A 144,179-nucleotide genomic window follows, 5' to 3' on the forward strand; every position below is an offset into this window, starting at 1 on the left:
CGTCTGGACATATGTTTACGCCTCAGATTTTATGTACTATGGTCGTAAATTTTATTTAATTTCAAACCTATTAATTTTAATCTCTTTTGCCTAATCTAAATACTTCATAAGCCCAACGTTAAAGTTAATCGCTTTTCTAATCATTTATTACCTTAACGTAAATAAAAATCATGTTCAAATTTCGATTGTTTATCCTTCAAAATATACATGAGACCGCCAACCTTTTATCTTGTTTCGATCCCTCCGTAATATTGGGTAACTCTAATATATATCTAACCTAATAATTATGTAACATGTCTACTTTTCCTGAATCTAATCTATCGCTATATGTTTAGTTTTACTGTCTTCTTCTGATACTCAATTTTCATGTCCCTAGGACCTTCGTAGCAATTCAAAATCTCTGTATTATCCTTCCATTCGGTCGCCGCACTTTTCTAAAATGTGTATTTTTTTGCGAGATTTTTCATTCAAAATTGATTTACCAATATGTCCGTTTCATCTTAAATTGATAACGATTAATTTCCATTGTTTCCAACACTCACTCCTCTCTTTAGTACGATTTTTATCGAACATGACACCCTCCTTCTATCATAAATAATTGCACTACAGTTGAAATTCCGCCAGTAACTTTCCTTCGCTTTTCCCGTCCTTTTTTTATACTATCACGTTTATAATTTTTTTCATTGCATTTTTGTGTGTGCGCTTTACAACTTGTAAAACTTCCAAGCACCCGATTTCAATGGTTCGATACCCCATAAATGTCTCAGTTATTGTAAACATTCCCAGGAGTTTGTCACCTTGAAAGTCGATGTTGACCCTAAAGTGCGTTCACCTCTAATTTCTGTGAGAATCGAAATGTCGTTAATTATCTTTTTTATTGCCCGATCCACAGTTCATTCCTTTGTCTGTATTTGATGTACGCCTCTCCGTTCACTGATTGGTTACTCAAAATTTTATAGCTCTTTGTTCAGATCTATTGGTTGACAAAATTCAATATTTATTTTTAGGCCTAGGAAAGGGGAAGTACCAGTCGTACTAGACGATTTTACGACCTCTCTGCTTTCGTCCCGGAACCTTGATTTAATTTCAACTATTACAGGTGTCTATTGCAAGCAAGTTGGATCAATTCTTTCTCCGCCAGATGTCGTTAGCATGTCCGTTTTCATAAATAATTTGCATATTTTCTTGCAGCTATGGTTTATCTGTTTTTTTTTTTCACTGTGATTTAAAGCCTTTCATCACAACAACAATTAATTTTTGAATTCTAATGGTAATAAACGATCTTTAACATGAAATCGATAGTATCTTAGTGCCAAATACTGAAATAATTTTTGAAAACATTAACAAAATTATGCAATTTAATTGGGAATCTAATAGGATTAATATTGTTCATCAAAATATTAGAACGATGGGAAACTTGGATGATTTTCTTGTATTTTTGGAAGAAATTAAAGCTGTGGTAAAGTTCCATGTACTAATTCTCACTGAATGCAGGTTAAATGATTCATACATTGCCAAACAAATTTCAGGCTATAACAAATACCATACAACATCGCATATTAACCAAAATAGCGGAGTAGTAGTATATATCGACAACACATTAAATTCCTTAGAACAAGAAATAAACATAAATCAGTGTAATTGTTTAAAAATCAACATTAATGAGAATTTAGGTATCCTAGCTATCTACCGATCACCATCGTTCAATGACATCCAAGATTTCCTGGAAAATCTTATTGGTGAGTTAAAAAAAACTAAGGATTATGCACAATATGTACTGATCGGGGACATGAATATAAATACTATAGGAGAAGTATTGCATAGGCAGTCCGACGACTACTTATGTGCTATGGCTGAAAGTAACTTTATTTCCAATATTAATTCTCCAACTAGGGTACAAGGTAGCTCAAGCTCATGTTTGGATCATATATATACCAGAAATATAACAAATTCAAATGTATTTGTAATACATAATACAATCACTGATCATTACACCACTGCAATCAGTATCCCAAACTCAACACCCAAAAAACATAAAATTAATCACAAACAGATTATCGATTATGAGGCTTTATTAAATGATCTTAATAATAAAAATTGGGAATATGTTTATAAAGAGACTGAAGTTAACAATGCTCTAAACTATTTTATTAATGAAATCAATACATTCATAACAAAACACACAATAACTAAACGCATTCCATATAGTAAAATACATCTCACACCATGGATTACCAACGGCATTGTTAAATCTATACACAAAAGAAATCACCTTCATAAAATAGCTAAACGAGACCCATTGAACGATACTAAACAGCAAAACTATTACCGATACCGTAATATTTGCAAAACCGTTATTCGCAAATGTAAAGAGCGTTATTATAAATTCTTACTTGATAAGGATAATTCCAGCAAAAACATGTGGAATGTTGTCAGAGACATAACTAAAAGTAAAAGAAATACCAATACATCTGTAACTGAATTAAATACCGGAAATTTGATTATAACTGACAATCAATCAATTGCATGTCATACTTATCAATATTTTGCATCTGTTGGATCAAATCTAGCAAAAAATTTTTTATTAGAAACCCAGAAAACGGAAGACTCTTTAGCATCGACAATTGAAACAAACGAACAATCTTTTTCATTTAATGTTAAACCAACTACTGTAGAAGAGGTCTTAAAAATAATCAACAGCCTTAATACTACACATGCAAAGGGTCCAGATAGTCTAAATACACAAATACTTAAAAAAAATTAAAAATCAAATTTCTGCTCCGCTATCATATATTTACAACTTAAGTTTTGCATCAGGAATATTTCCTGATCACTTCAAAAAATCAATAATTGTCCCAATTCACAAAAGTGGACCTAAATCTCTTGTAGAAAACTATAGGCCAATATCACTATAAAGCGCGATATCCAAAGTCATTAAAAAAAGCTTTTCAAAACTAGGTTAAACGAATATGTGGAGAAACATAACATTCTAAGTCCTAACCAATATGGCTTTCGGTCGGGTAAGGGAACGGATGATGCCATCGCATGTCTCACTGAAACTATTGCTGGGAATATGAACCGTGGCAAGAAAACTATTGCCCTTTTCCTGGACCTGGCCAAGGCATTTGACACAATATCTCATAAAATTCTTTTACAGAGACTTAGAAATATAGGAATAAAGGGAAAAGCTTTTCAATGGATAGAAAGTTAGATATCTAATAGATTTCAACAAACCAGAATTAACGAGGCTATTAGCACTTCACTAAAATACACTTTTGGGGTACCACAAGGAAGTACACTTGGGCCCCTTCTCTTTATTATATACATAAACGAACTTTGTAACCAACACATTGGTGGCAAAATTATCACGTTCGCTGACGATACAGTTATTTTGTTTGAAGGAGATGACTGAAAAAAAACACACCACTTTGCGAACACAGGTATAAACAGAGTAAAACAGTGGCTGGACAGTAATTTGCTTACACTAAACATACAAAAAACAAAATATCTCACATTTAGCGCTACCCTTGCAGGTCAACCCAAAATACCTCATCACCTCACAATACATAATATTAAGTGTAGCCTTGGAAATAATAACCATACTTGTAAATGCGAAACCCTTGAATGTGTTAAATCTATTAAATATTTAGGTATAATAGTGGATAACCATCTTAAATGGAAACAAAAAATTGAAAACACAGCTAATAAAGTGCGCAAGCTTATTTATATATTTATAGCATTGCGGGAAATTATAAAAACTCAAGACATTAAAAAAATATACTACGGGCTCTGTAACTCCGTCATAACCTACGGTTGCATTGGATGGGGTGGAACAGGATTAACAATATTATACCCGCTACTGAAGGCACAGAAATCCATTCTACGCGTCATTATGAAGAAACCCTTCAGATACTCGAGCGACGCTCTCTTCAAGGAGTTTAATGTGCTTGATGTTCGACAGTGTTATATAAAAAAAATAACAATCTGCGTCCACAAAAATAAAAACAAAACGATAACAGTCGATCATAATCATCAAACCAGAAGTAAGAGCAGAAACGACCTTTCTATTCCAACTAGCAATACTGCGGCTTATCAAAAAGTTTTCTCATACCTGGGACCAAAAATATACAACAAAATCCCCTCTCAATTTAAACTATGTGAATTATCAGCCTTCGGTACTAAAATTACTAAATGGTTATTAGACTTAGGTAGGACAGATTCCGAAAAATTATTATAAAACGTAGTCTGAGTTGATTTCTTCGATTTTGTATTTTGTATTTACCTAAAAAATATTTTTTTATTTTTCTTTCTTACATTGATATATTATATTTTTATTTTATATTTTACATGTACCTATCTGGATTTTATTGTTTATTACTGCTAAATTGTATTTTCCTAAAAAAATATTTTCTTTCTTACATTTATATGTTATATTTTAATTTTATTTTATATTTTACATGTACCTACCTGGAATTATGTACACGCAACCTGCCAATTTGACTGTCCTGAAACGGGAAACTTCCTAGTTGGACAGTCAAAGTTTCCTTTTATATTTGTTATCTTGTATGTAATAAATGTAATAATAATAAATAAATAAATAAAATAAATAAAATTAGTTTCATATGTTTGTATATTAATATTTTGAGGAATGATATTGATTAAACTAGCTGTACCCCGCCATGCTTTGCTGTGGCTCAGTCTGTCTGATAATAATAAGTGTTTTATTATCTTAGTTTTCTTTGTAACCAATTGATATAATATATGAAATCTATTCATATTATAGATAAAATAGATATAAAAGCGCGTGTTGCTTTTACGTCCAACAGATGGCGCTGTTTAAAAAAAACAATATTTAACAGTTGACATTTATATAACATAAGTATATGAAAAGACATGCGTATTCGAATGCAACGTTTTGTCAATATTTCAAAGCGATCGGTGAAGAACTTTTGGAGATTTACGATTTTGAACAAACAAAAATTTGTATATTTTATTTATATAGATAATATACACACCAACGCTCAAGTGGTTAAAATAGCCTTACTTATCATTACTTTTCATTAAACAACCAGGTGGGCACTTCCCAACCTTCGTCTTACTCATCTACTTCACCTCCCAACTGCCTTCACAACATACCTATCCCAATTGGCGATGTTATAGTCCTACATGATTCGGACAGTTGGGACTTTTTGTTAAGTTCGTATAAAAACGCACCCAGTTGTTATGTCAAATTCGCAATGAATATTTTTTTTGTGAATTCTACAATCTTATGTTTTCATATGGCCCCGAGGTATATTTCATATTCCCTGTTCAATAGAAGGCAGTACTAGAGTTTACAGTCGTACTACCTCCTATTTAACACGGAAAAGAAAATAAGCTGCCAGGTAGTCTGTAGGTATATCTATGGAAGCCTGAAGCAGCGTATGTTGTGCGTCTGAAACTTTTTGGGGAGGGGAAAGAGTTTTGGAAGAAGATGTTTGGAGAGTAAATTATATTGAATGGTTCGTTAACTATAAGTGTCAATAGGTCCATTCTCTTCTCTCACAATATCTGGAGTTGATTTACCTATGTCTGTTATAATACTACTTAATAAATTGACATTTTGTCCGAGATGCAAAACTTTGTTTTTTACTAGAGCGGTAAATACTCAATCGTCCTGGTCAAATATCTTTGCCAATCAATAAAAGAATATGGAATAATTTATTGGGGAGGAGCAACAAACTCGGCTATCAATAACATAGAAACCGCACAGAAAACGATCTTAAAGGTAATACTAAAAAAACATAGACTGACTGATACAGACCAAATATTCAACAGCTGTGACGTACTAGATATACGCCAATTATAGGTTAAAACACTACTAAACTACATTTTTACAAAATAAATTTCAACATACACAAAATAACACTAACAGACCAGTTAGACAAGCGTACAAAGAAAACATAAAAACTCGGACAGTAAATTCAAGCTTTGGACAAAAACACTACCAATACCATGCAATAAAAGCTTTCAACAGTTTAAAACTTGAAATTAAAATTGAGGAATATAAAAATAAATTCACACACAAAATTACAAAATGGATTAAAGAACAAAAAAGACAATATTACCAAAATTTCATAGCATAAAATAAAAATAAAACCTATCACTCACAAACACACAAGATTATTTTCAATATACTATTTTTGTTAATTTTAAATATATTATTATTTACCTATTTTAAATGTATAATTTTTATCTTTAAATGTATTATAAAGTTTATATTTCATATTATAAAATGAAGGCCTCAGCACGGGCAAGCCACTCAGTGAGGCCTACATTACTGGAAAGCTTAAATTGTAAAAAATATTGTACCTTATAAAAAAATTAAAAAAAATAATAAAAAATAAATAAAAAAATAACACCATGCAAAATCGAAACGCTGTTTGACCTCTAGAACACTAGACCCTTTCCGAGCGGCTAGATGAGTAAAATCAAAAATTAACTCTAAAGCTTTTTATGGCATTCAGGTTAAAATTGCATCTCAAAAACATCCAGCTAGGGTAAAATTCCAATGTCACCAGTGCACAATCGTTTGTGGGCGGAAGAAAATTCTTGTCACAGGTGAACGATCCGTGTTCCAGAGGTTGACATACCTTTGACCAGATCTGAATAGGCAGAAACTTCTCCACCCTCATCTTCTCAACCTCCTCTCCTTTTTACTACCTTCTGCTCTCAACACACCCCAATTTTTGGCGATACCATTGTCTCACTGATTCGAGACAGTTCGGAGCAGTTATGACGCTCGGGCGGTATCAAAATTAAATTAAAAAAACTCTTATTTCATCTCCATCATCGACCACTATACATTCACATATACTAAATAAAGTAGATATACATTCATCCAGGACAAAAGGACAGCTCTTTTGAAACCGGTCGACTGTGAAAATAATAAGTGGCAAAATACGAATTTTTTGTTTCATTTAAGCGACAATGTAACTGATTTCGAGGTGACCTGAAATGTTATAACTTTTAAGCTGTATTTTTTTCTTGTGTACATATTTGAGGAAAGCACGTTTACATACGAATTTAATTAGTAGTCTTTGAGTTTTTGTGCAAGCAGCGTCATATTTGTAATTTTATTCATTCACTGGTACAAATTAAAATTAATTGAGTGATTACGTTACTTTAAATGGCTGCAATATTTAGTTGTGACAGTCTACTATTTTCCTTAATGTTTTATGTGAATATCGCGCAAGAATCTCAACTGCTCTCAAACATCTGGAGCAAGTGAGTTTATGGCATCTCCGATTGGAGTATGTTGTGAGGTCATTAAACAAGGCTTAAGCCATTTCAAGCAATGTTTCAATTCTGTTTGGTGGTCTTACAAGAAAACATAAAAACTCCGACAGTAAATTCAAGCTTTGGACAAAAACACTACCAATACCATGCAATAAAAGCTTTCAACAGTTTAAAACTTGAAATTAAAATTGAGGAATATAAAAATAAATTCACACACAAAATTACAAAATGGATTAAAGAACAAAAAAGACAATATTACCAAAATTTCATAGCATAAAATAAAAATAAAACCTACACGTAACACACAAAACCAATATAAACACACATCACTCACAAACACACAAGATTATTTTCAATGTACTATTTTTGTTAATTTTAAATATATTATTATGTACCTATTTTAAATGTATAATTTTTATCTTTAAATGTATTACAAATTTTATATTTCATATTATAAAATGAAGGCCTCAGCACGGGCAAGCCACTCAGTGAGGCGTACATTACTGGAAAACTTAAATTGTAAAAAATATTGTACCTAATATATTCTGATATTATCTTCCACTCTGAGACGAGCCTCAAGAATACTAAATATTACTTTTTAAATTAATGAATTATGAAATAACACAAATTCATTATATTAAATTAACCTACCCATTTGTTTTTTTTTTTAATAAATTTAAAAAAAATAAAATTTAATAATGTCATAATAATAATTAAGTTCTGCAAGTATTTCTGTTATTTTTACAATTCTTTATGTGACAGCTGTTTCGGCTTTTGAGGCCATTATCAAACTGTGGATATATCCACACGGCGACGACTTATTTATATGATTTTCTTTATCCCCACCCATTTAAATTTCTATAGTGTTCAAAAATTATTCATTAAGAATTGGAATAACCAAAATATTTGGGAATCCAGCAGTGTTTGCACACCTGTTAAAATTAATGACCTAAGGGTTTTCTTAATTGTTGGTACGTGGGTGATTATGTGAAGGAATTATATTTTTTGGGTTTTTTGAAAATATAAAGCAGGGGAGAATCGATCATTTTTGTTTGATTATTAATTAGGGTTATGTTTGGATCATTAGTTCTTTTATTTATCTCTAATTGTTCTAGTAAATTTAATCTAAAACCCTTTCTTTCAATGTGTAAAGGTTTAGGCTTGTTGTTGTCAAGCGGGACGTGGTTTTTCTCCAAGAGGTGAGCTGCGAATTTTGAATCAATTTCATTATTTTTATAGCAACGCATATGTTCTTTGAATTTAGTTGAAAAAGCTCTCCCAGTCTGTCCAATATAAACGGCATCACAGTCTATATGGTCGCATTTTAATTCATAAATGCCGCTATTTTTAAGTTTAGGGATTTTACTTTTAGAGTTATTGAGGTTAGGTTAGGTCATTAATTTTAACAGGTGTGCAAACACTGCTGGATTCCCAAATATTTTGGTTATTCTAATTCTTAATTAAATATTTTTGAACGTTATAGAAATTTAAAAGGTTGGGGATAAATAAAATCATATAAATAAGTCGTCGCCGTGTGGACATATCCACAGTTTGAAAATGGCCTCAAAAGCCGAAACAGCCGTCACATTAAAAACTGTTAAAATAACAGAAATACTTGCAGAACTTAATAATTATTAAATTTGATTTATTTAAAAAAATTAAATGGAGTTTTACTAATTAAACACCAAAACAATAAATAAAAAAAACTACCTACGCATTTGTATCCGCGGCATTCGGATTGCTATTCGAGAACCTTACCCCTCGACCACGAAGGCCATCAAAATTCTTCTTATATATTATCAGTCTTCCGGGATCTAGCTTTGCACATTTGATGGAATTATAAGAAGCTAGCTGGAGTATGCTAGAAACGAAACACCCAACAATGAAAGGCAGCTTAAAATATAATACCTACATCAATTACAATTTGCATATAAGTGAGGTTATGAAAGCGAGTATAAGGTCTTAAATATACCACAACTCCACCTAAAATTATTGCTAATACATTTTCTGTTCAAATATAAAAACAAAACTCTTTTACAACACAACTTCACCACCAGAACAATAACCAACGGTCACTACAAAGTACTTTCACTACATACCACGTCAGCTCAAAGACAATTTTTCTTCCTAGCTCCTAAAATCTTTAACCTTATCCCTGAAAACCTAAAAACCTTGAGTCAACCCCATTCCTTTAAAAAAACAAATTACGAAATGGATCCTTACACACGGAATACATTACAACTACAATACTCATTCATTCTACACTATCAATTTAATCACCTTTCAGACAAAACATAACACATCCTTATTCCCTAACCTAGCGGAATAGTATGTAGGTACATTAATAATTAGTGTGATCTATTTACTAATCATTTATAAAATTATTAGTAAATAGATCAAACTAAAAAACACGGGCATTAGCCTAGTATGGTTGTTAAAAAAATGTCTAAAAATGTAACATGTACACATTTATTAAATAATAAAAAATAAATAAAAAAATCTTATAATCTTCTTATAATTCTCTAACTTCTCCATTCTCTTCCTGCAACCCAAACTAGCTTTGCATCATTTTTCTTATTTTTTCTTTTTCATATCATAGTAATGCATATATTCTGTTCAAACTGTAAAATGCACCCGCCATAACACAGGGTCATCCCTTGCATGGAGGGTGAAATATCACAAAAACCAATATGTAACTCTTAGTCTTGTATTAATAAAATAAAATAAAATTTAGCTTTTGAAGTTTTTAAAATATGACAATGATTAGTAGCTAGACGGATCTAGTGATTTTAGTTGCAACCTCTACGGACTGTGCGCGACAAGATGTTTGTGACGTGAGTACCCAACATTAGTATAGGATACTTTTGTATTCCTATGGAAGATGGGCCCAATGCGGTGTTCACATTTTTTAAATACTTACGCCAACTTCTCGTATATGTAACTTTGGTTATATTATACGAAATATCACTGCCAAATTATTTACGACTTCCTCTTCTTTATTTCACGAAAGTTTAGGTACACATAAAAACAGTTGGTATATCTTATAGTAAGTGTGCTAATAAATATCTGCCATATATTATATAATTCTTAGCCTTGTCAGAAAGTTTGTATATTAACTTCCTGTACGCTATAAAGTATAAAGCATAAAGTTTCTTATTAAGGCGAAGTGGGTTTCCTCAAATACAATAAAACAAGCTTTTAGTTGTAATTTTTATCACTTTACAAGTGGTTGATCTTGTGATATAGAGTAAATTATTATTTTATCATTTCATTTATCGAATAAATCAATAAAAAATTATATTAGAAAAATATCCGTCACCAAAAACCAAACTAGACAGATGCCCGTATCATGATAGTCATTTTCGTTTTCTATTCTTCGCCGCCCCGGGAATAATTTATTTCATTAACAACACCCCTTCCATAGGTCACCTCGAGTGGATCAGCACGTTTGGTGTCTTAGCAGGGGTACCCGGGTTCATGGGGTGAGGTTTGTCTAAGTCTTGGCGGCGAATGCGTTTTACTGCGTGGCAGGTCAGATTGTGAGAGGCTGGTTGAGAGAGACCTTTTGATTTCTCCAGCCGGACTCTCTCTCTCTCTCTCAAAACATCGCCTTGCACAGCCGTAATTGGGATGGATTTATTAGTCCGCCACTTCTGGACACATTTACTCCCAGATTCCTACCCACCCCGAGGAACATACCTTTGATGATAATTTTTTCCTTCCCAGATCTCCCTGTCCTTCCATTCCCTATAAGACCCTCACACAGCATCCCCAAAGATAACACAGGCCCTGAGGGAATTTTATTCCTCAGGGTCTCTTGTGTGGAGCTTATGTAAAATAATAAAATAAATCTTGTAGCCCGGCTTTTCAGAAAAATGGTCGTCTTCATTTTTCACATTTTCCACATTCAAACCCATACTCTACTTTTCTTTCGATCTTCACTTTTTGGCAATTTTATCCCAGAAAGACTAGTTTTAGATTGTAATAATTACTCACGTTTTGAAAGAAGACTAACTTTTTTATAATTTGAGCATAGAAATGCCTCTATAGACCAAATAGTTTTCAAAACACAGCTTTTAAATTTTCGAACTCGGAATTTCTTTGCAATATTTTGTTGTTCCAGTGTCGTTCAATCAATCATTTAATCGATTTGGCATCTTTATTATTCCATTTTAGACAGCTGCAGGTTAAATTACCGGCCTCTATCTCTTCCTATGACACCCTCTCTCTATCTCAACTCACCACTTCCTCCCCCTGCAGGCCAGGCCTTCGTAGCACAACGTTTTATGGTGAACACCACCGTTTTTGATTTGATATTATATCATAATTATTTAAACACGTCATCATAAAAAAATGTGTTAAATGATAACCAATGATATACTTAGGTTTATTTCAAAGGAGGCCAAATATTTAACAAGTAAACAATCAACACGCTCTTGTGTCCTGTTCAGGGTTGATCAAAGCAAAACGAACTCTAAGCAGAATTATTGCCTTATCAGACCATGCAATAACAATAGCGTATTATCCAAGGTTGATATTTTCATTTGCGAACTTACCAAATACAAGAGGTCATAAAAGAATATTTTTCTGATGGTTTGTGAATAATTTGTCTCTCTTGTTGATATCTCTATTATAATTTGATTTATATCTACAACCTCTCTCCATGGCTATAAATGTACTGTTTTGTAAATTTTTCGTTTTATATAATATTTTTTTTAATAAACTCTTTTTTTTTCTTACAAATTTAATTTACTTATTTCTATTTATATTTAGTGGAGGTAAAGTCTCAAGGAGGAAGTCCATAATTGGTTTTATTTTGGATTCTTAATACTTATGTACAAACTGATTAAATGTAAACTGTCGATTTCCCGAAAACTAATAAATAAATAAAAAATATTATAATCAGTTTTTAAAGTTAATATAATTTATGTGTTATTAATATCTCGATTAAACCTTCTTTAACTGCAAGTAAAAAAACATCATTGGTTCGTTTCAGATAAAATGAAATCAAGATCATTTATCAAAAATTAACCGGTATTTTAATTAATTTGTTTAAAACTCCTTTATAGTTTTTCATTTCATTTACCAAATACGGCTTTTACATTTTCGAGGCAGAAAAGTTAAAGGCCAAATACACGACTTAATTGCTTGAGAACTTAACGTACATATTTTTTAATTATTGAAGATAATATAAGCAATTTTTAAACGAGAATTTGAAACAGAAAAATCAGAAAAAGAATCCGTCGCACCTGGGACTTGAACCCAAGACCTTCGCCTTGCCGGAACACAATTCTACCAACTGCGCTAATAGGACCCTATTTCTTTCGGTCATGTTTTAACTATATTGTATTTCAAATAAGACCTTCTAATATTATCTTAATTTTATTATATATATGATTACAGGATTCAACTCGAACTAAATGCAATCTAGATAGCGTCTTGTATAAATTTTATCCATATTTTTATTTTAATATGCGACATCTATTGACTTTTCTGCAAGTCTAAAAATTATTATTATAAAAAAAATATTATTATTTTTAATGATAACCTTGGCAAGTTTTTTGGATCATTTAAAACATCTATTTCAACAATACTCCTAAACACATCATGTAAATCTATAAATAACTGTAATTTTCTGTTTTTGTTTCTTGTGTTTGTATGACTTGTTGCATAGCTTTTATCAAATGTAATTTTATTCTTATTTTTTATGTTTCAAAGTATCTGTCAAATTAAAATTATACTACCTACCATGTAAAAGCCCTCTGGGCGTTAAATAAATAAAGTAAAATAAATTAAATAATTTAAAAAAATGCAATTTTTTATTACGTATTAAAAATATAGATACATTAATATAGCAAATAACACAAAATCTAATTGAAAATGCCGGAGAATTCGCCACCGTTCATCTCCACCATCCACAGTATCGAGCATTTCACCGGAGGACCAGGAAGATTCATGATCTACACCACCAGATGACTTTTACATCATCAGAAGCCTCCGCAGCCACGGTGTTGAGCACAGATCTACATCTCGACGTGATGTGACCTACCATCGTGATACACACACTGTCTACATAATAAAGACTTAGTAATACTTTATTGCATCTTGTATATCTATACCCCACATAGATATATTATCTTCTAATTGGGTTATGGATACACGGTCTTTAGAGGCAAGGTGCACTTACTTCGGGAGATGATTCTACATGAAAAAAAAATACTTTTCTCAAAATTCATACGCAAAAACATTTTTCGATCGAAGAATAACGTTTTACCATAAATCAAATCATCTTTTTTTACATGTGCACTACCTTAAAAGGTTTCTAAAAAAAGTTATTTATATTATTTACATGTATTATCATTTTGAATCACCTCTCAAAGTTAGTGTACTTTACCCTACGGACGCCTTGTTTATGTGAATTATATTTTGAATGACATTATTTAATATTTTTCACACTCCTCTCTTCAACTTCAGTACCTATCGATGCAATATCATGTATTTATAATTTGATTTATTTAAAAAAAAATTTTTTTTTTGTTCACTTTTTTTTTTATTTGACTGACGGTGCTTTTTCTTTCTTTGAAGCTTTATTTTCGTAAGTTTAAACTAAAAAAAGAAAATAAATTAAAAATATTATATTCAATTATAAAATTGTTTTTATATATAATTATAATATTATTATAATAAATAAATATAATATTTGTTTCTAGACATCCTCGAATCAAACTTTTCTCACAGTTTCTTACATCCGAGAATGATGTTTAAAATTAAACAAGATGTGAACTTTTGTTCCATTATCAAACAATTAATAATTCTATTTACTTTCAGTTACAACGATGTTCTAAAGCATGCCCAACTTTCCTATATTAATGTTTTCAAAGTCGTTTGTGACTTTTTGAGTTATAAAACTCTATCAAGTTTAAATACAGTAAATGATACTAGCGAGTCGCTAATATACATAATGAGTTAAAATAAATTACTAACAGTTTGCATCATATGATGTGTGAATGTTGTTATGAGTTTCCCATATCCTCCGTTAATCAAGCATCCCCACCTACCAGTACAAATCATAGAGGACACACCACCACATGATTACGCAGCAATATAGTGTAAAACATGCCTTGGTCATGAGCAATCAGAAGGATCGAAGCTAAGAGGCGTAAGCGCTAACCCAATAATCATGCCCATAAAAAAATGATTGACTGCGGACTGGGGGGAAATAAGAGAAGGAGAGACGAAATATAGGGGAAGGAGAACACACGGATTGGCAGATGGAGACTTTAGTTACGAGAACTCGGAATTTCGGTTCCGAGAGCCGGGCACTTGAGTTGTGGGAATCGGGAGATAACTCATTGATCACTCACACATAACGACAAGGCCGAATGTTGATTTACTTTAAAGTTTGGAGGGTTGAACCACGCGATGGAGACCACAGAAGCAGCTCAAACCTCCCACAGCGATTTAAATATATGGAATCTTTAATAAATGTAATGAAACAGAGCCATTACTTCCAGCATACAATTATTCCATGCAATAGATTAAAATAAATGGTACATCAATATAACTGTGTAAAGTGTTTTCATTTTAATGGTTCCTTGAGAGATGGCTTAAACTAGAGATCCCTGAAATTGTTGTTAATAAATCAGATTAAAGCGTTTTTGTTGTTTGTTTTGGGGGTGTTATGCCGTGTTGCGCTAACTCGTTCTTTAGCCGACGTTTCGGACAGCGTTGCAGTGTCCATCATCAGGGCAGATCCGGTAGATCCGAAGATGTGTGATCTACCGGATCTGCCCTGATGATGGACACTGCAACGTCCGAAAACGTCGGCTAAAGAACGAGTTAGCGCAACACGGCATAACACCCCAAAAACAAACAACAAAAATGCTTTTGGCCGTGAGAATCTAAAAACTTACCAGATTAAAGCGTTTCATTTTATAACGTATAATATATAACAATGTTATTTAAGCAGAAATCTTCATATTGCATCCAATCTGGGTATCCTTGTGGAGGAATGGCGTGATAGTTAAATATTGTCTTCAGTCCCACAACGTACCACAATTGCAAACAGCGTTGTCCTACTGGCTCTAGCCATTAAGAACCTTTATGGAGTATGGTATACACAACAACGTTGGAATAAATATGTTCAAAAAATGAATGTCCTCTCCCAATATTTTGCTCGCTTTTACGAAAAAAAATACATGAAAAATCTTCAAAACAATTGAGGTATGTAGTGAATGAAAAAAAAGGTTTTAGCGTTTACTTCCTAGTAGGTACCTACTTCTCTCACCCATCCCCTTTTCCCATTATCTACATGTCATTTCACAAGTATGCCAGACCAGGGCAAGAGCATCCATTTGGAAAACTTTTTACAGCAACGCTAGTCATAAGTTTCAAATGGCTGGAATGACGTAAGCGTTCAAATCTGTGTGAAAATACTCTTTCCTGTACACTACGAAGAAAATAATTCCGTGTTCTATTTTGAAAATATAAAATGATGTGTGAATCGCACCTGCGCGACGACACTGTAATAACTCAAAATATGTCAAACTCAAATAATGATTTTTTCCATCTTCACAATACGTTAAAGCTAATTAATCCACCTAAATTTATTCCATATTTTTAGGTTCTATATATTTGGCGCATTATGGCAAGCGATCGTTCAAAACGTTTTTGCAAAATTGCCATAATATTCCGAAAATCGCTCAACCGATTGATTATCTTCTGATCAACTGCCAAGTATAACTGTCATGAACAAATGTACAGTTGTCGAGTATAACTGATTGGGCCGAAATTTGGCGTTTAAATGCGAAAAATTCAAAATGGCGTTGGTCGTCAGTTTGTAATACCCCAACCACAATTTTTACGTTTATTGCAGTAACCGTGTTAGTGATAGAACAGGGGGCCACTGGATCACAGGTTAACAAACCAGTGAGTTTGTGGCTTAACCTTTCCTTGCCAGTGCTTTCAACTGAGTGAACATCGTCTCTAATTAATAAAATATACTTAACACAGAGTTCGAATTTTAGGTATTTCTCTGCAATACATTTATGTATTGCATTAATTAATTACAATAAATAAATTTTTACCGAGTGCATATCACCAGAGGACGAGGAATTTTCGAACGAAAGGGTAGTGTTATTACGGGTTTGTGACGTGGCTAAACCGGCGGCAGGAAAGTTTCAAAAGATACAGAGTAGGCCCCCAGGCATTTTTGGTGAGGTAACTAATTAACTCAAAATAACTTTTTTTTTAGAGATGGCAGTCTACTTGCAAGAGTACGAAGTAAACAATCAAAAATATTTTTCACATTAAGAAATTTTAGAAAAAATACATGTATTTCATTATAAAAACGAATAATTTTTATATTTAATATTTGTCCTGCTGCAGTGAAGGCCTGCATCTGCTCTTGCTCTAGCGCCGCGGTGTGATAAAAATTTGACAAAGTTTTTAAAAAATAATGAGTTTTAAAATATGCTCTGAAATCTCTGTACGTCTAAAGTGTGGATTCCACACTTTTTCATTACCACTGCATGTTTTAAATTTTGCATATTAAAAGTGCCGTGATAACTTTTTTTTTGTATTTATAATTAAACTTCGCCAAAGAGCTGCTAATAAACAGATTTTTCGCATTGTATTACATTGCAAAATCCTTGGAAACTTTTAAAGACTTTAAAAAGATTTTTCGAAAGATTTTCAGCGTTCCGCTATAATGACTTAAACTGAGTCGACATTTAAAAGCAGATAAGGGATTATAGGCTTTATAATGCTAATGAATACGACGGCTTTTTGTTCTCTCTTGTGAAAAAAAATCACACGAAAACGATGAGGACCCCGATTGAACAAAAGATTAAAAGGTCATTTCTTTATTCTTTGGCCAAAATTAATGAAGACACTTTTTTCCAGATTAAAAAATATGTGATTTTCATTATTTGATACAGGCGATTAATAATATGGTTCTGAATTTGCTTCCAGAAGAATTTTAATAAGAAATGGATAAAAATGATAGTTATTAGAAAATATAAAGTACTTGATTACACGATATCCGGCGGTGAAATGCAAACGATTCTATATGATATTTTTTATTTTTTATAAAAAGGTTTACATATATGTTTTTGACTTTGCCTGTCTCACTAGGTAATCCTGTGTCGAGACAGACTAGTTTGCAAATATTTTATAATATTAAAATAAAGTAAATTTTTCAATAAAGCAAAAATATTTGACTATTTTCTTTTTGTGTATACTTACTCATCCCATAAACATGAGCTTCTGCAATACACCTTATTGAGTAGTGGAATAATTAGGAAAAAATCAAATTTATAATTTGAAATCTTGTAATAAATGAAATAAATCGAGAATTCAAACACAAAAGATGAATAATTTTTTCTGGAAATTCTAAAGTTTTAAGATACTTTCTAAGTAAAAATATTTTAATTTGCAACTGTATAAATATCATCCCGTCATTATTGGTTGTTTGCTATTTTGCCACTTTTTACTCGTGATGTACTTATCAAGTAAACCCGACATTACAATACAAAATTTTACTTTGTACTAGCGCAGACTAGTGAAAAATCACGGAATATTACGATTCCAATTCCGAAAATAAAAACTACCAAAATAATTTTCTGTTAACATATTATTATATTTCTCGTCCTTTGTTGTTGTTTGCGATGTTGCCACTTTTCACTCGCGATGTTTTTATCAAGTTAAACCGTCATTACATCACACACCTTAAGTATATGCTTATGCAGGCCATTGTAAAAATCACAGGATACTACGAGTCTAAGACTGGAAATAAAAATTATTTTAATCATTTTCCGTTAAAATATTTGATAAGATATTATAGGCGTGCACCAACTTCATCTCTATCTTAATATTTCTTCACATAATGACACATAAATTCAAATCAAATTTGGGTTCAATGAAGCAGATTTCAGGCATGATGTTTGATTACTTTTTGCATGGTAAAAGACAATTTTTTATATGTACCTACCATCATTTATAATCTCCCTCCAAAATTAGTGTACAACTCGTATAATTGGCTTTTTTTATTGTTATTATGTTTAATTTGTAGAACTCCATTTAATTTTTTTTTTTATGTATTCAATAATATTGTTATTGGGTTTATAAAAACAGTTTATTTTTAAACAAGTTCTGCTGTGTAATTATTATTACACGTGACAGCTGTTTCGCCCTCAAACTGTCAGTTTGATAATGCCTTCAGAGCATTTTACCTGCATTTTACGCGTGTTCTTTTACGCGGACCAAAACATTTTTTTTTTTTTTTCTTTTTTTTTTTTTATATATATTCAATAATATTGTTATTGGGTTTATAAAAACAGTTTATTTTTAAACAAGTTCTGCTGTGTAATTATTATTACGCGTGACAGCTGTTTCGTTTGTAAGTGGGCTACCCACAGTTTTATAATGCCTTTAGAGGGCGAAACAGCTGTCACGCGTAATAATAATTACACAGCAGAACTTGTTTAAAAATAAACTGTTTTTATAAACCCAATAACAATATCGTATAATTGGCATTCCTTTGTATTGAAAACTAGCGAATAGTTAAAAATATAAAAAAGTTAATAAAATAAAATAAAATACTTTTCTTTTAAAACCACGAGTTTTTATAAATTTTATAACCGACCGGTTTCGCTTTACTCAAGCATCTTCAGGGTACAAATTATTACTAATAGTAATAATTTCAGTAGTAATTTGTACCCTGAAGATGCTTGAGTAAAGCGAAACTGGTCGGTTATAAAAATTATTAAAAACTCGTGGTTTTAGAACAAAAAGTATTTTATTTTATTTTATTAAATATGTCAAACAACAAAGTGATTGCTTTCTACAATAATATAAAAAATTTAAATAAAATATTTTTCGCTGAATTTTGAATAATGTCAATAAAAACTTATGTAACTTAAGTGAGTAAAGAATTTTTTTCTTAAATGTTATCTTACTAATTAGCCATGCTGGTGGGTTTTTAAAAATAACCTTTAAGGTAGCCTTTGTAGTAAATTCGTGATAAGTCTAGGATAATATCCTAATAAAACCACAATCTCAACAAAATAAGTGAAGCAGTCGTGCACAAAAATATGAAACGCGCGGCCCTTGTGTATTGGACAGACTGGATGAATTTATTCTATTAAATCTCTAATATAAAGTGGAAATCTTAACGACATGAAGTCGTGTAAAATCAATTTTAGGCGCGCCGCCTCGCGTAATGGACGGACCTACGGTCGACTTTGCCCTAACAGGCCTAGAAATTTGATCTCTCCGTGGGGTATATTTGAATTATTTCTGACCAACGTATCACTTGAATCTCAAATTCATCTTGAGGAATCCCTCAGGATGTTACTAATTCATCTTCTAGGAAAATTAAATTTCGTTCTTACGGCTAATTTTATACTTGAAAATTATTTTTTTAGTGGTTATGTATGTTTTTATTAATCTTAAATACAAATCACTTACTTGCGAATGGATCTTTTTAAAAAAACATTTGAGATTTTAGTAATACGTTCATCAATGTTTTTTTTGCACTTCTAGCACTCACACGAAAGCACTCTCCTGAAGGAGAGAAATTTTCAAGAAAAATCAAGAAATTTTATCAAAATTCACTGTTGTAAACGTTTAAAAATTGAGTTTTCACAAAAAAAGGAAAAATCTAACAAAACATGTTTTTTCTCATTTTTTTATTGATATTCTCTAAGTAGGTATCCACGACACGGCTAATTCAGATTTTCAAAATTCAATATATTTACCTGATTTTTGTATAATGTCGTCACCCGCAACTGTCGGAATAACTTCAGAAAATATCAGAGTACTTTTAAAAATATATAATATTGTAAATAAAACAACTTGTAATCTCGACGAGCTGTTATAATGTAATTCACCACACTACTATTGACGATTCACTTCACAAAAGAAACTGATTATATCGTAATAAAAGGCGATAGAAAACAATACATTTTAAAATGTGAAATAACTATGTAGGTAATAGAGGAAATATTTCAATGTATATTAGTTGTAAGAATAAACCTTATTTTTGATTTCTTATCAACAGTTTTACTTAGCTATATCTTATTCGGTTTTTGTATGAACTTATCAACAGGGGGTGCTATATTTTATAAGTCGATAATATTTTTTTGTTGGAATTAGTTACTTTGAAAAGTAAAGCAAACACAAATTATTTATTGTAGAACAAAAAATTTTTGATTTGTGAAAATTTTTTTTTTCAAATACGATTCTCAATGTTTTACCTATTTTTAGTCAACTAGATGGCTTTTCAAAAATTCAAAGTGTTTTTTTTATGATTCATCATGTGTAACCAGTAATTTAATTGGCATTGAAAAATTATCATAAAATATCAACCCCGAATGATTGCTCACCTAAAACTGGAAGCATGTTTAAAAAAACAATTTACAAGAGAAGTATAGAGGTAAAGGTTCAATGATGCAATTTGTATGCACCATGTTCGCTAAATCTCTGTGACATCTGATTTTTTTCAACATTTTTTAATAATAATAAAACCTGTAAGTTAATAATTTCACGAAATTCAAAATTTACATTTGAAATTTAGACCCCATCGAGAGAGTTTTCATACTTTTGCTTAACCATTGGGAGCGATTGGTGTCATGTATAAACGTTTACCATATTAATTAATTATATGATAGCGTCCCTTAAATGTTAATATAGAATCAAATTAAACTGCTTACCGCGGTTTAAAGTTTAATCAATCGAGATTTCACCGTTCATCCCATATTTAAAGTTTCTATAAATTTGACAGATTATGGCAAGCGATCGTTCAAAATGTTCAGTTTGGTTCGGAATTTTGCCCTCAAATGCAAATTCGAATTTTGTATGAAAAATGCCGCACAGCTTTTCTCCCTGTCATAGAGTTTTGTGTATTCCCTAGCTCATTTTGATAATGTTTTTTTACTGCCTCCGTAGTCGGAGGGTAAAGCTCTCGACAAGCATGCAAATTCCGGCGTGTGCAGATAGATTTCATATATGATGAATATGTATTATTTCACAAATTACACAGTCAAAATAATATATAGTATATTTAAGATCTTAAGATACCCTCAGTATGGCCATGGTTTAAGATCGCTATACAGAATTGAAATGTTGATGAAATGACTTTGGCCGTGTTTGGTAACCAGATCTGATTAGCCAGATACTTCCTTACCTTCCTCCTCCCCATCTCCTTCCTCTCCCTACTACTCTCAGCCTCACAACATGTCCGGATTGGGGATACCATAGTCTCACTCAACATGATTAGACATGGTGCAGTAATCTTGTGCGGTTTCACAAAAGAAAAAAAAAATTCTGAAATATTTTTAATATAATTATTTTATAATTTCTATCGTTTTTATTTTAAAATAAAAGACGAGTAATAACAGTTTCATGGTTTATTTCTCAATCCAGTAAATCTATCGATAGAACTACAAAATTTACAACCCTTAAAATTATCGTTTATGTACAACACGTATAAATAATGTAATCTAGATATTGATCACATGTAACACTGACATAAGATAAGAAAAAATCTTAAAATTATGAATATATATTTTCATCTTCATCTTAACATTAATTGTAGTTTAAAACTAACATTCTTTACGATTAGAAAGTTTTGAAAATAATAAAAACGTGTCTTTGATAGCTCCACAATACTATTATTGAAGATTTTCCAAAACTATGTATTTTCTCAGTCATCAATATACGCTATAATCACATTGTCTTGTATCATGTTTTTGAAGCTTACAAAATCGAAGACATATGACGTGAATTGTTCCGTCCACACCATGCCAGCACAACGTACTAAGCCGCTCCCAACTATCAAATAAATAATTAGTAGTAAAAAATGCAAAATAAAGTGTATTCGGGCGTTCACTGAATGATTAATTATTTATTAACTTACTTGCTAGTTGTGTGCGGCTAAGTGCGTTGTAACATTACCAATGAAGTTTATGCTCTTCTCACTGTATTTGAATCCTTCGAACAACAGTATGGTCTGTATAATAAAAAATTGTGTTGTGGTTAAAATACATAAGTGCGTTGTAACAATACCAATGAAGTTTATGCTCTTCTCACTGTATTTGAATCCTTCGAACAACAGTATGGTCTGTATAATACAAAATTGTGTTGTGGTTAAAATACATAAGTGCGTTGTAACAATACCAATGAAGTTTATGCTCTTCTCACTGTATTTGAATCCTTCGAACAACAGTATGGTCTGTATAATACAAAATTGTGTTGTGGTTAAAATACATTGGTTAATAAAATTAATGTTGTTTTTTTTAATCAAAATATGTGTTGTATTTTTGTCTTGATGAATGAAACTGTTTAAAATCTTACTCCAGCTAGTTGTATGTACTTTGGATAGACCATTTTTTGTCTTGTTCTGCTTCATGTTAAGTATTTAGTTTTAAATACTTCTTTAATGATATATTACATTGATGGGTATAAAAAAAAATATTTCGTAAACTGATTATTCTTTTAGACTTTTTGAAAAAGTCAACAGGTATTCCATATATATATAAATCGGTTGTAATTTTCCGAGACACTATCTAGGTTACAAATAAATTATCTAGAACTTTGTTATCATTCAGAAAGATAGCAGCCAAAAATATGGGAAAAAATAATAGGTACTGCTAATTCTGAATTTAAAATATGAGATCGACAAAAATGACGTAAAATAATTATGTGTTAATGGCCGAGTATTGAGAAGTGTTGTCCTCGGTAAAGAGAGATATCCTGGTTTCGATTCCCAGTTGAAAATATATAGAATAAAAATTGCAATAATGGTAAAAATTCTTGTATCAATAATAAGATCTCACGTTTAATAATTTGAAAAGTATTTGTGCTATACACTTTAATCAATAATGAGATCATTAAGTTCAACCAGGTATTTTTTCATTATATTTAACAGAATTTCATGCTGTCAGCTGTCATTCATCTTAGGGTAACATAGAAACGTCTTGCACTATGCTAATTGTATTGATTGAAGGAAAAAAAATTGAATTCTCGCTGAATTGGTTTTGTTTGTTTAGTGTGGACAGCTTTAAAAGAATCAGGATTGTCAGCTGAACAGGGCTATTGAAGTAGCTATCGCAATTACGATGATTGCGTTACATCTTCTGGAACAAAGGGTGTGGCGGCATTCCGCACCACTCTGCATTGCGGCTGGGTTTTCACCTGCGAAAAAAAACGTTATAATATAATAAATTAATTACTTTCGAAAATAAATCTTTTGCTGCCAAAAGAGTAAAGCTGAAAAAAAAGGGCTTAGATTAAAAAATTTTATCAGTTTTTCGTGACAGTACGACGGAGTAAACTTTTTATAACCATGTACCTATGTATTAAAACGTTTTAAGCATTTTCAAAGCATCGTTTGATATTTTGCATTTCGTCGTAGAAACCATTAGAAAATTGCTCAGTCCTGAAAAAAATTATAATTTAATTTTTTTTTTATATAATCTGTAACCACGGGCACGATCCCAATCACAACCTCTGTGGTCGAAGGATAAGGCTATCGGCTTGCAATCCGGAGGTCGCTGGTTCAAATCTTGGCGTGCGCAAGTCAATTTTATTTCATTAATTTATGTTATTTCAAAATTTACTAATGTAATATAACATGTAGTATATTTGTGCCACGTTCCAGAGTGAAAGATACTCTCAGTATAGCCCTGTTATAAGACCAGCATTCAGAATTGAAACGTTGCTTGATCAAATCTGAATAGCTATGTACCTCCCCACCTTACTCTTTCCTATCTCCTTCACCTCCCTACTACCTTCAGCCTCACAACATACCCCAATTGGAGATGATTAGTCTCACTAGCTTCAGACGATTGTGAGCAGTCGGAAAAATAATAATTATTTAGTTATACCTACCTTGATACCTTATAAGCTAAGATAATGAAAAAGGTAAATAAATAAAGTTTTAAGCAATCATAATTATTTCAAATGTGGAAATTGCTTTACTTTTATAATAATATTTCAATAAATTTGTTTGAATTCCACTTTATTGAGTATACCGCAAACCGGTTTCAATTATTTGAAATTGTTCAACACATACATCTATTACGAACAAATCGAAATAGTTTTCGAATCACGAAACTACTCAACGGGAGGCTTGTCGCTGATCAGATGCTCATTTAAAAATTATTAACTCAAAAGTTGATTGCCCGGAGTTAGTTAACAAAATAAATGTCCACGTACCGCTTCGATATAGCAGACAGAAATCCCTTCTCTATATTGAAAAACGTTACACCAACTCCTATCAAAATTAATTTTTGAAAAAAGCTTGCAATTGGTACAACAAAAAAATTGTAAATATGTACACATACATGCTGACATATTCACTGCTAGTTACTATGGTTACAGAAATTCATTGTTTCACTTTTTAGGTGTGAAAAATACAAATTCATGATAATTTAATTAAATCAACGTTATTTTATCTTTAAATCAATAATTCTATTTTTTTAATTACAGTTGCGCGGCAACATTCCTTCATCGCTTTCCTCCCTCATTTCTTTCCTCTACCATCCCGCTACTATCCATCATGTGTGCTTATAAACACTTATATTCTTGTAGAATGGATTATATAGGTTTATTACATTTGCTCTACTTCCATTTTAATTTTTTTTATACTTTCAACTTAGTTCTGCTTTTTATATTTTAGACTACATTCACTAAAGACTTAGTTGTATATTACCAACTCAACCATCTGTGAACATGTACAGGGTTTTCCAATAAGAGGTGTTATTTTGATATTCAATCGTAAAAGATCAATAATTTCGTTGCTTGTGTGGCACGTAGCGCCGTTTTGTTGAAAGTAAACGCTGTCCATATCAATACCATCCAATTCCGGTCATAAAAAAAAGTGGGTGCGTCAAGCCTACGCAAGACAGAAGTGAAACTTCTAGTTTCAGCTGATGCTTGGCGTGGCGCAGTTCGCTGGTGTCTGAGAGAGAGGAAAGAAGAGAAGAGAGAGAACGTTCGTGAGCGGCTCCCCCACCTCAACAAGGTTTCACTTCAAAAATGCCACAGCCGAGAATCGAACCTCGCTTAACTGATTGAAAGCCAACCACGCTGAGCACCAACTGTAAGCAAAGCCGCATAAATTGATTATATTATGTAGGTTCTGAAAATATGAGAGCTTGTTATGTTTTATAATGTTACCTACATCACACCCAAAATATAATATATTTTTAAAAATAATGTACAATGTACAGAAATAGAATCCCACACAAGATCGCGTAGTGCGCTCTAGCGAACGGATATTTTATCAGAGGGAGATAGTTTTAATTTTTTTTTCTGTAAATTATTACATATTATCAAAATAAATAAATTAATTAAATAAATGTAATACAATTATCATAATATACGGATTAGATAATAATTTTAATCCAACACAATAACGCAAAGCGCGCTCTAGCGGAGTAATGTTTTATCACAGTGAGATAAGTGTTTTTATTATTTTGCAATATTATTTTCTTTTAAAAAATGTTCTGACCTACTAAAAAATAAGATATTGAATGAAAAAGGCGTTAAAAACAAAAAAATAATGTGCGATGGCCGAGAATCGAACTCGGATCAACTGCTTGGAAGGCAACTATGCTGACCATTACACCACCAACGCCAGTTGTCGGGATGAGCTAAGAAGCATTTATATGTTACTTCAAAACTTTGACTAGATCAAATGAACTTTAATCGGTGGTCCCGCATTTTCGTTTCGGTCATGAGTCGGTTTTACTCCGGTCCTCGAAATTGCATGACGCGCGTAAAGAAGTTTCACTTCAAAAATCATTAATCGTCTCTCGATAGCGCAATCCATTTACCGTAACTCTTGCTCCAGCCTCATTTTCGAAAAAGTAAGGTCCAATGACTCCGTCGGACCATCAGAGTGGAAGATACTACCAGTATCGCCCTGGTGTAAGACCACCATTCAGAATTGAAACGTTGCTCCAAATGGCTTTAGCCGTGTTTAGTGACTAGATCTGAATAGCCAGGTACTTCCCCACCTTCCTCTTTCCCTTCCCCACTTACCTTCAGCCTCACAACATCCCCCAATTGGGGATGCCATAGTCTCACTGGCTCCAGACGGGAGCAGTTGGGACTCTTGTGAGGTATTCACTTAAAAAAAAAAAAAAAAAAAAAAAACCGCACCAAACAGTCACACGTTGAGGATAAAGAGGCTTTTTAACAATAATTCTTGGGTTTTCCGAGCCCCAGATGCGACAATTTTGCTTGTTGACGAAGCCACCGAGGTGAAAATGGGCCTCATCACTCAAGACGATTTGCATTTGATTCACTCAAGTGAATTTTAATTATTTAAATGCATTGTTGAAGCGTATATCGTTCCATTTGTATTAATGATGTAGTTTTTACTTGTCAAATGTCAAAAAATGAGAGCTTTGAAAGTAACATCTAATGAAATAGCGGGCTATTCAAAATAACACCTCTTATTGGAAAACCCTGTATAACATTGGTCTGTTTCTTTTCTATCCTCTACTGTATATATTCAATTAATATTAAGACTGTTTATGTCCCTTAAAATAAATAAATAAATTCCGCCTGATTCTTCATCAGGGTTTAATAAAAACAAAACAAATATTATTAAATAGAAGGCATCAACTCTATTGCAGGTGGCTCCAATTATTAAACTATCGAAATGCTTTAATTAGTCAAAAAACATAATACCGAATATAAATAACCTTCCTTGAACTAAAAAAATCTCCGATAAAAATACGTTTAAAATAATATACGAGTTTATGAGATTATTTTTTTATAAAGTGACTCTAAACCGAAATTCGAACTCTCAGTTCTTTTTTCAAATCAGTTTTTAAATTGCCCTCACTGCTGAGTAGTTCAAGGTTGAAAATCAATACCTTAATATATTCTTAAAACAACACTTTTCACATAAAGAAAAGTACATAAAATCAGTATTGGAATCTTGAACAGATTGGTTTTATTTTTAACCTCCCTTTTCTGTAGATAATTTAATTGGGTGCGGGAAATAAAGAGAAAATGTGAAAATTTAGGAAAACCGGACCCAGAACTAGTCACTAAATTAAGATTTAAAGCCATTTCTGGCAAAGTTTCAATGTGTGTAACTGAAAGCATCGTCCGCCCTGTAAATGAAAAAAATACAAAGCTCAAATTCTTTTATCCCATGTGGAGAAACATGTTGGCACTGTTTGTTGTTTTCATACTGCAGCGTAACAAATTAAGCCTTTCTGTTGCTATACGTATACATATATACATATATTTTTTAACATTTTTACAAGAATATGTTAATTTATTTATACTATTATGTATACATAATAGATAATGATTATATTCGTAGTCCTCCTAACTAGGATATCCTGTGTTGAGGAGGACAAGGTTTTGGAAGTTTTCAGCGACTTCTACGGTTCGACTTCATGTTTTGGGTAAGGTTTCCCAGAAACTTCTACGACGATGTTTTAAATATGCTAGTAAGTTCTTTATAGGTAGTTCCTTAAGCCCAGATTTAATGTCCTTAATGAAGTTATTTTTTGTAGTGAATTGTTTGATACTAAGTGGGAGTTTGTTATATACCTTTACTGCTAAAAATTCAGAACTTTTTTGTCCAAAGGTAGAGTTAAACTTTGGTATATTTAGTATCTCTGTTTGTTTGGCTCTGGTTTTGTCAGTATGTAAGGTGTTTGCCTGTAAATCATTTTTGAGGCGATGCACCAGAATGTTTTTGGCACAAATTTTCTGTATACTTGGAACGTCAAACTGTTTAAAAAATTCTGTTGTTGACGTCCTTATGAGAACTTTTATTATAATCTTTATGATGCAATTCTGAGTTACCTTCAGTTGTTTGACGTATTTCGATGCTGCTGAGCCCCATCCTATTATTCCATATTCTAACTTAGAGCCACTCTAAATTAGAATAAAGCATAGAAAAAAAAACTTTAAAAACCTCTTTAAACCCCTTGTTGACAAAATGTTTCGTTATGTGGCAAAATAAACAAATTATGTTCGTGAAAAATGATTTGGTTCTTAACAACAACTGCCATCATAATCAACGCGATAACCTGATCTTTGAAAGAATTCCTACGTCAGTCTTGAATTGTCAGTATTTATAAATAGCGTGATTAATTTATCTTATTAAAATACGTTTTTGCAAGGTATTGCTTTACAATAAAGAGACAAATTATTTGTTTGCGCTCTTACAAATGGAATATAAATATGAATAAACAGTTTTGTCCGTAAAAAAACTTAATTCTTTTAAGAAAGGTACACAAATACAATATTGGTTTGAATCATCGGTACAATATTGTATTTGAACGCTTTTCTCGAAAGTATTGAGTTTTTAAAGGAAAAAAAAACATTTATTCACATTCATATTGCGTATGTACGAGCGCAAACAAATAATTTGTCCTAATATTGTAAAGCAATACCTTGCAAAAAGTGTATTTTAACAAAATAAATTAATCAATGCCATCAATGAACACGTAGAATATAACGAACGTAGCGTTTAACCTTGAACCACAGTAAACAGTACATATGTCCAATTTAATATTTTGAAGAATGATATTAATAAAATAATACGGTAAATGTATATATACAACCAATCACTCGAGTGGTGGAAGCCTTCAAAGCCCTGACCAGTCGGTGGCTGCGTTGGCATCGCGTATGAGAATGATACAGGCGTCTAAAGTTCAATTCCTCGATTGTCTAAATCCCCCGTCACGACACATCAACATTTTCCCCTTACAGTTTATTCGTATCCGTAGAATGGTTATCTTTCTTTAAATATATATAATAACGTTGGAATATTTCAATAAACGAAATGAGTTAAAAATATCTAAATCCATGGCTTTTGTTTATTCATCCGGAATTTTCAGTAAATCTCGTATTATGTTTTTCCATTGCTGTTGGATTTAGCTATTTTATCCAACACCTTTGACTCTAGAATCTAATCAATGAGCAGCTCACATAGCTTGGCAGATGTTATTCATCGTAAATACGTTGTTTACTCACCTTAGATTCATACCTTTGGTTTTAGATGTTTGTGACTCTTAAGAAAAATCCCTAATGATTAAGTTTATAAATCTGTGCTCCAAGCAAACAAAAATAGTATGAGGCTGAACTGAAAAAAATATTATCACACTTAAAAAAATGTACATCTCTTATTGGTTCCATAAATACACATTTTACGGGGATGGATAATACCAGCTAAAGTCCTTTGGCATTGCCCGGGCTTTACGCAAAGCTTTTTTAGATCAGATTTAGACAGTTACCTTTCTCTTGTTTTGAAGATCAAGTGTTCTAAATCTCTGAATAAAACTGTAGATGTTTATGTCCGCCAGTTATCCGCCTAGGTGTGTTTTTCCATTCCTCTTCATATAAGCTCACATGTTTAATTATAAAACAAATGCAGCATCTAATTCGCCAATTAACCGAGCTTTTCATATCTAAATAATAATTGTCTTAAATGAAACATTGACATTTTTTCGGATTCATTGCGCAAATTCAAACGAGGCATCATGTCAATAATATAAATTATTTAATGCGCATACACACACTCACACACCCTTATTTATACACACACGCACCTTTATTCTACACACTTCACCTGGTAATTAACGAATATACGGCACTTACGACACATTACAAGGAAACATATCATTAGTACCCAACATTAAATATCTAATTCCTGTCAATTGTTTCATCACTGAAATCAATAATAAAATAATAAATAAATATACCTCAAATAACCAACAGAGATCGATAGAATCCACAATACATATTGGTAGAGGTAGCTATACTAGGTATAGTGCTGATGATAGACCACTTATTAAAATCATTACATTTGCGTTAATCTAATAACTAGGCATTCCCTCACCCTTATACTTTAGACTTCTGCTTAGCTGAATACTCAAAATCCGTAGTAATGTCACAGTACCTTGGTCTAAATTTGTAGTTGGAAGTCTTGAGGGGTGCTTACAACCCCGTTTTACCTCATGGCAAATAGGACAATGATTCAAAAAAACATATCACTAACTCTGTCGTATTTTAGTTAAGCCTTACAGGGCGATTTGTTAAATGTATAAAGTGAAATTGGACTTAAAGGATATTACACTGGCGCAGCCGGTAGGATCCTAATCAAGGCTCCCAAAGTATATCACACTGGCAACCAACGTGTTGATCTTAATCAAATGATCGTAACAAAAATATCATTATCATTTGATCGTAAATTTAAAAATGATCGTAAAGTTCTTCAAGACTATTTGCGTTGTATAGCCCACAGCGTTGCTTACTGAAGAGAACATCTCCATTTTATATACAAATGCCCTAATATTACTGTTTTTTAACTTGGAATAAACACAAAAGTTACGATTTTATTTTTTTTAATTTAAAAAAAATTTGATATTTTTTGAAAAAAATTAAAACTTTAGGCCTTGTGCGGGAGACATAAACATTTTTTTAAGAATCCAAAACTTTTTGTGGTAAGTTGTGGTACCTAGTAGCAACTTTTTTTCAACTTGGAATTTGAAAAGAAAAAAAAAGTTAAAAATCGATACACCCTAATTTATAATACCTAAAATATATACGATAATATAGATTTTATTATTTATATGTCATATAAGATATAAATCTTTTTACTTTAACTTGACACACATAAACTCTTATTTGATTTATATAAATTGCTGATTATTTGCCTACCATCATTTTGCCCACGATCATTTGAAAGTTACAATCAATTGATTGCGATCATTTGAGAGTTACGATAATTTGATTACGATCATTTGAGAGTTACGATTATTTGCTGACGATCATTTAATTACGATAATTTGATTACGATCATTTGATGACGATCGTTTGATTACGATCATTTGATTACGATCATCTTATATACGATCATTTGAGAGTAACGATAATTTGATTACGATCATTTGATTACAATCATCTTATAAACGATCATCTGAGAGTATCGATAATTTGATTACGATCATTTGAGAGTTAAGATGATTTGATTACGATAATATGACTACGGAAATTTTGTATAACTCACCGTTAAAAATATGCACGTAAATGCTCGCGGGCTGCGCGTTGTTTGGCACGCAGGAGTAGTTGCCCGCGTGCGTGGCGCCCGTAGCCGGTATGTAGAGGTCACTGGTGCGACCCGTCAGGTCCGTGCTCACGTTCACTCCCCGGTCCAGGTCAAAATTTATCATGCGGCTGTTGTGGTACCTAGGAACATCACAGACTTTTAGTGTAGTCGGTCGTCATAGTAGTTCATAATTAAATATAGTATATACAGGGTGTATCGGCACTAACCCGACAAACTTTAACCAGCTATTCCTTAGCATATTTGGAGTAAAAAATGTTATGGGCACTTTGCTGTCCGGTAGTATTTTTTTTTTCAATTAAAAACAAAAAAATTAAAAATTTCCACACTACATCACTGTCATTGGGATTGCTTTTCGTGTTCAACAGCTGTTATAAGCAAGTATGTCGAAAAGCGTCTTCGCTCTTTCGCACACACTAAATAATAAAAATGAGACGAATGGTGCAGTGCCATTTCGTTGTGATTGTAAAAGTGCGCCAATATAGGTACACACGTGCATTATTCAACGGAATTCGAATAAAATATTGCCAGATGGGTTTTCAAACTTTGACAAAGGATAAAACAGTGGTGACATGTGGTGAAAATATGAATAATAAATTTTTTATTTAAAAAAACGTTACCGGACAGCAAAGTGCACATAAGATTTTTTACTCCAAATATGCTAAGGAATAGCTGGTTAAAGTTTGTCGGGTACGTGCCGATACACCCTGTGTATGTGAGTTTTAGAGGTAAATAGTTGCTGTGAGAGTGAGAGCGTGAATAGCAAGGTGTTCAGTTACAAATAAATATCATAATATTGGAGCTGAACTTCTCAATTACTTCCCCTGGTTTATATTGGATATCACACTAATTTAATTTTGGAAGTGATCAACCTGCGTAAAATACTAAACAAAGTTGTTATTATTTTCATTTTGTTTAGTGAATTTATGCCACTTTTCTTAAACCAGTTGGTGGTCAGTTAAGTTGTCTTCCAAGCAGTTTATCGGATTGATTGTCGAAGGTGAAAAATTTTATTATTTTTTATGTTTTACATATACTTTTTTTAATACATTATTTTTTAACTTTTCCAATGGTTTTTACGGGTCTTGAAAAATTGGTCGAAATAAGTGGATTAAGAATTGAGTCAATTTTAGCTCATTGTAATATTTAGAAAATAGCTCATGTTTGTTCGTTTTATTTCAGCAAAATGAGAAAACCACAATTGAAAAGTTCTTGTATGTTCCCATATACGGTTCAACACGAGAGTAGTTCTCTCCCATAAATGAATCGGAAAGCAATATAACATTCCAACAACCGCCTTGTATTTTATCGAATTCAATATCAATACTTTCGATAACTGGCACCGTATGAAATATGGCCATTGAAGTTGCGGAAAACTTATTTCATGAAAATTTGACAAGTTGTTGATAATAATATTTATGTTGTTGCCAAGTTGGCGACCCTGGCTTACTTTTGTCCTGACAAGAAATATTACACTTTAATACAGGGGTAGGGAACCTGCGGCCAGCGAGGTTTTTTGGTGCGGCCCGGGAGCGCTTTCGGTGCGACCTGCTGCACAAAAAATAGTATAAAAAATAATTTTAGAACTCGAGAACGGTTTTCTTTCACGGTACTTCAGATATATTTTAAATGAATTATAAAATACCAGATAATGGTATAACATAGATGACAGATACTTCTGTATGTACCTACGTTACTAGAAAGCAGATTAGACCCACATAAATAGGCGATCAAACCTCCCTTTTTAATTTAATATAAATTTCTTATTATTTTACTAATAGTAAATTAAATAAAAAATCATGAGTGTAATGCCAATTAAACTGGCGACTCACACACACTTAAAATGACAGTTATGGATTCATCTGCAGATGCATTTAAGAAGAAACCTTCTATGGGCGCACCCTTTAGACCATTTTGGCGAAAAAAAAAGATATTTGTAACTGACGCCGAACTACAAATTTGATATTTTTATAGTAAATATTTTGTGTCAGATACAGGTGTAACGCTTCTTCTTGATCAGGGCAGGCCTTCAACTTAGACCAGATAGGTCTCGGCCTAGGGCCCAACCTTGGGGTGGGGGGCCCCAGCAGATGACAATTATATAATATTTTGAAAATAATGTATCGAATTTTCATTAGAGCCCCATCGTCGGAGGGGCCCCGGCTAGATTTAAAAATGATACGTTTTTTTGTGTAAGTAAAAAATATTGCACTGATGGAGGACTGCAGTGGTTTGAAGTTGCGACGCCTGGATGAGAATCCGAAGAATTTTTCCACTCTGTTACTAGCCGGTTAAACTGATATGTGTGAATGGTTTCCATTTTAAACAAAACTAAAATATTTCCGTTTAAAAAAGAATATTCGTTAAAATATTGCATAAAAAATCAAAAGCATTTATCGTTTTTTTTTTAGTTTCAATTAAATTTCTAATTGCAGACTGCGAAAATTGGAATAAACCGTTTTCATGTTCTGGGTGCAGTTTGATTAAAGTTGGGAACTTGCATGACGAGTAGGTTACTCAACTCAACTTAAGTTAAGACCAGTATTAAGCTCAGAATATAACGATAAGATTCAATTTGTAGATCATCTGCTGACGCCTTTTGAAGGAAGACACTGCGTGGTCTTCGGGAGACGGAAAATACCAACCAGAACCTTTTTTTCGCGCAACTGACTACAGGTTGCGAATTAAATTTCGTGTTATGTGCAGTTCACCGTGGATTTTTAATGCTTCAGAGAGGGGAACATAGAGGATACAAAATACAAGATAGGGCTTTTCAATATTTTGGTAGCATCATCTCATAGCTCCATTCCGTTCCTCTTTCTATTATTTCGTCCACAATAAACTCGCGGCCCGAGAATAATTTAGTAAACACATCAGATAAAGCGGGCTTAATGTTTCAAACACAGAATTCCATTCGATTTTGGTAAAAAAAGGTGATTTTTATATTTTGCTACAGAGACTTAACTGCATTTCAACAGTAAAGTAATCGATATCTAGATTTTCATAATACTTCTACTATATCGGAGTTTTTTAAATAGTTTTTCGAACTTGTTTGCATACAAGTTCGAAAAACTATTTACTATTTGTTTTTACTTAATATAAAACTGCAAATTTCAGGATGCTAAAACATGTAAAAACGTTGGGGTGTTAAATTCCATGCATTAATCAGCATTTGCAAAAATAATTATCAAACAACCGTCATACCTGTGGACCCGTCGTAAAACTGAACTAATCTAAAAAAATCTACGTAGAAAGTATGTGGAACAACTCGGATAGGCAGAAGGCAGGAGCAAAATCTCTTGTACGTCACGACCCTAGAAAAATCATCTACAGCATCCCGCGAAGCTGATTCGTTCAAAGACGAGCTGGCTCCTTAAAGCGAAGGTAACCGACAAGGTGCTGGTAGATGGCACACGTCGAGGCCTTTTCCATCGAGGGGGGCCACAAATAAGGCACAGAACGACTCAGTTTCGGGACGCGTCCGCGTGATTATTAAATAACTACTCCATCATCTCCAGCAGCAGGTTGTTTTCGATTAGCAAGGAAAAGAAAAACTCCCGGTGTCACTCAGCACACTTTAAATTAAAACCGAAAAGAGAGTACTCATTTTAAAAACTCAAATTATCACGATGGCATGCGGGACAATCATCATTAACAACAAGAATTGCCCGAAAATTAAAAAGCAAGTCAATAACTTGAATTATGTGACAATCGAATCGTCGTCGAACACTCACAACGGTGAGATTTCAAGAAGTGATGTCACTGGCGGAAACGGTGCCAAAATATCCGAAAAAATGTTGCCTGTCAAATTTTAGCTTGTGAATTTATTCCTTCACTGGCCAGGTAAAGTCAGGAAAAATATATATTTTCGACAGTAGGAATTATTTTCGTGACAATGCCATATATATCCCTTATATTTTTTATTGTTTAACTAAAGCATACTTAATTATCTCGATCGCTATCTAATATTAAATTTCTCACTCCTCTATATTTTTATACTGGTATCGAAAAATGAATATTATCACAGTGGTAGTTTTAAATTTATTAAAAATATATAACAATAACTTATTCTCGATATTAGATTTAATCTATCATTATTTTCAAAGTCTTGCCATGAAAGATTTTTTGTTTACGACAATGAATTTCCGAATTTTTTTTTGCGTAACCTAAAACGAAAAAAAAAAATGTATTCATAATTTATCTTGTGTTTTTCCTTGTATACGTATTTTTTTTACTATTCAAGATTTTACTTATTATTTTAAGGACTCCCGATTGTAATTTGTTTATCTATATGTAAATCGAATTCGGGGTTGTTTTGCTAACGTAAAATGATGGTCAAACAATTATTTTTAAATAATTTGTGAGTTCATTAAAATAATATTTATATAACCTTTTATTTGAAAAGGTTTTCAACTAAAAGCAATGACAAACGAACTGAATTTAGCAGAATAATTAAATAAATTTATTGTAATTGCCTTATATATGATTATGTAAAAGACAGAATAATAAAAAGATTTTACTTTGTGGCTTGCCATAATTACATTATAAGCACATTATTTTATTTTAAATCACTCTATTTTGAGCGGCTTAAAACAAAATTTTGTTTGTTTAAATCAGAGGTTCCCAAAGTGGTCTATATGAACCCCAGGGGACGATATCGGCTTGTTGGGGTCTATGTCAGCGAGAAAAAAATTTGGGGGTTAACGAGATTCAAATAGGTCTACATACGAGCGGACCTCCATTTACCTCAAGTCAACATTTAGGAGTCCCGTAAATGACACAATAGACCTAACACAAATATAATAGACTGAGAAATTACTCATTTGATATGTTTATATATCGTAAAGTTGTTAATTGAGGTATATAAATAGAGTCTACGTTCCTTTTCTCGACAGAATTGATATATTCAAGCAAAACATTGCACATTGGAAGCCGCGAATTTTCCTAGTTCCCCAACTTGTTTTTGAAAAACGTCGAGGAAAACGTAATGACGTTCAACATTTAAATGCACTTCACACAGACTTCAAAACTAAGTTTGAACATTTTGAGTATGGAAATGCAACTTTGAAGAATCGTATATCACGTGACAAGTAGAACTGGCCTGAAATAAGCACTGACAAATAACTTAAGGGGCAGTTCTGTAGGGCCAGCTACAGAAAGAAATTCCCTTTGCTTATCCTGCTTCATTTGGTGTAATACCTAACATGAGCGCCCCTGCCTGCACAGTGTAAAGACAGAGGAACTATTCCACCACCCGGTTGTTGGATAGGCAAGGGAAGGGAATTTTTTTACGAAAAAAATAAATGATAATCACATGGGTCGTTAATAGTTTTAGGAAAATTTAATATTCGGCAGGCAGGGAACAAAATAAAACTACGGAAAAAATTTGTTGGCAAGTGGTCTACGGGGCAAAAAAGTTTGGAAACCTCTGATTTACATGTTTAAAAAATAATTTCGTTAAAGAAAGTACACTTTTAATGTGTGTTTATATGTACAAATAAATAATTTTAAATAAACCTTTACTTGTGTAGGCACTGGATAGAAAAAAATAATAATTCTATAGTCTATATTTGAACGAAACTGATAAACCTCGCTCCAAACCCAGCATATTTGGAAATTTTCTGGGAAAGAGGGGACTGCGAGCGGATGTTGCAAACAAGTTCGAAAAACTATTTAAAAAACTCCGATATAGTAGAAGTATACGAAATATTTTTACATGTCCTCTATAAAATGATTTGCATTAACTTTCTTACATTCTGCGACGTGGATCTTTCCTTTGGTTCAATGACCAAACAGAACAGTGATAAAATAGAAATCTTTGAAAAATCATTAATTCGATGAAAAAAATTACTAACTTAACCTAACGACTATGTTTTTTTCATTACTGTTCAAGACTTTATACTTATTGATTTAAGAAGAATATAATAAACTTATAAACAATACAAATAAAATCTAAATACAGATTTTCACATCAAATTGTAATAAAAAAATTGAATCAAATATTTTTTTTTAAATATAAGATAAATAGTACAAGAACACAAATAAATGACAATATATAAACACACATTCTCATAAACTGAACAAATGTTTATAAAATGAATGGTACCTATGTAAGTAATTGAACAAGATTTATAGCGACAGCATTTTTTATTTTTTATATTAACTCCACACAGAAGGCCCTGAAGAAAATAATTTCCCTCAGGGCCTACGTCATCTTTGGGGATGCTGTGTAGAGGGTCTTTTTGTGGAGAGGAAGGAGTGAACATGAGTCTTGAAGAGTCCCAAGTTGTAGGAGGGAGGAAACACAGAGGCCGGCAGTTCGTTAGACAGCCGAGCTGTTGAACCTAAGAACGAATCGTAGAAGCGACCCGTTCTCATGTGACAAATGTCAACCATGTACAAATGTTGGGCGCGCGTTTGGCGTGTATCCCGACTACGCACCGGTGCCGAAGGGATCAATGACGCTAGTTCCTCAGAGCATCTTCCATTGTAATACCGATAGAACAAGGACAGCATACCTACCTGACGCCTGTGCTCTAAAGATTGCAATCCGTTTGTTAAGATTGGGGAATCTATCAAACGGACCGCCCGTTTCTGCACAGAGTCAAGGGTTTTTTCAGGTATTTTGGGGCTCCGGACCAGAGATGGCTGCCAAATTCGACAGTAGGGCGCACTTGCGATTTGTACAAGGTCAGCAGTTGTGTACTATTAAAGTATCATGGTACCTTGCAATATGTTGTTAAAAATTAGAAATTATTCAATATTGACTAGGACATTATTTTTAAATATTTGAATTACACGAAAATATGTCAACATCATTAAAATTCTTATTAAATAAGTTACACGCTCTGATTATAAAAGCGTTCTGTCTGTTATTAGTATAGCATTTATAAAGATGAATAATTGATTTATCTCTAATTCTCGAGTTCGGCACTCTAAAATTAATTTCAGGCAAAAGGGGCGAACAATCAATAAAGCCATTGATAATTTTATAGATGTATATTACATGTGCGGGGACTCTTTGAGTTTTTAAAGGCTCTACTCCATAATAGTCCGTCGAGCTGTTTTTCATGATTGTCAATATTTATCTTAAAAACACTTTAACACAAAATCACTTTTCAAAGTATTTCATTTTGTCACTGTTCTGTTTGGTCCGGTTTCTATTCCTTTATATCCTTATCAGATGTCTAGTTGTGGGAGGAATTTTTTTATCGCTTGATTTATTGGCACGAGTTGTGTGTGGGTGGTGTGATTTTGATTGATGTATTCCATGAACTTTAAAACAAGTGCCTTACAACTGTCATTAGGTAAAACTAAAAAATAAAACACGCCTTAGGGCGAAAAAGGCATTAGAATTAGCAAACCTTGTCACTTACCAAAATACGAAGGCTGGTTGCTCCGTTGTTTTTAGTATGACGCACTGCAATCTAAGGGCCGAACCTGGTTTGATGTATTTATCCGCAGGACCTGTTATTTGGGCTCTTGCCTCTGAAACAATGAAAATATCTATTTTTTTAATGCAAATTGAGGGAAAAACAAATCATTTCTCTGAAAACAAGTAGATGTTGTGGGGAAACTACTTACTCTGTGCATACAATTTTGATAAATACATTAAAAAAACAATCTGGTAAGACACTAACCCTCTTACTAATAAGGTGTTTACACGCCCGTTCAACATTAGTGTGTTAAAGCCGGCCTTGAGCTAAAAAACTAAATTATCTTTGGTAAAACTTTGAAATGAAAGCCGTTATTTTACTGTGATTGTTTTACACTTTGCAGGTTGTCGTCCTTTCAAAAATATTAGGTGTATTATTGTATTGTTTATTATTGTTATTGTATTCTTGCGACACAATCATTGTACATTCTAAAATTAGACACATTTTCATTTTTCGTTTGATAAATACGCTTTCAGTTTTTCATTCTAAAAATCTGGTAACAATATAAAATAAAAATACCTTCCTTAACCCTAGATTCGTAACCATTCGTCCCACAGACCGCTCAAAACGTAAATTTGTTTCTAGTGTCTCGAGTGAAAGAGATAGAATGATGAACTCTCAAGTACCTTCCTAGATCGCTTGTTCATTAGTAACGAGGGTGCGTTTGCCTTGCAGTGAAGTTTTGTGGACAAGTTATAGACCTTTGAACGTCTGAGAGACGAATGTTTATGAATAGTGTAACTTTTGACGAGACTGCAAGTTATTTTGAAAACATTGTTTTTGATGAGTTCTGGTTATACAGAGTAAAAGTAAGTATATGATATTATTCTATATGAGTTATTATTTATTGTTACATCTTATTTTATCATTCAAAATGTATTATTGTGTGTATTTTACATAAAATCTTTATTTTATTTTAGAATGGATGATCGACAAATTGATGACCATTTGAATCGTTTATCTGATTCTGGTGATGATGATTTTACCAGTCAGCAAAAGGAGGTAGAAATCAGTGATGTCGAAGATCATGTTGAATTAGATGAAATGGTCCCGACAGATTCCGACAGTGATAACGACATGGTTACGTAAAAGACACGAAATGCTAACTTTGAAGAGATGCCTAAAAAGGAAAATGGCCGAAGTTTTAGATGAAATGCCTACCATTGCCACACCTGGTCCAAGTGGTACTCAAAAAAAGGTTTGTGGTTATTGTGATTATAAAAAACGGCATATGACAAGGTTCCAATGCAAGCAATGCAAAAAGTATATGTGCATGGACCATCGCGGCCTCATGTGTGTGGAATGTAGCGATGAAATATAATTTTAACTCGTTTATTATTTTTTTTGTTACCTAATTAAACATTTTAAAGAGTGCCATACTTAATTTATTTATTTTATTTACAAGTACCCCAAAACTCGTCACTTAAATTTAGTCGTCTGTGAGACGAATGTTTATGAATAATGTTCCTCTTAGATAAGGTTATGAATCTAGGGTTAATAAAGCAACTTTAATAAACAAATGATGAACTCACCAACTACGTTGAGTTGCAGAAAGATGCTGGTGGGAGGATGAGATGAAACTTGACACTCGTAAAGGCCCGCATCCCGCTTCTGGACGAATTTTATCTGCAGCGTCCAATCCTAGAAAAAAATACACATAAGTTTTAGTAAGAATTTTGACGTTGTTTGAATTTTTATCAAGAAGTTGATAGAAATTGAGTATTGAAGGGTGCAGACCATTATTTAAACGAAAATAGCTGTGCAACGATTACACGTTTTTCTTCAGCCGGCGCATCGCGTCATTACCAGCGAGGGGAAGTTGGAAGGGGAATGAGATGAGCGAGGGTAAGGTGGATAGTTAAATCTGGTCACCAAACACGATTAACGCCATTTCAAGCAACGTTTAGATTCTGAATATAATTCTTCCAGCAACGAAAATATACAATTTATTATTGTTAATCAATAAGTTTTGAAATGACACCAATTAATTGTAAAATACATTTACTTGCGCACGCCCGGAATTGAAATCGTGGCCTCCAATTCGTGGCCGAGGATCATAACCACAAACCCAAAGATGCCGCCGATATTATATAGAAATAGTAGATAATAGAAATAGGAGATGTTGACATGTTTTCATAATGATAACTTGGTGAATTTTATGAACAATATTTAATTCATAGATACTTATTATTACCCTATTTTAAAACCTTCTTTTGGATTTCTGAAATAATCTGATCATAGTTTTTTTATTTTTTTTATTTCTTGTGTTATTATATTTCGATTTTGTTCAATCATTTCTTTCGTGTTAATATTGTACTTCGTATTTCCATATAAAAGCTTTATACATAAATTAGACTGATAAGCAAACTTGAAATAAATTTTTTTTTAAAACAGTCTGAAAAGTATATATAAAGAACACAATTTTAAACTTTTTTCCACTTGTTTTTTATTTGACCGTGACCGGTTTCAGCCTGTTAGGGCCATCTTCAGACTGGTACAATTTTTGTCTTAAACTAGGGTTTATATACATAGGCAAATTACATTGAGGGGAGGGGTTAACATAGTAGGTTGATTTGAATTATGAGGGGTTTTTTGTGAAATATGATATTTCCCAAATAAGTATTGTTATTAAAATCAAATGAATTTATCTGTAGAACTATGATAATTATGCCTATTAGGACTATCAATTAAAGGATTTACCCAACATAAAGCTATCGGTAATCTATTGTGTGGTTAGGAAACATATTTTAATGGATTTTATATAATTCAAATACATATTTAGGATAGGTGACACACTGATTATAATGGGTATAGCAACGGAGATTTAGCAACTGATTCTAATTTTGTGTTCATAACATTGTTGGAGTTTACTTTTTTAGTTAGGCGGGTTATCTCTAATTAAAAAAGTAAACTCCAACAATGTTATGAACACAAAATTAGAATCAGTTGCTAAATCTCCGTTGCTATACCCATTATAATCAGTGTGTCACCTATCCTAAATATGTATTTGAATTATATAAAATCCATTAAAATATGTTTCCTAACCACACAATAGATTACCGATAGCTTTATGTTGGGTAAATCCTTAAATTGATAGTCCTAATAGGCATAATTATCATAGTTCTACAGATATATTCATTTGATTTTAATAACAATACTTATTTGGGAAATATCATATTTCACAAAAAACCCCTCATAATTCAAATCAACCTACTATGTTAACCCCTCCCCTCAATGTAATTTGCCTATGTATATAAACCCTAGTTTAAGACAAAAATTGTACCAGTCTGAAGATGGCCCTAACAGGCTGAAACCGGTCACGGTCAAATAAAAAACAAGTGGAAAAAAGTTTAAAATTGTGTTCTTTATATATATTTATAATGGAATTCCACCACGAAATAACAGTTTCAAATATTAAAATATTAGTCTGAAAAGTAATGCGTAAGTAATCATAACGCTTCTCACTGAAAGATATTAAATCTTTAATAATATTTGTGTACCGCAATATTGTGCTTTTTTACTTCATGTTCGATTAAACGACACAGGTGATGTTGCTTTAAAAGAGATACGGTAGGTTCAAGGTTATTATACAGAGTTTTCCAATAAGAGGTGTTATTTTGAAAAGCCCGCTATTTCGGTAAATGTAAATTTTGAAGCTGTCATTTTTTGACATTTGACAAGTAAAAACTACGCCATTAATAAAAATGGAACGATACACGCTTCAACAACGCATTGGAATTATTAAAATTCACTTGAGTGAATCAAATGCAAATCATCTTGAGTGAATTATTGTTGAAAAGCCTCTCTATTCTCAACGTGTGACTGTTTGGTGCGGTTTATGGTCCGGCGGAGTCATTGGACCTTAATTTTTTTTTAAATGAGGCTGGAGCAACAGTTACAGTAAATGGATTGCACTATCGAGAGATGATTAATGATTTTTTTATGGCCGGGATTGGATGGTATTGATCTGGACAGCGTTTACTTTCAACAAGACGGCGCTACGTGCCACACAAGCAACTAAACCATTGATCTTTTACGATTGAATATCAAAATAACACCTCTTATTGGAAAACCCTGTATTTATATATTTTGTGTAACTGAACAAGGGTATCAACTGCTCCCAACCTTTTGGAGCCAGTTAGACTATGGCAACCAAATTTGTGTATGTTGTAAGTTCAAAGATAGTAGAGAGGAGAAGGAGGTGGGGAAACGGAGGCTGGGGAAGTAGCTGGCTATTCAGATATGGCCGTCAAACACGGTCAAAGCCGTTCCAAGAAACGTTAGAATTCTGAATGGTGATCTAACACCAGGGTGATATGGAAAGTATCTTCCACTACGAGTGAATTGTGAAATAACACAAATGAATCAAATATAATTTACCTACGCACGCAGGGATATCAACCCGCGATCTCCGGCTTGCTAGTTGAGAGCCTTATCCCTCGACCACGGAGGCCATCGTATATAGTTCTAATTATTTTAATGTTATTGAACTATGCTTTATAATAATATTGTAAAAATATAAGAAATCGCCGAATATTTTTTATTAGTACTTTGTATTTATCTATTTAAGTATTTCCAAGCAAATGTATTCTGTCCGAATAAATGTTATTTACTAGAACAAAGCGCATTTCTGTTTGCATAAAATCATCCGACAATACGAGTACTTCGAGTCGCTCATTATTCCAGTCCAGCGGACAAATTTAGGGATGTCACGACTCGATACCAGTCAACCAGCTTTGAAAGCTTTGTCTCGTTAACATTCATATTGTACTGTCTGCTCTTTGTAAATAAAACACCAACTGCACTTTGAACTACGGTTCCAAACCTTTGTTTTACGTTTCCGAAAACAAAGCCTTGCTTTTATTACAGTTGATGTATTTTGTGAAAAATATCTAAACCATCTTCTTTTTTTCAACCATATTGATAGATATTCATTATGAATATATTTTTCTTCACCATGAAAATATTCCTCTCCTGTTATTATTTTTGATAAAGTTTTTAGTAAAACTATATTGTTTTTAGTGCTTCCAATATATTGCCACAACGTGGGAATAGAACAAATAACTTATAAAAATATACTTAATTGGTTATATATAATTCAGTTCTTTTGACTTATGGTTTTTGCGAAATTCCAAAAATTCTAAATTAACCATCTAGTAATCTGTCACAAATAATATCCATACAATACATTATAATTTTTAAAAAAATAATTAAAACTCTTCTTGACTTATATTAAAAGAATTATATATTTGTTTGCATTCCGTCATCATGAGAAGAAATGTTTGCATCTTTCGATGTATTTGGTCACGATGTATTTTCCACTATATTCCACTTTCAACAAAGTTTAACAGAAATTACGAACTTACAAATACATGTCATTGATATATTCCTCTCCTTTTTTCAAATGGTGGGGGGGTCAAGGGGAAGCATCTAGGTCAGTGAGTCAATGAGATTTTAAGCTCATGGAAAACTTTTATAATATATGATTAAACAATATATTTAAAAAAAAATAATACATTTAAGTATCAGTAGAACAGACAACCAGGTGCCCAATTAAAAACATAAAGTGTTCTCAGAGGTGAAACAAAACAAAATGGTATTCCATCAGCGTGTCTCAAAGGGGGTAGTTTATTACCTAAATGGGTAGGTGGTGTGATCACTGTATAATTGATTTAAATGGGGGTCGTTGTGTTTTCCAGGAGCACAGGTTTTAAAATATATCGAGTGTTCTATTTTGGTACTATGATAATCAAAACAACGGAGGCCTTTGATAATAAAATTTGAATTATTAGTGTAAAAACAAAAGGGATGAAAAGGGGTTGGAGATTGGTAGAGGAAGGTGAGAGGTGTTTGTGATTTGAAAATAATTTATTTTGTGTAGTTTGTTTTTATTTATTTACTATGCATTAACGCCCTGTCGGGCTTTTACAGAGAAAATTGACAATTTATGTATGTAAGTGTAACATAATACATGAATAATATCATAACTACACAAAAATTTCAAAAAAAAATCAAATGCTAATACTAAGGACGGGTTGTTTCGGAGAATCTGAACAATTCGTCAAATTTCAACGTTCATTTTCAAGTTCTGTGAAAGATTTTTTCAAGTTCTGTTTTTATTTCAGTTTTGTCAAGCAACTAGCCTACAATGATATAAAAACAGAACTTGAATAAGTCTTTCACAGAACCCGAAAATGAACGTTGAAATTTGATGAATTGTTCAAATTCTCCGAAACAACCCGTCCTAAGATTAACATCAAATTCAAATAATAATACCTAATATTGTAAATAAAGCAAAGTTCCAAATATAAAGTAAGTATGTACATTCGCATATGCATATAATTATTCATGTTTGTTGCAAGCCAGTAAAACTGAAAACATATTTTACTTTTAATAATTTAAGAGTTATTATTAAAAGTGTAGTTCAGGAAAGAAACTGTGATAATTAAAAAAAAAATTAACTTGCTGTTCCGCTGTCTTGGCAACAAACATTAAATTTTTAAAAAAGTATTTCAAAGTTATGGTCGTGAAAAATTATGGTAGAAGGAAAGTTTTGAGCGAAAGCCTCCCTGAGTAGTCTGTGCTGTGGGACATGAATAATAATATCGAGCTTTTTAAACTTTGCCTAATACACCCACCTACTTCTAAATATCTGTTTTATAAATAACTTCATTTATTGAATAAGAATATGATAGTCATTAATCTAAAAGAAACATGAAAAATAATAAAACAAAAAGGTAACGGTCGCAAGACCGGGACAATACCTTGACCACTGAGCTATTGAGACCTAATTATTTTCCGTAATTTTTATCTCAAACTTAAGAATTATCCCTAAACTAAGAATTACCTTTTATTTTCTTCAACTAATTCCTATTTTTTTTTTACGGACGTCATGTATCTTTTATCAGGAGATTTTTCAACGTGGATGAGTGTTTCAGGCTTATAATTATTGCTTATAAAAAAAATTGTTACCCTTTGTGCTTTACATAAAAAATCTTGTCTTAGACATTAGTTTACCAAAATAATAATAATTAATTCCTATTTTTATTGGCTGCTGTCTTTTTTGAATGATTAGAAAGTTCTACCCGAGTACATTAGTAACCTTGGAAGTGTCCGATTGTGTTATTTATATGAGACATCAATTGACTTCTCTGCAGATGAATCTAGAATGTATATTAAATTTATTTATTTATACCTTGACCATTGAGGTATTGAGACCTGATTATTTTCCGTAAGTTTTATCTCGAAACTAAGAATTACCAATTATTTTCCGAAACCAACTACCATTTTTTATTGCCTGTTATATTTTTGTATGATTACAAAGTTATACCCGATTACATTGGTAACCTTCGAAGACAATGGTTCTGGGTTCTATTCCCAAACATTGACATAGATTTACTCTGTGATTAAATCAATAAGCATGTTTCATTGATTTAATGGTCAGAGTATTTTCTCGGTAGGACAATGGTTCTGGGTTCTATTCCCAAACATTGACATAGATTTTACCCAGGTTTTTTGACCAGATCTGAACCATTAGATAATTCCTCTCCATTTCCTCCAGCTCACTCTTTCCGTTTTATAACATACACCAAGCGGAGATGAAATAGCAACACTGGCTCCGGGCAGTTAGGTCTTTTGTGGTATATGTATATATAAGATTTAAAAAGTTCAAATAACATCACATTTATTATTTCAATATATTGTAGTGGGTTATCTAAAGAACTCATTTTGTAATAACCATACAATGTCACTAAACCATTTTTTAAATTGATCTAATTGGTTATGTAGATACCCGTATTTTCTCTCCCTTGTTAAATCTACTTTCCGTGTCACTTTTAGAACATTTGCATCATGAGTTATGAAGCTATGAAATATATAGTTAACAATTCGTTCCGTTTCTTTCCACCATTTTTTACAACTCAAGAGGATCCAAGCAGAAGCTACTGGGTCATTTAATTTTGTAAAAAGTTCAGAAAGAACTATTTTCAAAACCGATTTTCATACCGCAGTAGATCAATCATAAAATAAAAAGCTCCAAGCTCCACGCTTGTTAGACTTCAGAAACAGACATTAAAAAAAGTTTTCGTGGTGTCCGTTTAACGGCTTGTTCAGAGATGTTTTAAATTATATTTTTGACTCACGTGTGAACATTTCCGTAACAAACCGTACGGTGTGCTTTCACACTTCTGTTTTTGAACTTTCCGACGGATGATTGTTGATTTAACGTTTGCAAAGTGAAATATTATTTTACATGGAAATTTGAGCTTTTACCATGAGTTAAATTTATGAATGTAGTAGCAGCAGAATGGACGCCCGTTCGAAATTTGAAAAAACTTTTTTTTGTTTTATATTTTATGTTAATGTCACTTTAAAATTAATAAATATTTTTGAAACTTTTTGAAAAATTTATTAGTATTTTTAACGAACCATTGTACTCAATATTAAGATAGAAAAAAATTCTTTAACCAAATAAATATATGGAAGATCAAAAAAGACTAGAATAAAAGATATACCTACTTAATAAACATAGTTTTCATAACCGGATCAATAATTACATACATAGGTATCACTTAGTTTTATAACTTACTGTCTTACTATTAATTAATACTTAACTTTTTTTCTTAATTTTAATTTTATAAAAAAATATATACCTATATATATTTTTATTTTTTCTATTTATTTTATTTTCAGTCTCTCTAGATGACCTATGACGGAGGTGTTGGTGGTTCATACATAAATTGCTCCCGGGTGGCGGAACCCATCATACCTGCCTACCAAATTGCAATTAACTAAATAAAAAAGTTTTGCAAAATATGTTTTTCAGATCTGTCATCTTGATTAAACAATGATTTCATTCCGGAGAGAAATAAGGATCAAAAGCTGAAAAAAAAATTTAACCAGTACTACTTAGTAAAAGAAATTAGCAATTTGATTTTTTTTTAATAATTACGATTCACCTTTGTGACCTTTTGTTTATCCTTTTGCAATGATTCTACATATAGAAATGGTTTTTTTTCTCTCGTTCAAGTTATTTTTTTACCTCCTCGTTATATTGAGACTGACACAGGATGCCGTTGAAAAATCCGGAAATTAAAAAGCTTTGAATCCAAACGTTCGCTAGTGAAAATATTGTATGTAAATGGACGGTAAAATTCTTTTGACAAACTTCCCTCGAAAACATCTGTCATCAAATAACAAAGATGTGAAGAAATTTGTATAAAAAGTATTTTTCACGAATTTAGAATTTTGGTGGTTCCGGTGGAGTAGCGTTGAAAACTGTTATGAATATTGTCACAAACACAGATCAAACATGGAGGATAAATCTAGCGGTATATGTTAGGGAACCTTTATGCCACTGGGAGCCATTTGGATATTTATAGTATAATACTATGGATATGGAGCAGAAGATGCTCTCAGTATCGCCCTGGTATAAGACCATCTTTCAGAATTGAAACGTTACTTAAAATGGCTGTGACACTTGTACCATGTTGTACCGAATAGGAGCACAAAACAAAATGTAACATTCTTCGGTAATATTGAACATATTCAATAACCGATAAGATGCACGATCTGGGCAACAAGTTTTGGGGGTAATATTTATTTATTTACTGACTCCATTTATAGAACTAAGCATAATCTATATCAGTACTTTGTTGAATCCTATAAATTATAGTAGCGTTGGTAATGTAGTTTTAGTGATTTGTCTTATAATGTGTTGTATTGTTAAGCTTACATTTTATTTTATATTACTGTCACATATTTTACCAACATCGTTTCATATCAGTTTAACGTTACTTCATGCCTTAAAACTTTTGTTCTAACAATTGATGTAAAAACCCAGCTGGGCGAAAAACCAAATTAAATTAAATATATAAAAATAAAAGCAAAATAAAGTTCATTCAACCAGATTTTGTTATAGTAATAATAATAATTAAAAACACTTACAATGAGTTTTTTGAAACATTATTTGTTTTATTTGTTTTTATTATAAATACCTATGTATTACTTTTACATAATCTATTTTTTTAATAGAATTCGTGTTAACATGTGCCCTTGAGAACATGGATTTTAAAATAAAAATCTTAGAAACTGTTATTTTTTGGTAAACTAATGTTTAAGACAAGATTTTTTATGCATAGCACAAAGGGTAACAATTATTTTTTGTCCCGTTGGCGTCATGTATCTTTTATCAGGAGATTTTTCAATGTGGATGAGTGTTTCAGGCTAATAATTATTGCTTATAAATAAAAATAAAAAATCTTAGAGATATACCAGATATTGAGTGGTTGCGCTGGTTTTATTTTTCCATTCACTGCGGCGTGATAAAACAACAATTGATTTGCCTAACAAAGCAGCATAAGGAGGGAAATTATGAGAAAACCACAAAATTACCCGGGTTCTAATGTTGTTTCTAGGGGACACTTCTAGTGTCAAAGCGGGTCACTGCATGTCCATAAAACTTGACTTAAAACAATATTGTTCAAATAATATAATAATGAACACAGAGGAACTGCGGTGGGTCACAATACACGAGATAAATAGTATTAGTCCTGTGCGGGTGCAATTGGAGCAGTCAGCTCCGGGCGCTGACTTGCTAAGGCGCCGAGGAGCTATGGAGCCAAGGGGCTGATAATACTATCACACAGCGCCGTTGAGGTTCTTACTAGCTTTGGGCGCCGCTTGTTTCAGGATTGGCCTTGCGTGTCTTTCCACGAACGCTGGAACACCGAGATTTGTTCGTGGTTTTAGGGATTGCGGGAGTAGACAATTGGAAAGAAAATAAAATGGTTATTTTTAGGCAATCTAGACAACTACAGTTATCCAATGTCAATTCTATTTAGATACAAAACTGATAAACATCACTTTAATGCAAATTGTGATTTAATTCCCGATTTCTTTCTATGTTATCCAATAATCTAAAAATTTATTCAACATTTTTATTAACTATTTACCATCAACATTCAATCAGAATACAAATAAAGCTTGAAATGTCTTTATTTATTTATTTACAGTACATGCAAACATACGAGTACTTGATGATAACTAAATTTTACACCAAAAATTTACAATCAGGTTGTAGAAAACAAAATGTTAACTAATAACTGTTTCTAAAAAATACTTGAAATTTCTTTTGTAAGTTCTTTTGGTGCTACGAATATGTTTGTTATTACTGCATATTGGTTATATACGCTGCGTAAGGGTAATATACAGAAGTTGATAAATTAATTGATATTGATTGTCGCAGAAGATTATTTACCCCATTAAGTGACCAGATTAGTTTTGCCTCTTACCCATATCTCTCCCATCTGCACTCTCTTCAGCTAGACAACATTCCTAATACGAGATAACATAGTTCCACTGGTTCTGGGCAATTAAGAATAGTGTGCGTAATTAAAATTAAAATAATTCAATGGAACCATGCAACGATTGGCTCATCAACGACGGCCGGCATAGTCCAGTGGTAACGCATTGGACTGCCATTCCGAAGGTCGCGGGTTCGAACCCGGCGTGCGCAAATAAATTTTATTTGATTGATTTGTGTTATTTCACAATTCATTAATTAAAACAATATATAGTATATTTGCGGCACGTTCCAGAGTGGAAGATACTACCAGTATCGCCCTGGTGTAAGACCACCATTCAGAATTGAAACGTTGCTCCAAATGGCTTTAGCCGTGTTTAGTGACTAGATCTGAATAGCCAGGTACTTCCCCACCTTCCTCTTTCCCTTCCCCACTTACCTTCAGCCTCACAACATCCCCCAATTGGGGATGCCATAGTCTCACTGGCTCCAGACGGGAGCAGTTGGGACTCTTGTGAGGTATTCACTATAAAAATAAAAAAAAAATAAAAATCATAAATTAGATAATGTTAATTTAAAAAACAGCAATGGACTTCATCCATCAACAAGTTTTCAAAGAGTTTACTGAACTAAGTTTTTATTTTAATTTGTTCAATAAGATCTCTCTCAAGGTATTCCAGACTGTTGAAAACATGTTTTCTATTTTAAACAAACAGCCATTTATTCCTGGGCGGACTTAATGAGTTTTCTTGCTGATTTAGAAGCAATTTTCTGGAAATGTGTAAAGTTTTTAATGCCTGCCTTATCTGCTGACTAACAATCTCAATAACTCCGCAGAAAACCTTAATAAATCCTTAGGAGTCTAACCCCTTAACCGTTTTACCGTTTACCACCAGTTACGGGGAAATTTCCACAATTCGGACGTATTCTAATTTTCACAAACAGAATCTGAAGATAACGGAATTAATTGAAATATCTTGCGAAATGAAAGAAGATGATTGGAGTTAGATATTTTTAATACAGTGATAATAACTTTTTAGTTTTTCTTAAATATATTCAAAAAGTTATTAATAAATTTACAAAAAAGTTAATTTGAAATAATTTGTAAGAAAATGTTTGGTCAATTTTATCAGTAGTTAGGTAAGTTTCTTACTTATTTGAGGCACACAGACACGCTGTCTATACTTCTATCACCTAATTTTACCTTACTATTCCAGAAAAACGTGTCATGTCAGTTTTCTTAGATCTAATTAGAAAGACAATCGCGAGACTCATATTTTGTTTTTTTTTATCTCTGTAGAAATAAAACACCATTTTCGTTGTCCATCTTTTCTGTAGAAAAACACTCTCTTTTGCAAAGGGAATTCTGGCAATACGTAGTAATAGGCAGGTCAAATATCAACTTACTTCGCTACAATACGAGAAAAACATCTTCCACAATAAAAACATTCTATCCCATTTCGCCAAAGGACAAAAACCAGCGAGAATTTGATGAAATAAAAAAAAAATAACAAAAATATCTTATTCAATCATGGAAATATTATTTTCATGGCATTTCATCCTTAGAAATATAAAGGATACGTTACATAAGTCATTTATTTTTGTCAGTTTATACATCAAATTGGCACTTTTTCACTGTATGACAGTTCTCGACGTCTGCAAAAATGCAACCAAAATTTTGATCGTTATTATAGAAATAAATTGGAAGTAATTTTTAAGTTATGCCTGCAGACTTAGATCTCAAAGACGTAACAGCGCCCTTGAGGTGTTTTCGCACAAAAACGGCGCTATACAAGTCATCCAAGTATTATTATTATTTATTATTAACCATTCAGAGTCGAAACATTGTTTGAAATAGCTTTAACCGTGTGTTTAATGTGAATTGTGAGGTGTTTCTCATTTATCTCCCTATTCCCTTCAGCCACACTTAAGTCCCAATTGGGAAGGTCAAAGTCCACCTGAATTCAGCATTATTCATAATCTAGCGGTAATCACATAAAAAATAATTGAAAAACTAAATCTCTTTTGGCCTTTGTTTATTGCTAATGAAAATTTTTTCTGCAAATGACAAGCAGGTGGTTTGAATCTCATTCATATTTTTATTCATACTGTACGACAGTCCAAACTGCCCGAAATCATTAGGACCATCGTATCCCCAGATGTGATTGATGTTAGGTTGAAGGGAGAGGGAGGAAAGAAGATAGTATGAAGAAATGTTTAGAAGATTATAAAAAGAAAGATCAATCTTGATTTAAAATTTTAGCAGTAAGGTTCTGTTGAGTTAGCTTTTGTTAAGAAAATTTATGAATTTGGAAAAAAGTGTTTTGATTTTTGAATTTCTGTGTAAACACGTGTAGTTTTTTTGGAAGAGGAACATCCTACGATGTTTTTTCGACATCTTACCGGAAATTTAAATGTATTAAAATGTTTTCACTTTGGATGCCACTGTCATTGACAGGGTCAAATTTAAAAATATACTCAAATGCACTGTTTTGTTTGAATTCGATAAACAAAATTTACCATACTGACTCAAATGAAAACAATCATAAACAGTGTTGCCAAGTTAGCATATTATATGCTAAATTTGGCATAATTACTCCATGTTTAGCAAAACTATTATGCTTTTAGCATATAGCATATTTATTTGGCTTATTTTTACAGAAACATGAAAATAATAAAAACCAATTTTTTAACTAACAAAAATGATATCGATTGAAAAACTGGTGTCTCAATGGAGAAACACAGTTCACATTAAATGGGAATCCTTGACTTCCACTGAAGAGTTTTGGAATGAAGTCATGCAATATAAAGATGCAACTAATAATAACCCCTACAGTGATTTATGTCAGTTTGCAATGTCTATTTTAACATTGCCGCATTCAAATGCGGACATTGAACGTGTATTTAGCCAAATGAGTCTGGTCAAAACAAAACTCCAAAATCGTTTGGCGGTGAGAATCCCGAATGCCATTTTGTACGTGAGATTTGGCCTAAAGAGAGCAGGAAAGTGCTGTTATTCTTACACTGTTCCTGACGAAGTACTACGCTGCATTGGGACCAAAGAAAGTTACGACTCCGTCTCTCAGCCTTCCACATCAGCTGCTGTTAATGAAGAAGAAGAAGATGAAGATGAAGATATTGATATTTTATTTCGATGATTTTATTTCAAAATTTTTAAAGTAATCTAGCATTTTTCTTGCATATTTTTCCCATCACTCTATTTCTCAACAAATACTTAGTTAAATTTATGTTGGCTTTTTTTTGGCATTTTTTAAAGGAATTTAGCATATTTCTGGCATATTTTTCCCATCACTCTAGCATATTTTGAAGTAGTTGAGTTGGCAACACTGATCATAAAAATGGATTTGCCCAAGTTTGCTTGATTTTAAGATACCTATCTACAAAATTTATCCCAGTGATAATAGAGAGGAGATATATTGGAAACATGATAAAAGAAGCAGCTACAATCAGAAGAATAAACCAGTACATTATGGATAGACATTATCTATTACTTCCCCACCTTTCTCTTCCCCTCCCACTATCCTCGGTCTCGCAACATACCACAATTCTACCACAAGTCTCACTGGGTTCAGACGAAGCAGTTGGGACTCTTGTACGATTTTGCATTCAAAAGTTTCTTTCCCCAAAAAAATATATATACCGGTCGGTGGCCGAGTTGACATCGCTCTTGGGTCCCACTCAGGCGTAGTGTGTTCAATTCCTCGGATGGCTAAGTCCTCCATCACAACACAAGCAACATTTTCAGCTTACTGTGGTGTTAGTAGGATATTTTGAAATATTGTCAGGTTATTCGTAAACCGGGAATGTTTGTCTTTCTTTTTTTTTTAATCTTCACGTTTGTCGACAGTAAGTTATGTCGAGTACTTCATAATTATTGTAACTTTACTATGAAGTTGACGCCTTGTTTTCTAAGGTAAATATTGAATTCTTTATAACACTCATATGAAACATTCCTTGTCAATAAGTCTTTTTTCTGTAAGACCTTTTTGTTATACTATCAAAAAGTTTCCCCGAAGCGAACACGAAGGAGTATTATATTAATACATTTTACTGGCGGCAGAATTTTTCCCAACTCTTAATTTTTCCTGCGAAGTTGTATTCTGTTTTATTAATATACAGAGGCTTACAATTAACGTAGGCGGTGATATCTGGAGCAAAAGGTGTCAACATACGTCTTTTGAATGTTTAATATATTTTAGAACGCAATAAACGCTAGTGTCGGTTTCCGTGAACGACAGATTTTTTTTTAAATTAACTCCACGCAGGAAGCCATGTAAAATTTTCTTATTTATTTATTAATTGTCGGGAAATCGACAGTTTACATTTAATCAGTTTGTATACAGGTAATATATAGCCAAAATAAAACCAATTATGGATTTCCTCCTTGTGACTTTACTTCTACTGAGACAGCATATGGAATATGGAATAATTAAATTAAATTTGCAAGAAAAATTTAATACAATAAAATTTACAAAACAATACATTTATAGCCATGGAGAGAGGTTGTAGATAAAAATCAAATCATAATAGAGATATAAAAAATAGAGACATAAAAAATATTCACAAACCATAAGAGAAATATTTTTTATGGATATCTTGTATTGGGAAGTTCGCAATTGAAAATATCAACCATGGATAATACGCTATTGTAATCATTGCATAGTCTGTTCAGGCAAGAGTTCGTTTTGCATTGATGAACCCTGAACAGGACACAAGAGCGTATTGAACACGCAGGTACATTAAATAGAATCTTGTTTAGCAACTCTGGGCATCGAATATTATTGTTAACTACTTTATACAGGAATAGTGCATCCTTATGATGCCTCTGTACACTCAGCGAATCAATTTTAAAGTATTAAGCTGCCTCTGCATAGTTATTAAATCTTACAAATGACTTGTAACAAAGATATTTTAGGAATTTGTTTTGAATTGCTTCGATTTTGTTTATGTGGATTTTGTAAAATGGAGACCAAACAACTGACGAAAACTCCAAATGAGTACGTCGTCAAAATAAAGTTGCTTATAATATCGCGAAGGTTCTATATAATTTTTGGGGAAGCTGTGTGGAGAGACTTGTTGAGGAGAGGAAAGAAAGAAACCGCAGAAGCTGGAAAATTGTACCATAGCAGATATATCTAACTAAATAACGAGCCGTAGAAACGATCTGTCTTCAAATGACAAATGTCAACTGTGTCTAATGAATCAATCTAGTTCCTCACAGCATCTTTCATTGAACTATTGGTAGAACAAGGAAAGAATTTCCACCAAACCAGACCGGTGGCCTAAATATTGCAATCCGTTTAAAATAGAAGAATCCATTAAATGGATCGCCCGTTTTTGCACCGAGTCGAGGGTTTTATTTGAGTTTTTTGGGCTCCATGCGCGCAATTGCGATTTGTACAGGGTCGGCAGTTGTGTACTATTAAGATGTCTGACGGTCATGTACAGTACGCCAAGCTTTTAAGAGACTATCTTGACTGTGGTTTCGATGGCACCTTCGTGCTTGAGCTGGTCACTGAGTCACAACGAGCATAGGAATCAATGTTGGGATGTTTTGTTCCGCGTAAAAAACCACGCGTAAGATGCTATACTCGCATACCTCATGTTTAAAAACAGGTAGCTGAGTGCAAACAAAAAATTGAACAACGATAGTAAAAAATATACAATATATAATTTTTTAAGATTTTACGTCCAGCTGAGATATTACACAGGTTATAAGAACAGAATATACCTAATGAGCTATCGAAAGTTATACAAAAAGTTTCTAAAGTATGCACAAAAAATAAAATTAAAATTCAATCAATTTATTACCTACTCTTCTACAATTTATGGTATTCAGCAAAGTTACGGTATGGACTTTACTTAATTCTATAAATGAAGTCAGTAAATAAATCAATTGTATCTACCCCCAAACTTGCTGCCCAGATCGTACATTCTATATTTTAGTTAGTGTGTCTGATAATTGGTTGTGGAAGTGTGGAGGAAAAATGATAATTTTTTTTTAGTGATTCTAGTCGGTATTTGGAAAATACTAAATGTAATAAAAATAACACACTGTATTTTTTTAACTGTATAAACTTTAAAAAAAATAAAATTCGATTAATGAATATTATTGCAGTACCTTTTTGGCAAAAAAATATATAATTAAAACAAAAAGCTGTTTTACAGTAATACATCGCAATGATACACCAATACACACAATCCAAAGTATGTGTTGGTCGCGTCATCTTAAAAGTCTGGTACTTCTCCGTCTTTCTTTCCCAATCTCTTCCCCCTACCAGCTATCGTCAGGCTTAAAAAATACATAAAAAACATGTCAGGCTTATAACAGTTGGACTAAGTGACCTATATAATAAGTGAGGTACTTACTTTGGTATCTCTAAAATAATATTTCATACACCATTAGAGGTCGAAACTTTTTATTTAAAAATATTTATTTTAAAATAACTATAAGCCATAATTATTCGCCTAAAATACTCATATAAATTGAAAAAATCTCCTGAGACAGAATAACTGCCACAGACTGCATTTATTATTTAAAATTTATGTTATCTGTTTTAATCTTATTTTATCATTTAAAAAATATATTTTTGACATTTCAAAATATTTTACCAATAAATGTAGATATATCGTAGTAACATGTAGATGTCTCGTAGTAATACATCTAGATTTCTCGTAGTAATACATGTAGATATCTCGTAGTAATACATGTAGGTGTCTCGATGGCATCTAGTGGGGATTCAACACTAACAAAACCTGTACTTAAAAAAATAATTTGGTATTTTCACGTGAAAAAAAATGTACTAGCCAATAATTGTTGAATGAAAAATACTAAATACTAGTACAAATCGAATTGTTTGGCGGGTTTGGAAAAAGCCGACGTAGCTCGGTTAGAGCAGCTGTCCGGCAATCAGAAGGCCGTGGGTTATTCTCATCAACGGCATTTATTATTTCCAAGGAGATTTTTTCAATTTGTATGGGTATTTCAGGCGAATAATTATTGCTAATAAAAATTTGTCATCCTTTTTGCAATGCATAAAAACCTTGTCTAATAAAAAAAATTACTAATTATTTTCAGTGACTTACTTCCGAGTGGAGGAAGTGTATGGCCTGGTATCTCTCGTCCGATGTGTAGGTCGTTAGGCCCACCGTCAGCAAATGGCGATCCTTTCTTCGTATCCATGAGACCTGGGGACAAAAAAATAATGGCTTTTTATAAGGTGTCTTCATTTTATTCGTCTAAACCAGAGGTTCCCAAAGTGGTCTATATGGACCCCCAGGGGTCGATATCGGCATGCTGGGGGTCTATGTCAGCAAAAAAAAATTTGGGGGTCCACGAGATTCAAATAGGAGTACATACGAGCGGACCCCCATTTACCTCAAGTCAACATTTAGGAGTTCCGTAAATGACACAATAGACCTAACACAAACATAATAGACTGAGAAATTACTTATTTGATATTTGTATTTTTATATTTCGTAAAGTTGTTTATCGAGGTATATAAATAAAATTATTCGTTCCCTTTCTCGTTAGTATTAATATATTGAAGCAAAACATTACACATCGGAAGCCGCGAATTTCCTAGATTCCCAACCTGTTTTCGAAAAACGTCCAGGGTAATACTGACGTTCAACATTTAAATGTACTTCACATAGACTTCAAAACTAAGTTTGAGGACATTTTGACTGTGGAAGTGGAATGTTGAAGAATCGGATATCATATGACAAGAAGAACTGACCGGAATAAGGGCTAACAAAGAACTTAAGGGGCAGTTCTGTAGGGCTAGCTACAGAAAGAAATTCCCGTTGCTTATCCTGCTTCATTTTCATTTGGTGTAATACCTCACAAGGGCGCTCCTGTCTGCACAATGTAAAAACACAGGAACTATACCGCCCTCCGGTTGTTGGGCAGGCAAGGGAAGGGAATATTTTTACTAAAATAATAAATGATTATCACATGGGACGTTAATAGTTTTAAGAAAATTCAATATTCGGCAGGAACTATACCGCCACCCGGTTGTTGGACAGGCAAGGGAAGGGAATCTTCTTACGAAAAAGAGAAATGATTATCACATGGAACTTTCATAGTTTTAGGAAAATTCAATATTCGGCAGGCAGGGGGTCTACGGAAAAAAATATATTTGGCAAGTGGTCTACGGGGCAAAAAAGTTTGGGAACCTCTGGTCATTAAGTCTCGAAAATTACCCCAAACTTTGTAAATTCTCTCAATCTCAGATATTTTCCTAACAACATGATTAGATTAGATTCATCTTGATGCTTGCCACTATTTTAAACACAAGCGCCAGCTTCTATAGAAGAGAAACATTAAAATAATTAAAAGCGGTGAAAGCTAATTTTATGAATTATTTTAGTTAGCAAAAATAATTTTGCTCTATAAACTGATTAATTATTTAATAAATTAAAAAAAATTGAAAACACGAGTAAGTCAGTAATTTATAGTTATGGTTGTTTTACCACTTTTAATGCTAAGTGAGTATTTTTAATGCTAACAGGGTACGCAGAGAGGGAAAATAAAAATAAACCCAATCTTGGCTCACACTTCTTGCTTTAGTCACATTCATGGATCATCTCGCACACATCCTTATGTTAGTCTGACTCTTGACATAGTTGAACTCGTGTAATTTGTTCACTTGATTGTGCAATGTCTTACTCGTGTGATCATAACATTTTCTACCATTCAAATTCACGTCATAATATTATGTACTCTTTATAGAAATTGCTTCGTTTAGTACGTGCTAAAACAATATAAGCGCCCGTTTCATAATCGCACTCATAACACAAGGACACGTAAATAAATCAGACTTCCAAGAAATGATAAAGCCAATACTTAAAACAGTTTACTCAAAGAAAGGGTCAAATATTCTAATACTCGGCCAGAAATTATAAAGTCTGCACCAATTGGTGGATTCGATATGAATTGTAAGAGCCACATAAAGCAAGAAGAAAATTAATCATGTATGTAAATTAAGATGTTAAAGTAACGAAAATATATTAAAAAAAATATTTCTTCAACTTTGCTTTCATTGCGGAACTCCACATTTTTCCCACAACTATACCGTCACCTCTATGTTAAAGGTGCGAATCTGCCACTGCCGGAAAGTGCACTTTTCAGGAGAGCAAAAAAACTGCTGGTTTAAAAATATATAAATATATTTATTATATTTCAGATACGCCAGTCATTTCTGATATATTTTATTGATAATTAGTAGTTTACAAAATACTATTATTTCTATCATCTTTTTTTAATGTTTACCATGGGTCGATTCCAATAACACGTAATATTATTAAGGCTCGCAAATTCGATAAGTTATTTAACTCCGTAACCGCTAGATATAGAATTTTGTTGATTTTTCACAATGCGTATCATCAAATAGAGAATTTTTTTCGTCAAAAAGCAAATTTATCAAAAATGGTAGATTTGGAAATTTAGCATGAAGGTGATGATAATATATACAGTTTTACCCCACTTAACGATTCACGGATCACATTTCTATAGCATTCAATCAATCAATTCAATCCAATTTCATCCTTTATCTGCCATCATCATCACGCGTTACTGTCATACGTCAGAGTTGGTTTCAGGACTCCGTTGTGGACAGCTAGCTTCGCTTCTATGGACACTTACGTAGTTAACCGAGCTACGTCGGCTTTTTCCAAACCCGCCAAATAATTCGATTTGTACTAGTATTTTTCATTCAACGATTATTGGCTAGTACATTTTTTTTCACCTGAAAATACCAAATTATTTTTTTAAGTAAAGGCTTTGTTAGTGTTGAATCCCCCACTAGATGCCATCGAGACACCTACATGTATTACTACGAGATATCTACATGTATTACAACAAGATATCTACATGTATTACTACGAAAAATCTAGATGTATTTCTACGAGACATCTGCATGTTATAATAATTATTACGAGATTAAACGACATAAATTATCTTTATTTTTAAAGTGTATTCTTGTATATTCATGTAGAGTTTAACAACTGTCCAACTTCTCGTATCGAAACGCTGCTCGTTTAAAATGTATTGTAAAGCCACGAGATCTGAAGTGCCAAATGCCTTCTCTCATCTGTTATGTGGGTACTCCATGACCATGGAGTGTACTTCTCACATTATATCGTCTCTTGAATGCAAAACTGCTTTAACTTTACCTAACCACTCTAGCGATAGCGTATTTACGTGAATTCCGTACATCAGCTCCAATTGCTCGAAGCCAGTGAGACCATGGCATTCCCAAATGTGATATATTATGAGAAAGAATAGATTGATGAATTGAATGAGGAAGGTTGGAGATTAACGGGCTATTCAAATCAGGTTACTAAACATCCCTCAAATAATTTTAAACATCATTTCGATTCTAAATGGTGGCATTTTGAAAAATAAAAACTGCTAATTTATTAAGATTGGAGGATTACAGGCCTTATTGAGTGAATTATCAAGTTTTCTGATAAAGTTTTAGTACATGACAAATAAATTATCACGATGTTGTGTTCATGAAAATCCTATTACTAAGGCAAATGCACGTGCACGAACATGTATTTCGATGTATTACTATTTTTTTTAGAAATTTACAAGGAAATGGCCTGCAATCCAGTTTTTAACCGGATAACCAATACTTTAAAGAGATTCTCAATGCTCATTTGTATCCGTGTGGGAGACTTAAAAACTTACCAAAATTATTTTTTTTAAAACATCACCGCCTGTGCTGGTTTCGACTTCACAAATCTTAAAAGTTAATTTTTAGTTTTTTATTACTCTAGTTACGTTAACAACGTAGAAAATATAATATTTACGGTGAGGAATCAAATGAAATATTTTTAATAAATCTATTTCGGATTTTTTTAGCATTTCAAAAAATACTTAATGGACGCTAAAACGCTAAACGAAAAGGCTTCTTTATGGTTAGGGTGAAACAGAAACCAAAAAAAGAAACCTAAAAAAATCTAAATAATAAACTGGCTTCTGACCATCTGGTGAAATGGTCAAAAAAAGCTTGTCGGTGGAAACGAGGGTCAAAATAAATTAATGTTAAGGAAAGAAAACGAACGCAAGAATGTTTCTTTGTTTATAAAAAAACATATTTGTTAAGCTTATTTTTATATTTTTTCGAAACAAAACCCTAAGGTTTTTTGAAGTGTAATACGATACAATATGCTAGAAAATATATTAAAAGTATTATTGACATCTTGAATATGATCAGTTTTTTTTATTGTAAAAGGCAGTTTTGAGAAACAGTTTCATCTGCCTGGAATCAGTGGAATACCTTATCAATTTGTGTACGATTGACAAATGACAACCGATTGCAGGTAATTCCTGGCTTCAATGTTTTCTCCCTCCTATATCTGAGGCATTAAGTGGTCATCTCCCGATACAAGTTGTTACATTCTCGTAATCTTCTTATAAAGATCACGATCAGTTGATTAAACGGTCTAATTAAGCAACAGGAAACTAATAAACAAACAGGATTTGCTTACAATTGAAGTGTAATTTTCAAAATGAGAACTGATCGTATCGATAAATCAGAAAGGCGGTAAAGTACCTTTCTGTTATAAAATTCTTTTTTTTCATTTTCAAAATTGGATCTGATTTGTCACTTTTCCTGACTATATATATTTTAAAGGTGTTTTAAATTGTCATTTTGATGAGTTATCCGTTCATCGCTGATATAGATTACATTGCATTGCACCACCCCTAAATATAAAACGGAAAAAAATTAATGATTATTTTAATATGGGTCACTTTAAGAAACAGGTTCAATTTTTTTTCTGAAACAATACCATGGTATTGACATTAATAATTCCCTTTCAAAAATAATATTTGGTTTGACGTAGCATTAAATTGCATTTAAAATTTAGAATTGTTTTTCATGTTTTTCAAATGGCACGTTGATTTATCTAGTGATTGAGTGAGACGACAATAATAGATGAACCTTCATATAGAGTAGCGCCATCTCACTTAACCTCTTTCTATACCAGACGTACCATCTTTATATTATGCAATTTGTAGGATGGTTTAGGGACTGCCGCCCAGACTACTATTTATTGGATAACCAAAATCTCTGCCATAGGTCACGTCTGCCCAAGTGGTTTGCTACGTATGGTGACTTAGCAGGGGTGCTTGGGTTCAGCAAGTAAGGTGTGTTCAGGATGTTCCTTCCCACCAGCTGCATGGCATGCCAGATCATTGATGATTTGAGGAAGTCCTTTGACCTCTCCAATTGGTCCCTTCACCCATCGCCTTGGCCGCAGCGGAAAAAAAAAATCGTTCGTCCGTCACTCCTGCACACGCTTATCCCCAGATTGCTACCCAACCTTCAAACTTTTTACTTTCCCAAAATATTTCTCCTTTCTTTTTTTTTTAAGAGACCCCTCCACACAGCATTCCGAAACATGACATATGCTCAGTGGTTAGTTATTTAACTTGGGTTCCCTTGTTTGGGATCTAAGGATTAAATATCATTAAATTAGCATTAGTTCCTTAAATCGGTGTATCAATCAATTAACTATCGAGAAGAACATAAGTGTTGTCTTAGCTACCTACCTCTGACAAATAACACTATATAATGTCAGCTTAAGTAGTTTCTAACTACCGATAAGAACAGAATTGTAGTCTTACTCTACCTCCCACATAAAACAGTATATAATATTGATGCAGCCGGTATATATGCAGTGACGTCACTTGTACCCTATACCATGTGGGAAGTAACCCCAAAGCATGTTGGTTTTGAATGCATTAGAATGTCGTAGGTCAGATGTCAGACCGAAGGAAGGGGAATTTCCACATTTCTATGGTAATCATATTCACCCTGCTTGTGGTCCATGGCTGTGGTGTGGTTAAAATGGAAATCCTAGAAATTTTGATCTGATATATTAAATTTTAATGATATTGAAGTATGACTTCAATTAAATTGCCTTCTATTAATATCTAAGAAGTTAAAAATCTCTCACAAAACTTATTAATTGTGTTTTTGAGGGTTCTAAAAGCTTTTATTTTAAGAATGTATAAGTCAACATATATGTTTTTATCTTCCAAAGTTATTTTCATAATTTGGGTAAAGTGTTAAAAAATATAAATTTAGGTTTTCGACATGAGTTTGTAGATATTCATGATATTTTAAGTATTACAAAAAAGTAAAAAATTACATTTAGTGCTTATTATAAGTTAACTTGATTTGAAGGATGCAAATAAAAACAAAAATATTTCATTAAAAATATGTATATATATTTTAACCCGGGACAAATTAAGGACTTAAAATAAAATAAAATTACGGAAAAATATGTTTATAATACTGCTCTAAAAATTTATTTATTTCACGCCTATTAAGGCTTTTACATACATATATATATATAAATATTTACAAAATTATACACGAAAATAGTGCAGGAAATGACTATTTAAAATAATTGTAGAAAAATAAATATAAAGTCAAAATATCACTGAACTTGATCTACACAGTATGTAGGCACAAAACATAAAAAATCCAAAATATTTTTTTCTGTTTCAGTTGACAAAATTATTATGTGTTAGTCAAATTAAATACCTTTATTAATATATTCCACTACTTGATCAAAAAAACTTCAATAGGGTATGCTTATCTATTGAAATTGATGTACTAAATATATCAACAACATCGTAGTATTTGTTTCCTAGCTGTTGAATCCGTCGCGGAGTGTGATATTGGGACGTTGATATAGAATTGCTACAATAATATGGTCGGTACTGTACTGTATTGTAACCGACCTGCTTGGAGTATGAAAAGAGATTACATATAATAAGTCAGGGGTATCAAACATTGAATTAATTGATTTTATACAAACAGGTTAAATCGGAAATAATTCTACGATCAGATAATTTTATTAAATTTAATGAACAAAGTACGTTATCTTAATTTAGGTTTTCTCTAAGAATGCCCATTTTAAAATTTACATATCTTAAAAATTCATTTTGGATTCTTTCAATCGCATGTGAATGAACCTCATGTTTTTTTATTTTTTTTATCATTACAAAAAATGTTAATTATCATTACAAAAATATGTTAATTCTCCTTTTATGAAGACTCTTATCATTACAGCAGTAAATAAGAATATTTTTGCTGCAAACCTATTATATTTAAGGATTATTATTAAATTAAGGAGAGGATTATTATTAAATTTTATTATTATTATTATAACAAAGGATTTATTTATCACAAAGTAAAGAAGAAAAAATAAACACAATAATAATCAAAGCTCCAAGACGACCTACTGTGAACCTGCGAGGTTAGTACCTAATAACAAAATAATGTGAGCTTTATACCCATATATTGATTACTATATTTACGATAACTCTTTAAATTAAACATGTATTGACTAAAAAAATTGCGATCAATCGTTGTTTAAATACGCAAATTAGTGATTGTCACCAAAATGAAGCCAAAGCTCATGGAAGGATTACAAAGAAAGACAAACATTCCCAGATTAAGAATAACCTGACATTATTTGAAAACTCTCCTTCTACCATCATTATAAGCTGAATATGTTGTTTGTTAAATGGTGGAGGAGTAAGGTACCCCATTAATCGTCCTCACGACGTGCGACGGGTAGGAAACTGACGCATTTGAAAACTTAGCCACTGACCTGTCTTTTTTTACGTTTGTGTTTTAGTATAATGTTTTAGTTTTTATTTAGACCTTATTGTTTGAAGACATTGAAGGGGGAAGTGTTGTGAGCTTCATGTTGTAGGCGTCCATGTTGTGGGCGTCCATGTTGTGGGCGTTCATGTTGTGGGCGTCCATGTTGTGGGCGTCCACGTGACCGAAGTAAGTTCATTTTTTCCTTACTTATTACGGAAGTCATAAAATATTTTCCGTAGTGACGTATATGAACTACTTCTAGTACAGGCCTCGCAACCTGGAGAAATTGTGATTCAACAATGGTCAGTGTACCGATTCATTACGACTATGTAAATGCCTCGTCTACCGCCGGCTTCTCATTTAGTATCACTGGAGGACCAGGAAGATCCGTGATCTTCACCACCAGCTATCCACAACATCACTGAGCACTGAATGATATAACATATCATATTTCATCTATCTACCTACCGTTACCCATAAATCTAATATAAATTGACGAAATCAGTTTTTTCTTTCAAATTAGCTAACTTGATTGATCTAAAATTTAGGTGCATTTTTTATTTTCAGTGATTCAAATTTCATTCGTTCAATGCAGTCAATATTAAAAATAAAAATAAAATATATATATATATATATATATATATATATATATATATATATATATATTGACCTCTTCCCGTAGTATGTTGATCCAGTAAGAAGTTGTTAGACTATGTTGATCCACCTTTAACACCATATAACTTGGCTATTGTGGAATACATCTGAATGAATTGACAACAGTGGTACAATAATTATCAATGTTGCCAGTTTGCCAGAAAAACCATTTGATATACTGTTCATAAAATTTTCTAAATTTGTATGGAAATCGGATGCATAATTTATGTTGATCTACCTAAATTGGCATACTTATGTTGATCTCATATATATTGATCTATTCCCGTAGTATGTTGATCCAGGTAAGAAGTTATTGGACAAAGTTGATCTGTGTCCCTATATATGGTTTTACTAAATGAACCAATCAAGAGCAATCGGTGGACTGTTCATCACAAGGTTTTATCTGATTCCGTAATCTTTTGTGATATTGAACTCAAAGTATTAGTCTCTAGAGTCGGATATCGCATGAAATGACTGTGAGATGGTACCGTTTCAAATCAAAATGACGTGTTCATTCGACTGTTTGTTGCTTGAATTGTTTATAAGAAATGTATGCGTATTTAGATTGAAACGAAACTTTCGCAAAAATCAAATCCATTAAAAAAATACCTACTGCGTGGCGGGCCGGATCGAAAGAGACTGGTTGAGGGATACCTTTTGACCATCAAAATCCAAAATGGCGGCAAAAGGCATAATGTTATATGGGAAATATTGAACTTGCATCTATTACCATCTCTCCTGATTACGCTTCGTGACTTAGTAGGGGTGGCCGGGTTCTTGGTTATAATGGGTAATTAATGGATGATTGGACGAGGTTGGAGCTAAGAAAAAACTGTCCAAAGAAGCGAAGCTAGCAGTCCACAATGGAGTGCTGGTACCTACCCTAATATATGGAAGTGAGGCATGGAACTGGCAGAAGAAGGCTGAAAGTAGACTGAATACTGTAGAAATGAGATCCCTGAGGCATATGTACGGTAAAATCATGTATGACGAAATGTGCGTATGCTGTGTCTATTCTACAGATATTTTATTAGAGCCTGTTAAAAGGAGCTAGCAGCATTGATCCCCAGTGCACCGTGCACGTGCTTGATACTCGACAACTGCTTGATACTCGACAACTCGACGGACACGAGCGGATTGATGTTATCGATACATATATGAACGGGTCGTTTCTCCGACTCGTTTTATCGTAAGTCGGCTCGTATGTGGAACGAGCTATCGGCATCTGTTTTTCTTCCTCAATATAATCCGGGCCTCTTTAAGACCCGCATTAATAAATTCATTCCTACAGACCCTATCTTAATCCGCCCCATAACGCTGCCCAACTGGGTGGAGACATAGTTTCTATGTATTTAACGTATAAAGACAAGGGCACTCTTGTGAGAGGTGTCACATAAAAAAGTCATACCTCCGAATTTGAATATAGAGACATACAAAATGATCTATATTATAAGCAATGAATCCACCCATCTTTTATCGATTATCACATTATTTTAGAATTTAAAAAAACTCGTAAGCTTAATAATCGCAGAACTCAACTCAACTTCAAATATTAATATTCTGTATAAACGATTGTTACATCTTACCGGAGATGACCAGATAAATCATCAAAATGATAATTCATCACATCTTTAAAAAGTTATGTAAAGTCATGGAAAGTGATGAAACAAAAACATTATTAACTGGGTTAAGTAGGTTAGGTTCGGTTAGGTTTAAATTTTGTATTCATCGTTTCTAATGACTTTACATCACTTTTTAAAGGTGTGTTGAATTGTCACTGTGTTGAGTTATCATGGAACCCTTACCGGAAATGTTTATATTTTAAAGTTCTCTAAATAAAATGAAATGCTCTTAAAAGAAACATCTCATATTTAATATTATACAACAATATGACCGGAAGTCGGCATCTTTCTTTGAAATAAATAAATCATAAACTAAAAAACAGCTACAAGGTGGTTACAAATGCAATTATATTTAATCAATTTGTTCGATTATATTTTATATGAAGTTTTTTTTACAGTGGGCCAAATGAATTCTATATGTGGCCAATTGAACCAATTCAACCAAAGTTGTCCAATTTTAATAACTTCGACGAGGAAAAGAAGTTTTTTTAATTAGTTGAATAATAATTTTTCAAAATTTCAATTATGTTTAACGTAATACACTATCTGGCATCAAGAAAATCAGTCTAGTCACGAACCGTAACTATTTAGTGTAATAAAATAAAAAAATAAAATTATGTTTATATCATAGTTTGCTTTAATCTCAATAAAAAAGAAGGAAAAAAGTTTTTTTTTTATGAATGAGATAAAACTTTCCCCCAAACAACGTGTATATTTAACTAACTAACTAATTAACGATCACGCCGTTTCCCCGCAGGGGTAGACAGAGAGGACGGACCGCCAAACAACTCGGTCTTGGCACACACTTCTTGCCTCATTCACATTCATACATCGTCTCATAATACTCTTCTATTATTCTGACTCTTGACATGACCCGACTCGAGTATCTGATTCACTTGATCGTGCCATGTCTTCCTCGGGCTCCCCCGACTTCTGCTACCATTCACATTTGCATCATATATCCTCTTTACACACTCCTATCTTCGCTCATTCGCTCTACATGCCCAAACCATCTAAGCGTCCCTTTCTTAATCTTAACCACACATACGCCTCAGGGATCTCATTTATGAATTAAAATTAAAATAGCAACTTCACATTAGGAACGAACAAATAAGTACATTGACTAAGTGTTACGGACGGACATGCACTTGAGCAAGACTTGGGAGCTGTATTCACAGAAACTTTAAAAAAATAACTGACGTTTAGTTGTAGTACTGGGTCAATTGTACTGGTATCCCCCGAAAACATAAAAACATAAACAATATAAACTAATTTTTGAAAAGAAAGACAAACATTCCCGGGTTAAGAATAACCTGGCAATATTTGAAAATCTCCTACTACCACCACAGTCAGCTGAAAATGTTGCTTGTGTTGTGATGGGGGACTTAGCCAGCCCAGGAATTGAACACACTATGCCTGGGTGGGACCCAAACGCGATGTCAACTCGGCCACCGACCGGTCTAAAATATGGCAGAAATCGCTCCAGTGGATAAATAATAAAATGTAGTTTATAGGCACTTTATAAAAAAAAATCGTCTAAAGAAACAGAAAATTTTTTAAAACAGTAATAAATAAAATACATTCTGGAATCGTTAATAAGTCGTTATGAAATATTTAGCCGTGTTAAGTAATCAATAGTATCGCGGTGGCAAAACGTGGAATTCCATAGCCGTTTTTAATTTATTAAAAATATTTATGATATCAAAGACAAAACAATTAAATGTATTCTAATCAGGGTGTCGTTATATCCCGGCGGCGGCTAGAGACGGACGCTTCGAGTCCTTTGACTCGGGCGCATTTACCGACAACAATCGGAAGTCGGGCGACGCGAAGCGAAGATGCCCGAAGCGAAGCGAAGTTCGTGCCCACACTATCGTATTAGGTCAACTTCGATCAATTGTTTATAAGAAATGTATGCGTATTTAGATTGAAACGAAAATTTCGCAAAAACAAAATCCATAAAAAAATCATAACTTAGCAGGGGTACACGGGTTCATAGGGTGAGGTTTGTCTAGGTCCTGGCGGCGGATGCGTTTGCCCATCTACTGCGTGGCGGGCCGGATCGAAAGAAACTGGTTGAGGGATACCTTTCGACCATAAAAATCCGAAATGGCGGCAAAAGGAATAATGTTATGTAGGAAATTTTGAACCTGTATCTTTTACCATCTCCCCTGATTACGCTTCGTGACTTAGTAGGGGAGGCCGGGTTCTTGATTATAATGGGTAATTAATGGATGATTGGACGCGGATGGAGCTAACTAAAAACTGTCAAAAGAAGCGAAGCTAGCAGTCCACAATGTAGTGCTGGTACATACCCTAATATATGGAAATGAGGCATGGAATTGGCAGAAGAAGGCTGAAAGTAGACAGAATACTGTAGAAATGAAATCCCTGAGGCATATGTGCAGTAAAATCATGTATGACGAAATGTGCGTATGCTGTGTCTATTCTACAGATATTTTATTAGAGCCTGTTAAAAGGAGCTAGCAGCATTGATCCCCGTTGCACTGTGCACGTGCTTGATACTCGACGGTCCGAGCGGAATACACGTTCACAGTTAAGTTGATGTTATCTATACATATATGAACGGGTCGTTTCTCCGACTCGTTTTACCGTAAGTCGGCTCGCATGTGGAACGAGCTATCAGCATCTGTTTTTCCTCCTCCATATAATTCGCGCCTATTTAAGACCAGCATTAATAAATTCATTCCTACAGCCCCTACCTTAACCCGCCTCATAACGCTGCCCAACCGGTTGGCGACATAGTTTATCTGTATTTAACGTGTAAAGATAGGGGCGCTCTATCGAGAGGTGTCACATAAAAAAATCATACCGCCGAATTTGAATATGGAATAATTTCCTTTTGCCGCCATTTTAGATTTTTATGGCCAAAAGGTATCCCTCAACCAGTCTCTTTCGATCCGGCCCGCCACGTAGTAGCTGAGCAAACGCAACAGTGTACCCCTGCTAAGTTATGATTTTTTTATGGATTTGATTTTTGCGAATGTTTCGAATAGCTCTAAAGATGATTCTTTTAAAATCATCCCATATTTAATATTATAAAACAATATGACCGGAAATCAGCTGAACTAAAAAAACAGCTACAAGGTGGTTACAAATACTATTATATTAAATCAATTTTGTCATTTAATTCCCAAACAATGTGTATATATATATTCCTTTAAATTAAAATAGCAACTTCACATTAGAAAAGAGAGGACAACGAACAAATAAGTACATTGACTAAGTGTTACGGACGGACATGCACTTGAGTTTATAAAACTTGGGAGCTGTACTCACAGAAACTGGAGTTTAGTTGTAATACGGGGTCAATTGTACCGGTATAATCATCCCCCAAAAACATTAACACAGAAACCATATAAACTACTAAATGCGGTTTAAAGCTAACGAATCCACCTAGATTTAATCAATAATCCCATATTTCTAGATTCCATAAGTACCCACTCTATTGTGTACCTAGAGGTAAAACTAAGATATTGCACAATATTGGCAAAATATGGCAGAAATCGCTCCAGTGGATAAGTAATAAAACGAAGTTTATAGGCACTTTATAAAAAAAAATGTCTAAAGAAACAGATAAATTTTTAAAACAATTATGAATAAAGTACATTCTGGAATCGTTAATAAGTCATTTTGAAATATTTCGCCGTGTTTAGTAATCAATAGTATCGGGAAACGCGGTGGCAAGACGTAGAATTCCATAGCCGTTGATTATCAAAGACAAAACAATTAAATATATGAAATTCTCTGTATGAAATTAGTTTTCATACAGAGAATATCCAAATAACCCTTTTTTGTGTATAAAAACATATCGGCTTTTTGGTTAAGATGTGGTGTGATATGATTTGTATTTTTTTATGAAACACTAATATGAGGCATGAAGGAATTACAAAATTTAAATAAAATATATTGAAGTGCTTTTAGTTGGTATTACTATAAACTGCACGTGTTAGTTCATCTTCTGCCATGTTTGTGCTAAAAATACTTTATTCAACTTCTCGAAGCAAGCTGTAGCTTTTTGTAGGAAATATGATATCTGATTATAATATTGTCAATATTTCTTTTTTCATTTTTTACAAATAAAAACTTGTGTGAATACCGCACCAGAGTCATACAGTCCTAACCGCTCCCGTCTGGAGCCAGTGAGACTATGGCATCCTCAAAGGAGACCTCAAAGGAGATGACGAGGAGGAAGGTGGGAGAGTACCTAGCTATTCAGATATAACCAAACACTAATTGTAAAATAGTGCAAATTAATTTTAGTAAAATTTATTTGAACCCGCGACCTTCGGATTGCTAGTCGAGAGCCACCTCAAGTAGTTTGATATGTTTGGTGACTTAGCAGGAGTGCCCGGGTTTATGGGGTGAGGTTTGTTCGGTTCTTGGCGGCGGATGCGCTTGCCTACCAAATGCGTGGTGGGCCGGATCGATTAATCCTCTTTCAACGCATCGCCTTGCAACGCAGTAGGAGACTTGGATTCTTATGTTTATCACTCGAACACACTGACCCCCAGATTACTACCCACCCATCATACCTATTTCCTTCCCAGAACTCACTCTCATTCCTTTCTTTCAAAATACCCCTAACACAGCATTCACAAAGATGACATAGGCCTTGAGGGTTACGATTTTCCTTAGGGCCTCCTGTGTGGAGACGATGTAAAAAAATACAAAAAATAAACAACTTTCTCGCTAAATCGTTGGCGGTGACTAATGGTAGGGGTATTGGTTATCTAATAAATGGTTCCCGGGGCGGCGGTACACATAATTGTAATAGTTCTCGAGGGCTCTGATGTACAGACATTATGGCTCCTGTTGATTGACGAACATATACTAAAGCATCGTTGGTTGGAATCGGTGCTTGAAATGACTTTAGCCATGTTTAGTAAAAAACAAATTGGAATTAATTTTTCAGCAATTTCAATTTAAAATTTGAAAGATTAAATTCTCACCAATCTAATCGCCGCAATTTTAATAGGCACATATTATGGATATTACGCTTTGTTTCAACTTAATCATTACAAGAAACTTACGTCGGGAGAGATGGTAAAAGATACATTATAATAAAATTTGATTCAATCAATGTTCAAAACTTCTCTTATAAAATGACTTACACAAATCTCACCCCATGAACCCGGGCACCCCTGCTAAGTCACGAAACGTAGTAAATGATGCATTAAAGTTACATTTTTGTTTAATCAAGTTCAAAAGGTTTTTTAAGCATGGATTTGACGTTTGCGAAAGTTCCATTTCAATATAAATACGCGTGAGGCAGTCTATCCTCTTTAAGTACAGAGTCATTTTCATAGAATATGGATGTTCTAACGGAATCTAAAAAGTACCACAACGCGCGCGAAATTGGCGGTTACAAGTTACAACACATACAAGCGGTCAAGTTTGTCTGAAATATATAGATCAACAAAATAAATCGTGTAAAATGTATATGCGACCGAAAAATGGGCGTGGCTTACAGCTAAATCTCGATGACACAAGTTGATCTGTAGGGATTTACATATGTATGCCAGCTTGGGTAATGGATCAACATATCCGGGGTGGATCAACAAATGCAAACGGATCAACATATACCTGGCGTACCGTCGCGCGAGATCAACATAGTACGAGAGGGGATAAATATATATATATATATATATATATATATATATATATATATATATATTTATCCCCTCTATATATATATATATATATATATATATATATATATATATATATATATATATATTTAATGCACTAAAAACCCAAATAAGTTTTTTGGCTCCTTATCTCATTTCATAGAACAGGAACGCATAAGAATATAAATGTGTAAAAAGTGCCGGCTTTCGGCCGTTTGCATTGATTTCCACCATCCCTTTACCAACCCCTATAAAGCATGTGACATTATTTGACCAGCACTAACTTTCCTCACAGGAACTATAATGTGAAAAGTTACGCCTCTAACAGGTTAGGCTTTGGGTTTTAGCCCCTAGTTTGGGATTGAACCAAATAACAAACTGTGAAAATCTAACCAACCCGCGACAGCGGGAACATTTCGATGAATAAACCAAGAAAGAAGCCAGAAAGAATTTTTCATTTTAGTCGCAGTTGTTTGCTATACAAATGTTGTGAAATTTGAGCTTCAATCAAAAATAATAGTGAAAATCACTTCAAAGATCTTATTTTATACATTTAACACATTTTAAATTAATGAATAATGACTTAAAACTAAGATTTTTTTACATTAACCAACAGAAGAGGCCCAGAGAAAATAATTACCCGCAGGGCCTCTATTGGGACGCTGTGTGAAGGAAGATAAGAAAAAGAAGAAGTTCTGGGAAGGTAAAAGTTTGAAAGTTGGGTAGGAATCTAGTGATAAGTGTGTCCAGGAGTGACGCACTTCTGAACATGAACATATCCTTCCCACTGGTCGAGAGACCAGATGGATCTATCAAATTAGCAAATACAAATTATTGTGACCGAGTTTTGTGGGTATATACACAAAGTATAAAAAAAGTCTAAGAGAAAGATAACCTAAGATATTCATCGAAAAACTGCATAAGCGAGGCAGCTCTGCCACCATAACATGAATGAATTTTACTCTCAATTTCAAAATTTTTATTTATTATCTATTTACATTCGTGAAATTTCTTATAACGAATTTTTTTTATCAATGTGGCTCTACAAAAAGCCAGGAAGGTTAATATGTATATTATTGTGATGTATGGTAATAAGTTGGGTATTTAAGCAATAGGTGGCACTAGTCATAAAGCTTACTCCAGAGTCCGACGGATAATAATAATAATAATAATAATTGGATAATTTGTAGAGCGCCGTTTTTGTGAAAAATCACCTCAAGGGCGGTGTAAAATTAGTTTCCTAGGATCTACATTTGTTATTTAGACCAACTGTGCCAACACGAGGTTCGTCATCCGTTAAGGTATGTGTCTGCCGCCAATATAGCGCTGAAATGTGTCTGCTGCCAATAAAGAGCGCTGACACAACATCCTCACATAGATAACGAACCTTGGCAGCACCGCTGTGACGTTCGACGAAGACAGAAGATGGAGAATCTGCTGCAAGAATCCTAGGTAGCGAAGGAACTGTACCAGCTGCTGCAGCGAGAGAGACTACCCAGTCCACCAACTGTGCCAACTCAAGGTTCATCATCCGTTCAGGTATGTGTCCGCTGCCAATATAGCGCTGACATGTGTCTGCTGCTAATAAAGAGCGCTGACACAATATCCTCACATAGATAACAGACTTTGGCAGCACCGCTGTGCAAAATCACCTCATCCTAGTCTATTTTTGTCTCTCTAGTCACTTCCTAGCCATGCATGCCACTTAGTGTATCCTCTCGACCCTTTTAGACTCTTTCCTGGCTTTAACAACAAAACTCTTCACGGTATGGCTGATTTATTAAAATCCGGTTAAAGACGTGACAATTCACCTCCATGCTAGACAGCTTCCTGTCTAGCATAGAGGTGAATTGTCACATAACGCTTGACGGAATGGCTTATTTATTGAAATCCGGTTAAAGACGTGACAATTCACCACTAGCTAAAATAATTGCCCTGGAGGCTACAGCTCGGAACAACTCATACAAATTGCACTTGGCTTCCTGTCTAGCATAGAGGTGAATTGTCACATAACTCTTCACGGTATGGCTGATTTATTGAAATCCGGCTTAAGACGTGACAATTCACAGCTATGCGAGACAGATTCCTGTCTAGCATAGAGGTGAATTGTCACATAACTCTTCACGGTATGGCTGATTTATTGTCGCTAGAGTGTAACAATTGCCTGTGGGATATTATTGACAAACAAAAAGCTTCTTAAAACAGAGAATTACCAACCCTCGGGTAATAAACAGTAGGTATAGCTAAATCCAGACTTATTAATCGTTACGTAATAAACACAATTATAGTAAAAGAATCTTTAACTTTATCAAAGAGTTCCCAACACAGAAATCTGCAAGTAAAGCAGAGACAAAACAATTATAAACATTAATTAGCAATAAAAACGTTTAAATTGATAGAAAAACTTATTTTTACTAGGGTTTTGAAGTGTTACCAATAAGTGAAGATACTTGGGCAAATTTAATAGTCATAATTACAAGGTATAACATCAGGGTATGTACGGGTTGTATGATAGTGAATGGATTAAGGAGAGTGTGCTAATACCGAATTGCTTGGCGTTCTATCCTCTCTTACTGCCCCTGTGGTTAGTTAGTTAGTTTGTAAAAAAATTACATCTTGATTAATAAAGAGCATTATTTTCATTTGCTTTGCGATTTGATACATTTGATACGTTGATATATTTTAACAAAAAAATTTTGTCGTGAACTTTTTGAAGAATTGTTCATAATTTAGCCGAAAATTTCTTTAGCCAAAGCGCACAGCGCCAACAATAAAATCCACTGCCAAACCAAAAGTAAGTTGAAACCTCGATAGAAATGAACGTTTCAACCTTTTTGTTGAGTAACCAATGCTCGGTTGTTAGTTTTTGTCAATTTCGGGCGGCGGGGAACTAAAAGCGAGTGATAAAAATCGTACACACAAAGACATACTTTTATCCTTGGATTGAAACCGTAGGACCGGATGGTGTGAACCCTAAGCGAATGGAAGTGATGAATGTTTGTTCCTTCCGATCGGGTTGAAAATAGAAAATAAAGCATTTCACGTCCACTTATCAACGGGTCTTTTATATTAGTTTGAATATTGAATATAATAGAGTATTTAACCTTGTGCAGCATGTAAGGTTGTAATTTTCGTTGATTAAGGATGATGTTTTATGCAATCGATTTGGTAAGTTGATTTGACGATTGATTCTTTGACCACTCTGGCACAAAAAATACGAAATTTCATTGATTTTGATAGTAAGCAGTTATAGCAGCAAACTGCGAATGAATTCTCACAATTCAACAGTCGGGTACTTATATTTTGATTGTTTGTTTTTTAGTTAATATACCATTCATCATCTAGCCAGCAATGACAATATATAAGTCATAAATGGAGTTCTGACGCCAACCCTTGAAACCCTTAGGTGAAACTCCGTGAGAGTTAGTTTTTTAACCGACTAATTATTTATCAGTAATCACAATTTTGCATGCAGTTAAAACGATTTTATCGGTTGCAAGAGTTAAAATTTTTCAGCATCTCGAAAAAAGACCTGATTTCCACGAGGCCTTGGGCCAAGAGACCAATTGGAGAGGTCAAAAGTATCGTCCAACCAGCCTCTCCCGATCTGACATGCCATTGAGCCAATGAACAGGAGCATCCCAAACACACCTCAAACGATGAAACCAGGCACCTCTGCACCAAACGCATTGAACCACTTGGGGGTGTCCTATGGCAAAAGTATTTGTTATCCAATAAATGAATTTCAATTAAATTTCCGGGCCGGCGTTACTCAAACCCGCCTCCCGAATCGAAAAAAGCATTTTATAATATAAGTATTTTTCTTTTACTATGATTATAATCATAGAAGTTTAAATGGAATATTCTAAAGCAAAGGTAACGCAAAAATTGCGACTTTTTAAAAATAGCACATAAACATTGGTTGGCCGTTTAAAAAATGCAACGGAGGTGTAGTTATAACTTTGTCTGGGTTTCTAAAGTTATAACATTGAATTGAGAGTGCAAAAAATGGTGAACATGAAAAATCACACCTTTTATTTACCGCAAAAACATATTTTCCCAGCAAATTGGCTGGTGGCAAAACCTGCCTAAGTCTATGCAACAAAAATAATATTGGTTCGAGCAGGGCTGCTACAAAAACACGGGGAAAATTTTGCCGCAACGCTTAGCGTCTGTTGTCGTCCTGTGTCTACTTTGCATAAAATATTCGCCACCTTCGAGAGAGGGGAAGGAAGGTGGAATGGAAATTGTCAGACTTTCAGTAACATCCCCTACCGAGTTCTGTTCCGCTGTTCCAAGGGGTGCCCTTTCCCCTGGACTCCGGACTAAGCAACGGTAATAAATGCAAATTTTTAAGCGGTTTTTTGAAACAGATGTTGAAAATATGCATTTATGTAAATTTGTAATTATATTTAGGGGATTTCTTAAGATTGCATTTTCAATGCATTTTCAAACAATTCACGCTGGGAGAGCAGAGGAAAGAACACTTCACACCTCCGTTCTAGCATACAATATGCGCTTCATCTTTCATTCTGTTTATTTGTTTTCGTTCAATCTCGCTTATAAAGCCCACTCACAAAAGTATTTGCTTGATTGTGCTATTTTTTACCCTAATGCATTAACATTGAGGCTGGGAGAAAAACATTTTCCCTCAGGGACTATGTCGTCTTTAGGGATGCTCGTTGGAGGGTTTTTTTAAGGAATTGAAGGAGATGAAATTTTGGAAAGGAAATGGGTGTGATTGGTCAGTAGGAATCTAGGGTCAATTGTGTCTAAGAGTGACGTACGTATGAACCCGTCGCGCTAAAATGAGACGAGAGTTTAAAACGACTTGCCCAACCAGTATCTGCCGATCCAGCCCACCATGCAGCTGGTATAGACAAACCTTACCCCACAAACCCGGGCACCCCTGCTAGGTCTACTTTGTAGGTGATCTATGATAGAGTTGTCAGTTATGAAATAAATGGTTCAAATTAAAAATAATATAAAGTACACTTGCGGCAAATTCCAGGGCAGAAGTCATACCCCAATTGGGGATTCCATAGTATCATTGGCTCCAGACAGCTGGGAGAAGTTGAGATTAAAGTTGCGGTATTCTCGAAATATATTTTTTTGCCATCGTTTCTCTTATTTTATATTTTTGTGGCAACCCTGCATTTTGGCGGCCTGCTGTTATCACGCTGAGAAGATGTATCACCATTCTACTTCATAACGAACAAAAAATGCCAGGGCCGGCCTTTTGCAATTCAAATATGGCATAATTTGTCTGCGGAAAAAGCGAATGCCTAAATTTCCGCTACAAAAAGGTTCGGCCTAAGGAGGATTTTCCTGTTTTGCTGCTTCTGTTTTTACAAAATGTTGTGTCGGCTAATAACACGTTAAATTATTAAAAGTTATTTGAAGAATTATAATTCAAACACGACTACGCTTACTGATCAAACGACCGATGTAACGCCATCAAAAATATTTTATATGATTTATTCGTGCAAACTAGGTTATTAAAATAACAGATTGCGACTTTAAGGTCAATTTTTTTTATGTTAATGTGAATTAATGTGAACCAAAACCAAAAAAATAATTCCTCTGAAAACATAGGTATTTAACACGAACCCTTTTCGAAACGTTATTTGGAGTACATTTACAATTATTATTTTTCATTTAAATTATTTTACGACAATTTTTTTTTAAAGTTAACCTACATAGGAAGCCCTGAGGAATGCTGTGTGGAGGGTATTTTTTAAGGAAAAGAAGGAGAGGAAGTTCTGGGTATGAGGGTTGGGAAGGAATCTAGAAATTAGTGTGACTAGGAGTGACGGAAACAATAATATATCCCTCCCACTACGGCGCAAGGCAATGGGTCGAGAGACCAGTTGGAGAGGCTAAATGGTCTCTCCAAACCAGCAAACCAGCCCCAATATTGAAGATACATAATTTTCCCTAAATATTTGTATTATTTGCCCCAAATAATACAAATATTTGGGGCATGTCATCACCGATGACCTAAATGATAAAAAAGACATAAAAACGTCAAAGAAGAGTTCTGAGTGTGCGAACTAACATGCTTGATAGAAGATTCAACAATTGCAGTCCTCCGGTGAAGAAGCAACTTTTCCAAGCATATTCTATGAGCTTCTACACTAGCGAGCTATGGACGACATACACACAAGGCGTCATGAACACACTCCGAGTACAGTACAACCACGCATACAGAGCCCTATTTGGCCTCCCCTGGCGATGCAGTGCCTCACAGATGTTCACCGAAGGAAGGGTGCATGGGTTCGCTGCTTTAATGCGCCACAGAATAGCCGGGACGAGTCAGCGCTACCAGAGATCGGACAACACTCTTGTCCAGGCCGTTGCCCAGTGGCAGGGAGCGCCTCTACACCAGAGATGGAGAATTTCACTCAAGCCACCATAAAGTCCTAATGTGCTCATCAATGTATTCATTTTTTATTTATTATTTTTATTTTTATTTATTTCTTTATTCATTTTATTTTTATGTATTAACTTAAATGTAAACTTTTATGGCAGGCAGAGCATTGCACACACCGCTCTGTCCAGCTGAAATAAACATTATTATTACTATTTTTATTATTATTATTAATATATACATGTTTAGATATTCCTTATTATTTTACTCTGTTAAGTAATTTTTGCTCATTGAAACATTGAATGTTTGATATCAAATCAGGCTCATCAAAAAAGGTTTTTTCAATGATGATATGATGTTCCAAGATTTGTATTTTACTTGATAATTGTTTTACTAATAATCTGACTAACAGACATTTATACAGGGTATATTAGTATTTATCAGATGTTTAAAATTAGAAACACGTTTATCATTAAGGTTCAACTATAAAACAACAAATATTTATTTATTTAAAAATGTTAGACTCTAAAATAATTTATTTTAATATTTCAGCTTCAAAACCACATTTTAAATTGTGGATTTGTAAAAAAACAAAATTAAGATGGCAAGGATCTACCCAAAACAAATAAAATCTACGGGAAAAAAAAGTTTGGGGACCTTTCATCTAAAAAGTCAAAAAAAAAATTATTTGTTAAGTAATAATATTTATCACTGGACGTCGCTGTTAGTTCTGCAAATGTACTACGATGTCATAGGACTGTTCTTTAAGACAAAAACAATATATTTAAAAAAAAATGATCATTGAAGTCATCAAATGAGACAAGCGTGATCATTAAAGTGATAAAATGGAACAAGCATGATCATTGGAGTGATCGAACGCAATTGGCGTGAAAATTGGGGTAACTAAATGTAAAAGGCGCGCATGACCCCGAGGAAGAGTGACTCCGCACGACTCCGAGGAGGAGTCTTGTTTACCAGGGAAATTAGAGTGGGGCTCCGATCTTCAGTAATAGCGCAACAACTCATATAGTTTTCACTATACCTACCTAACGAACATACATTGATCTCGTGACCTTTTACAAAAACTGCAAAAAATATCAACTGTCCTAACTTACTCAAACTTCATAACACCTCCTGGAACAACAAGGTTTAACAACTTATTCCACATTAGCCAAATGCACAAAAATGCTGGTATCAGTTCTAATCAGAAAAATGTGAATCTTATCATTTAAACTGAAGGATTTTGACATATATTCCTTAATACATGCACTACTGTGAGTGGAAAATCGAAAGATGTTTACTGGATAATACGCCGAGGTATTTCGCTTTCTCCTGCTTTAGTCAATAAGGTAGCAGGGAAGCCATCAGCAGGGAAGATGGAAGAGGCAAGGAAGTAGGGCAATATGGCATAATATCTCAAAAATAAATCACGGTACTCTGTATTTGTAAAAGTTAATTTACACACACTGTAAACTTTTTCTCATTTTTCTACAAAACACAATTTTTTTGCTTTAAATCTACATTATGAATTATATGCATGGGTTTATTTATATGCTCTCAATGTTAACCTGTGATACATAGTGAGGGTGTATGTAATTTTTCATGTTAATTTTTTAAATAAACTCTTGGTAACCCTTTCGAATCATGCATACATTTGAAAATACATACGTTTAAGAATTTTTTCCACCCTATCTAGTCGAATATAAATTGACGGTTTCATTTTTCCAATTGCTGTTGAAAATGGCTTTGCGCGCCATTTTTTATTGGATTTTTGCTACTAGTTTAAGCGGTAGACATTTTTATATACTGTAATTTGATTTTCGTGTTCAATCTCTAGCGATTTTTTTCCTGTAATTCTTTAAATGTAAATTAAGAAGGTATTTTTAAATGTTTAATTTTTATGTAATTTTATTAAAATTGATAAAATGTTATATTTTTTACCATTTTCACGTCCTGTAAAACATTATTATAAATGAAATAAGCAATAACTTCTTAAATTGAATAAAAAAGCGAAAAATGTTTAAATAACTGTACCAATTTTTATCAAGCATCGAATTTGTTCTACCACTGTCAGTTTTAATTCAGAGTTAATTGATTATAACTGTTGTGTGTATTCTTATTTTTTAAAATAGCTAAAGAATAAAATTTTCTTACCATTCCATCATCCATATTTTTAATAATACACGGCAATAACGCATTGGACCCCGTCTGGGAGGTAACGGCCGTGTTATTGTCGGTGGCGAAGAACATGCCTGCGGGGGCGGACGTGGGCTCACTCCCGGGGGGTGCAAACGACGCCGTGAGGTGATTGGTGTCGTCTTGGTTGGGGGTGCGGATCGGTTTCTTGGTCAGAATGGAGCCCTGCAACGCTGAGGCAAGCTGCATGGACGGGAGGCCTGCAACGAAAAAATATTCTATTAGAATTGGCGTCGTAGTAACTTTTGAATAGATTTCACTGCCTGGCTCTTCACAACGCAGTAATTTCAAGCAATGTTATGATTTCAGCGTGGTGGCGTTTCGTCAGGGTTGTACTAACTGAGAGTATCTACGGATCTAAGCGTATTGTTCCTGTCACTCCACGGTTACTCCTCTATTACATCTTTAATATTGTTTATGCGCGATTGCTTTGTGTTTTATTTTTATATACTCATTGGTTTTAATTTATTTGTCTTATGGCATGATCGCAATGCATTTATTATTTTATTTGTTTGTTTTATTATTTCTTATTCATTTATTGTGTATATTGGCTTTTTACACCGTTTTTGCCCGTTCTTTACACTGTTTTTTTATGCACATTCTTCCTTTTACTTTTGAATTTTAGCCTTATTTATTAGGAACGCGTTGATAATGATAATACTGTTTCTTTTTGTGTTTTTGGCTCTTTAATACTACGTTAATCTTTTTTCCCTTTTTTTCTATTATGAACGGTCAATTTGTTGTTGATCACAACTTATTTTCTACGTTTGTTATTTGCCTTTTTATTTGTTACTAACAAGTTGGTTTATGATTAGGTTGTCAAACTGAACTCTACCGTACTGTGTTGTTCATTTCCCCACCATGGGGGCGGATAGACCCTGTTCCTGCATTCAGTAAGGTGACATTAATCCAGTGCGGCTGTCTCACAGACCACGGGTGCCTCCCCCGGCATCATGAGCGGGCCTGGGAAATGTTTTTGCGAGCCCGGTCCCCTTCCGTCCTGCCTCCGGTGACCTGAGGCTCACTTCATTCCCTAGGGTCTTTGGGAGTATCTCCCCCCCCCCTCCCCCATTTACATTTCTTCGAGGGTACTCTCAGAAAACTGGCTAAGGGACGCGGGTGCTTGGGATCGTTGTGGCCAGGCCGCTTGCCACGCTCATTATTGCCGGGACTGCCCCGTGATAGTGGGGTAAACTGCCCTCGATACGCGGCTTGTATATTTTTATGTTTCAATCATACTTCTACTTGTAAATGTTGCTCTCCTTATTTATCATTTAATTATAGTCCGGACGTGTGCGGCTAAGGAGGTTAAACAATCAGTTTCCTCACACAGCCGTTGGGAAAGGGTGGGTCCCCTCCAATGGATCTAAGTTGTTAAAAAATCTTAATTTTTTAAAACAGTGCAATTAAATGTATATTTTCAGAAAGAAATTAAAATATTGAATTGTGATAATTGGTTAATGTTGAATTACGTTTGTAGTTTTTTTAATAAGACTTTAAAAACTCTTCCCACATCACCTTTTAAACATCATTTAAATTTTTTATATACTTATAACTCCCCCTAAATACGAGCTCTTGGAGTTCACCTTATAGAGTAGTAGAATAATTAGCAAAAAAAATATTTATTTAGCATACTGTCATAATTTCGAAATCTTATATTATTTTGTAATAAATAAATTTTACCGATAATGGTGACATTTTGGGATTGGTACGTTGGGTAGGTAGAATTTTATATTAACGATTTCTATCCACCAATATTTGCGTGAATAATATTATATCATTTTTTCCAGGGTAATTATCATTTATTGTATTTTGTAATATGATTTGAAACACAGCGTTGATATGTAATAAGACATATTTAACAAGGCGAAAATTCCAATTAATTCAATGTCAAACTAGGAGATAGACAGCGAACTGTATACACTTTTGATTTCGATAGATTTTGATGGAATCTGGCTGAATATATTAATGATAGAAATTTCAATATTCAATAGAATTCAATGGTTATTTGTGGTAGATACCGAGTTTACCCTCTACCTCAGAGGTGATGGCAAACAAGTGGATTTAAATTATAGACATCGGATTTGAATAGTTAAATAGATACCTAAATGGAAGCGACCACAAAACGAACTCACTGTAAACCAGATAATACCTTATACTAACAAAACTTCGATTTACATTAAATTTCAACCAATATTTTGAATTAATCACTAAATCAAAATGAATATCTATTAATGTTTTACCTGGTTGGGGAATATTTTATATACGAATAAGGACTTTCATAAGCATGTGATTTTTATTTGTGCCCCGATTACGAATAATCCGTAATATTTAAACATCTCCTACTACCACCACATCGTTTCGTGATGGAGGAATTAGCCAGGCGAGGAATCGAAGTCTCGGCGCCTGGATGGGACAAGATGATTCCAACTCAGCCACTGACCCGACCAGTGATATATATATAACAATTTAATTAAAATTATTAAATAAATAAAACTTAAAATAGAATAATAAAAACTAACATTATTTTTATATAAGAGGTGTGTATTATAGCCATCTTGCAACTGAATTTCTTGCAGTTTAAAACATCTACTATTTCTGAGAATGTATTGCTATCTGCATACAATCTAGGTAAGAGCGCGTCTGAATGACATAATCCTGCTATCTCTGTCATAATTATAAAATTTATGATCGTAAGACTAAGTAAATCAGGCTGTCTTTAATACTGTATTACGTAAGGTTAAATATAAAAAAAAAATCGTTTGATTTATTGTGTAGGGAACGAATTTTCCTTCCTTTCCTTCCTTTAAAAAACCCTACAGGCAGCATCCCCTATTATTTTCCTCGGGCAACATGTGTTAAAATAATAAAAAATATATAAGTTTTTCGTTTGTTCAAAAACTATCAAATATACCTATTTGTAGTCCTCTTTAGTCAATGCGTACAGATTAAATAAAACGGACATAATATTATATTATTCGTCATTTACAAATGTTTTGTATTAAAAAAAAAAGCACGTCCTATCTAATTTCACATTCGAAATACGAGTAGCTTATCATTCGCGTTACCGAACAAACATGTAAATATTTTTCGTGTGATACAACGGGACCAACCCACAGGGAAATGCATTTCAAACTTTATGAAATGATTAACATTTCACGGCGCATTTATTCTATTTTCACGGAGTTATTGCAAGCTTTACGGGTAGTGTGACATGAATGGAAATTAAAATATTCACATGAAAACAATTCTACACCCATTGCTATTTTGGAAAAATTGAGATGACATTTTTTAAATGTAAATACTGCATAAGAATCTCGACTGATTGCAGCCAGTGGGGGATTATGGCAATTCCAATTATTGGCGTAGGGTAGGTAGTGTAGTTAACCATGTTTAGTAGGGTAGGGTAGGTAATTTAGGTACCTTTGATGTTATGAGACTGAAGGGAGTAGGAAGCAGAAAGAAATCGGGAGGAGAATGGTCACCATTGGTTACAAAGTAGAAAATACTCTCAGTATCGTTCTGGTGAAAAATAACTATTCAGAATTGAAATTAACTAATCCAACCGATACTATTCCTAATATACAAATCCATTACGGAAATCAGCTTTCCATCACAATTCATGATAGGGACTATCATGAATTAATAATGAACATTATTTATAAATCAGCTAATCATGAAGGCATCAATAATTATAGACCAATAACAATTAAAAATATTTTATCTGAAATCATAGAAACAATAATCACTCGTTAATCTCGAGTCAATCACATAGAATCAATTATCACAGAAACAATTTGGGGTCAAAAAAAATTGATACCGTTGACAATGTAACATTGACGAGTAAAAATAATCTTAATTTGAAATGAACTGAACATTTTACCTATATAGATATGAAAATTAAAAAACTAAGTTATTTCTTCTAAACCATCAACAATTTTCTATTGGTTAAAATATTTGATAAAGATCTACATGGCTATGTGCCAATCGCTCTTAGAATACAGTATTATCGAATGGTGCCGTGCAAATGACAATATCCTAAAATCACTCATTAAAACCCAAAAAGGCACTTTGAAAATTATTCTGAAAGTCCCTGCAAGAACTAGCACTGACGAAATCTTCAACCAACTTAATATCATGTCGCTTAAACAACTCTTTTCTAAAATAATACTCCTTTACATTCATAAATACAAAACACAAGAAAAAACAATCAATACATATTACAAACACTCCGGTCAAAAACGAATCTAACGAGCAACTACAAATACAAGTTTGGGCAAAAAAGCTGCCTATGATACTTAACTCTACAACAAAATCCCACTCTCATTCAAAACTCACAACAATATTTTAACATTTAAATCTTAAATAAAAAGCTAGATACAAAAAATGAGAGATAAGAAATAGATAATTTACACAAAATACAGGCTACAACTAAAACCACTCAACTGAACAAAAAAACACATTTTGTATAATAATTTTAGAAAAACATGTTTATAATTAGTTTATATTATCCATTCTACTAAATTTTAATATTGTGCAAATGAAATCCTCAGCACGGGAGATCCAAATGAGGATATTATTATGTCCATTTGTTACAACAACAAAAAAGATAAGAGAACACTTATTACTGTTATTATCAGAAATGTTTCTAAAAATCGCTTTAGCTGTATTTGGTGACAAAATCAGAATACCCACCTACTGCCCTACCTTCATCATCCCCTTTTCTTTCCATTTTTACTTCAGCATCGTAACAAACCTAATTGGGCTTGCCATTGTCCCATTAGCTCTAGATGGGACTCTTGTACCCTACATGGATATAAAGGAGCATCAGTGTTGGAAAGAAAATTGTTTGGTGGTTCGTCCTCTCTGCATAGCCGATGACAGTGGCGGCTCGTGATTTTTGGATGTGTTAGAGTGCTAATATTAAAAATGAGATTTTTGATGTTTTTGTTGCCAAAAATGTAATTTTTTAAATGAGTTTTTTACATTAAGATTTTTAAGGAATCGGTGCCAAAATAAAATTTCCGGAAAACCGAATTCAACAAACAAACATCAATACTGTCGAATTTTTCAAACTTGCGTGATGATTACGAAAATGAAAGATGGTGAAAAATGTAGGTAAATGAAAAATGTAGGAAGATGAAAAATGTAAGAAGACAAAAAATGAAGGAAAGCAAAAAATATGAGGAAATGAAAATGTAGAATTTTGAAATGTTAGATGATGAAAAATGTTGGATATGAAAAATGTAGGTGGATGAAAAATACAGAACGATGAAAAATGTTGGATGATAAAAAATGTAGGATGATGAAAAATTTTGGATGGTTAAAAATGCAATATTTCTCTGAAACGGGTGTTGGCTAGTTAGATAGGTGGGTTTAAAATCAAAATGAAGTGACTATAAAATCATTTTAAATCATCATATTTTAAACGCGGACTATCGACCCATTTAAGATTTTGACATCTGACAAGAACAACAACATTGTCTTCATGCCTAAAAGCCGTTCACTCTTTGATCTTAGGCTGAAACGGGCAGAGATTCTTAGTAGCTTAGAAAGATGAAAGGTTTATAAATTAGTTGAAAAGACAAATAAATCGTATACAAAAAAAACGAAGAAGTTCACAAAATATAATATCTCTGAGGTGTTAAATATTTTTATTTGCAATTAATATTAAGGACATTTGTAAAAATAGTCGTAATTTACATTTAAAGTAGACAGCAAACAATTTTCATATCAAGTAATCACAAACCAGAGCTAACAGCTTAATCGCCGTTCTGCTTTACAAGTTTTAATGAAAAATTATGCAATGTTTTAATTACGCATCACCGTTTTATTAAATTAATTAAGGCAAGTAGATATTTCTGCCTAAAAATTATGGAAATTAAAAAATGTTTTTCAAATACCTTCATTATGGTAATTTTATTGCGTAGTATAACGAAATTAATTACGCGGGGATATATATAAGGATCACTATGGAATTCTGACTCCAACACTTGTGGTTTTTTAATCATTTTATTTAAATTTAAACCGCAGAAGAGTTCAACCTGCTCCCAACCATCTGGAGCAAGTGATAATATGGCATCCCCTATTGGGGTATGTTGTAAGGTAAAAGTAGCGGGGAGGGGAAGGATATGGGAAAGAGGAAGATTGGAAAGTACCTGGCTAAAGCAATTTCACGCAAAGTTTCAATTCTGAATGTTGCTCTTACAGCGGGTTGATACTGAGAGTAATTTCCCCTCTGGAGAGTGCCACAAGTTTATTAAATATTTTTTTAATGAGTAATTTGTCAATTAACATATATTAATAAAATAAAATTTACTTGCATGCGCCGGGAATCGAACCTGCGACCTACAGCTTGCTAGTCAAGAGCCTTACCTTTCCACCACAGAGACCGTTTGACTGGATGCAGTTGTAATAAAATTTATTTTTCGGAATAACTTTATTGAGTAAAACCTCAAATTGTAATATTTAATCATTGAAGACAATATTAGCGATTTCTAAACGAAAATCTGAAACAGAAAAATCAGAAAAGGATACGGTCACATCTAGGACCCGAACCCAGGACCCTTGTCTTTTTCTTTTTCTTTTTTTTCTTCCTTTTTTCTTTCTACTTTTTTTTGTGAAAAAATTGAGAAAATGTTGGTAGTTCTTATTCGAAGTATGATAAAGTTAAAAGTGGCCGAGGGGGATAGGGTCCCATTAGCTCAGTGGTAGAGCGGTGTCCCGGAAATACAAGGGTCCTGGGTTCAGGTCCTAGATGTGACCGTATCCTTTTCTGATTTTTCTGTTTCAGATTTTTGTTTAGAAATCGCTAATATTGTCTTCAATGATTAAGTAATAAAATTCTTTAACCGTATGTATGATATATCACCGTGAAGAGGTATTTGAAAGGATTGCCTAGTTGGTTAAAGATGAAAAATTGATTGATGAATTGATTGAGATTGAGAAATTGATTGGTTGGATGTAGAAACATCGTGTGAATGTAATTTGTAGTACAAATAGATGATGTAAGGGTAAAAGTTTCGTTTGTTTTAGTTTACGCGTTCACAGAGGGCATTAATTTTTTTTTTTTATAACATTTACCTTTTACAAGCTATGCCATAAAATATTAATACGAATTATTTGTTTGCGCTATAAAATACGTAATATGAATATAAATAAATAGTTTTGTCCGTATAAAAACCTCAATTCTTCAAGAAAGGTATACAAATACAATATTGGATTAAATCATTAATACAATCAGCCTCACAAACGCCTTAATTGGGGATGTCATACTTTTACTGGCTCACACTAGAAAATTCTTGAGTCGGATTATGCCAAGTGTGTTAGATAAAATATTTGAAGGTGATCAAAATTTCTTTTTCTACAAGAAATTCTAGCTAATACTAGTCCCCGGCGTTGCCCGGGCTTTGAACAAAGTTTTTAAAAATCATGATAAGACCTGACCTTCGTGACCTTTCTCTTGTGTTGAAGGTCAAGTCAAGTGCAAAATGTTTTCATCCAGTAATAAATTTTTAGATTTGTAGAAAAATCATAAATGTGTCCGCCTAATTAATAAATAACTTTTTTTTATGTGTTAGACCTCTCAAAAGTCTCAACTGTTCCCGACCATCTGGAGCAGCGAGAATATGGCGTTCCCAAATTAGGGTATGTTGTGAGGCTGAAGGAAGTGGGTAAGGGAAGGAGATAGGGAAAAGAAAGGTGAGGAATTACCTGGCTATTCAGATTTAGTCACCAAACACGACCAAAGCCATTTCAAGCAACGTTTCAAATCTGAATGGCGGCATCAAGTACCAAAGTACTTAGTAAAGTAAATGTCAAAATAACCCAACCCAATAAATGTACTTTTTTGCATAAAATATTTTTTTTAAATATTGTATATTATAATTAGAATAAAATAAATTTATACTCATATATTTTTACATAACCCTGATGAAGGTTCGGGGTGAACCGAAGCCGGTTGGTATTATATATTAAAAATATATACAATAAAGTGTATTAAAAACAACATATATTTCCACACAGTGTTTGCCATACGTGAAAAGTTTTATATCTTGATTTTCTTAAATTTCATCATTTTACGCCCGTGGGGCATTTACGTGTCATATAATTTTTACGTGATGAATAAATTAGAACATGAGATAGAAATAACAAAAATTAAAATAAATCAGAAACATTAAATAAAAATAGAAAATTTTATATTAATAGCAATAATTATGATAACTTTATCATGATAACACACAAATATGTAAGCCAAAAGATTTTTTTTTTAATAATGGGAAAGATGGCAATAAAAGGACAAAATTCGTGGGGTCACAGAAACTGCCCCTCGTGGCAACCAAAATTTTGTTTTTCGTCGTGTAAATATATATATTTTTTTATAATATTTTTAATCAAAAATGAAGTACTTATTTTGAAGCGACAATACTATTATATATTATAATAAAACAAATAAAAAACTTTATTCCACTTAATTTTATTTTGACCGTAACCGGTTTCAGCTCGTCAAAGCCATCTTCAGACTGGTACACAAAATTCTTAGTCTACGGTTTATATACACAACATATGGGGGAGGGGTAGTTTATAGGGTTTTTAATCAATTGTATTTGTTACTAAGTCGTTTAAGATTGAGGAATTTCTAAATATTTGGTAATTTCAGTAATTAAAGTTCAAAAGGTAAAAAGGTAATTAGGTAAAAAGGTAAAAAGGTAAAAAGGTAAAAAGGTAAAAAGGTAAAAAGGTAAAAAGGTAAAAAGGTAAAAAGGTAAAAAGGTAAAAAGGTAAAAAGGTAAAAAGGTAAAAAGGTAAAAAGGAAAAAAGGTAAAAAGGTAAAAAGGTAAAAAGGTAAAAAGGTAAAAAGGTAAAAAGGTAAAAAGGTAAAAAGGTAAAAAGGTAAAAAGGTAAAAAGGTAAAAAGGTAAAAAGGTAAAAAGGTAAAAAGGTAAAAAGGTAAAAAGGTAAAAAGGTAAAAAGGTAAAAAGGTAAAGTTCAAAAGGTAATTAGCTTACTGGAATTACCAAATATTTAGAAATTCCTCAATCTTAAACGACTTAGTAACAAATAAAATTGATTAAAAACCCTATAAACTACCCCTCTCCCCCCTCCCCCATATGTTGTGTATATAAACCGTAGACTAAGAATTTTGTGTACCAGTCTGAAGATGGCTTTGACGAGCTGAAACCGGTTACGGTCAAAATAAAATTAAGTGGAATAAAGTTTTTTATTTGTTTTATTATAATATATTATAATGGAATTCCACCACGAATTATCGGTCTCAAAAATAGAAAAACGACAATACTATCTTTAAGTGTTGAATTATACCTAAAGTAGGTCTATTTCATAAATAAGCGTCGCACGCATAAAGTAGTCCTTAGTCCAGGGATGGTCGTTATGGTCACATTTCGTTTTGGGATTAATTAGATGAAAACCCGTTCCCAAAAAAACGGTCGTACATTTTGCATTTTAATTTCAGAATTAGCCTCAGTTTGGGGTCGAAACCTTTGCTAAGGGTGCAGGAATATTAAATATAAGGGTGGTAATTATGAGAAAGGTTATTTTGCTAGGTCTCTTGGGGGCAATCTCATTCAAGAAAGCCCTAATATTCTGAAAGTGGCCGCGTATAATAATGTGATACATTTTTAATTTTCAGCTTAGTTTATGTATTTCGAATGTTAAATATAGAGGAAATTTAGTTAATTTAGAGGAAAAGGTAATTTCTCTTTTGTTTATTTTTAATAACTAGATGAAATAATTATTTTAAGTTCTGCAATTTATTCATTATTTATTTTCCATACTTTTTACTATAGAAACATTTTTTTATTAAATAACTAATCAATTTACAGAGTATAATCAATAATGTTAACTAAAATAATTCATACAATTAGTTTTCACTGATTTTGATTTTTTAATGTTCCTCTTCTATAGAAGCTGGCGCTTGTGTCTAGAAGAGTGGTGAGTATCAAGATGAAGAATATTTAGTGTATTTAATTATGAATATTTAAATTTATAATTAATTTAAAAGATAGTTTCATCATTTTGGTATTTTTTCATTGAACTTCTCTTTAATTGCTTTTAGTAGGTGTTTACCATTTTTTATTGTTCTGATATTTTTGGGTAGGCTGTTGAAGTATTTTTTCCCTAGATTTATGTAATGATGTTGATCAAAAGTGGTGTTAAATTTTTGTGTTGGAAATATATGTTTTTGACAAGTACGACTTTCAGTTAAAAAGTTGTGATTTTGTTTTTCTTTTATTATTTGAGTTATTATGTTTTTTTGGACAAGATCATTAAATTTTAATACTTTAAATTCAAAAATAAGGGGTGTTGGATAATCTCTTGGTTTTTTCAATATTATTTTTATAATTAGACGTTGTACAATTTCAACAGGGAGTAGATTTGTTTTGTATGCAGCTTCCCAGCTGATTACATCGTATTGGATATTTGATTGTACTAAATCGTGGTAGACTGATGATAGAATTTCCAATGAGAAAAAAATTTGAATTTTCAAAAATATGTAAATTAATTTTCTCATTTTGCTGACGGTTTGGTTGATTTGTTCTTTCCAGTTTAGGGTCTTTGCCTATTATTATTCCTAAGGACGGGTTGTTTCGGAGAATTTGAACAATTCATCAAATTTCAACGTTCATTTTCAAGTTCTGTGAAAGATTTTTTCAAGTTCTGTTTTTTATTTCAGTTTTGTCAAGCAACTATCCTACAATGATATAATAACAGAACTTGAATAAGTCTTTCACAGAACCCGAAAATGAACGTTGAAATATGATGAATTGTTCAAATTCTCCGAAAGTATTTAATTTTTTTTGAAATTTTCAATCTGGAACGTTTTATTGCTCAGTTTTTTTTATTTTGTTTTTTTTTTTTAATTGTTATGTATAATTATGTCAAAATTATAAAAATATACCGTAGTTAGCGCTCATACTTTACATAATAATTCGATAATGAAATTAATATGATTATAATTAAATAACGCACTGAAATAAATATTTTAGTGACCAACGAATTCTTGATAATAAATCATACGATACATCTTGATCTTAAACAGGACACATTGATTTTTGATTCCATTTTCTTTGAAATGTTTCTTTATCGTTCATTTAATATTTATTTCTATTATGGAATATATAATTTTTATTTTATTTTGGATTATTATTTGTTTCTACGAAATATTTTTTCTTAGTTCTGACATAAGTCATGTACAAATACCATATCACGGACATGATCAGGGCAGTACGGTATTCATAAAATAATAAAAATTAAATATAATAATATAACAAAAGGGTAACATACAAATCCCAAAACAGAATACCAAGCATATTAAAAATGTCTAACACTAACTAGGAATAACAATTTCGACATTCTTCCTTTAAATCTAAAAATATTCATTAACTAACTATACATCACGCATTTTCTCCGCAGGAGTAGGCAGAGGTAGGCCTTGCGTCATTCACATTCATACCCCTTCTCATACATTCTCTTCTATTATTCTGACTCTTTAAATGGCCGACCCAAGTATCTGATTCAAATGGTTGGGCCATGTCTTCCCCGGGCGTCCCCGACTTCTGCCACCGTTCACATTTGCATCGAATATTTTCCATACACTCCTTTCTTCTCTCTCTCATTCGCTCTACATCCCCAAATCATCTAAGCGTCCCTTTCTTGAACTGACTCATTACGCTTACATCAGCCCTACACTCATCATACATGATTTTACCACACATACGCCTAAGTGAACTCATTAATATAGCATTCAGTCTACTTTCATCCTTTTTATGCCAGTTCCATGCCTCACTTCCGTACATCAGGGTAAGTTAACAGCAGTCAATTGTGGACATTTTTTTGCTAGCACAACTGCGTTCAGTCCTCCATTAATGGAGTAACCTGCATTTACCCTTCTTTCAATATCTCAATATTCATTAAATTCAGGTGTAACTAAAAATTTATCTAAACTACCATAAGAATCTATATCTTTAGTATTGTCTTTTTATGTCGAGGAAAGGTTATTTATTTTTAACATGTTAAACATGTGTAACATGTTAAAAGCTTCACGGTAGAATAGATAAAATTTAATGGTAGAAAATAATATATACTCTCAATGAAAATATGAAAACAGAATATTGCAATAAATACTGAACGGTCTGGTTTCAGTAACCAGTTGCTACCGTTATCTTTTATTTTTCGGTGATGTATGTATTCTAGTTTCATTGATAGTTGTTAATATGATTTTCAATGATTTAGTTTTACGTTGAGCTTTAAAAACTTCAAAATTACTTTAAAAAACTAAAACTTTTTAAGGTATGTTTTATGCAATCGCCGTGTTGTAAATGTTTTGTAGGTTTTATTTGGGTTTTTTTATTATTTTTTTGTAACGCATTTGTGGTTATTGTAGTTGATTATGATTTTATGCTGAATTTTATGTCTGTACCCACTTTTTGTGAACCATTACACTTTTAACTTTATTTTTGACTGCTAAACTACTTAGCAGTGAGAATGTTTGTCTTTGAGATAATATTATACTATGTGAATTAATAAAATTGTGACCTCCATAAAAATTAAAATCAGAGGTTTCCAAACTTTTTTGCCCCGTAGAGCACTTGTCAATTTTTTTTTTCGTAGACCCACTGCCGGCCGAATATTGAATTTTTTTAAAACTATTAACGTCCCATGTGATAATCATTTATTCTTTCAGTAAAAATATTCCCTTTCCTTGCCTGCCCAACAACCAGAGGGCGGTATAGTTACTCTGTCTTTACACTGTGCAGACAGGGGCACCTTTGTGAGGTATTACACGAAATGAAAATGAAGCAGGATAAGCAACGGAAATTTCTTTCTATAGCTGGTCCTATAGAACTGCCCCTTAAGTTCTTTGTCAGTGCTTATTCCGGTCAGTTCTTCTTGTCAGTTAACATTGCATTTCCATAGTCAAAATGTCCTCAAACTTAGTTTTGAAGTCTTTGTGAAGTGCATTTAAATGTTGAACGTCATTATTAACTTGGACGTTTTTCAAAAATAAGTTGGGGAACTATAAAAATTCGCGGTTTCCAATGTGCAATGTTTTGCTTGAATATATTAATTCTGACGAGAAAATGAACGTAGACTCTATTTATATACCTCAATTAACAACATTACGAAATATAAAAATACAAATATCAAATACTTAATGATCTAATTTTTTTATTTAAAATAATCAACACCGGTTTGAGTCCCCTGAATTAACTTCGTTGATAAACTACCATGTTCCCTGTAGACAAACTAGACTCAAGTCACCTTATTATTGCAACAATACTGGAACTAACGCAGAACAAAATTCAATAATACATCGCTTGCACAGATTAGGCAATGAATATTCCAACATCGATCACGCTGATTGTCTATTATCATATAAAAGATGCATAAAACAAAAATTGTCGAATAATACCATACCATCATAATGTTTATGTCTCTTATAATTATTTATGTCTCTTTTTTTCATACTTTTAACCTTACTACTATTTACTGATTATACCGTTATACTTACATTTATATTGTTGCATTCCTTATGTTGCTGTACTATTCTCTGTAATTTAGTATGTGAATGGCACATGTTGTGCCGTATATGTGAAAATAAATAAATAAATAAATAAGTAATTTCTCAGTCTATTATATTTGTGCTAGGTACATTGTGTCATTTACGAAACTCCTAAATGTTGACTTTAGGTAAATGGGGGTCCGCTCGTATGTACCCCTATTTGAATCTCGTGGACCCCCATGTTTTTTTTCTCATTGACATAGACCCCCAGGATGCCGATATCAACTCCTGGGGGTCCATATAGACCACTTTGGGAACCTCTGCTCTACATTATTCAAATGCAAAGCCACCTGATCGTGTTTGCGTCCAAATTGGATATTCACTAATAACGTTATTCCTTGTCCCGACAACTGGAACTAATCGTCTCTCTGACAATGATTTATCTAATAACAACCAACGGACAATCTAATATACATAATGATAACATGATGTCTGATAGGTGTGTAGTTTAGTTAGTTACCTTGGCCGGCACCACTGACGGCGAACAGGAGAAGCACCGCCGGCCAGAGTCCGACGCCGTTTCCGGGCGTCGCGGCATTGCCCTCCCGCTTCCGGCGCTCCGGTGCCATCTCGCAGCGGAACTGGAAACTCACTCACTTGCCGTTGGAACCATTGTTACTGTCTAGTTATCACTGTTTGTCACTTATCTCGCTGGCCATTGCCGTAAATTATTACAAAAAATAGTTACACTAATTGCTTACTTAATATAATGAAAAACGTTGCAATGTAGGTATTATTTGTTATTTAAACTATTTTGTAACTTTATATCACTTGTTTTACTTTTCACAAATATCTTCTCAATCCATTTTTTTGCTGCAATAAAAAATAAATATATTATTTCAAAGATAATGATGTAAAAATCGACATTGCTTAATAAAGTTATCAAGAAAAATAAGCTCTTGAGAATTCTGTTCATGGTAAGGTAAAAACGTTAATGGTGCTTGCCATAAATTTTTTTAGCAACTTTGCAAGTCAGATTTTTTTGTAAAATATTACAAGTTTGCGAATTTCTGCGATTATTACAAGATTGTTCCATAGTTTTTATACAATGTCACAACAAGGGTAAGAATAACATTTTTTAAGCTTTAACGACCTTTAACGACTTTCTCGATGTTGTTGTTAAATTTTTAAATCGTTTCATTTAAAATCGAAAGTTTGCTGTTTTTATTCTTGCTACACGGGTTATGAAAGATAACATCATTTTTTTAAAATACAATAAAAAAAACTTAAATAAAATTATGAAAATAAATTTCTTAACCCTTCAATGGCAATGTGGCCTGGCCAGGTTATATTGACTTACAAAAACAATTTTGTTTTTTATCTTATTCAATTTTTTAGCAAATTAAATCAATATACTATACAACTCGATGAGCTGTAAAAAACTTAAAGAATTGTACCACATGCCCTGGACAAGCCATCCCAAATGTCATCAAGATCTGGTGAGTCTGCGATTCAGATACCACAACACACTCATAGGTCAAATTTACAACTTCTTCAATTGACAAATATTGCTATATTGGCGTAAAAGTATACTGCGATAGCTTTTTTATGATATTTGGCCAGAAGTCTGATGGAAAAAGAACTTGCCATAATTGTTAATATACGTTTATCCCATTATATTCACAAATACAACACACCTGCATCTAAGCACATTTTTATATGGCCTGGTCAGACCACATTGTCTATCCGAATGGGTAAAAAAAGAACATTGCCCATCGGAGAGTTAAGTTCAATAATTATTGATTTCTTTCATATTCCACACATACATTGTTCACAGTGAATATCTGCATTTTTTGCCTGGTTACATTAATATTTGGGCTTTTAATTGAAAAAAGGCTGCTTTTAAAAGTAAACTAGATTTTTTGTCGCAAAAATTTTTTTGTGCTGTGATGATTTTGATCTACTTCAGCGTATTGTGACACAAACAGAACTCGCTTTTTAATATCATTTATACAGAAAATTGGTAAAATTCAGATGCTCATTAAAAATAAAGTACAAAAAATAATTCATGAACTTTTTGCCTTAGATGTGAAAATACCATTTTTGGGAATTCAATTATTTTTTAGCAGGAATACGCGAGACATTTGGATTCAAGGATTTTACAAAGAATTTTCAAAGCATTCAATAATTAATTTTTCTTTTTTAAGAATTGTCGTACTCCAAATTTGTAGATAGTATAAAAAGATCCCGAAATCCTTTGTGCGATTAAGATTTAAAACAGCATAAACGGATTGCAAAAATATACACTCTTTAAAAATGTATACAAGGAATGAAGAACAAATATCTTCGTATTTCGTTATATTCATGTTGTGTTTTTTGCGTACTTATACTCAAATAAACCGCAGCAGTAATTCTTGAAGGAGACAAAACAGGGCCACGGAAACTCAGACAAGAATATCTCCTGCGTCCATCTCAAGAATCCTCAGTTGCGGTCACTAGTTAAGTCATTCTTTCCTTCAGTACCTTTCATAGTAAATTTCTACCCCCTTGCTGGGTAAAGTTGTAATGGGATAAATCAAGTACCCCGTTAATTTATTATTTGGTGTGGACGCCCTACAACTGGCGACACTGTTAGAAGAACTGTTCGGGGTTGGCTGATGGAACAAGAAGAGCTTCGTTTTCAGCATTCGAGTGGCGAAGCTAGCAATCCGACGTACGGGGAAGAAAAGACTCTTCGCGGATGGCGTTCAACAAGAAACTGAGAGGTTTTAGTTTTTATCTACATGCATTCCCATATTATTTAGTTTCTCTTTCTATTTTAAATATTGGTTAACTATGATTTATAAATTTTGTTCTATCATTTTTATATGGAACTGGGGCCCTAATTATTAATCGTAATTATATTTTAAATTTATTTTACTACCCACAATTTTTCATAACTTATCAAACCACCATGTTAATTATTTTAACATAAAATAAGACCAACCTACTTACGCTTCTTCGAGGTTAGTCACACCCTAGGATTATTTATATTTAATTAAATCATCAAGTCTCTTGCTATTATACTTTGCCATATTGGTATACAATAAATTATACTCCTATAATATGAATATTTTATCTAAGGTAATCATCCTTGTTATTCATACACTCAGTTGCTTAAAATTCATCTTTTTACATTAACGCTTGACGTGTCATGTTCATAATAGCATTAAATTGCGTTTACGCTACATTCGTTTTCTTTTACGCTAAAAAATCTGAAGTATATACTCGTTTATCTGATTTCAGCTCTTATTTCGAGTTTTTTTTATTAAATAAATGAATATTTTGTTAAAAATAAGAGTGAGGTGATTTGTTTTCGACAAATGAAGACCCTGAAGAAAATTATTTCCCTCAGTACCTCATGTGTGGAGTTAACGTAGATATATTTTCTTCTAAGTTTTAATGTAGTAATTTCTCCTAGATAGAATTTAACCTTTTATCACATTTATTAAATTTTTATCCAGCTTATAACTCCGTTTTATATATTTGCTTAGAAAAGTTAAAAGACTTGTAATACTTAATATTTTAAATTATAGAAACATGTTAAAAAATATTATTATATCCAAAAACAGGCTCTGCCTTTGTGGAATTTTTGTTTTTTACACTTATTTTTTTATATTTCCTGGTATTTTTTGTTTTTTTTTTTATTTTTATTGCCCTGTATTTCATAACTGTTCCAATGTTACAATTAAAAAAAATTCTATCACGGTTAATGTTAGTTCAAGCGACGCGCAACATCAGGAATGCGAATTGTCTGCAAGGTCGGTACTGAGATTACCTACTACACCGTATGATAATAAAAACGCAATACTTTTCCTTTAATTTTATTCAGCTAAACATGCCATGTAAATCGTTCTCAAAATATAGTGCGCACTGATTGCCATACGAGTGCATAGCCACATCAAATAATCACCAGTCAACTCCTGTAATAAGGACAGTGGTTGAACGCAGTGAGCGAATGAATATCCCCTAATCTAGCTTGACGCAGTGGTAACATGCAAATCATTTGGCGTGACTGGTTACTTCATCATAAACATAGCTGCGGTTTCTAGTCCGACACTGGTTGATAATTGAGCTAAAAACATATCGAGGTTTGTGGCCTGGTCAAAACTATAATATTCTATTATATATATTTTAATTATTGCTGTCAGCATCAGTGGAGAAGTAGTAGACTTAAAATTAGTTTGAAATAAAATTTAAAAATTAAAATTAAAAATAGTGGACAGGATAGACATCTCTGGTCAGTTTTGTATAGATTTTGCTCTGCAGGTTAGTTATAATGAAATACAGTCATTTGTGCATTAGGAAACTGGATTCATCTGAATTATATTGTTTGACAAAAGAGGGCACCACTATTCTTCTTTGGTCGATTTAAGACTAAAAGATTAAAATATTTTTGTCACAAGAAAGTGACAGTACTTTGAGAATTACAATGTGCTAATTCAGTTTTATTCTAAATTCTACTCTCTTGAGAGCTTGTCAGATTGTTTCATGGTGCGAATGCAAGTTTTATTGTGCTAATTGCGTTCCGCTGCTGAATTTGGAGATTAACCTTGAGAATAAGGAATTGCTGCCAAACTCAATCAATGCGAGTGATATATTCGGTGAGTTCTCTGTTTTTTTTTTTTGTATTTGGTGGCTGGAGGATTTGTTACGTCTGCTACAGAGTGAATTTTGTAACCAACCCATTTTTACACAGGGAATTAATTATTCCCTGATGGTCTGTGTGGCTTACAAGCAAGATCATCACCAATCAGTTTTCTTGCAAGTTTGTTAATATTACACTTCTAGTGTGATATTAACTTGCAAATTTATATTTATCTATTGTCATTATAGTGCTTATGATAACCCATCAATAAATGACACTGTTATGCTGTCCGAAACGATAACGATAATTGAGCTAAAAAAATATCGAGGTTTGTGGCCTGGTCAATACTCTCCTATTATATTATACATTTTGTAATTATTGTTGTCGGCATCGGTTTTCTTACAAGTTGTTTAATATATATTATATCTATTGTAATTATAGTGCTTATGATAAACCATCAATAAACAATACTAATGCTGTCCGAAACGTTGGCTAAAGAAGGAGATAAAGCAACACGGCATAATATCCCAAAAATAAATCACTTTAAAACATTTGGTGGTAAAAATATCAGATCATAACAGAACATGAAAAGTTTAAAAAAAAGTAATATTATAAACCAATAAAGATAGAATATTTATTTAGACTTTTAGAAAACGTCAATAGGTATCTCATATAAATAAAAATCTGATATGTTAATCGGAGACTCTATCTAGGATACAAACAAATTCTTTAGAACTTTGTTTCATTCAAAAAGATAGCAGCCCAAAATATGGGAAAAAATGATTGAAGACTGTTAACTTTTATTTGAAATGTAAAATAATAAAAATTATAAGATAATTAATTCCAATGGCCGAGTGGTTAGAAGCGTTGTCCCAGTTTGTTCTGTTTCATGTTACATTTAGATTAATTAGTATTATCTTTTTCTTCAATAAATATATTTTTTAAATTAAACATTGTAAATTGGATTATATAAATGATTTAAACAGTGCCGTTTTTGGAAAATAGCATCCGAAAGACATTTTATTTTATTTATTTTATTTATTGTTTATTTGCAAAAACAGTATGAACCAGAACATTGCAATATCGATAATTAACATTTACAAAAAAGTGAATAACAAATAGGTACATTTACAAGTGGGACAAAGAAAAAAGTTTCAAATTTAGATTTACAATTTTAAGTATTGAATAATAATATTTCACGTTTAAATACGTTGTAGGACATGTGGAAAATATCCACATTTCCTGCGAGGCAGTTAATTAACCTAGTGATTCTTCCCAAGGGCATCACCATTGGTAAGTTAGTTCTGCACCTAGGAAGAATCAAAAGCCTGTGTTGGCGGCCTCGCGCGAAATTATCCGGGACATAAAATCCTATTTTAGCCAGAATGTCTGGTATTGATACTAAACCGTTTAGTAGCTTATACGCCATCAGGAGTAATGCAACATCCCTTCTGGAACTAAGGCTGCATATACCCAGCATTCCCGAGATAAATGCTGTTGGAAACAGCCATGGGTAATAACCAAACTCTCTCATGTAGAGGTATCGTAAAAACTTTTTTTGTATCTTCTCGACCATTAGTACATAGACAGTGTCCTCTGGCCCCCATACCTGAGATCCATTCTCGAGAATGCTACGCACTAAGCTAAAGTAAAGCAGCCTTATTACTGCAAGGTTGGTCAAATCTTTCGAATTGTGTATGACAAAACCCAACATCTTAGTGGCTGATTTACAGATCTTTTCAATATGAGCGTGAAATGTTAAGCGAATGTCGTACACAATTCCCAAGTCCTTGCAAGTCACCATGTGCTTCAGTGACGTATCTTTCATTTTGTAATTAAAATATATGGTCTTGTGTGCCCTTGTAAAGCACATCACTGAACATTTTTGGAAGTTGAACCCAAGTTTGTTATCAATACTCCAGTCAATAATTGCATCGATATCTTCCTGGAGCTTTCTACAGTCTTCTATCGATCTTATTCTCAGAAAGAGTTTGATGTCATCGGCAAAAAGTAGAAAACGGACGAATTTAATCTTTCCCTGAATATTGTTTATAAAAATTAAAAACAATAGGGGTCCTAAATTGGATCCCTGCGGCACACCAGAATTTGTAGGATATGCATTAGAGTTGAACTCACCATAGGACACGAATTGTTCTCTTTCACTCAAATAGTTACAAAAGAGTTTCAATAAGTTTTCCGAAAAACCAATTTCTTCGAGCCTATTTAGAAGCACTAAGTGATCAACTCTATCGAAAGCCTTTGCAAAGTCATGGTAAGATGCGTCAACTTGCTCGTTGTTATCGAGTGCTCTCGACAAGTAATCTGTAAATACCATTAAATTTGTAGTGGTTGATCGGCCATGTCTAAATCCATGTTGTTGTTCGATCAAGAATGGTTCAACTTTGGTATAAACATATTTATGGATAATTATTTCCAATAGTTTAGCAGGTGCGGAGAGAATCGCTATAGGACGGTAGTTGGTTGTTTGATACTTGTCGCCATCTTTGTGTAAAGGGGTGACTTTCGACAGCTTCCATAATTTAGGAAAAATTCCGTTTTTAACCGTAAGATTAAATATATATAGAAGTGGCTTACATAATGGTTCAGAACATCCCTTAATAATAAAGGGTGGAATGAAATCAGGACCATACGATGTTTTTGGTTTCAATTTCTTGATGACTTGAATTTCTACATGACCTAACCTAACCGAGGCTATGGCTAACCTAGGTAACCATATGGTGTGGTCCTATTAATAATAATAAATAGGATCCACTATGGCAGTAAATCTTTTGTATTATCTACATATGTATCTTCTATATATCTATATCTGTATAAATAAAAATGTAAATGTTTGTTTGTACAAATTCTTAAATCTCCGAAAGTTTTTTTGACACCGATTGCTTTGAAATTATGACAAAAAGTTTCATTCGTATACGCGTGTGTTCACATTATTATAGATGTCACCTGTGACAGGTAAAATCATGTTTTTTTGTCACCTCAGAAATGTAATTTTTTTTAAAAACAAGCGCACTCTATTGGACAAACAAGCTTTTTTTTAAATACAACGATATCTGTCGGAAATTAAAGAAATACGTTATTTATTTATTTATTTTCTAAGAAACAAACAGCTTTTATATAATAAACGAGATAAATATACAAGTTAACAGAAGTCAAGTCACAGAAGTTTCTTATGTCAAAGTGCATTAGAAATGAAGTTTTAGTATCTTAAAATTAATTTGGTGTAAAGAAGGGGAGAGGAAGAGGAAAATAGGAAGAGGATAGGAGATGCTGCCGATACATTCCATACTCTCATATTAATAATCGATCGTACGCATTACTTCATATCGATATTTCTTTAAGTTATTACAAAAAATGTCAATGCTGTAAAATTTTGTATTATATTGTGCACATATACGAGGGATTGGGGATTTTTTTCGAATGTTTGTTCTACAAAAGGGTAGATAAAATAAATCAGATTGTCGGGTTGATCTAGACAGAATATGAAGATTTATTAAATTGGTAAGTTCTGGTGAGTCCAGACAATTATTGTATGGTTATTACAATTAGTTATATGGTTTCTCTATCTGCACAGACAGACTGAGGGAGAACAACTGAGGGTACAGCTAGTTATTTATAAAAAAAATTTAGAGTCCTGGTGACTTTTCTGTATTCTCCTCAAACCAACATTTTTCGTCACATACATCAGAGTAGACACTGGGCCGCAAATGACCCGGTCAAATATAGAACAGTTAGTACATTATATAGTTGGCAGCCCAAAGCCCGGCACACTGAAGCCTTGACACATTGGACGTCATACTGCGCGTCGGTAGGGTATTACCTCGCCATTTCCACGAATAATTAACATTACAATGAGACGGTGAAAGTCCGGCCACCATTATTCGAAAGGGGAACGGACTTTGACCACCGTACGGATCTAGTGCGGAGCTTGGTATGGAATAATTTAAATGCACATAAATTATAATTAAGGATGCTTGGTGAAATTTTAATACACACCTTTAAAATATGCCATATGAACTACGGGTTTGTTTGCCGCTAGAAAGTGCGTCGTCGCAAATAACTTCAATTTATTGAAATAACTTTGAAAAATAATACAATTTACATCAATTTTATAATAGTTAAGAAGAATGTATCACAAATATTATACTAAACGAAACATGAAATAGAAAAACACACAGGAAATAAAAATCAGCCCGTAAAGAAAATAGTCGTTTTTTCTATCACAATACATCAATTTCAATGTGTTTTTAATTTTTTTTTGTCTAAGTATTGAAGCTTTGAACCCAAGAACTGGAGTCGACATCTCTACCTACCTCGCCAAATGCCGATTGGGTAGGACCGTAATTTATTTCATATATTAACTGCTGTAATGACATCAGATTTCAGAGAAATGCTTATATGCTCGCCTGTTTGATTGCCACCAAATGATTTAATTTATTATCATTGACAACGATTCTCTCTACCGAGTTTCAGCTCGATCGAAATAGGTTAATTTCCGCTTCCAAAATTTGCATTTATTCATTAATTCCAGAAAACAATGGTGAAATTCCAGTATATCTATTTAAAATAGCTAACTTTCGCAACTGTGGAATGAACCCTGGAACTCATAATTCGATAAGACAGAGGTCCTGGATTCCAACTGAGTTATTGAGGTCTGAAAACTTTCTGTCATTTTTAAATGGGATTTAATTGAGGATACTATTTGTAAAGCAGATAGAGAAAACTTTCTGTCATTTTTAAATGGGATTTAATTGAGGATACTATTTGTAAAGCAGATAGAGAAAACTTTCTGTCATTTTTAAATGGGATTTAATTGAGGATACTATTTGTAAAGCAGATAGAGAAAACTTTCTGTCATTTTTAAATGGGATTTAATTGAGGATACTATTTGTAAAGCAGATAGAGAAAACTTTCTGTCATTTTTAAATGGGATTTAATTGAGGATACTATTTGTAAAGCAGATAGAGAAAACTTTCTGTCATTTTTAAATGGGATTTAATTGAGGATACTATTTGTAAAGCAGATAGAGAAAACTTTCTGTCATTTTTAAATGGGATTTAATTGAGGATACTATTTGTAAAGCAGATAGAGAAAACTTTCTGTCATTTTTAAATGGGATTTAATTGAGGATACTATTTGTAAAGCAGATAGAGAAAACTTTCTGTCATTTTTAAATGGGATTTAATTGAGGATACTATTTGTAAAGCAGATAGAGAAAACTTTCTGTCATTTTTAAATGGGATTTAATTGAGGATACTATTTGTAAAGCAGATAGAGAAAACTTTCTGTCATTTTTAAATGGGATTTAATTGAGGATACTATTTGTAAAGCAGATAGAGAAAACTTTCTGTCATTTTTAAATGGGATTTAATTGAGGATACTATTTGTAAAGCAGATAGAGAAAACTTTCTGTCATTTTTAAATGGGATTTAATTGAGGATACTATTTGTAAAGCAGATAGAGAAAACTTTCTGTCATTTTTAAATGGGATTTAATTGAGGATACTATTTGTAAAGCAGATAGAGAAAACTTTCTGTCATTTTTAAATGGGATTTAATTGAGGATACTATTTGTAAAGCAGATAGAGAAAACTTTCTGTCATTTTTAAATGGGATTTAATTGAGGATACTATTTGTAAAGCAGATAGAGAAAACTTTCTGTCATTTTTAAATGGGATTTAATTGAGGATACTATTTGTAAAGCAGATAGAGAAAACTTTCTGTCATTTTTAAATGGGATTTAATTGAGGATACTATTTGTAAAGCAGATAGAGAAAACTTTCTGTCATTTTTAAATGGGATTTAATTGAGGATACTATTTGTAAAGCAGATAGAGAAAACTTTCTGTCATTTTTAAATGGGATTTAATTGAGGATACTATTTGTAAAGCAGATAGAGAAAACTTTCTGTCATTTTTAAATGGGATTTAATTGAGGATACTATTTGTAAAGCAGATAGAGAAAACTTTCTGTCATTTTTAAATGGGATTTAATTGAGGATACTATTTGTAAAGCAGATAGAGAAAACTTTCTGTCATTTTTAAATGGGATTTAATTGAGGATACTATTTGTAAAGCAGATAGAGAAAACTTTCTGTCATTTTTAAATGGGATTTAATTGAGGATACTATTTGTAAAGCAGATAGAGAAAACTTTCTGTCATTTTTAAATGGGATTTAATTGAGGATACTATTTGTAAAGCAGATAGAGAAAACTTTCTGTCATTTTTAAATGGGATTTAATTGAGGATACTATTTGTAAAGCAGATAGAGAAAACTTTCTGTCATTTTTAAATGGGATTTAATTGAGGATACTATTTGTAAAGCAGATAGAGAAAACTTTCTGTCATTTTTAAATGGGATTTAATTGAGGATACTATTTGTAAAGCAGATAGAGAAAACTTTCTGTCATTTTTAAATGGGATTTAATTGAGGATACTATTTGTAAAGCAGATAGAGAAAACTTTCTGTCATTTTTAAATGGGATTTAATTGAGGATACTATTTGTAAAGCAGATAGAGAAAACTTTCTGTCATTTTTAAATGGGATTTAATTGAGGATACTATTTGTAAAGCAGATAGAGAAAACTTTCTGTCATTTTTAAATGGGATTTAATTGAGGATACTATTTGTAAAGCAGATAGAGAAAACTTTCTGTCATTTTTAAATGGGATTTAATTGAGGATACTATTTGTAAAGCAGATAGAGAAAACTTTCTGTCATTTTTAAATGGGATTTAATTGAGGATACTATTTGTAAAGCAGATAGAGAAAACTTTCTGTCATTTTTAAATGGGATTTAATTGAGGATACTATTTGTAAAGCAGATAGAGAAAACTTTCTGTCATTTTTAAATGGGATTTAATTGAGGATACTATTTGTAAAGCAGATAGAGAAAACTTTCTGTCATTTTTAAATGGGATTTAATTGAGGATACTATTTGTAAAGCAGATAGAGAAAACTTTCTGTCATTTTTAAATGGGATTTAATTGAGGATACTATTTGTAAAGCAGATAGAGAAAACTTTCTGTCATTTTTAAATGGGATTTAATTGAGGATACTATTTGTAAAGCAGATAGAGAAAACTTTCTGTCATTTTTAAATGGGATTTAATTGAGGATACTATTTGTAAAGCAGATAGAGAAAACTTTCTGTCATTTTTAAATGGGATTTAATTGAGGATACTATTTGTAAAGCAGATAGAGAAAACTTTCTGTCATTTTTAAATGGGATTTAATTGAGGATACTATTTGTAAAGCAGATAGAGAAAACTTTCTGTCATTTTTAAATGGGATTTAATTGAGGATACTATTTGTAAAGCAGATAGAGAAAACTTTCTGTCATTTTTAAATGGGATTTAATTGAGGATACTATTTGTAAAGCAGATAGAGAAAACTTTCTGTCATTTTTAAATGGGATTTAATTGAGGATACTATTTGTAAAGCAGATAGAGAAAACTTTCTGTCATTTTTAAATGGGATTTAATTGAGGATACTATTTGTAAAGCAGATAGAGAAAACTTTCTGTCATTTTTAAATGGGATTTAATTGAGGATACTATTTGTAAAGCAGATAGAGAAAACTTTCTGTCATTTTTAAATGGGATTTAATTGAGGATACTATTTGTAAAGCAGATAGAGAAAACTTTCTGTCATTTTTAAATGGGATTTAATTGAGGATACTATTTGTAAAGCAGATAGAGAAAACTTTCTGTCATTTTTAAATGGGATTTAATTGAGGATACTATTTGTAAAGCAGATAGAGAAAACTTTCTGTCATTTTTAAATGGGATTTAATTGAGGATACTATTTGTAAAGCAGATAGAGAAAACTTTCTGTCATTTTTAAATGGGATTTAATTGAGGATACTATTTGTAAAGCAGATAGAGAAAACTTTCTGTCATTTTTAAATGGGATTTAATTGAGGATACTATTTGTAAAGCAGATAGAGAAAACTTTCTGTCATTTTTAAATGGGATTTAATTGAGGATACTATTTGTAAAGCAGATAGAGAAAACTTTCTGTCATTTTTAAATGGGATTTAATTGAGGATACTATTTGTAAAGCAGATAGAGAAAACTTTCTGTCATTTTTAAATGGGATTTAATTGAGGATACTATTTGTAAAGCAGATAGAGAAAACTTTCTGTCATTTTTAAATGGGATTTAATTGAGGATACTATTTGTAAAGCAGATAGAGAAAACTTTCTGTCATTTTTAAATGGGATTTAATTGAGGATACTATTTGTAAAGCAGATAGAGAAAACTTTCTGTCATTTTTAAATGGGATTTAATTGAGGATACTATTTGTAAAGCAGATAGAGAAAACTTTCTGTCATTTTTAAATGGGATTTAATTGAGGATACTATTTGTAAAGCAGATAGAGAAAACTTTCTGTCATTTTTAAATGGGATTTAATTGAGGATACTATTTGTAAAGCAGATAGAGAAAACTTTCTGTCATTTTTAAATGGGATTTAATTGAGGATACTATTTGTAAAGCAGATAGAGAAAACTTTCTGTCATTTTTAAATGGGATTTAATTGAGGATACTATTTGTAAAGCAGATAGAGAAAACTTTCTGTCATTTTTAAATGGGATTTAATTGAGGATACTATTTGTAAAGCAGATAGAGAAAACTTTCTGTCATTTTTAAATGGGATTTAATTGAGGATACTATTTGTAAAGCAGATAGAGAAAACTTTCTGTCATTTTTAAATGGGATTTAATTGAGGATACTATTTGTAAAGCAGATAGAGAAAACTTTCTGTCATTTTTAAATGGGATTTAATTGAGGATACTATTTGTAAAGCAGATAGAGAAAACTTTCTGTCATTTTTAAATGGGATTTAATTGAGGATACTATTTGTAAAGCAGATAGAGAAAACTTTCTGTCATTTTTAAATGGGATTTAATTGAGGATACTATTTGTAAAGCAGATAGAGAAAACTTTCTGTCATTTTTAAATGGGATTTAATTGAGGATACTATTTGTAAAGCAGATAGAGAAAACTTTCTGTCATTTTTAAATGGGATTTAATTGAGGATACTATTTGTAAAGCAGATAGAGAAAACTTTCTGTCATTTTTAAATGGGATTTAATTGAGGATACTATTTGTAAAGCAGATAGAGAAAACTTTCTGTCATTTTTAAATGGGATTTAATTGAGGATACTATTTGTAAAGCAGATAGAGAAAACTTTCTGTCATTTTTAAATGGGATTTAATTGAGGATACTATTTGTAAAGCAGATAGAGAAAACTTTCTGTCATTTTTAAATGGGATTTAATTGAGGATACTATTTGTAAAGCAGATAGAGAAAACTTTCTGTCATTTTTAAATGGGATTTAATTGAGGATACTATTTGTAAAGCAGATAGAGAAAACTTTCTGTCATTTTTAAATGGGATTTAATTGAGGATACTATTTGTAAAGCAGATAGAGAAAACTTTCTGTCATTTTTAAATGGGATTTAATTGAGGATACTATTTGTAAAGCAGATAGAGAAAACTTTCTGTCATTTTTAAATGGGATTTAATTGAGGATACTATTTGTAAAGCAGATAGAGAAAACTTTCTGTCATTTTTAAATGGGATTTAATTGAGGATACTATTTGTAAAGCAGATAGAGAAAACTTTCTGTCATTTTTAAATGGGATTTAATTGAGGATACTATTTGTAAAGCAGATAGAGAAAACTTTCTGTCATTTTTAAATGGGATTTAATTGAGGATACTATTTGTAAAGCAGATAGAGAAAACTTTCTGTCATTTTTAAATGGGATTTAATTGAGGATACTATTTGTAAAGCAGATAGAGAAAACTTTCTGTCATTTTTAAATGGGATTTAATTGAGGATACTATTTGTAAAGCAGATAGAGAAAACTTTCTGTCATTTTTAAATGGGATTTAATTGAGGATACTATTTGTAAAGCAGATAGAGAAAACTTTCTGTCATTTTTAAATGGGATTTAATTGAGGATACTATTTGTAAAGCAGATAGAGAAAACTTTCTGTCATTTTTAAATGGGATTTAATTGAGGATACTATTTGTAAAGCAGATAGAGAAAACTTTCTGTCATTTTTAAATGGGATTTAATTGAGGATACTATTTGTAAAGCAGATAGAGAAAACTTTCTGTCATTTTTAAATGGGATTTAATTGAGGATACTATTTGTAAAGCAGATAGAGAAAACTTTCTGTCATTTTTAAATGGGATTTAATTGAGGATACTATTTGTAAAGCAGATAGAGAAAACTTTCTGTCATTTTTAAATGGGATTTAATTGAGGATACTATTTGTAAAGCAGATAGAGAAAACTTTCTGTCATTTTTAAATGGGATTTAATTGAGGATACTATTTGTAAAGCAGATAGAGAAAACTTTCTGTCATTTTTAAATGGGATTTAATTGAGGATACTATTTGTAAAGCAGATAGAGAAAACTTTCTGTCATTTTTAAATGGGATTTAATTGAGGATACTATTTGTAAAGCAGATAGAGAAAACTTTCTGTCATTTTTAAATGGGATTTAATTGAGGATACTATTTGTAAAGCAGATAGAGAAAACTTTCTGTCATTTTTAAATGGGATTTAATTGAGGATACTATTTGTAAAGCAGATAGAGAAAACTTTCTGTCATTTTTAAATGGGATTTAATTGAGGATACTATTTGTAAAGCAGATAGAGAAAACTTTCTGTCATTTTTAAATGGGATTTAATTGAGGATACTATTTGTAAAGCAGATAGAGAAAACTTTCTGTCATTTTTAAATGGGATTTAATTGAGGATACTATTTGTAAAGCAGATAGAGAAAACTTTCTGTCATTTTTAAATGGGATTTAATTGAGGATACTATTTGTAAAGCAGATAGAGAAAACTTTCTGTCATTTTTAAATGGGATTTAATTGAGGATACTATTTGTAAAGCAGATAGAGAAAACTTTCTGTCATTTTTAAATGGGATTTAATTGAGGATACTATTTGTAAAGCAGATAGAGAAAACTTTCTGTCATTTTTAAATGGGATTTAATTGAGGATACTATTTGTAAAGCAGATAGAGAAAACTTTCTGTCATTTTTAAATGGGATTTAATTGAGGATACTATTTGTAAAGCAGATAGAGAAAACTTTCTGTCATTTTTAAATGGGATTTAATTGAGGATACTATTTGTAAAGCAGATAGAGAAAACTTTCTGTCATTTTTAAATGGGATTTAATTGAGGATACTATTTGTAAAGCAGATAGAGAAAACTTTCTGTCATTTTTAAATGGGATTTAATTGAGGATACTATTTGTAAAGCAGATAGAGAAAACTTTCTGTCATTTTTAAATGGGATTTAATTGAGGATACTATTTGTAAAGCAGATAGAGAAAACTTTCTGTCATTTTTAAATGGGATTTAATTGAGGATACTATTTGTAAAGCAGATAGAGAAAACTTTCTGTCATTTTTAAATGGGATTTAATTGAGGATACTATTTGTAAAGCAGATAGAGAAAACTTTCTGTCATTTTTAAATGGGATTTAATTGAGGATACTATTTGTAAAGCAGATAGAGAAAACTTTCTGTCATTTTTAAATGGGATTTAATTGAGGATACTATTTGTAAAGCAGATAGAGAAAACTTTCTGTCATTTTTAAATGGGATTTAATTGAGGATACTATTTGTAAAGCAGATAGAGAAAACTTTCTGTCATTTTTAAATGGGATTTAATTGAGGATACTATTTGTAAAGCAGATAGAGAAAACTTTCTGTCATTTTTAAATGGGATTTAATTGAGGATACTATTTGTAAAGCAGATAGAGAAAACTTTCTGTCATTTTTAAATGGGATTTAATTGAGGATACTATTTGTAAAGCAGATAGAGAAAACTTTCTGTCATTTTTAAATGGGATTTAATTGAGGATACTATTTGTAAAGCAGATAGAGAAAACTTTCTGTCATTTTTAAATGGGATTTAATTGAGGATACTATTTGTAAAGCAGATAGAGAAAACTTTCTGTCATTTTTAAATGGGATTTAATTGAGGATACTATTTGTAAAGCAGATAGAGAAAACTTTCTGTCATTTTTAAATGGGATTTAATTGAGGATACTATTTGTAAAGCAGATAGAGAAAACTTTCTGTCATTTTTAAATGGGATTTAATTGAGGATACTATTTGTAAAGCAGATAGAGAAAACTTTCTGTCATTTTTAAATGGGATTTAATTGAGGATACTATTTGTAAAGCAGATAGAGAAAACTTTCTGTCATTTTTAAATGGGATTTAATTGAGGATACTATTTGTAAAGCAGATAGAGAAAACTTTCTGTCATTTTTAAATGGGATTTAATTGAGGATACTATTTGTAAAGCAGATAGAGAAAACTTTCTGTCATTTTTAAATGGGATTTAATTGAGGATACTATTTGTAAAGCAGATAGAGAAAACTTTCTGTCATTTTTAAATGGGATTTAATTGAGGATACTATTTGTAAAGCAGATAGAGAAAACTTTCTGTCATTTTTAAATGGGATTTAATTGAGGATACTATTTGTAAAGCAGATAGAGAAAACTTTCTGTCATTTTTAAATGGGATTTAATTGAGGATACTATTTGTAAAGCAGATAGAGAAAACTTTCTGTCATTTTTAAATGGGATTTAATTGAGGATACTATTTGTAAAGCAGATAGAGAAAACTTTCTGTCATTTTTAAATGGGATTTAATTGAGGATACTATTTGTAAAGCAGATAGAGAAAACTTTCTGTCATTTTTAAATGGGATTTAATTGAGGATACTATTTGTAAAGCAGATAGAGAAAACTTTCTGTCATTTTTAAATGGGATTTAATTGAGGATACTATTTGTAAAGCAGATAGAGAAAACTTTCTGTCATTTTTAAATGGGATTTAATTGAGGATACTATTTGTAAAGCAGATAGAGAAAACTTTCTGTCATTTTTAAATGGGATTTAATTGAGGATACTATTTGTAAAGCAGATAGAGAAAACTTTCTGTCATTTTTAAATGGGATTTAATTGAGGATACTATTTGTAAAGCAGATAGAGAAAACTTTCTGTCATTTTTAAATGGGATTTAATTGAGGATACTATTTGTAAAGCAGATAGAGAAAACTTTCTGTCATTTTTAAATGGGATTTAATTGAGGATACTATTTGTAAAGCAGATAGAGAAAACTTTCTGTCATTTTTAAATGGGATTTAATTGAGGATACTATTTGTAAAGCAGATAGAGAAAACTTTCTGTCATTTTTAAATGGGATTTAATTGAGGATACTATTTGTAAAGCAGATAGAGAAAACTTTCTGTCATTTTTAAATGGGATTTAATTGAGGATACTATTTGTAAAGCAGATAGAGAAAACTTTCTGTCATTTTTAAATGGGATTTAATTGAGGATACTATTTGTAAAGCAGATAGAGAAAACTTTCTGTCATTTTTAAATGGGATTTAATTGAGGATACTATTTGTAAAGCAGATAGAGAAAACTTTCTGTCATTTTTAAATGGGATTTAATTGAGGATACTATTTGTAAAGCAGATAGAGAAAACTTTCTGTCATTTTTAAATGGGATTTAATTGAGGATACTATTTGTAAAGCAGATAGAGAAAACTTTCTGTCATTTTTAAATGGGATTTAATTGAGGATACTATTTGTAAAGCAGATAGAGAAAACTTTCTGTCATTTTTAAATGGGATTTAATTGAGGATACTATTTGTAAAGCAGATAGAGAAAACTTTCTGTCATTTTTAAATGGGATTTAATTGAGGATACTATTTGTAAAGCAGATAGAGAAAACTTTCTGTCATTTTTAAATGGGATTTAATTGAGGATACTATTTGTAAAGCAGATAGAGAAAACTTTCTGTCATTTTTAAATGGGATTTAATTGAGGATACTATTTGTAAAGCAGATAGAGAAAACTTTCTGTCATTTTTAAATGGGATTTAATTGAGGATACTATTTGTAAAGCAGATAGAGAAAACTTTCTGTCATTTTTAAATGGGATTTAATTGAGGATACTATTTGTAAAGCAGATAGAGAAAACTTTCTGTCATTTTTAAATGGGATTTAATTGAGGATACTATTTGTAAAGCAGATAGAGAAAACTTTCTGTCATTTTTAAATGGGATTTAATTGAGGATACTATTTGTAAAGCAGATAGAGAAAACTTTCTGTCATTTTTAAATGGGATTTAATTGAGGATACTATTTGTAAAGCAGATAGAGAAAACTTTCTGTCATTTTTAAATGGGATTTAATTGAGGATACTATTTGTAAAGCAGATAGAGAAAACTTTCTGTCATTTTTAAATGGGATTTAATTGAGGATACTATTTGTAAAGCAGATAGAGAAAACTTTCTGTCATTTTTAAATGGGATTTAATTGAGGATACTATTTGTAAAGCAGATAGAGAAAACTTTCTGTCATTTTTAAATGGGATTTAATTGAGGATACTATTTGTAAAGCAGATAGAGAAAACTTTCTGTCATTTTTAAATGGGATTTAATTGAGGATACTATTTGTAAAGCAGATAGAGAAAACTTTCTGTCATTTTTAAATGGGATTTAATTGAGGATACTATTTGTAAAGCAGATAGAGAAAACTTTCTGTCATTTTTAAATGGGATTTAATTGAGGATACTATTTGTAAAGCAGATAGAGAAAACTTTCTGTCATTTTTAAATGGGATTTAATTGAGGATACTATTTGTAAAGCAGATAGAGAAAACTTTCTGTCATTTTTAAATGGGATTTAATTGAGGATACTATTTGTAAAGCAGATAGAGAAAACTTTCTGTCATTTTTAAATGGGATTTAATTGAGGATACTATTTGTAAAGCAGATAGAGAAAACTTTCTGTCATTTTTAAATGGGATTTAATTGAGGATACTATTTGTAAAGCAGATAGAGAAAACTTTCTGTCATTTTTAAATGGGATTTAATTGAGGATACTATTTGTAAAGCAGATAGAGAAAACTTTCTGTCATTTTTAAATGGGATTTAATTGAGGATACTATTTGTAAAGCAGATAGAGAAAACTTTCTGTCATTTTTAAATGGGATTTAATTGAGGATACTATTTGTAAAGCAGATAGAGAAAACTTTCTGTCATTTTTAAATGGGATTTAATTGAGGATACTATTTGTAAAGCAGATAGAGAAAACTTTCTGTCATTTTTAAATGGGATTTAATTGAGGATACTATTTGTAAAGCAGATAGAGAAAACTTTCTGTCATTTTTAAATGGGATTTAATTGAGGATACTATTTGTAAAGCAGATAGAGAAAACTTTCTGTCATTTTTAAATGGGATTTAATTGAGGATACTATTTGTAAAGCAGATAGAGAAAACTTTCTGTCATTTTTAAATGGGATTTAATTGAGGATACTATTTGTAAAGCAGATAGAGAAAACTTTCTGTCATTTTTAAATGGGATTTAATTGAGGATACTATTTGTAAAGCAGATAGAGAAAACTTTCTGTCATTTTTAAATGGGATTTAATTGAGGATACTATTTGTAAAGCAGATAGAGAAAACTTTCTGTCATTTTTAAATGGGATTTAATTGAGGATACTATTTGTAAAGCAGATAGAGAAAACTTTCTGTCATTTTTAAATGGGATTTAATTGAGGATACTATTTGTAAAGCAGATAGAGAAAACTTTCTGTCATTTTTAAATGGGATTTAATTGAGGATACTATTTGTAAAGCAGATAGAGAAAACTTTCTGTCATTTTTAAATGGGATTTAATTGAGGATACTATTTGTAAAGCAGATAGAGAAAACTTTCTGTCATTTTTAAATGGGATTTAATTGAGGATACTATTTGTAAAGCAGATAGAGAAAACTTTCTGTCATTTTTAAATGGGATTTAATTGAGGATACTATTTGTAAAGCAGATAGAGAAAACTTTCTGTCATTTTTAAATGGGATTTAATTGAGGATACTATTTGTAAAGCAGATAGAGAAAACTTTCTGTCATTTTTAAATGGGATTTAATTGAGGATACTATTTGTAAAGCAGATAGAGAAAACTTTCTGTCATTTTTAAATGGGATTTAATTGAGGATACTATTTGTAAAGCAGATAGAGAAAACTTTCTGTCATTTTTAAATGGGATTTAATTGAGGATACTATTTGTAAAGCAGATAGAGAAAACTTTCTGTCATTTTTAAATGGGATTTAATTGAGGATACTATTTGTAAAGCAGATAGAGAAAACTTTCTGTCATTTTTAAATGGGATTTAATTGAGGATACTATTTGTAAAGCAGATAGAGAAAACTTTCTGTCATTTTTAAATGGGATTTAATTGAGGATACTATTTGTAAAGCAGATAGAGAAAACTTTCTGTCATTTTTAAATGGGATTTAATTGAGGATACTATTTGTAAAGCAGATAGAGAAAACTTTCTGTCATTTTTAAATGGGATTTAATTGAGGATACTATTTGTAAAGCAGATAGAGAAAACTTTCTGTCATTTTTAAATGGGATTTAATTGAGGATACTATTTGTAAAGCAGATAGAGAAAACTTTCTGTCATTTTTAAATGGGATTTAATTGAGGATACTATTTGTAAAGCAGATAGAGAAAACTTTCTGTCATTTTTAAATGGGATTTAATTGAGGATACTATTTGTAAAGCAGATAGAGAAAACTTTCTGTCATTTTTAAATGGGATTTAATTGAGGATACTATTTGTAAAGCAGATAGAGAAAACTTTCTGTCATTTTTAAATGGGATTTAATTGAGGATACTATTTGTAAAGCAGATAGAGAAAACTTTCTGTCATTTTTAAATGGGATTTAATTGAGGATACTATTTGTAAAGCAGATAGAGAAAACTTTCTGTCATTTTTAAATGGGATTTAATTGAGGATACTATTTGTAAAGCAGATAGAGAAAACTTTCTGTCATTTTTAAATGGGATTTAATTGAGGATACTATTTGTAAAGCAGATAGAGAAAACTTTCTGTCATTTTTAAATGGGATTTAATTGAGGATACTATTTGTAAAGCAGATAGAGAAAACTTTCTGTCATTTTTAAATGGGATTTAATTGAGGATACTATTTGTAAAGCAGATAGAGAAAACTTTCTGTCATTTTTAAATGGGATTTAATTGAGGATACTATTTGTAAAGCAGATAGAGAAAACTTTCTGTCATTTTTAAATGGGATTTAATTGAGGATACTATTTGTAAAGCAGATAGAGAAAACTTTCTGTCATTTTTAAATGGGATTTAATTGAGGATACTATTTGTAAAGCAGATAGAGAAAACTTTCTGTCATTTTTAAATGGGATTTAATTGAGGATACTATTTGTAAAGCAGATAGAGAAAACTTTCTGTCATTTTTAAATGGGATTTAATTGAGGATACTATTTGTAAAGCAGATAGAGAAAACTTTCTGTCATTTTTAAATGGGATTTAATTGAGGATACTATTTGTAAAGCAGATAGAGAAAACTTTCTGTCATTTTTAAATGGGATTTAATTGAGGATACTATTTGTAAAGCAGATAGAGAAAACTTTCTGTCATTTTTAAATGGGATTTAATTGAGGATACTATTTGTAAAGCAGATAGAGAAAACTTTCTGTCATTTTTAAATGGGATTTAATTGAGGATACTATTTGTAAAGCAGATAGAGAAAACTTTCTGTCATTTTTAAATGGGATTTAATTGAGGATACTATTTGTAAAGCAGATAGAGAAAACTTTCTGTCATTTTTAAATGGGATTTAATTGAGGATACTATTTGTAAAGCAGATAGAGAAAACTTTCTGTCATTTTTAAATGGGATTTAATTGAGGATACTATTTGTAAAGCAGATAGAGAAAACTTTCTGTCATTTTTAAATGGGATTTAATTGAGGATACTATTTGTAAAGCAGATAGAGAAAACTTTCTGTCATTTTTAAATGGGATTTAATTGAGGATACTATTTGTAAAGCAGATAGAGAAAACTTTCTGTCATTTTTAAATGGGATTTAATTGAGGATACTATTTGTAAAGCAGATAGAGAAAACTTTCTGTCATTTTTAAATGGGATTTAATTGAGGATACTATTTGTAAAGCAGATAGAGAAAACTTTCTGTCATTTTTAAATGGGATTTAATTGAGGATACTATTTGTAAAGCAGATAGAGAAAACTTTCTGTCATTTTTAAATGGGATTTAATTGAGGATACTATTTGTAAAGCAGATAGAGAAAACTTTCTGTCATTTTTAAATGGGATTTAATTGAGGATACTATTTGTAAAGCAGATAGAGAAAACTTTCTGTCATTTTTAAATGGGATTTAATTGAGGATACTATTTGTAAAGCAGATAGAGAAAACTTTCTGTCATTTTTAAATGGGATTTAATTGAGGATACTATTTGTAAAGCAGATAGAGAAAACTTTCTGTCATTTTTAAATGGGATTTAATTGAGGATACTATTTGTAAAGCAGATAGAGAAAACTTTCTGTCATTTTTAAATGGGATTTAATTGAGGATACTATTTGTAAAGCAGATAGAGAAAACTTTCTGTCATTTTTAAATGGGATTTAATTGAGGATACTATTTGTAAAGCAGATAGAGAAAACTTTCTGTCATTTTTAAATGGGATTTAATTGAGGATACTATTTGTAAAGCAGATAGAGAAAACTTTCTGTCATTTTTAAATGGGATTTAATTGAGGATACTATTTGTAAAGCAGATAGAGAAAACTTTCTGTCATTTTTAAATGGGATTTAATTGAGGATACTATTTGTAAAGCAGATAGAGAAAACTTTCTGTCATTTTTAAATGGAATTTAATTGAGGATACTATTTGTAAAGCAGATAGAGAAAACTTTCTGTCATTTTTAAATGGGATTTAATTGAGGATACTATTTGTAAAGCAGATAGAGAAAACTTTCTGTCATTTTTAAATGGGATTTAATTGAGGATACTATTTGTAAAGCAGATAGAGAAAACTTTCTGTCATTTTTAAATGGGATTTAATTGAGGATACTATTTGTAAAGCAGATAGAGAAAACTTTCTGTCATTTTTAAATGGGATTTAATTGAGGATACTATTTGTAAAGCAGATAGAGAAAACTTTCTGTCATTTTTAAATGGGATTTAATTGAGGATACTATTTGTAAAGCAGATAGAGAAAACTTTCTGTCATTTTTAAATGGGATTTAATTGAGGATACTATTTGTAAAGCAGATAGAGAAAACTTTCTGTCATTTTTAAATGGGATTTAATTGAGGATACTATTTGTAAAGCAGATAGAGAAAACTTTCTGTCATTATTAAATGGGATTTAATTGAGGATACTATTTGTAAAGCAGATAGAGAAAACTTTCTGTCATTTTTAAATGGGCTTTAATTGAGGATACTATTTGTAAAGCAGATAGAGAAAACTTTCTGTCATTTTTAAATGGGATTTAATTGAGGATACTATTTGTAAACCAGATAGAGAAAACTTTCTGTCATTTTTAAATGGGATTTAATTGAGGATACTATTTGTAAAGCAGATAGAGAAAACTTTCTGTCATTTTTAAATGGGATTTAATTGAGGATACTATTTGTAAAGCAGATAGAGAAAACTTTCTGTCATTTTTAAATGGGATTTAATTGAGGATACTATTTGTAAAGCAGATAGAGAAAACTTTCTGTCATTTTTAAATGGGATTTAATTGAGGATACTATTTGTAAAGCAGATAGAGAAAACTTTCTGTCATTATTAAATGGGATTTAATTGAGGATACTATTTGTAAAGCAGATAGAGAAAACTTTCTGTCATTTTTAAATGGGATTTAATTGAGGATACTATTTGTAAAGCAGATAGAGAAAACTTTCTGTCATTTTTAAATGGGATTTAATTGAGGATACTATTTGTAAAGCAGATAGAGAAAACTTTCTGTCATTTTTAAATGGGATTTAATTGAGGATACTATTTGTAAAGCAGATAGAGAAAACTTTCTGTCATTATTAAATGTGATTTAATTGAGGATACTATTTGTAAAGCAGATAGAGAAAACTTTCTGTCATTTTTAAATGGGCTTTAATTGAGGATACTATTTGTAAAGCAGATAGAGAAAACTTTCTGTCATTTTTAAATGGGATTTAATTGAGGATACTATTTGTAAACCAGATAGAGAAAACTTTCTGTCATTTTTAAATGGGATTTAATTGAGGATACTATTTGTAAAGCAGATAGAGAAAACTTTCTGTCATTTTTAAATGGGATTTAATTGAGGATACTATTTGTAAAGCAGATAGAGAAAACTTTCTGTCATTTTTAAATGGGATTTAATTGAGGATACTATTTGTAAAGCAGATAGAGAAAACTTTCTGTCATTTTTAAATGGGATTTAATTGAGGATACTATTTGTAAAGCAGATAGAGAAAACTTTCTGTCATTTTTAAATGGGATTTAATTGAGGATACTATTTGTAAAGCAGATAGAGAAAACTTTCTGTCATTTTTAAATGGGATTTAATTGAGGATACTATTTGTAAAGCAGATAGAGAAAACTTTCTGTCATTTTTAAATGGGATTTAATTGAGGATACTATTTGTAAAGCAGATAGAGAAAACTTTCTGTCATTTTTAAATGGGATTTAATTGAGGATACTATTTGTAAAGCAGATAGAGAAAACTTTCTGTCATTTTTAAATGGGATTTAATTGAGGATACTATTTGTAAAGCAGATAGAGAAAACTTTCTGTCATTTTTAAATGGAATTTAATTGAGGATACTATTTGTAAAGCAGATAGAGAAAACTTTCTGTCATTTTTAAATGGGATTTAATTGAGGATACTATTTGTAAAGCAGATAGAGAAAACTTTCTGTCATTTTTAAATGGAATTTAATTGAGGATACTATTTGTAAAGCAGATAGAGAAAACTTTCTGTCATTTTTAAATGGGATTTAATTGAGGATACTATTTGTAAAGCAGATAGAGAAAACTTTCTGTCATTTTTAAATGGGATTTAATTGAGGATACTATTTGTAAAGCAGATAGAGAAAACTTTCTGTCATTTTTAAATGGGATTTAATTGAGGATACTATTTGTAAAGCAGATAGAGAAAACTTTCTGTCATTTTTAAATGGGATTTAATTGAGGATACTATTTGTAAAGCAGATAGAGAAAACTTTCTGTCATTTTTAAATGGGATTTAATTGAGGATACTATTTGTAAAGCAGATAGAGAAAACTTTCTGTCATTTTTAAATGGGATTTAATTGAGGATACTATTTGTAAAGCAGATAGAGAAAACTTTCTGTCATTTTTAAATGGGATTTAATTGAGGATACTATTTGTAAAGCAGATAGAGAAAACTTTCTGTCATTTTTAAATGGGATTTAATTGAGGATACTATTTGTAAAGCAGATAGAGAAAACTTTCTGTCATTTTTAAATGGGATTTAATTGAGGATACTATTTGTAAAGCAGATAGAGAAAACTTTCTGTCATTTTTAAATGGGATTTAATTGAGGATACTATTTGTAAAGCAGATAGAGAAAACTTTCTGTCATTTTTAAATGGGATTTAATTGAGGATACTATTTGTAAAGCAGATAGAGAAAACTTTCTGTCATTTTTAAATGGGATTTAATTGAGGATACTATTTGTTAAGCAGATAGAGAAAACTTTCTGTCATTTTTAAATGGGATTTAATTGAGGATACTATTTGTAAAGCAGATAGAGAAAACTTTCTGTCATTTTTAAATGGGATTTAATTGAGGTTACTATTTGTAAAGCAGATAGAGAAAACTTTCTGTCATTTTTAAATGGGATTTAATTGAGGATACTATTTGTAAAGCAGATAGAGAAAACTTTCTGTCATTTTTAAATGGGATTTAATTGAGGTTACTATATGTAAAGCAGATAGAGAAAACTTTCTGTCATTTTTAAATGGGATTTAATTGGAGGATACTATTTGTAAAGCAGATAGAGAAAACTTTCTGTCATTTTTAAATGGGATTTAATTGGAGGATACTATTTGTAAAGCAGATAGAGAAAACTTTCTGTCATTTTTAAATGGGATTTAATTGAGGATACAATTTGTAAAGCAGATAGAGAAAACTTTCTGTCATTTTTAAATGGGATTTAATTGAGGTTACTATTTGTTAAGCAGATAGAGAAAACTTTCTGTCATTTTTAAATGGGATTTAATTGGAGGATACTATTTGTAAAGCAGATAGAGAAAACTTTCTGTCATTTTTAAATGGGATTTAATTGAGGATACTATTTGTAAAGCAGATAGAGAAAACTTTCTGTCATTTTTAAATGGGATTTAATTGAGGTTACTATTTGTAAAGCAGATAGAGAAAACTTTCTGTCATTTTTAAATGGGATTTAATTGGAGGATTCTATTTGTAAACCAGATAGAGAAAACTTTCTGTCATTTTTAAATGGGATTTAATTGAGGATACTATTTGTAAAGCAGATAGAGAAAACTTTCTGTCATTTTTAAATGGGATTTAATTGAGGATACTATTTGTAAAGCAGATAGAGAAAACTTTCTGTCATTTTTAAATGGGATTTAATTGAGGATACTATTTGTAAAGCAGATAGAGAAAACTTTCTGTCATTTTTAAATGGGATTTAATTGAGGATACTATTTGTAAAGCAGATAGAGAAAACTTTCTGTCATTTTTAAATGGGATTTAATTGAGGATACTATTTGTAAAGCAGATAGAGAAAACTTTCTGTCATTTTTAAATGGGATTTAATTGAGGATACTATTTGTTAAGCAGATAGAGAAAACTTTCTGTCATTTTTAAATGGGATTTAATTGAGGATACTATTTGTAAAGCAGATAGAGAAAACTTTCTGTCATTTTTAAATGGGATTTAATTTAGGATACTATTTGTAAAGCAGATAGAGAAAACTTTCTGTCATTTTTAAATGGGATTTAATTGAGGATACTATTTGTAAAGCAGATAGAGAAAACTTTCTGTCATTTTTAAATGGGATTTAATTGAGGATACTATTTGTAAAGCAGATAGAGAAAACTTTCTGTCATTTTTAAATGGGATTTAATTGGAGGATACTATTTGTAAAGCAGATAGAGAAAACTTTCTGTCATTTTTAAATGGGATTTAATTGAGGATACTATTTGTAAAGCAGATAGAGAAAACTTTCTGTCATTTTTAAATGGGATTTAATTGAGGATACTATTTGTAAAGCAGATAGAGAAAACTTTCTGTCATTTTTAAATGGGATTTAATTGAGGATACTATTTGTAAAGCAGATAGAGAAAACTTTCTGTCATTTTTAAATGGGATTTAATTGAGGATACTATTTGTAAAGCAGATAGAGAAAACTTTCTGTCATTTTTAAATGGGATTTAATTTAGGATACTATTTGTAAAGCAGATAGAGAAAACTTTCTGTCATTTTTAAATGGGATTTAATTGAGGTTACTATTTGTAAAGCAGATAGAGAAAACTTTCTGTCATTTTTAAATGGGATTTAATTGGAGGATACTATTTGTAAAGCAGATAGAGAAAACTTTCTGTCATTTTTAAATGGGATTTAATTGAGGATACTATTTGTAAAGCAGATAGAGAAAACTTTCTGTCATTTTTAAATGGGATTTAATTGAGGATACTATTTGTAAAGCAGATAGAGAAAACTTTCTGTCATTTTTAAATGGGATTTAATTGGAGGATACTATTTGTAAAGCAGATAGAGAAAACTTTCTGTCATTTTTAAATGGGATTTAATTGAGGATACTATTTGTAAATCAGATAGAGAAAACTTTCTGTCATTTTTAAATGGGATTTAATTGAGGTTACTATTTGTAAAGCAGATAGAGAAAACTTTCTGTCATTTTTAAATGGGATTTAATTGAGGATACTATTTGTAAAGCAGATAGAGAAAACTTTCTGTCATTTTTAAATGGGATTTAATTGGAGGATACTATTTGTAAAGCAGATAGAGAAAACTTTCTGTCATTTTTAAATGGGATTTAATTGGAGGATACTATTTGTAAAGCAGATAGAGAAAACTTTCTGTCATTTTTAAATGGGATTTAATTGAGGATACTATTTGTAAAGCAGATAGAGAAAACTTTCTGTCATTTTTAAATGGGATTTAATTGAGGATACTATTTGTAAAGCAGATAGAGAAAACTTTCTGTCATTTTTAAATGGGATTTAATTGGAGGATACTATTTGTAAAGCAGATAGAGAAAACTTTCTGTCATTTTTAAATGGGATTTAATTGAGGATACTATTTGTAAATCAGATAGAGAAAACTTTCTGTCATTTTTAAATGGGATTTAATTGAGGTTACTATTTGTAAAGCAGATAGAGAAAACTTTCTGTCATTTTTAAATGGGATTTAATTGAGGATACTATTTGTAAAGCAGATAGAGAAAACTTTCTGTCATTTTTAAATGGGATTTAATTGGAGGATACTATTTGTAAAGCAGATAGAGAAAACTTTCTGTCATTTTTAAATGGGATTTAATTGAGGATACTATTTGTAAAGCAGATAGAGAAAACTTTCTGTCATTTTTAAATGGGATTTAATTGAGGATACTATTTGTAAAGCAGATAGAGAAAACTTTCTGTCATTTTTAAATGGGATTTAATTGAGGATACTATTTGTAAAGCAGATAGAGAAAACTTTCTGTCATTTTTAAATGGGATTTAATTGAGGATACTATTTGTAAAGCAGATAGAGAAAACTTTCTGTCATTTTTAAATGGGATTTAATTGAGGATACTATTTGTTAAGCAGATAGAGAAAACTTTCTGTCATTTTTAAATGGGATTTAATTGAGGATACTATTTGTAAAGCAGATAGAGAAAACTTTCTGTCATTTTTAAATGGGATTTAATTGAGGATACTATTTGTAAAGCAGATAGAGAAAACTTTCTGTCATTTTTAAATGGGATTTAATTGAGGTTACTATTTGTAAAGCAGATAGAGAAAACTTTCTGTCATTTTTAAATGGGATTTAATTGAGGATACTATTTGTAAAGCAGATAGAGAAAACTTTCTGTCATTTTTAAATGGGATTTAATTGAGGATACTATTTGTAAAGCAGATAGAGAAAACTTTCTGTCATTTTTGAATGGGATTTAATTGGAGGATACTATTTGTAAAGCAGATAGAGAAAACTTTCTGTCATTTTTAAATGGGATTTAATTGGAGGATACTATTTGTAAAGCAGATAGAGAAAACTTTCTGTCATTTTTAAATGGGATTTAATTGAGGATACTATTTGTAAAGCAGATAGAGAAAACTTTCTGTCATTTTTAAATGGGATTTAATTGAGGTTACTATTTGTAAAGCAGATAGAGAAAACTTTCTGTCATTTTTAAATGGGATTTAATTGGAGGATACTATTTGTAAAGCAGATAGAGAAAACTTTCTGTCATTTTTAAATGGGATTTAATTGAGGATACTATTTGTAAAGCAGATAGAGAAAACTTTCTGTCATTTTTAAATGGGATTTAATTGAGGATACTATTTGTAAAGCAGATAGAGAAAACTTTCTGTCATTTTTAAATGGGATTTAATTTAGGATACTATTTGTAAAGAAGATAGAGAAAACTTTCTGTCATTTTTAAATGGGATTTAATTGGAGGATACTATTTGTAAAGCAGATAGAGAAAACTTTCTGTCATTTTTAAATGGGATTTAATTGAGGATACTATTTGTAAAGCAGATAGAGAAAACTTTCTGTCATTTTTAAATGGGATTTAATTGGAGGATACTATTTGTAAAGCAGATAGAGAAAACTTTCTGTCATTTTTAAATGGGATTTAATTGGAGGATACTATTTGTAAAGCAGATAGAGAAAACTTTCTGTCATTTTTAAATGGGATTTAATTGAGGATACTATTTGTAAAGCAGATAGAGAAAACTTTCTGTCATTTTTAAATGGGATTTAATTGAGGATACTATTTGTTAAGCAGATAGAGAAAACTTTCTGTCATTTTTAAATGGGATTTAATTGAGGATACTATTTGTAAAGCAGATAGAGAAAACTTTCTGTCATTTTTAAATGGGATTTAATTGAGGATACTATTTGTAAAGCAGATAGAGAAAACTTTCTGTCATTTTTAAATGGGATTTAATTGAGGATACTATTTGTAAAGCAGATAGAGAAAACTTTCTGTCATTTTTAAATGGGATTTAATTGAGGATACTATTTGTAAAGCAGATAGAGAAAACTTTCTGTCATTTTTAAATGGGATTTAATTGAGGTTACTATTTGTAAAGCAGATAGAGAAAACTTTCTGTCATTTTTAAATGGGATTTAATTGGAGGATACTATTTGTAAAGCAGATAGAGAAAACTTTCTGTCATTTTTAAATGGGATTTAATTGAGGATACTATTTGTAAAGCAGATAGAGAAAACTTTCTGTCATTTTTAAATGGGATTTAATTGAGGTTACTATTTGTAAAGCAGATAGAGAAAACTTTCTGTCATTTTTAAATGGGATTTAATTGGAGGATACTATTTGTAAAGCAGATAGAGAAAACTTTCTGTCATTTTTAAATGGGATTTAATTGAGGATACTATTTGTAAAGCAGATAGAGAAAACTTTCTGTCATTTTTAAATGGGATTTAATTGAGGATACTATTTGTAAAGCAGATAGAGAAAACTTTCTGTCATTTTTAAATGGGATTTAATTGAGGATACTATTTGTAAAGCAGATAGAGAAAACTTTCTGTCATTTTTAAATGGGATTTAATTGAGGATACTGTTTGTTTAGCAGATAGAGAAAACTTTCTGTCATTTTTAAATGGGATTTAATTGAGGATACTATTTGTAAAGCAGATAGAGAAAACTTTCTGTCATTTTTAAATGGGATTTAATTGAGGATACTATTTGTAAAGCAGATAGAGAAAACTTTCTGTCATTTTTAAATGGGATTTAATTGAGGTTACTATTTGTAAAGCAGATAGAGAAAACTTTCTGTCATTTTTAAATGGGATTTAATTGAGGATACTATTTGTAAAGCAGATAGAGAAAACTTTCTGTCATTTTTAAATGGGATTTAATTGAGGTTACTATTTGTAAAGCAGATAGAGAAAACTTTCTGTCATTTTTAAATGGGATTTAATTGGAGGATACTATTTGTAAAGCAGATAGAGAAAACTTTCTGTCATTTTTAAATGGGATTTAATTGAGGATACTATTTGTAAAGCAGATAGAGAAAACTTTCTGTCATTTTTAAATGGGATTTAATTGAGGTTACTATTTGTAAAGCAGATAGAGAAAACTTTCTGTCATTTTTAAATGGGATTTAATTGGAGGATACTATTTGTAAAGCAGATAGAGAAAACTTTCTGTCATTTTTAAATGGGATTTAATTGAGGATACTATTTGTAAATCAGATAGAGAAAACTTTCTGTCATTTTTAAATGGGATTTAATTGAGGTTACTATTTGTAAAGCAGATAGAGAAAACTTTCTGTCATTTTTAAATGGGATTTAATTGAGGATACTATTTGTAAAGCAGATAGAGAAAACTTTCTGTCATTTTTAAATGGGATTTAATTGGAGGATACTATTTGTAAAGCAGATAGAGAAAACTTTCTGTCATTTTTAAATGGGATTTAATTGGAGGATACTATTTGTAAAGCAGATAGAGAAAACTTTCTGTCATTTTTAAATGGGATTTAATTGAGGATACTATTTGTAAAGCAGATAGAGAAAACTTTCTGTCATTTTTAAATGGGATTTAATTGAGGATACTATTTGTAAAGCAGATAGAGAAAACTTTCTGTCATTTTTAAATGGGATTTAATTGAGGATACTATTTGTAAAGCAGATAGAGAAAACTTTCTGTCATTTTTAAATGGGATTTAATTGAGGTTACTATTTGTAAAGCAGATAGAGAAAACTTTCTGTCATTTTTAAATGGGATTTAATTGGAGGATACTATTTGTAAAGCAGATAGAGAAAACTTTCTGTCATTTTTAAATGGGATTTAATTGAGGATACTATTTGTAAAGCAGATAGAGAAAACTTTCTGTCATTTTTAAATGGGATTTAATTGAGGATACTATTTGTAAAGCAGATAGAGAAAACTTTCTGTCATTTTTAAATGGGATTTAATTTAGGATACTATTTGTAAAGAAGATAGAGAAAACTTTCTGTCATTTTTAAATGGGATTTAATTGAGGATACTATTTGTAAAGCAGATAGAGAAAACTTTCTGTCATTTTTAAATGGGATTTAATTGAGGATACTATTTGTAAAGCAGATAGAGAAAACTTTCTGTCATTTTTAAATGGGATTTAATTGAGGATACTATTTGTAAAGCAGATAGAGAAAACTTTCTGTCATTTTTAAATGGGATTTAATTGAGGATACTATTTGTTAAGCAGATAGAGAAAACTTTCTGTCATTTTTAAATGGGATTTAATTGAGGATACTATTTGTAAAGCAGATAGAGAAAACTTTCTGTCATTTTTAAATGGGATTTAATTGAGGATACTATTTGTAAAGCAGATAGAGAAAACTTTCTGTCATTTTTAAATGGGATTTAATTGAGGTTACTATTTGTAAAGCAGATAGAGAAAAACTTTCTGTCATTTTTAAATGGGATTTAATTGAGGATACTATTTGTAAAGCAGATAGAGAAAACTTTCTGTCATTTTTAAATGGGATTTAATTGAGGTTACTATTTGTAAAGCAGATAGAGAAAACTTTCTGTCATTTTTAAATGGGATTTAATTGGAGGATACTATTTGTAAAGCAGATAGAGAAAACTTTCTGTCATTTTTAAATGGGATTTAATTGAGGATACTATTTGTAAAGCAGATAGAGAAAACTTTCTGTCATTTTTAAATGGGATTTAATTGAGGTTACTATTTGTAAAGCAGATAGAGAAAACTTTCTGTCATTTTTAAATGGGATTTAATTGGAGGATACTATTTGTAAAGCAGATAGAGAAAACTTTCTGTCATTTTTAAATGGGATTTAATTGAGGATACTATTTGTAAATCAGATAGAGAAAACTTTCTGTCATTTTTAAATGGGATTTAATTGAGGTTACTATTTGTAAAGCAGATAGAGAAAACTTTCTGTCATTTTTAAATGGGATTTAATTGAGGATACTATTTTTAAAGCAGATAGAGAAAACTTTCTGTCATTTTTAAATGGGATTTAATTGGAGGATACTATTTGTAAAGCAGATAGAGAAAACTTTCTGTCATTTTTAAATGGGATTTAATTGGAGGATACTATTTGTAAAGCAGATAGAGAAAACTTTCTGTCATTTTTAAATGGGATTTAATTGAGGATACTATTTGTAAAGCAGATAGAGAAAACTTTCTGTCATTTTTAAATGGGATTTAATTGAGGATACTATTTGTAAAGCAGATAGAGAAAACTTTCTGTCATTTTTAAATGGGATTTAATTGAGGATACTATTTGTAAAGCAGATAGAGAAAACTTTCTGTCATTTTTAAATGGGATTTAATTGAGGATACTATTTGTAAAGCAGATAGAGAAAACTTTCTGTCATTTTTAAATGGGATTTAATTGGAGGATACTATTTGTAAAGCAGATAGAGAAAAAATTCGCGAAACGCATTTTGCTTTTACGTCCAACACATGGCGCGGTTTTATAAAAAACACGTTTTTTCTGTCACAAATAACATCTATATTATATAGGTATACAAAAACACACGAGCATTTGAATGCAACGTCTTGTCGAAATTTCAAAGCAATCGCCGAAGATTTTGAACCTCACAACTTACTCAAATTGGAAATACAATATTTCGAAATTAGAACCCACAGAACATTTTTGTTTATGACACAAAATACTTCTTCAATATTAATTGACTGAAAATTAGAATTAAATTGATTGATCTTATATGCATAAGATAAATAATTCACATTCATCTCTTTATTACATTACATGCTAGCAGTATTGAAAATTGAAATAAATATTCTCAAAATTATTTGCTTAAGACGCCATAGCATAAATAATTTAAAACTAATATTGTCTATTTTAGCCCTTTATCTTATGTGACACCTCCCGGTTTGTACTCACAAAAATAGGTATTTTTAAATATTGGTAAATATTTCCAATCTTTCTTTATCTACTGGAATGATCGGTATGTGAACTGTTAACTAAAGTGGCGCCATCTCACCGAAGAGTTGAAGAGGCATTGGCGAGCGCCGTTCACGTTTTTGAGAAATTTCAATACTGTGGTCGACATCTACGCTCTGCACGTATACATAATTGATGTTCCCGGGTGACGTTTCTAGATGAGCGTTATGGAATTCGCTCGCACCACGTGACTTACGACACGGGATAGATGGAACGAAAATTCGAGCCGGTTGAATTTAACTTAACACTTTTATTAATCTTATTTGTTTTGATTTTCCATGATATTATTATCGGTTGATAATTATTATTTTTATATTGACTGTAATTCTGGGGGTGCGTTGTTTCAACGATTCTTAGAGCTAGCCGCCACTGGTTGAGATGGGGCTGTAGAAAGGGATATATAAATGCGGATCTTGAAAAGGCCCGGAAATATATGAAGGAGAAAAAACAGATGCCGTTGGATCGTTCCACAAAGAATTTAAAAAAAACGAGAAGAAGAAACTACTCAAGTCAACAACACTTTCTAACTCAAATGGGTCGTAATTATACTAAATAAGTTATAATGTACTGAGGTAAATATTTTCGATTACTCAAAAGCATGTAACAATTTTAGGGCTAATTTATATGATATTTCTCTTGCATCTCTCTTTGTGTCTCTTGCTTTTTTGTATCTTTTGTCTTTTGAGTGAATTTTATTTTATTTTTTCTCTATCCCAGATTTTTATTATTTTTAATTATACTCCTGAAGAGGCTTTTACGTGTTTTACAGTTTTGTTATTATATTTTTTTTATTTGTATAATAAATGAGTATTTATAACTGGATAAGGATATAATGTAAGAACCAAGTATAAATATTATTAAACATATAAATTTAATATAAATAAATAATAAAATAAATTAATTCTTATTTAAATTTATGGTGTAACAGTTATTAAATACAATAACAAGTAATTTGTTCCACGGACGAGTAGTTGAGCAAATGAAAAGTTTGCTAGAAATACTATAAATATTTTGGCACATTTATATTTAGATTGGAAAGAAAAAAAAAGAAATTCAATGCCATTTCATAAGTTATAACTTCCTTGGTGGATAATATAAAATGATGTTTGCCCTCGGACATTGTTGTGTTCGTACAAACAGGTCTCCAACTCGTCTTTGAAGGAGTTAATAAATAAGTGGTTCTTTTGGATTAATCAGGGATTTATTTATACTCCGCGTATTATAAAGGTGACTCAATAGTCGAGCCAACTAGTAGCTGGCTAATTGGAATCTGAAACAGTAAGTTTCTACGAGAGCCTTACCACTGGCCGTGGCGACTACTGGCCACTGGCTCCCACGCAAGCTTTATGCAGTGCCATCTGTGCGTGCATCTATGAAGCTCTTACTTCCCAACAGACATCAAAGAGTGTTCGAAAATAAATAAATGGTGGTATTTTTGACAAAGACAACCATAAAGAACAGTTTACCTCCAAATCACAATAGATAAAAGTCCTACGAGACTAATGCAATAAACCTGCTCTCTCCAACTTTTAATGAAATTTCGGAGCTTCAAAAGCTTGATAAGCATTCTACGAAACCATTTAACATTTAATACACACCGCCTACGTTTTTCACACCAGTCTTATGTTTAATAAACCTACAATTTTATTTACATTTTAATTGAAAGTGCAAAATAAAAAGATTGGAGCAATATTTTTTTTCGTGGAAAACAAAGAGCTTATCAAAGCAAATCGCTGATGTAATTTCTATTTTAACGAAACATGACGATCCTGTAAAAAAATATTCTTTTCAAATTGTTAAATCTCCGTTTAGTTCCTAACTGGAAATTGTGAAGTAATTTTCATTTCGACAGTATAAAAAATCTTTTGTTCAACCGACGAGTTTTTTTGTTCATAAACAGTTTAGCGGTAATCTTGACAGGACTACATGCTGAATGGAAGACAGAGTATTTAAAAATCCCTGTTGTATATTTTAATATTAACAATGGAGAATTTAATAAAATCTGTAATAATCTGTTCAAATTCTCTGAAACAACCCGTCCTTAATTTACGTTTTATGCTTGTTTAACAAGAATTGTATTAAGAAAGTATATTATTATGTGGGTCTATCAGAAATGCCGTACAATTGGGAACACATTTTGGTTAGTGAGGAAACAGATGTTACCGTTCCTAATGAGAGTTTTACACGACGTTTTTTTTCATCCAGTTTCCACGTGGTTCGTCAATGATTATATGGATTGGGGATGAAAAAAACAATCGTTCTATTTCGGTAACGATTTTCTACAGTTTATTTGACATCTGCTGTCTGTCATTGTTTTACATGTTATGTGTAAATGTTGCGGGTTGATTTTGTTTAATCAAAAATAAATATTACTATAAAATATGTTTATTAATGGTTGTGAACACGTGTTACTGTTCTGGATTTTAAATATCGCGTGTATTTCTTCCCAGAAAAAATACAAATAACAGATGCTTTCACGTGATCTATGATTATGTGAAGATAAATCCCAAAATATTTTTTCTTCTCTTATGGCAACTAAATAAAATCATAAGTTTAACAAAATGATCGTGTATGGCAAAGATTTTTCACGTGAGTCGCGATATAGTTTCCATACGGGATTGGAATGAAAAAGAGGTGTTGTGTAAAACGCCAAGTAAGCACTATCATATGTGCTTACTTGGCGATGTGTATCATAGGTGCAGCCCAAATTTAAGTAGAAAAGCCACATTCATAACAGTCTTTACTAAAATATATAATGAAAAAGATTTAAAAAACGCAAAGCTTAGTCAATCTGAGACAACAGATCTATTCAGTTAACACGGCGAAATCCATTACTTAAAAGATTTTTTTTCACAACATTAGAAGTATTTTCCACGTTGTCCATAAAAAAACCTTCGTCGTGGTTACTCCTTTGTATTACGTAATAATAAAATGAAACCACCCACTTCATTCCACCCATTAATTAAATTCACACTTCTTATCTTGTAACGCAAAGCGAATAATTCCTTTCATTATTCGAAGCATAAATTAAGCCGTCTGCGTCTACTACCAATGACATGCAGATTCAAGATTGGAAACCAACTATGAAAATGACTCCAACTAGACATGCAGATTCAAGATTGGAAACCAACTATGAAAATGACTCCAACTAGACATGCAGATTCAAGATTGAAAACCAACTATGTAAATGACTCAAACTAGACATGCAGATTCAAGATTGGAAACCAACTATGAAAACGACTCCAACTAGACATGCAAATTCAAGATTGGAAACCAACTTTGAAAATGACTCCAACTAGACATGCAGATTCAAGGTTGGAAACCAACTATGAAAATGATTCCAACTAGACTTAACTGATTCAGAGGAATTTTAAAAAAAAGGCTTTGAAAATTACCCTTTTGGTTCATGTTGTCTTCCCTATCTAATTCGAGTGCTATTTATTTTACTATGGGCTATTATTAAAAACAAAGCAACATTAATGTTTAAAAAAATTGTAATTTATATATACACAGGTCGTTAAGGGAAATACTTAACTTATAAGCATTATTTGAAGTAAAAAGTGTAAAAATTAATTTTGGAATCCTGTGACATCTTTGATGTTTATTTTTCTACTTTTTAAACATCAAGTTATTAGACAGTTAGAATCGTATTGAGGAGTTGGCTGGTTTCTAAGCTGAGTGATGACTTGTTGAACAAAAAATATTGCTTGGTTTTGAAAAAAAATAGTAAAAAAGTCACTGGATTCCAAAATAAGTCAAGAACGTTCCTTAACTAAATAAAATATATTACCATTTGCCACAACCTACTTATGCGAATTGGGATTATGAACTCTCATTACTATTAAATCGAAAAAAAAGCCTGAGGACGATCAATGAAGAGATGAGAGCAGCCTTATCAACGATTGCTCCAAATTTCGATCGCCTGCGCTCAGTTAAACAGGCTCACATTTCTCACAAAACATCTTTTCATATTAGGTATATTGATTTTAGTAATAAATAAATATTGTTTTTTTCTTTGGTGTACCTTTAAGAATTCTTGATTTCATGGGTGTACCTTGAACACAAAAAGTTCCGGAATACTGTACTAGAGTGCCAATATTACAAAAAAATTGTTTACACTTTTATTCTTTTTTTTTTAATTTCTCGTGGATTGGAAAAACAGCATAACGCATAATAACTACGAGATATGATATGTTGATATACCACTCTGCCAAGAACAACGACATTGGGATATTTGTAGTACGGATAAGGAATGAGTGGCCAAAATTAGAAAATCAGTTTTACCAAGAACTAGAGAGTTAATTTTCAAAATATAATTCCTTTTCAACCGGTCATTTTACTTTATTAGTGTCTAACTTGTGGAGTTTTCTTTGATTACGGCTATGTTTTCTGTTTTAATATCGGTTTATGTAACTTTTTTTTTTCTTTATTCATAAAATACATTGTTAATTAATTTTCATTTATTTACTGTGAAAAACAATGATTCCAGTAACATTTCACAAATAATAACTTATAAACTAGCACGTTAATCAATTACATACGTTAATTACATCAGTTGCAATTCAGTATCGTGTTAAAAAAATACTTATTCTAATCTAGAATTCACTGAGGTTTGAATGAAAAATATCCCAAAAGAAAATTGAAAAGTAGCCTGAAATTGTTTTGTTTTGTTTACATCCTTCTTGTGTCTTCTTTATTATATTATAACATTAAGTTTTTGTTTGTTTTATATTTATCTGTTTTGTAAATTCTGTTAATTTCGTCAAAAAAGGTAGTAAGTAATCTATGATAGTGGGTTGTATTTTTGGTAAAATGTAAAAAATATTCAACCGTTGATTTTTCAAAGATTAATAAATAAATGAAATGTTTCACTGCTGAGGTTTTCACAAGGGCTTACATAAATTGAATAGATTTGTCATTGCTTAATAAATTATATGCAAGTAATAAATGAGATAAAATGGAACTGCATTGCATGATGTAGACATCAGAAAAACACACAATTGTAATTAACAAAGTGTATTTACCATATTACCTAATTGTTTTATCGCATTACATTTTTAATCATTCAACGTCGAATTTAATCCAAATAATGGAAGGGATACTTCCAACTGATTGAAAAATGTAAATCCTTTTAATCCAATTTAATTCGCTGGATTCAATTTAAAATGTTTATTTCGTGTGCTGTGTACAATCTGTACCCTTCACCAGCTGTTTTAATGAACAACAATATCATTAGACTCGTTGAAATTATCGCTATTCCTGTTTTCAACACGCAACTCCAAAGTCGACTCCGAAATATGCCGAAAAAGTAGAATTTAAATTACACTAAAAGGTCAGCTTGGCTTATCGTAAGACAAGATCCATAAATTCAGCACTGGCAGGAGCATGCCTTATTTAGATGTATTTTGGATAACAGAGTGTGAAATTGACTTGCTAGATTTTTCATGAAAGTAGATACTTCTTGTACCACACAATTTATTTTCAAGCGAGTAGTCGATAAGCCCAGGAGATTAACATGTTTGTTGCCAGTGAAAAACATTTCTCCCTCTTTTTAAGGATTTTTCGTCACCGCTGTAAAGCCTGGCTCAGTCAGCGGTTTTTGTTAATGTTTAAAAATGTCGAAAAACAGGATTATTAGATGCGAAAAAATTTCAGATAAATGGTTATTATTTGATCTTTTTGGGTCGACTTTTTATATTTTGGGTCGATATACGTGTGTTAGAGGGTACGTTGAGAAATTTTCAATGTTATATATCACGTAATCAAGTGAGTAGGACGTTTGACTTGAACTCTAAATAGATTTCTCGACCCGACTTACTCTCTCTTCGACAGAAGTTTTAATGTTTAAAATTGTCGATAAATAGGATTATTAGAAGTGAAATCCAGACGAACGGTTATTTTTTATTTACAGTTTTTTCTACAGTTTTCTGGGCGACTATTTACATTTGGGTACATAAAAGTATATCAAGGAATGTTTTAATGATAAGGTGATGCGTTGGTAGGGTCGAATTAGCTCAGTAGTTTAGAGCAAAGCCTCGAGATCCTGGGTTCATTTCCTTGATGTTCCTTCAATATTCAGGGACTACATTTTTAATTGTTCGCCGATATTTTGTGATTCTTCTTGGCCGGGAGACCTGTCATTCTGTTATGAAGCAGAATAATTTTTAGTCAGAGGCTCACTTATTTTGGGTGCTCTACCACACACGCGGTAACAATAAAAAGTCAAGCAACATCGTATCTTTGTGTCCGGTAGTTGGCGCACTACTGATACACCAAATGAGAGATTTGAATCCGCCATTAAGGCGAAGCTTAATGCCAAATCACTATTTTGATTAATCTTTATAACAAATCGGTGTACATTGTGAATACCAAAAAATATGCTTTAGATACATTGAAGATTTTCCTATCATTTCCCTTGAGTAGAATACAAATAAAAATGATAAATTACCCAATAAAAATTATAAATGTAAACTAGTAAAAATTTTTTTTTCATTTTAAATGTATGAACGCGTAAATGAAACATCTTTTTAAAAATACAGTATTATAGCTAAGATTATCTGTGACAGATTCACTTGATTAACTTTTTTGCTTTCTTATAAACTTATTTACAAAATAAATAAAAATCACTTTTGTGCTTGAAATTGAACGTTTCTAGACTCCGTTTGTCGAGCAATTTTAATGTCTTTTACCTACGATAGGTTTATCAAGAATATATACATTTTTGGCTTGTAGCTTCCTCTTAATAAGATGCACTGGTAGGGCCTTATAGAGTCGGCGATGAGTGAATGCGGTGCGGTTCATACCACCGAACATGTGATCAAAGAGTGCCCGCTGCATTCATTCCTCAGCGGGATTGATAAGTTTTACAATGCAACGCCTGAGGCCCTAGACTGGTTCACTGACCTAGATGTTCCCCTCTGAAATCTTTTTTTTTTATGTCAAACCGCATAAAAGTTCAAACAGCTCCCAACCCTCTGGAACCATATGGCATCTGACTATGGCATCCCCAATCGAAATATGTTGTCAGGCTGAAGGTATTGTGGAAGAAAATGAGACGGGGAAGAAGATGGTCTGGAAGTACCTGCCTTTTCAGATCTGGTCACCAAATACGCTCAAAGCCATTTCAAGCAACTTCTCAATTCTGAATGGAATATCCTTAAAGTTCGAAACACATAGCTGATACCCAACTTCCTATGTTTTCGACAGCAATTAGGCTTAGTGGAAAAGTCGGTTCTATCAATCCTTGGGCTTACAACTTATTTTATAACATGTTTTTTAAATACATAATAAAAAAAATTAAAATCTAAATAAAGTGACAGTTTAAATTCATACTTTTTGAGAGGTTATAAGAGCAGCTGCACGTGTCTCATGAAGCAGCAGAATCCTGTTAATATTCCTACTTGCTATTTCAGCGAATAAGTAGGTGCCTAGCTTGTTTGTGGTTTGAACCGTCTATGAGCACTTTAGACCGTCTAATTATATTACACTCCACTCCAATTTAAGGTATCAGTTTCCTTTGAAATATGTCTTCATATATAATAATATAATGCAGACAATAATAAGGTACAACATTTATTTTTAATTAACCCCTCAAGCCTTACAAGGACAAAACTAGCCAAAAACATTGGCCTCTCAAGGACAGATCTGACCGAGGCATCAAGCATTATAAAAGGATTTTTTCCTTTTTTTTCTATGATTTTTATTTTAATTATTCTTCACTGTTTGTCTAAATGTACATAATTTCATGGATGAAATCCAAAAAATTAACAATGTGTATGAAGTGACAGTTTTCTTACTAATTCCCTACATAAAAAGGAATGTGTTTTCTAGTTTCGAGTTTTTTTCAAAATCAAGGACCTTTCGAACTAAAATGTTTCCGTAAGTTTTTTATGTTAATATTCTCATGATTCTTTTAAAATTTTATGAATAGATTTCAAAATATTTTTATCTTTATGGTATCTCTTTTTACGACAATTTAAAAATATTAAATATATGGCATATAAATACCCTAGAGGCATTCCGAAATTCTATAAAAGTTGAACTGTTTCATTGGGATTTTTTTAAAGCCTGATGTGTTTATAGCTTAGCTGTGGAAACTTTCGAAGAAACGAAATTTGGAATATTCCATTCATACACATAATGGCACTGAAATAATATGCGGGGTTGAGTTAAAGTCAATGTAATGTTTTTTTTGTAAAAATAGGGTCTACTTTATTTGATCATTGTAGGCCGCAAAACGATGAATTCACATTTAAAAATGGGAAGAAGTTAGTAATTTGAAAAGTTATCACATTTCTAAGTTCATTTATACAAAAATAATAAAATAAAAACATTTTCTTATTGATAGTGGTTTCATGGTAAAGTGTTATGTAATAATGCATACTGTACAGTAATAAGTTCAACGCAATAATACTATTATTTGAAAACGTTAAATACCTATTGTAAACGAAGGATTTTTTTTTAAATAATTGGCGATTATCTCCAATTACCAACAATTATCACCATAACAATTTATTTCATTTATGGCTTTGGTTATTTTCTTGATAAATGGATAACTGCGTGAATTTACAGAAAATTTAAAATAAAAGGGCTGAAATACTCTCATAGTAGAGTGCCAGTTTGTATGGTTAAATACTCTCGTAGTATAATGCCAGTTTGTATGCTGAAATACTATCATAGTATAATGCCAGTTTTTATGCTGAAATAATCTCATAGTATAATGCCAGTTTGTATGCTGAAATACTATCAAAAGATTATGCCAGTTTGTGTGCTGAAATACTCTCATAGCATTATGCCAGTTTGTATGTTGAAATACTCTCATAGTATGATGCCTGTTTATATGTTGATAATGAATGGCGTTATTTAATGATTTCTACAAGTCATAATATTTGAAAGAATGTTAAAAAAAACAATGTAATGAATATTTGCGAACTATAAGTACTTAGAATACGTTTGCGTTATTAGAAAAATATTGGTAAATAACGAAATCTGATAAGGGTGGCGGCAGAAAAGGGAATGAAGGAAGTTTATTTTATCATGGACTCAACGAAATTGTTTCTAATGAATAGGTTACAAATTACACAATGCGTGCTGTCATAACGAGGGTATATATTTTAACCCTCCAAATGCCTGGTAGGGTTTGACAGACTAATGGCATTTTAAAACAGCTGTAACTATTTAAAATTTTCTTGCGAGTATCATGCATTTAGTAGTTTCCACTAAAGAGTTACGCTACCATTATATTATAAGTAAGTTCTAACCACACTGCCCTTGTAAGCATACGTCGTCCAAGTCCGGGTGCAAGTCTCATATACTCTACCAGACGTGCGAAGTAGTTGTTCGGTAATTAGCTATCATTTTTTATATGAAATATATTTTTTTTAAATTTGTCCTATTCGCACTTTCTTCGAGACTCACCGCAGACGATATTGAAGAACTATTATTTGAAGAAAACCAAGATTCTGAATAAACTGTTAAGATTGATTCACTTACATTCCGATAAAAAACATTTTTTATTGATGATTCCTGATATAAATTACAGGTGTAAAACATATCCCAACACAAAAGAGAAAAGACATGTATGTCATTCTTGCTGAAGATATTCACATTTTGTTTAGAGTATTTAATTTTCTCCTGTCAAAAATGTCCCATTTTTTAAGCCAACAATTTGAACGAAACTCAATCATAAATGTTGTTTTCCAAGTTAAATATTGGAAAACGATTCCTTTACAGCAAACAATCCGTTATTTTTTATAATATTTAAGTTTTTCGCGAATATGATACATTTTTTAATAAAAACATCGCTTCCTTTAAAAAGCGTATATGTATGCAGATTTTAAGCAAAAATCCTGTTAATTGTAAACAATAACAAACTTAATACTGTGTAACTATTTTCATAATAACTTACTATTTTTTTTGTATGTAAGTGTTGTGTACCTTTTATTTTTGTCATAATAATAACAAACTTACGTACATTTTTATTAGCAAAAAAAAAAACAAATTATATATTTTAAATTACAAGAATATTACCTACTTTTATAAATCGCTAGAAAATGTTTTACACCACTGCCAACCGGTACGCTTCGAGTATGTTTGTAATTATGTTTTGTGTATTATTGTGACAACTATAATTGCTGAATGTACTGTAGCCTGAGCCCAAATAAGTATTTGCTGGTTGAACTCCTTTATACAATATACAATTTACTTATCGTTTACTAATACCTACCTGTGTTGTGCCTACTTACGTCTTTCATGCTCAGCTTATTATTTTATTTACTATGTTATACTTCTTATGATGCTATATACTTGTTATAATGCTCCTGTATGATTTACCTTGCATGTAAAAGCCGTCAAGGCGAGAACAAACAAATAAATAATGTGATGGACTCGCCCTGGGATAAATTTTTTTTATTGTTGATTTATTATGGTTAGAAAGAATTTTTCAGTTGATTTCACGAAGTAGGGGTTTACCATATGTTGGCCTTAAAGCTGCTTTAGAAACAAGTGTTTAGATTTATTAGGGTAGAGAAAAAAATAGGAACATGCATTGTATCGTCACAGACCTCCGTGATGGTCGTTTGAATTCTTAGATTTTATTCAGTGGGGTAGTAATGGATTTGCCAGAGTAGGGCGGATAGGAAAAAAAAAACCTAACGAGATCGATAAGAAACAATTCAACTAGGTTGAGCAATGCTACTAAGTGGCTTTCTAAGTATGAAATACGCCGTTAAATATAGTTACGTAATTTTCTAAGGATTTAGACGAATTATAATTATGAATAGCGAGGTAAATAACATTTTAACAGGACGAGTTTGGAATTTGCCTAATTAAATTAAAATCTCGCAAGAAGATTTAAAAAATAAAACTATCACATCATAATTATTTACTACATTCTAGAATTAGGTTGGTAATTTGAAAAGAGTCTAAAAACTGGTGGGCCAACACGCCACTGGACTGGAAGAGTCTTGTTACATTCTTTTGAACAAAGAATTGGACATTTTACTTGAGAAGTAACAATTTATTGGTTTTGAAACGATTTAAATTGATGTGTTCCTTTAGTGCATTTCTGTTTTTTGAATACAAAAAGCATTCAGAATTCAAAAGAACATAAATTAGAAATCGCATATGGCGATTTGGGGGGGTTGGTTTGGGGAGGGGGAGTCTGGATTTGAAAGCGCGGGGAGACGGTCGAGACAGTCAGCGTTGAAGAACGGAAGAAGAAAGTCGATAGTCGAGGGTGAAAAAAGCGGTTCAAGAGAGTCAGGTTTTGAAAACGTTGGGAGGCGGGAAATAGAGTCAAGGGGGTCAGAGTTTCAAGGTCTGGGAGACGGTCAGGAATAATCAGGATCGGTCAGCGTTTTAGGATAGTCGAGTCGGTAAAAACTAGGAAGCGCGTCAACAAGAGTTAATCGTCGGGACGCGAACGCAGCTAAAGTCATTTAGTGTAGAAGGTGTGGTTTTCTAACAGCATGAGTATTTTACTGCATGTGACTTGTTTGTTTTTTATAATTATTTGGATTGTTGGCACTAAGATGTATCGGTAAGTCTATTATAATCTAATTATTAACACTTATTTCCCTAATGTAAACCAAATAATTCGATTGTATTTTGAAGTAGGGGTATTTAACTTGAGTACTATAGGTAATTATGTTGAAGTCTTGAACGGAAGAACTTGGGACAATGGTCCGGACCTGTTAGCAAGGGAGGCCATAAATCACCTATTGCATTGAAGCAACCGGGTCTTGGCGATTACAAAAGGACTAAGAGCGGTTACCCTGAAGCCGCTTTGGATCATTCAATAATAGACATTGTTTATGAGTTAGACTATTTTATGCAATTTAAAATGATTTAATAATTCTCCAGTAGTTATATTTAGCGCCAAAATTTATAGAACACAAACCATTGTATTTATGCAGTGTTTTTATAGTCCGGCGAACGGTTATTAGTCGAAACAATCAGATACCTATGGGCGGAATAGTAACGGATAGAACGGTTATTAGTCGAAACAATCAGATACCTATGGGCGGAATAGTAACGGATAGAACGGTTAATTAAATGCTTCAATGCCTGTTATTTGACAATGAGTTGTCGTATCCTCCTTGGGAATTCAACTTATTCTTCACGAAATTCATAGAATATATTTAATTAAATATAATTTATTCAAACATCACTCTTTTCATTCATTTTTGAATCGGGATAACGCAGCGGGTTAAAGCTAGCCGCCGAGAGAATGCATCTGTCTGGCATTCCTATTCTATCAAGTGAGACTTTCATTTTTCATAAGTTTGGCGGGGGCGGAGTGTACGAATTTTCCGTAGGCTGTCCTATCTTACCAAAGCGACAAAAGCGAAGGGAACGAAATTTGTAATTGGCTTGCCTAATAGGGACTTTTGTGTTAGCAAAGTCGATAACCCTGGATACCGAGATAAAGTCTATTTTAGTATAGCAGCGCCGGCTTTTTCCCCTGCTATTGGTGTGGTTGAGTTATTCCCGTAAAAAGCACCGGTTTCTGTCGAAGGTGTTGGCGGACCAGCCTTAGATAGTCACCCTGAATGGACCCCTGTTTCGAGTATTTTCAGCTGGTGAGAGGACGCTTTCACGGAGTTCAAATCGAAGGGAACGAAAATTGCTAACGGGCTTTCCTACTTGAGTTAGCTGGTAGACGAAGGAACGAAGCGGGTAATGGCTATGCTATTCTTGTCTGGCGTGTGGGGAGAATTTTCTCGCTGACAGAACGAAGGGATCGTGACGAATATGAAGTTGTTTTGGCGCTTTCTGACGTCCTTCCTGGCAAATTCAATAAGTACTTACCCCACTATAGGAGGAGAAGTCATCCAGAATTAGGTTGGAAATTGACTCCGACTGAAACCGTTTGAGCTGACGGAGATCGGATGATTTCAGATTCACGACCTGATGATTCCAGTATCCCTGATCCTTAGCGCCGGAAGTCGAGGATATCAATTTCTACCATTCTTTGATATTTGAAGCGAACGGAGGGTAACAAACGATAGAGCGAATGACCATGACTTTGAAGTGGGGTAAAATCTCCCGTCTAGGAAACATTCGTTATGTCGGATGGACGCCCTCATCCAAATTAAATATTGACATGACTATTTTGAGTGTGGACGAAAGACTTGAAGTATGTTCTGTATTGTACATATGATAAATATGTGTCATTACCTCTACTGGAACGAGAAGCTGTATAGACTGGAGCCAGGAACTATTTGGAGTAGCGTGACTGCAGAGGCGAAGTCGAACAAACTGAAGCTGAATTCATCATTATTCTTACGAGCGTAAACCAGAGGGGTGTTCACGGGACTCCCGAACTCCTGACGTTGCTGATGCAAACCACTTCAGTATATGTTTATGTTTGAGGTAAGTAGAGTGGACTCCTAATTTTCGGCATGCTGGCGAAGCTTAACTCATCATCGATTTGGGGGAGGTTGACGCGACCTAGACCTCGCGCTACCCACGTGACCCAAATGGTTCCTGACACCAGGCAATCATGCCACCGGACCGGAGCAGCCCCTTGTACCTAACGGTATAAGACGAATCTTCATCATTCATCATCAACATCAACATCAACAGTTACCACCAAGGACCCACATTCCACCTTCATCACCCTCCGGCAGGAGGCAAAACATGTCATTATTTCATCTGTCGCTGAGCGATATTCAATTCATTTCTGGAGGTGTTGGGATTGGACCATCAACTTGGCTGCTCTCGAGCTGGTCACGTTGATGGATGGGATTTGGACGGAGACCAATCGAAAGCAACACATTTTTTGTCTCTAGCTATTCCCGAAAATACCTACTCATAGAAATAACTCGCAAAACTAACAAACCATAGTCAAATCATTAACTTAGAATCTTGTGCATCTTGAATTGAATTGTGTATAGCGAATTTCATGTACTTGTAATTAATTGTCTCATTATATTAGCACTTTATCGACTGCAGCAACCGGAAACGTTTGGGCGAGCAAACAAGGTAGGAAAAGGTAGTTAAAATCAGGGTAGTCGGTCATTGTTTTATTTTCAAACCATACAGAATGTAACACGCCTCATCTAAAAAGAACCAAAGTTACCACAACCAATTAAAAGGATCCTTCAATGAATTAATCACTGTCGAAACAAAAAATTACACAACGTGACATATTAATTCGTTAAGATTGAAGGGTTGATAAACCGCGAGAAGAGCCAAATCAAACGAGCAAAATATTAATTCGTTAAGAAGAACGCAGGGGAGACGGGAAAAACATTACAATAAATTTTGTCATGTATCACATTTAGCCATTCACATGTAATTTTGTAATTGTTAACATACCTACTAGTTTATCTCTCTTTTATTGCAATGATAATTCATTATACTCTACCTTAACTTATCTATTCACCTACTTACCTTTCATATTATGTTTACTTTTATTTTTATTTTTATAGTCTATCTTTTTCCATTTAAAAATGTTTCTGTATGTTATGTTATGTAAAAGCTTGTTATGTAAAAAACTTGTTATGTAAAAGCCCACCAGGGCATTGAAATTAATAAATAAAATAAAAATTAATAAATAAAATTAAAAATGTGTTTTGCTATACAAAAATTAGGGGGTTTGTTTTTGGCTAACAGTGTATGAATAATAGAGTTATAATTCCTGAAATATTTTGTATTCGTTTATTATAATATTAATTTATAAATTTAAAGATATTTTTTATGTGAATA

General features: G+C 32.1%; 1 protein-coding gene across 2 annotated transcripts; it reads right to left on the bottom strand.

Moving 5' to 3' along the window:
- Window positions 1–22,362: 22,362 nt before the first annotated feature.
- On the bottom strand, window positions 22,363–95,632 carry LOC149412116 (lachesin-like). Of its 2 annotated transcripts, none has more exons than XM_089646356.1 (7): window positions 95,314–95,632; window positions 81,231–81,472; window positions 57,230–57,331; window positions 40,353–40,461; window positions 38,761–38,872; window positions 31,328–31,506; window positions 22,363–23,472 (listed from the first exon to the last, which is right to left on the bottom strand). In XM_089646356.1, exons 1-7 carry the CDS (start codon window positions 95,420–95,422, stop codon window positions 23,357–23,359), a joined length of 969 nt encoding a protein of 322 aa, XP_089502482.1. In that variant the 5' UTR covers window positions 95,423–95,632; the 3' UTR covers window positions 22,363–23,356. The 2 variants fall into 2 exon arrangements, with proteins under 2 accessions (XP_089502482.1, XP_089502481.1); XM_089646355.1 differs by having other exon boundaries at window positions 38,761–38,890.
- Between the last annotated feature and the right edge of the window lie 48,547 nt (window positions 95,633–144,179).

The sequence above is a fragment of the Hesperophylax consimilis genome, chromosome 24, assembly GCF_061612785.1.
Source record: "Hesperophylax consimilis isolate HC1 chromosome 24, BYU_Hcon_1.0, whole genome shotgun sequence".
NCBI lineage: Eukaryota > Metazoa > Arthropoda > Insecta > Trichoptera > Limnephilidae > Hesperophylax > Hesperophylax consimilis.

Bases quoted from the DNA above. Each gene is read 5' to 3' on its own strand.
- LOC149412116 (XM_089646355.1), bottom strand. From the start codon at position 95,422: ATGGCACCGGAGCGCCGGAAGCGGGAGGGCAATGCCGCGACGCCCGGA. The intron at 81,473-95,313 runs GTAACTAACTAA...TTTTCGTTGCAG, and splicing joins CGTCAGTGGTGCCGGCCAAG to GCCTCCCGTCCATGCAGCTT. The intron at 40,462-57,229 runs GTAAGTCACTGA...ATTTTTTTCTAG, and splicing joins TACACTTCCTCCACTCGGAA to GATTGGACGCTGCAGATAAA.